The sequence below is a fragment of the Schistosoma haematobium genome, chromosome 6 (genome assembly GCF_000699445.3).
Source record: "Schistosoma haematobium chromosome 6, whole genome shotgun sequence".
NCBI classification, from domain to species: domain Eukaryota; kingdom Metazoa; phylum Platyhelminthes; class Trematoda; order Strigeidida; family Schistosomatidae; genus Schistosoma; species Schistosoma haematobium.
The window spans coordinates 23,569,332-23,694,668 of record NC_067201.1 but is presented as its reverse complement, the minus strand read 5'-3'; the positions used below and the strand labels follow the sequence as shown (position 1 = coordinate 23,694,668).

At 35.4% G+C, this 125,337-nt stretch overlaps 4 protein-coding genes across 8 annotated transcripts; 2 read left to right on the top strand and 2 right to left on the bottom strand.

The window, feature by feature from the left end:
- Positions 1–4,083: 4,083 nt before the first annotated feature.
- CAF1_2 (CCR4-Not complex caf1 ribonuclease subunit Caf1) lies at positions 4,084–13,836 on the bottom strand (the record flags this gene model as incomplete). 2 transcript variants are annotated; one of them, XM_012938078.3, is made up of 7 exons in its annotated part: positions 4,084–4,246; positions 5,297–5,542; positions 6,207–6,572; positions 8,357–8,646; positions 10,422–10,567; positions 11,845–11,989; positions 13,753–13,771. In XM_012938078.3, the coding sequence occupies 7 exons, from the start codon at positions 13,769–13,771 to the stop codon at positions 4,193–4,195; spliced, it is 1,266 nt and encodes a 421-aa protein (XP_012793532.1). In that variant the 3' UTR covers positions 4,084–4,192. The 2 variants fall into 2 exon arrangements, with proteins under 2 accessions (XP_012793532.1, XP_051065832.1); XM_051217181.1 differs by having other exon boundaries at positions 8,357–10,567; positions 13,753–13,836.
- Positions 13,837–15,984: 2,148 nt separating this feature from the next.
- MS3_00008839 (uncharacterized protein) lies at positions 15,985–19,778 on the top strand (the record flags this gene model as incomplete). Of its 2 annotated transcripts, XM_051217180.1 has the most annotated exons (4): positions 15,985–16,247; positions 16,290–16,393; positions 19,074–19,178; positions 19,214–19,778. In XM_051217180.1, exons 3-4 carry the CDS (start codon positions 19,170–19,172, stop codon positions 19,595–19,597), a joined length of 393 nt encoding a protein of 130 aa, XP_051065831.1. In that variant the 5' UTR covers positions 15,985–16,247; positions 16,290–16,393; positions 19,074–19,169. The 2 variants fall into 2 exon arrangements, with proteins under 2 accessions (XP_051065831.1, XP_035587892.1); XM_035733612.2 differs by lacking the exons at positions 15,985–16,247; positions 16,290–16,393; positions 19,074–19,178; positions 19,214–19,778 and adding exons at positions 16,394–16,819; positions 16,842–17,049.
- A 13,539-nt stretch (positions 19,779–33,317) lies between these two features.
- On the bottom strand, positions 33,318–90,861 carry MAP2 (Methionine aminopeptidase 2). The gene is made up of 9 exons (XM_051219487.1): positions 90,641–90,861; positions 64,906–65,587; positions 57,952–57,992; positions 53,204–53,219; positions 49,908–49,978; positions 43,073–43,154; positions 40,369–40,481; positions 37,722–37,817; positions 33,318–34,850 (listed from the first exon to the last, which is right to left on the bottom strand). Exons 2-9 carry the CDS (start codon positions 65,549–65,551, stop codon positions 34,689–34,691), a joined length of 1,227 nt encoding a protein of 408 aa, XP_051065830.1. The 5' UTR covers positions 65,552–65,587; positions 90,641–90,861; the 3' UTR covers positions 33,318–34,688.
- A 212-nt stretch (positions 90,862–91,073) lies between these two features.
- Positions 91,074–123,483, top strand: MS3_00008837 (uncharacterized protein; the record flags this gene model as incomplete). 3 transcript variants are annotated; one of them, XM_051217178.1, is made up of 8 exons in its annotated part: positions 91,074–91,286; positions 91,323–91,788; positions 99,517–99,630; positions 102,000–102,025; positions 103,596–104,452; positions 115,449–115,715; positions 117,675–117,732; positions 122,574–122,847. In XM_051217178.1, 3 exons carry the CDS (start codon positions 115,461–115,463, stop codon positions 122,585–122,587), a joined length of 327 nt encoding a protein of 108 aa, XP_051065829.1. The 3 variants fall into 3 exon arrangements, with proteins under 3 accessions (XP_051065829.1, XP_051065828.1, XP_035587894.1); XM_051217179.1 differs by lacking the exons at positions 91,074–91,286; positions 91,323–91,788; positions 99,517–99,630; positions 102,000–102,025; positions 103,596–104,452 and adding an exon at positions 112,783–112,851 and having other exon boundaries at positions 122,574–123,483; XM_035733614.2 differs by lacking the exons at positions 91,074–91,286; positions 91,323–91,788; positions 99,517–99,630; ... (1 more) ...; positions 103,596–104,452; positions 117,675–117,732 and adding an exon at positions 112,783–112,851 and having other exon boundaries at positions 122,574–123,140.
- Positions 123,484–125,337: the final 1,854 nt, after the last annotated feature.

Below are 125,337 nucleotides of genomic sequence, written 5' to 3'. Positions count from 1 at the left end.
CGCGTACACAGCCTCTGCCAGGGAATTCCTACTCACTACCTTCTCGTGGCGGGGATGTTGTTTGCGAAATTGAAAGGACGAAAGGTGAATGCCCGACGATTTAACCGGATTCCAAACCAATGGTGCACATGGGCTACAAGATCCTGAAGGAACAAATGGCGTATGGACCAATTGTTGGTCACCGACTTCCATGGGACTACATCTTCTTACGATGCTCCACTGCCTTGTGGATCAGACCTTCAGGTCAAAGTCTCCGGATGTGGCCCTCTAAGAAAACCACCTGTTTCGGTCTGGGCACCCGAGCAGTATCACAGCCCTCACACAAAGTGTGGCGCATATATACTTGGTGCCCTCTTGTATCAATATTTATGTGTTCAAATAATATTTAAAAAAGTGGAATCTAGAATGCGTGCCTCGTCCTATTTGGGACTCGTCAGTTAAATGTACCTGCATCTCAAAGTTGATGTTTACTCTGACACTCGAACCCAGTACCATTCACTTCAAACGTCATCACGTTATTGTGACGACGGACCACGGGTGAATTCGAGGAAGCTCAGAAGGAACTGAAAATACTCCATCCAATCACCTTTTGGAAGAATATTCTAGAAATCCTACGTGTAGCTTCCCGATTGGACAATGATAATAACCCCCTGTATGCAGATTGGAGGACTGTAATGATGATTTCATTTTTACTAAAAACTATAAATACCTGACAATTTTGTACTATAATTGACACTGTCTAGTTATAATATTCCTTCCATTAGTCTTCTGTCTTCTCATTGCGACTTGGAAGGGTTCTGGCGTTCTAGTACTCACGTTATACTCGGTATATCAAGAACAACCTTCTAGATATAACAGTTATCCACTCAGCTACTGAGACCTGAAATATATTTTTCTTTTATAAACATACCTTATATATATATATATATTACAACATTCGTTAGTCCACCAGGGTGCTTGGTACCTTTGTGTTTGTGCCACAGGATTGAGCGGTACTATTCAGATTGTAGCGTTAAAGCCTATACGGTGTCTGGTTCTCCTGTGAAGCGAGATTGAGATGTACTGCTCGGTTTATAAAATTTGAGCCTGGGCGGTTTCTGGCTCTCCTGTTAAACGGGGTTGAGCTGTACTGTTTGGGTTGTCACGTGAAAGTCTGGATGGTGTCTGATTCTACTGAAAACCAATGTAAAATTACCCTGGCCCACAAGGGCATATTATATAACTATGAACAACAGTCGGGTTGTTTTTCTCCAAACTAGAACGTTTGCGTATATGTTATGTGGTTGTATAACTCAGAATCGGTAGTAATGACGTAAATATATTCGCTTTGTCTTATCTTAGTTTTAAAATTATCTGATACTTTTCCTCCCTCCAAATCGCATTGTCTATCTCTATTCTTCTATTAATAATAATACTGTTACTACATTTAGTACTCTGGCATTTATCTTGACAATTTCATTTTAACTGTGTTGACGTTATGTGACAGCTTAAACCGAAGCACCTATATCTCAAGTTCTACGCTGTTTATGACTGAAGATACATGATATTAGTGTATTGCTACTTAGTTTGAAGTGTAAATTATTTGTATATACCTGTAATTCAATAGTTGAGAAGTGAGATTAGTTCACAAATATACATTAATTTCATTCTAATAGATTATTTCAATTAAATTAATTCATCTACCAGGTGCTTGGCTATGAGCTACACCTTAAGTGAGGACTAATGATACTGCCCAGCTAATTAAACCAAAGTAGGTGTCGCAGGACTCGAACTTGGGATTCAGTGACGCAAAGTCGAACTCTCTGATCATTAGCCTACCGCTTGAAAGTAGTTATTCTACATCTTACTATCTTGTCTTCGCAAATTTCGACCCATGTAAAATGATGCTTACAGTATACTTTTCTTCAGAAGTGGAATTGTTTAGATCAAAGACATCCTTACAGCAGGAAAGCTATATATGATGTATAGACAAAAACATTATTTGAACCGGATCACAATTCACGCAATTAATACAGCTGTATAAAGATGTATGAAAACAATAAGTGATTGCGAACCCAGTGTTTTCTTCATCTTTTAAATTCTTAGCCATAAATCATTTTATTTTCTCGACTTCCCACTTACGACATTTTTTACCCCTGACTTCTCATGCTACCAACCTCCTCTATCACTATTTTGAGCTGTGGAAACTCGCTCCATTAAACAACGAAGTACAAATGTGTTCTCTGTTTCGAGTTACAGCTTAAACATAAGGACTATTGATATCACTAAAATGGGTGCAACAATTGGTTTGTCTCCATAAACACCATTCCACATGCATTCATATGAGACCTAAAGCCGTCTACGAATGATCAATGACTTGAATTGTGAACCATTTTTAACTGTGATTTCTCAATTTGAAAAAACTGGCTTACGGAGTATAGTCGCGTAAGTTCAATTTATGAAAACTTGTATCGCTACACATTCTTACCAGATCTGCTACCAACGACTAATGGTCTAAAACCTTTTGCCTCATATTTCGACATAAGTAGTTGTGCGCTAGAAAGGAGCTCATTCTGACATTTTAATGAGCGTAACTATATATTCCGTATCGAATAAAACATCCTTGTGGAGTCCTATGTGATTATCGAGGAATAAAAATCATTCTTACAATTTTATCATTGCTTTCTCAGGGCTATCTATAGTTTTAGAAGACACGTCTTATCATCATGAGAATACCTCACTACTTTACGGCACGTGAGGTAGAATTATATTCGAATAGTTCTCCGTAAATTTCTCTAGTTACATCAACGATTTCAACTCTAAAACTTACTGTATATCTGTTACTTATTAATAAAAAGGTGATATTCTCCTCAATGACTTCTAGGGCATAAACTCCGCCTAATACTTGTTCAGGTTGTATTACACACCAGGCATTTCCCTCTATTCACATTCAACTTGGTAATCTTAAGACGGCAAGCATTCACATATGACATAGCGATGTTGCCAACTAATCTCAAATATCTGACATGTGGTAATTCCATGTAGCAATCCTAAGAATATATTCAATAAAAACCTTTCTGTGTAGTAAGTTCTCAGCAAAACATGCCGACAATATGAAAGACATGACCCATAGGGTTATAAGAACTATAGAACAGAAGGCCCGTTCTGCATTCTACTGCTAACCACCATCCATGTCTGCTTATAATGCCTGACCTAATGGCACTCCACACAGTATGCACATAGGCTGATCGTTTGCAATCTTAAAGACTAATGGTAAGATTGAAGCAACCAACACAAATAAATCACAAGAACTATGTTTTATCCAACTCCCTGGAATACGTCTATCAAACGTTCTCTACTCGAACACAACTGGTCGAGTGAGAGCTTATGGCGAACTGTCTCCAGAATTGATTACCTGAAGTGGTGTTCGTCAGAGCTGTCCAATCTCCCCATTCTTGTTTAACTTTGTCGTTGACGTGCTTTTAGAGATAACGCTTTCCTAATCTAAATTTTCAAGGGTTGGACTTCTACCGGGAGATTCACTTTTTGACCTAGAATATGCCGATGACATAGTTCTATTTGGTGAAGACACTGACAAAATACAGAGTCTTTTGACCACTCTAAGCAACAATGCAAGCTTGTTCGGGATGCGATTCTCCCCCTCGAAATGCAAAATGTTGCTTCAGGATTGGGCTGCATCGACACCCGAACTAATGATAAGGAGTGAAGTAGTTGAGCGTGTCGACCGCTCCACTTGTCTTGGGAGTCTCATCAGCCTTTGTGGTCTGGTATGTGACAAAATCTCAGGACGGATATAGAGGTCTGGAATAGCTTTCACCAACTACGGAATTTGAGTCGACAACTAGACCTCTGTGCTAATATGGTGTGGCAACTCGAACTGATGTACGTACGTACGAAGTTCTACGTTGTTACTGATTGACTCTACCAAATGGTGTAATCAGTTTGCGGAGTAGATTAGTCAACATGATGGAACAACATACTTTTTGTGATTAATAGCTGATAATATTACTGTATGAAATGGGAACTATCCCCTAAACAAAGATACAGTTATCGATGTTTTTTTATTCAAAAGAAAACATCAGATTAGTTACATAAGTTGTTTTTATTTTTCATTTAGTAAATAAGTATGATAGTAGTGATGTGTAGATAAAAAAAATGGGAAAAAAGTGTGAAATGCACATTGAATATAAATCTATTCATTTTCAATGGTCAGTGGAAGTTCTTCATCATTGTAAATATTCTCAGCCTGAAATAATAAACACAAAGTAATATGCAAATACTGAATTAGTTGAGTTACAACACGTTTCTCTTTCACTATCGAGTAGTCTAATATAGTCAGTCAGCTACAACGTAGGACCAGGCACATATGTGCATCGGTCCAGGTTGCCATACCGCATCAGCACAACAAGATGAACACCGGGTTCATAGCAGTGGTTAGGTCAAAGGTGGTAATATATAAGAGGAAGATTGCATATAGAGATATAGTACAAGAAAGAATTGGTTCGTAGAAAGAAAGATATGAAGTGATTTTAATCTCTTAGTTTAGTCTAATATAACTCATCCAAAAATTTGTACAGATTTGTGTAATAGGCTTTTCGACTTACATTTTATGCGTGAGAACTAACGATACCACTGGTACTACTACTATTACTACACTACTACCCGGATGCATAAACAGAAACATGTAGGTCTAGACTCGCACTTTCGACCTAATGGTTGAATGTTGAACACCTTAATCACTCAGAGACCATTATATGATAGATCCTGTCAGTAGTAACATTCCCAATTTTCAAAAAAGGTAGATGATGATACTGATCTCAATCACATTAGTAGAATCAGTCCAGATTATATGTACATTGGATAAGAATAAATCTGAAGGTTTAGGACTTTTCGTTAGGTACTTTAGATTGCTTGATAGTGGTAAGAAAGTATAATGGTGAGATTAAAACAACCAATTTTTTCAACCACTTGTAACACGGCAATGTCGGTGACCCGTTGAGTACACAGACCATTGGCCTTTGAATCGAAAGGTATTGGGTTTAACTCTTAATGTGAATGTCAACCTTGGTATGCAGGTACGAACGGCTGACGAGTTTCAGTTATGACAAGACGCGCATCCTTGTTTTCACTGCTGGCTACAACCGATCCATGATGGTGTGTGATAAAATAGCTGTATAGGACGCATACATGTTAAAAGACAGATGAAGAATTTAATCCTGAATATCAAAAAACAGGGCAATTCAAAACCCAACTATGCTATAAACTAGATAAGTTCTCACAATAAGAGAAAACATACCATTTGCCACACTTGTAATATATTATCTTCAGATACTGAACAAATAACCCATGCATCATTTGGATTCCATGAAAAATCTGAAATTTTCGCTGTATGTCCACCATGAATGAACAGTAATTCCGGTGGTCCATCTTCAGCATCCTCAGCTGATTGTTCTTCACCAATTTTACTAAGATCCCAAACATGTAGACGTCGATCGGTACCTGAGCTAGCAAGAATAGTTTCATGGTGTGGTGACCATTGAACCTATATAGTGATAAAGAATCAGTGAAATGACGAATACTAATTATTCTATCTGTAAACAGTATCTGCTGTGGTCACTAAAAACCAGTGTACTACTACTAATGAGAGAGTTAGTGAGGAAGGATGCAATCTCTCCAAGTACAACGGTATAAAGAAGTAATCAACAATCTTAATTTCATAGATTAATTGTTTAAGATGAGTTTCGCCTAGTCAACGTTTAAACGTATTCTCAGTGTATTTCAATTGTACCTGGTTACCTACCTGATTCTCAGTATATTTTTTTCTTGTATTGATTATTTCACTATGATCCATTATAAAGACATTCTAGTCACTATAATACATTTAACTGTATTTTTATTTGTAAAACAAACTGCAAGTACATGAGAGCTAGAGATACAACACAGTTGCTCAAACCGAAGTAGGTGAGGGTGGGATTCAAAACTGGGACTTAATCGAAGAAAGTCGAATGCTTTAACCATTAAGCTACCGCTTAAAAGAAAATATGAAATAACCTGTAATTTTGCATGTCATTCTTGTGTACGAGCCATGCTAATGTTTTATGTCTAAATGTTAATATGTACAACTGAGGGGAATAACAACAACAACAACTTTCCTTCATAAGCTTGTTCTGTATAGAAACAACCGTTAATTTTTATAAATAACTTACTTGAAATATTTCATCTTTATGCGATTCAAATGAATGTAACTTCATTTGTAAACTACGTAAATCCCATAGTGCAACAGTTCGATCAGCACTACCAGTGGCTAATATATATTCACTAAATGGATTAAATGATAAACAATTAACTTCAGCTAAATGTGAATCAACTGTATGACTAGGACGTGTTGTACAACCACTACGTGTATCCCATATCATAAGTTTTTTATCATCAGCAACTGAACCAAATATAGATTCATGTAATGGATGCCAACTGACATCTTCTACAACACTTGTATGACCAGTGAATATAGTTTGAGCGTCTATAATACGACCTTCTTTTGGAGTTGCATTAATATCCCACATACAAATAGTCTATAATAAACGGAAATAAAATGGGAATATACATAAATTGTTTGATTCTATTGAGAAAAAAGAACACAACGGATCTCGATCAATTCAACACGAAATAATGAAACCTAAAAGAGATTCTAATGACATCATTAAAGGAGTGAAAATGAAATACTGTCAACATTTTATGTTAGAAATTAAGTATCTGAGTATAGTCTTTGTCTAATTTAACTGTTTATCAAGTATAGATTTCATATACTCGTCTGTGAATGGCAATATCCAACCGATTGAACTGAAGTAGATAAGATGAGACTCGAGCCTGTGGTATACCAGTTAAAGATGGGCACTTTGAGGAGTAAGTTATCGTTTGCCATCAAGTAATAGATTAATCTAACAAGAATGATTAAATTCATCAAATTTTACAAAGTAGAGTGGCACAAATTTGGAGTATAATGGAGGGAAAGACTGGCATCGTGTGAAAACAAAAAAAAAACTAAGTCGTGGGATTATACCCTTCCTTCAAACGATTCAACATCGAAATAGGTTAGGTTAAGGGAAAGAAAGGAAGCTGACTAATCAACTTCTTGTTGAGACTAAACTCCATCCAGCTTCGTTGTTGATGAGTTAAAGTGATCATGATAGATACTTCTTAGCGCATGATGAATTTGAAGTTAAAGCGGGAGATTACAGACAGATAGACATACATAAGCAACTGGAAGGAATGTAACGGATTTAATTTACCGCAGCTAATACCAAGACAGTGAGAAAGAAATTAAGAAGATGGGAAATTAACGTTAATTTCAATGGGAATTTAAACATACGAAATAATAAATAAAATCCTAAGAAACATGCCCCCTTCAAACGAAAAGCGAATGCCTGACGCTTTAACAGGGGTTGGTGGATGTGGAGGATTCATCTAGGGGAGTTGAAAAAACCTCTGTTATGAATTTAAGTTGCTGTCGATTTTTACCCTGTGCTAATTGTTGTGTCCTTGACTGGAAAATTAGAGAGCAGCGTACTTATCGATCGATTCAATGACACGTAAATACGTACGGACGGCCTAGAGTCTCGATTGGTCTCGCTTCCCTGTCTAGCCCAGTCAGTTGAGTCCAGAACACAAGTCACAGCCTCGGAGATATGAATCATTGTATTTCAGACATGCTCTATTTATATACCAAACAAGCAAACCACATCGTACCATAAAAATAGTAAACAACATTTACACAATATGTAACGAATGAATTAAATAATAGCCAATAGGGAATGTACATTTAAAGTCCAAGGCCACCATAGACTTAACATGACAATGATTGGCATATTATTCTGTATCCACAACAACCTCATTCGAAACCAATGGTGAATATGCATTCCAGTATCCTGAGCGAACAAACGGCGTATGAACCAATTGTTGGTCGCCGGCTACCGAAAGACTACACCTGCAAACGTTGTTCCACTGCCTTGTGGATTAGACGTTTAAGTTAAAGGCTCCGGGTGTGGCCCCCTAAGAAAATCACCTGCTTCGGTCTGGACACCCGGGCAGTATCCCAGTCCTCATAAAAATCGAATGACTTATGTGGCGCATATCTGTTTGGTGCCTCCCTATACCAATGTTTATGTGTTTAAATAAATAAATAATTTACGTGACTTAGTGAAAACAGATAAGAACTATATGTCCTCGCTTTTTTACCCGTTTAACCCTCCTTTTACCAACTTATATGTGAGAACAATAAATAAATAACAAATTTAAGTTTGTTTTACCACAAACAAAACTACATGGAACAGAAAATAAGAAAAGATAATAAACGTACATAATCATCCGACGCAGACAACAAATAACCATTTAAATTTGGATTCCATGATAAACCATAACCTTCTTTTTGATGCCCTCTTAAACGTAATTCCGGTCGACATACACCAGATGGATCAGGTTTACTTGGATGTTTGGTATAATCAAACACCAAAACATCAGAACTAGGCGTTTTAGTAGCGATTACACATGGATTCTGTGGCATATAACGAGCTCGATTTACTTCACCCTCGTGATTGATTTTTATATTGATCTCAATTTTACCGGTTACTGCACCAAACCCACCGAACTCTGATTTTTTTGTGTGGAAAAAAATGGATTTATGAAAAGTTATTCATTTTTAATCTGGATGTTGAAATGGAATCAATTAAATGGATAATGTAACATGATAACTAACTAAAAGTTTATATACTCTTACTTTGGTGCTATATAATTATGTGTTAAGATCTTGTGTGAATACTAAAGTGGGTGAGTTTAGAATGTGTGGACATATCATCGAGTATTAAACATAACTCGACAAGAACACCACATTCACTAGTAAAACTAATCATAATCAATGTACAATCTGGGAACATGTGTACGTTTACCCAAGATGTCATACTACAACATTAACAGGGTGAAATGAAATTAACAAGACTAATATACAGGAGTCTAAATGAGAAACAATAGTAGTAGTATTAGTGATGTTAAAAAAAACAAGATGGGAAAAAATGAGTAAATTAGTGAAATGAAATATATAACATGATTTTGAAATTGATGCAGAACCATGTCACCTAACGTCACTAATAACTGGGTATGCTAGTCGTGCGGAAAACAACCGGGTAGACTGCATCTATCAACATAGCTCAGATCAAAAACCAGTAACTGATGTAATGTTTTGTTTTGACTGTCTAGAGCTTTTTTCCTACAATACCCAATACGATGCGTTGATGCCGTACAAAATACATGTCCCAACCACTTCAGTTGATGAAGTTTGATAACTCCATCAACCGACTGTCAGGTACCCTATTGCTTAACATTGCAGCAATTCTCACTCGATCATCCCACGATATGAGAATGGTTAAAGATAAATATGATTAAAATCCTGCAGCCTATGCATATCTTTTGCTTTCACAAATCATGTTTCGCAACCTTAAGGTAAAGTAGAAGAATATTTCGCCTACAATACAAGTGAAGTAAGCTTACAAAAGTTAAGAGCTTTCCGAACCCTTGCCAAGATTGCGTTAGACACCAACGCATCGGAGTAAAAAGGACCCCTCAAGAAAAGTGATGATTAACGCATTCAGCTACTTTACTTCCTGCAATTAATCTAGTCGACGACATAGACTTGTATTCAAAGGTGGAAAATGTTTTCCACACATACTTGCATTGTTCTTTAAGGTAATCAAAAGACTATATTTTCCCGGTTTATTCAACAAATGAGCCTATTATCAGCGTGTCCTATATCAATAAGTGAATCAATCACTTAATATGATTAGAGATAGAATCAAATAAGAAGTAATTAATGTACTTTCACCAATATGACTTTCAACTATTCGAGTAAAAGACATACGAAAACACACCAGCGATTCCACCAAAAAAATCTGCTGGTATGGACAGTTATTATTTAGAAAATGCTTTGATATAGTAGTTAAAGCATTAGATTTTTAAACCGACTTGTTATAGATTCAAAGTCTATCACGTTTAATAATTTGTTTTTAACAGTTGAAACTTCACAAGATACAGAACAATGTTAACTTCACATAGTCCCTTAAGTCTCCGCTTCGAAATAGATGCTCAGTCAGTCAGTAACAACGTAGAACTTCGTACGTACGTACATCAGTTTGAGTTGCCATACCACAATAGCACAGAGATACAGTTGTCGATTCAAATCCCGTAGTGGTAGAGGTGCTCAAATAACTTCACAATCTATGAAATCTGAAAAATTAAAGGATGATAATTATTAATTAACCTGACTGATTCATACACAACGGGACACTATACTACTTCATTCCAATGATTCTTCGAGTAAACAATTTCAAGATAATTTAATCATAGACTACATTATATAAATCAATTCAACTTACCACCACGTTCAACATCATAACTATTAGGATCAAATTGGGCATTATCATTTGGCATATGAACACTAGCAATAAGTAAGTGATTTTGTTCATCAGATGTATGAGTTCCCAAGATAAGTCGATGAATAGAAAAATCTTTACCTTCTGGTCTATGAAAGTATATATGAATAATAAGTAGACAATTAGATTTGAATAATGCCCATGTATAAACATACTATGTGTTCATTTTTAATGAACGGAGAATGTTATATCAAAAATTCATACACAGATGATACTCAGAAGTATAATTAGATTTCCAACATAAATTATTAAAAAAATTATTTCATAAGTATGACAATGTTGATTTAATGATCTTGATGGCAGAAAAAGCCCATTTTCTAATGATATTTTAGGAGTGCACATGGAACAAAAATCGAAGATACACGAATGGAACTCATAACTGTTCATTATTGTTATTTAGACTTTTGGTTAGCCTAGATCTGATTTGTGTTCGTTCGTTATCGTGTTCAGAGCCTGATGAGGTGATTTTACGAGAATCTATCAGTACAATAGAAATTCATTGATTTTTCATAACCCTTTGGTTCAAATTATTAATAGATGTCACGACTATCTGTATATCTTTCTACGTAACATCTAGGTCAGCCTCGATTTCAGAACTACCTAAGTGCGACTTCAGTTGTTCCTGGAATTTACCTTGAGCTTTCTCATCGCTGAGTTCAACACTAACGGGTCTTCTTAGTGTGGCTTTCCTGAGTCCAGTGCAGCGCAAGCAAATTCGTGCTTGTATTAAATCATTATCAGAGTCTAAACATGTACTCCAGAACGAGCAACAGTCTTCTATTGAGCCTCTTCGACGATGACTGATGGCAATATGGTCTATTTGAGTTCATCATTGGTTTTGGTGCAAAGGAACACCATGTTAGACGATGTCTTTTCATGCACCGACTACCACTACTTGGCTGTCCAAACAGAATTAGGTGGAGAGGGGTTCGAGCCAAGAAGTTAGTGGCTGAAAGTCGAACGCTTTAACCACTAAGCCACCGCCTCACACATACGAATCGATGAATTTCTTAAATTTTGGTAGTCCTATCACCTGTGAATTATTTTTCACCGTCTAGTTCGCTTAATTTATCTGTTTGAGATTTATTCCGATACTGATAAACGGGAGAAATTAAACCTTTTTTTAATCTTAATAGGTTTACTATCTTCTATGAAGTCTGGTTAGTCAATATAGTTTCTGAAATAAACTGCAAGTCTATATATTCTAGCTACATACTTTTCGAACAGGCACAAGCATGCTACGCAACAATAAGGAATCAACAAGGACGCTCAGAGTTCTTAAGATAGTAATTATACACAATTGGGCTATCCCATACTTTGAACAGCCAAGAAATTGGACGTGATTAATAGACGACTGATAGCTTACCTTGTGACTTCAGGTAACCATTGAGCTGTAAGGCTTGGCCATTCCAGGGCGTGAGTCATAACCATATCATACAGGAAAGGAGTATTCTTTTTCCAAATTTTATATTCTTCATTAATAACACGTTCTTCCACACCATCTTCGTAACCTGCACAGAATAAAAGTGAGGTGAACCAACGGTCAATCTTATATCAACGGGTTAGATTATATATAATGTGATGTCTGAAAATATTCCTGTATGAGTTCGACTAAATAAACCAAAGTAAACTCCAGTCGGTAAATATCACATGTGACGTAGAACTCGGCACATATGTGCATCAATTAAAACTGTCACATAACATAAGCACAGTGAAATGAGATTAATGTAATCCCAAATCCGATTGATTCATCCATAAATTATAGTATCGCCCATCTACGGATTCAGAATCTAAGGGAATACATAGTAAGTGCATCTGCGCTGTTGCGAATTATTATGAGTTATATCGGCAAGTATCTAACCACTGGTTGCAATAACTGTGTAAAACTCAAACTGATCGTCTGTACATGGTTCAGTCCAACAAAGAATGGTTTCACGAACTGCTGTTTTGAATTATTGGCTTATAGCTTTCTTTAAACCTAATAGGCCAAACAGTGTCGCCAATCGAAGTAGGAGGTATGTATAACATGTCCCAACTACCCTATCTGACAAATATTTATTGCCTTACCAACTAATGTGCCACCTTTACTTAGCACCCTATGCCTAACCTCAAAATTGCCTAGTTGATAGCCCCAACAAGTACAACCAACACTTTGGAGACACCAACGGTTGAGCACTAGTGATCTACAAATATCCTCAGTTCTTAACGGTGATGCTTTACATTTAAAGCAGAACAGATCAGATGTAAGCGGAAGCCACATTAGACTGTAAGATAGTTAATAAAAGAAATCCTAGAAATTTTCTAGACTTTCGATAAATTATTCTCAACTTAAATACACAGAAACCTGATATGCACAAACTACCACTGGCGAAGCTGAAAACTAAGAAAACCACCTGCTTCGGTCTGGGAACCCGAGCAGTATCACACCCCTCACACAAATCGAATGATTTATGTGGCGTATATCTATTTGGTGCATCCTTGTACCAATGTTTGTGTTTAAATAAATAAATAAATACTTCAGTAAGAAGTTGAGGAGTCAAGTGTTTACTCTAGAAGTCCCATATATTTTTTTGCATAAGAACTCAGCAAAAATTCATTGCATGCATTTGGTAAACCACCATCAACACGGTACTTAACTCCACTATGCACCCACTCAATTCCAACAACACATCAGAGAAGTAATGAGGGGATTATCAGATCAAAAGTAGAGCATTCATTATATCAGAACTAGTGGCAGACTAGACATTGGATTTGCAGTTCCGAATAGAAAAAGTTAAAGAAACCACTTACAACCATGTTACGTGATGCTTCAAACCACACTGACTTTAGCAGAGTGAGACGTCCACACCATTTAAAAGGGCTCAGTTCACCAACCACACCCTGAAACTAAGCTTCCATCACCTTATTTTGACTGTGACAAAATATACAGACCGGCAGCGACTGTTCGAATGTAATAAAGGTAGCAACTGAGTTGAGAAGTGTAAAAAACCCAACGTCCAACTTCCTACTTTAAAAGACCGGTTTATACGGCTTAGTAACTACCCACTAGTAAAATGCAGGTCTGACCAGTCTGTTTTGGTCATTTTGAGGAGGGTGATTAAATGATATATGCATCACATATATTGTGAATTAGTAAAGAGAACGTAATCCATGCCTGATACCTTGCGGTATGCCGACATGAAACTACCTTACAATGAATCCATGAACCAACTAATGGTTGCAAGGCAAAAACACTCAATGGTTCCAAGATATTTTATGGCACTATAAAACATACCTGCATCAGTTTCAGGCATTTCTGGGGAACCTGATGAAGTCGACTACAACTTATGACTTTGAATTCTAGATTGGCGCTAACGAACGGTAACTTGTACTTCAACAACTCGATATTCAATATGCTTGTGACACACTAGTGTCAGTTAATTTCTTCGCATTCGGCTCTTGATGTCAAGTCGTGATTCAAAGTATTCGATATATTCGAATGTTTTCAGCTCAGTCCCAAGACTACCCTTACTTAATCGCACCTGTTACCCCTCGTCCATAGGCCGACCACAAGCACTCGCCATTCAACTCTGTCCTGGGCAATCCTTTCCAGTTGTTATTCATCCTATCCGTGTTTGCTTCCAATTCTCGACACAGTGTGTCCTTTGGCCTTTGTAGTGTTGGTTATTATGCTAAGCCCATATACCTTATTCTAGCTTTCGGACAGCCCATTCTATTCATTCTACTCGAGTCACATTCTGACCTCGTTAATTATTCGCTTACCAATCTTGACTGTTTTTATATGAGAGCGTAGGCGTGTGTACATTTCTCATCCCATTACTCATCACATGTCTGTAACTTACTTTTGTATAACTACAAATATTGATTAACGATTGGTTAAATGGGAGCTGGCTTACCAGCCATCTCCACTCCGCGTCCTTTCTCTTCTCTCTATTCCATTTGCCTTATATACAAAATATATGCATTCACAAGTCTATTCTCGTTATTCGACTTATGTAATTCCGTTTTTGAATAACGCGATTTAAGTCGATGATAATATACGAGGATAGGTGATAACAGACATTCATACGACCTAATTGGAGCCAGATCCACGGGCCACTAAACCTTGCTCTTCTCCGTTTCAACTCAGGATTCCATTTTAGAACTTGCTTCAAGATGCGGTTTAGTGATTTGCGTAATGTATGTTTTATGCATTTCCATCGTTTTTTCCTAAGTTCCTCTTCATTTGAAAGCTGGTTTGTTCTCTTCCATATTAGGCTGTTTCTAATGATTTATGGTCAAAGGACATTCAGGATCTTGCGCAGACAACTATTTATAAACGCATGTATGTTTTTGATAATGGTCGTGGCAGTTCTCGAAGTTTCAACTCCGTACAGAAGAACTAAATTTCCTGACGTTCGTAGTGAATGTTCTGATTTTTATATTGGTTGACAGTTGTTCTCAGTTCTATGTATTTTTCAGATGAAGGAATGCTGCCCTTGCTGTGCAAATCTTTGCGTTTACGTCTACATCGCATCCTCGTCCATCAATGGTTCTGACTTGCTACGTGTAAGATCCCACCTCTCCAAGAGTTTCTCCACCAATTGTGATTCGGTTGCTCCCCGTGTTGTATTTGGGGATCTTGCCTTTTCTTTTTTTATGTAGAGGCCTGCTGATGAAGAGGCGACTGCTACACAGTCTGTCTTCACGTGCATTTGTTGGTGTTTATGGGATAAAAGAGCCAGATCATCTGCTGAAATCAAATCGTAGTTTCATTTAATTCCTTTTTTTTCCAGGACATCTGGAACCGATGAAATTTTAATCATTTCATTGCTATATAATACCACATGGTTTCTTATATGAAAGACGAATAGATGTTGCCGAATATAGAGAGCTGTTAGAAGTGCCTACAAATGACAAGATTGTTAAGCTTAAACTTCTGACTGGTCATGTCTTAGGGACATCACTACCTCACTAGGGATGAAGGAAGATGCGGTTGTAAATGAATCCCCAAAACAAGTAGTTCTGTAAGTATTCAAGATGGATGCTGACCTCATTAGTTTTAATGGACACATATAGCTGAAGGTGCTTGGTCACGCATCCGTATCAGATCACGAATTAATACGTCATGCTACCCATCCTTTTCAACTGTTAGCAAGTTTAGATTAAGCGTTCCATCGACATACCGAAAACCTTCCAAATATAACTTCGAATTCCGTTTCTGACCTCGGGTTTGACTAGGTTAGCACACTTCGATTCTAAATGTGCTATGAGTAAAGGCGTTGTCAAACCAATAATACATGTGGCCTCTTTAGAACTATCTCATTCACTTTGCACTACCAATATATTTTCAGATTTAATGTCAACTTATCATCAAGATTTAAAAATTGCGTTCAACAACAACATGTTCTAGTGAAAGGATCAAGTCATTCGTAATAAGTTCCCAAGCTGACAACTTTGAGGAAAATTTGGTCCATTTTGGGGAAGCCGCTAGAGTAAATTTTGGGGAAATGAGACTAAAAACCCAAAATTTCCCCAGACCTGAGGAAATCCCCAAAATTTCCCCAAACATTGTAGAAGGTTTTTCACTTTGGGGATTTCCCCAAAATTCCCCAAAATTTACCCAAAGCTGGCAGCTTGGGTTATTATGAGAATATTGTTTATATATTTCCTATTGTTCATTGAACGGTTGTTATGACAATAAAGCTCAAGAAATATTTAAATAACAATAATATCCTGGTTTTGGTGGATTTATTTACTTAGATTCGCTTACTCCGACAGAGTAGCAAAGTAAGCTTGGGTTTCACTACGTCTTTCTCAAAACGTACATAGTGTTGCTTAATACTTTGATCGCTCAGGTTAAAAAATATCGAGATCCGATCTGATGGCTTTGCATTAAAATTAATGTTAACATATGTTAGCATATTTTAATTCATGTATGTATCGTTAATATATATTCTAACATATTATAAGCCATAAAACTATCGTAAGTGAAGATTAGTGATATTTTATTTCACACGTATATACATCCAATTTGTTGGATAAAAAATTTCATTGTTACTTCGGAAATATTTGTAACGTAACATTCGTCATGAATGCTGATATTTATAATTATACTTGTACTGGCGCATTGCTCGTCAGAATAAATCGCTTTGTGTTAGTCCTGCATGCGTCTACAAAGTGATGCCTCCTAATGTTATGTCTGGTAAGGCCGCGAAGAAAGCGTCTAAGTTTAAACTGCCGAAGGTCGATAAGAAGAAGAGCGGGAGGAAAGAGAGTTATGCTATCAACATCTACAAAGTTCTTCGTCAAGTTCATCCTGACACTGGTATCCCGTCGAAAGCAATGTCGATCATGAATTCGTTTGTGAACGATATCTTTGAGCGCATTGCCACAGAAGCCAACCGACTCTCACTATAACAAGAAGTTGACAATTTCAAGCCGAGAAGTGCAGACAGCAGTTCGATTGTTGTTGCCAGGTGAATTGGCAAAGCTCTCTGTATCTAAAGGCACGAAGGCAGTGACGAAGTACAGTGGTTCTAAATTCTTAAAAATCTTGCCTCGTCCAGATTTGATTTGCATCACTAGTTGATTACACACAGTCAATCATCGTCCCTGCATGGCACATGTATGTCCCTTCTTTACAACTGGATATTGATATTAGATGTCCCAGCTCCGTTTATTTCCCTCCTCATTCCAATGTATTATTTCTCCTAAGAACTATCTTCTCCATTGTTTGCCATCTGAACATCATGCTTGAAGCATACAAATACCTACAGTTTTCGTTTATTTTGTATCAAGAGCATCTTCACTACAACAGAGTTATTTTATTCCTCAAAACGTTGATTATTTATCATCGACGAGTTATTAAAACACCTTGAGACATGTTCTTAATAATCTTATTCCGTTGTCCTAACGTGTTATGGGATGCTGTACCTATACATTTGTTGGCTTTACGTTGCATATGACTTACCGACTGAAGTCGAAACCATGCAGGTGGTTTAAAAATAGTAACGATCAATTCATCTTAGTTCTCAAACAGTTTAATAGGGAATAAGAATGACATGAGTAAAAATCACTCAACTGAATAAAAAACTATTGAATTCTGTTAACTATTGACTCAGTTAATTCCACAAATTACAGAAGTGACGAGTGAAAAGTGAGACAATAAATTCACAAAATGTAAAGATATTTTAGAATTGCAAGTGTTATGTGATAAATTAAGTGAATACGCTTCCAACACGTATACAGAGCTAAAATACAGAATATAAAAGCAACCATAACAGAATAACTTAAGGTGTGTCACTGACTTATCGATTAGTCAGGAGCTCACGTATTTTGTAGGAAATGCCTGGTTCATTTTACGGTAATGATGATTTTCAAAGCAACAATCACTTCGCAGTTTATCTTTACTTCTCTTATAAATTTATTTTCTGTCAACTTCGTGTTCTAATTAATTACAAAATTATATATTTCGGGATTAATACTTTCAAATAAATTTAAAAATCTTTGAATGCCACCAAATTCTAATCTACCTAAAATATCAGTATCTTTCTGAGATCAATTATCAAACTGTACAAACATATATGCGTAAGTAAGTTGTAAATTTACAATTTGATTAAGAGAGTACCATTGAAAGTAAGAAACATGTATGCATAAGTTCCAAGAGTTTTATGTATAATCATTTAACTTTGGGTTGTCATATTCATTTGAAGTAAAAAACAAAGTATGTACTTAATCCCAGAATCAGAAATATTTCATTAATATGACTGTGATCCGGCATTAAATTGTACTTGGATATTCAATCGAGCATCTGGAGAAAATATAGTTTAAGGATAGGTTAACAGGTGTATTATTGATGAAAATCTAAATGAATTGACGCGACTTATCAAATTGTCTGTTTTTCTGAATGATTAATAAGACGTCGTAAATGTTTCATTTTTATTTATGAGTGTGGAAGCATATTGTGATATAGATGCCTACAAAGTCAGTCGGTCAGCCAGTCTACTCGATGTAAGACTTGATACATCTATACATCATTCCAAGTTGCCACACCACACTGGCACAGTGAGGTAACATTATTTTAAGACGAATCCTAGAATAGTATGAGTAATAATAGTATCAGTATTAGTAGAAAAGATAAAAGGCCTATAAGAAGATTTTGCCACTCAAATTCAAGGGAAAGACAAAGAATGAATGTACGAGTGCCATTGCAAGAGATTTTGAGATAATTTGCTGAAAGTCTCTAACCACTAATCATATAGAGAAAAACATGGAACTTAAGATGCGATTCCAGCTTTAACATACCAGACGTATGAATGACTGGATATATGTGATCTGTTATATATATTTTTCTGCACCATTTATTTGTCATAGTATACGTGCTATCCAGGAGAGTAACGTGTTCTTCATCTAAATTCAGTTGAAGTATAATAGATTGGTCGCTAACTGGGTGCCTAGGAGGATGTACACCAAGTATATACACGATAATATCTTCCAGTTCTTCTTTCTAAAAAGTCAGACGTTCCATTAGTGCTCAGTAAAATCCCTACTTTCATCCATTTTTTTCTCCTCTCATTATTTTCTAATCTTGTATTGTTATCCTTTTTGTTTTAGAATTACTCAGCAGCCTATTCACCTACAATTTAACAACATTTCCTAAACAGGATCAAAAGCATCAGTCTTGATTTTGTTTCATTTTTCGTTACACAAATGGTTCAAGTATTTTGTCACAAAAATCCATATCCATTTTATAGGTATCACAAATCAACGCTTATTATTCATTGAAAAATAAAGCGGATAACTTTAATATACTTTGTATTGTGGAATCAATCATTGGTGGTCTTATGCTTGAACAACCTAATAATCCTATTGAATATATTAAAAATCGTTTAATTGATACAAAACATATACAAGAACATGTTAAATTACATAAAGAATTATATATTTGGCCACATCATCCAATATTAGATTCATCCAAATCACTTACAACTAATGAACATCATAAATTTCTTCAAAATTGTTTCTATCATCGTATAAAACGTTTACAAGAAGATAAATTGTTTCTTGAAAATGAATCTAAACCTATTGAAACTACAAATCTATTATTTTCATTAACAGAACTTGATTTAAATCCATAGAGGATTTGATTCAATGCAACATTATACTATAAGATTGCTAAAAAGATATAATAGACACATATGTAATCTATTCTATGAGAAGCTTTTTAAGTTTTGTTTTATGTCTTTTGACAAATCATTAGTTGTATAGTACTATGTAATTTAGTAATTTAGTTTCTGAAATATACACTTGTCTGTAATACTTCAGCAGTCTTCTAATGTCTTAACATCTTTATTGAAATATATAATCTTGAATATGTGAACTATTATGACTTTAAAACTAGGCTTTTTAACATGTAATTTATTCGTCAATCAAAATATGACTTACACAAACCTTAGTACTGTGCCAAACCAATAAAATTCGATTGGTATAGACAGCCTAGCATCCTTGTTGGTCTTTTGATTACCTAACTTTTCCAATTGAGTACAGAACACCAGTAACAGCTTCCACCATGGGAATCATTTGTTTTAAACATAATTGGTTTATATATTAGCCAAACAGACCACATCAAACCAGAAAATAGGGAATAATATTTATACAAGATCAAGCCAAAATGTGACTGTGAGCATGGAAGACTGTAATCAATAAACTGAACATAACTTATGAGCAGTAAATCGTATAATAACAATCTATGAATTAAAATGAAGCTTATAGTAAGAGGAATATAGATATACACAATCTAGTTACTGAATAGTCATATAATAGGAATATATAGGTAATATTAATTCATTATTAGTTCTCAGAAGTTACTCATAATCGAATCTTCACTAGAATATAACAAAAACCATGATTTATTGGGACAATGTTAACATTTAATCACTAGTTTATTCCGTAGTAACTCCGCCTGTAGCTCTCTCAGAGTTACTACCAGTCACAAGCCCGGGTAAAGGAGAAGGGTCGTGCATGAGGTTAGCGACCCCATCCCGTAGAAAACTAACTAGCTAAAAAAACGCTAACCAGAAAAAAATAATTCAAACCATTTAAACTCTGCCCTGGGAGTTAAAAGGTCTTCATTTAGAAGAACTATGACGCCTAATGGTGAAAGACGAGTTCCTTCGGAAGTCACGAGGCCGATGCCCCTTCTAACAACCAGAGCAACAATTTCCATCGTCCTTTCCTAATTTCCTCTTCAACTGGAAGTTGGTTTATTCTCTCCCACAATAGGATGTTACTGATAGTATCTGATCAATGGATGTTCAGTGTATTGCGTAGACAACTATTTATAAATACTTGTACCTTCTTGATGATGGTTGTGGTAGTTCTCGAACGTTCAGCTCTGTACGGTAGAACGAATTGGCTTGGCTTTCACATTGGAGATTAGAACTTTGATATTGGTTGAAAGTTGTTTTGAGTTTCATGTGTTCTTCAGTTGAAGAAATGCTTCCCTTGTTTTGCCAATCTTCGCCTTTCGGTTTGCATCTGATCCTCGTTGTTCGTGGATGATACTGACCGGGTAAGTGAATGATCCCACATCTTCCATAGTTTCTCCATCAAGTGTGATCGGGTTAGTGTTCTCCGTGTTGTATTTGAGGATCCTGCTTTTTCCTTTTTGTATATTGAGGCCTACTGATGCAGAGACTGCTGCTACACTATACTCCTCTATGGATAACTATTTATTTTTATTAATTTTAATAGTTGAGATCATGAGTCAATTGAAGGTAGATCATCATGAAATACATGGAAGCACTGGATGGCCATTTTGTCTTATTGTGGGATTCTTCAGAAGTGTGTATTCACGATCCCAGCTAACAAGATCCGAACACAGACCAATGTTGGATGTGTCAGTCAATTTCGTGGATTATTTGAAATTAGACATTGGCTCCATCGGTCCAGTGGTCTAGAGGTTAAGCGTTCTCATACGAGACTGATAAGTCCTGGTTTCGAATCACGCGAGGTGGGATCATGGATACACGGTATTGAGAAGTTCCATACTAGGACGAAACAACCATCCAGTGTTTCCAAGTTTTCAATTGTGTTCTATCTTCAATAGACTTATGAATTCAACTAATATGATTCAGAATGGGTTTTGTGGAGATTTTAGAAATCTCAGCGGTTGAAATCATGAGTCAACTGAAGCTAGACCACCATGGAAAACCTTGAAACACTGGACGGCCGTTTCGTTCTAATATGGGACTCCTCAGCAGGGCGCACCTAAGACCCCGTCCCCTGCGAGACTCGAACTCAGGACTTATCAGTCTCGCACCAGGCGCTTAACTGACTAGACCACTGATCAGGCATCCAACGGTGTTGATGTCTAACTTCAACCAATCCACGAAGTTGCGCCACCGTACACCATTGTCTTCAGTGAAATCCTATCTTACAACAGACCTGGTTGAACTCCATGGCGGTCTAGCTTCAATTGACTCATGATTTCAACCAATGATATTAAAATTCATTTCTGCTTTAAACTTCTTTGATTTAATATATTTTCCGTAAATATGATTGTAGTTAGACATATACCATTATTGTAACTATACAAATCCTTGCTCATTTTCAACCCTTATATTAAAGACATATGTTTACGTAACAGGTTATAAATCATTCAACCTATTTTTCTATAATCTATGAATCAATATATACTGGTATTACAATGTTTACTAAAAGCTAATATAATCTAATTGAAGTAAGTATTTGATTACGTAAATATATAATAATAATTACATTTCCATTACCTGAGTTTATATAATAGATATATTGACCAATCATTTATAGTGAACTGTTTTTCATTTAGCAATGTATGTAAGTAAAGTGTATAATTGATGATAAACAATGATTTGAAATTACAATATTATGTAATATGTATTTTATTGATAAAACTAAGTTGATTGATATGAGGAATTATTCAATATTCAGCATGCACAACCTCATAACTCACAGACGGTCTCGAAGTTAAGACTGGTGTTAGGCAAGGTTGCTTACTTTCACTCTTTCTGTTTCTCATGGTAATCGACTGGATCATGAAGAGGTCAATATCTGGTGAGCGGGAAGCATGGGATATAGTGGATAGCTAAGATGCAGCTGGACAATCTACATTTCGCAGATGATCTGGCTCTTCTATCGCACACGCAACAACGAATGCAGGAGAAGACAACCAGTGTAGAACCAGCCTCAGCAGCAGTACGACTCAATATACACAAAGTGAAAAGCAAGATTCTCCAATACAACACAACATGCAACAATACAACCACACATGATGGAGAAGCTCTGGATGATGTAAAAAGCTTTACGTATCTGAGCAGCATCATTGATGTACACAGTGGATCTGATGCAAATGTGAAGTCGTGGATCGGCAAAGGAAGAACACCATATCTACAATTGAAGAACATCTGAAACTCAAAACAACACAACTCAACCAACATCAAACTCAGAATTTTCATAACAAATGTCAACACAGTTCTACTGTATGAGGCAGAAACTTGGACAACAACCAAAGCCAACATCCAGAAGATACAAGTGTTTATTAACAATTGTCTACACAAAAATACTTCGGATCCGTTGTCCAGACACTATCAACAACAACCTATTGTGGAAGAGAACAAACCAGATTGTAGCAGAGGAAGAAATCAGGAAGAATCGTTGGAAGTGGATGGAACAAACATTGAGGAAAGCACACAACTGCGTCACAACAAAAGTCCTCACATGGTATCTTCATAGTCAAAGGAGAAAAGGAATACGAAAGAACACATTACTTTGAGAAATGGAGACAGACATGAGAAGAATGAACAAGAATTGGATAGAACTGGAAAGGAAGGCCCAGGATAGAGTAGGTTGGAGAATGCTGGTGAATGGTCTATGTTCCATTGGGAGTATCAGGTGTAAGTAAGTAACTACAATCTCACAGACGGGAGATCAGACCTGGATTCAGTTACAATGCACATTATATACCATATATCAAATCCACTATATTAATAAATTAACTAGAATCAGTTGAAAGGTATAATTGTCAAACCGAATTATAATGTACCTATGTTATAGATTATGTTGGCATGGACCAAGACCTTGAGCAGCTGAATAACTGACTTGGTTCAATGGTATACTTCATTTATAATCGCTAATATACCATTTAACCTTAAGGTGGGATATAAACACAGACACGTGATATGTCTATATACGCTGAGCCTATTTTAGGCTGATTTGACTTGCTTTACTGGTCACTTGTTGCAGCATTCGCAGGCGAGACCGAAGATCCAAAGTTCGAATCCCGCGTGTAGAATCGTGAATGCACACTGCTTAGGAGTCTCACAATAGGACGAAACGGCCGTCTAGTGCTTCCAGCTTTTCAATGGTGGTCTAGCATCAATCGGTACATAATCAAAATAAGGCGCACCCTCTATAAAGGATCTTGGTGAAGTAGTGAGTGTACACTGAGGAAAACTATCATACTAAAACAAAACAGATATTGATTTCCAATCATTGGCTAACTGAAATCAGTTCACAGTGTAAAGCCTTATTGAAAACATATTCCTTTTAAAAATTCCTAATTACCATCGGAAGTAGGGATATAGTGATTGATACCTATAAATATAAACGAATATAAACGACCTGTGTCATACGATTACAAACACTTCGACCTACAACAAAATTAACTAGCCAATAGTTACTATAAGAGATTTTTGAATTTCATGACTTAAATATCACCAACTGATCTTAGGTAAACAATCATTGAAAGCTATAAGATTTTGAATAGCTGTTTCGTTTTCATATGTGCATATTCACAACCACATCAGAGATCGAAAATAAGATATTTAGGTCTTGTGTCAAACATTTAACATTTAGACCAGTGATTTGGAATCCAATGATTTACATTGATAAAAATTCAGTCAATTCATATTATTGTACAATCATCATCCAATTCAATTGGTAGGTAACTGCTTTATTGAAGACATGACTGAAATCCACTGGTCAGAGCTCCTCACTATAACTGAAAAAGAATAACCTCTCAAAATTACTCATCAGTGACCCCCTGTGGTAGGTTAGTGGATGTACAATGATGAGAAGTTTCATACTAAAGCGAAATAAATGTCCAATTCTTTCTGATCTTAATGTTTGTTTCAATAAGATCAGCCCATGATATTAACTATGAAATAGTTAGTCATATTAAGTAATGCAGATATACTGCTACTTCACAATTGATTGATCACTGGGTGGTGATCAATGTCATGAGTGTCTAGTCCTTATTAGTGCAGATCGAATGCTATCTATCATGTTGCGATGTGGCCACCAGTCTAGGTGACTCGACACTGCAGGCACTACATATTGAGATTTAGATGGTGGTTGGAGGTAGTCAACAAGAAACCGTGGACCCGGGTTTCGTGCTACTTGGCACTCGTCAGCAAGGTGTACCTGTAATATTGAGGGAACTGGTGCTCCCTGGCGGATTACGATCTCGTGTAACCCAACTTCACAGTCAGAGACGTTACCATTGAGCTATCCGAGCCGTGACCGACCTCCTGTAGGACTGAGATGTAATCACAATTGATTGATCACTGGGTGGTGATCAATATCATGCTTCTCTAGTCCTTCTACTTTCAATCAAAATGGTGAATATATTACATAAAATCTATTGTTCAACAGCTCAGGTAAAAGATGATCACAATTACAACTGTTCACATATATGACAATGATGATCGTAGAGTCCTAGTTTTAGGATTAGGAAAATGTTACTATTTTTTTATTGGTTGACAACCTGGTGAATTACAACAAAGGATTAGTTTTTTTATGTTACATTGATAGTAAGTAATTCTAAATAACCTTGAGAGTGTATACCATAAGTTAAACAATAAATATCCAGGAGATAGATTACATTAGTAACAAAAGTAATGAGATTTATTTATGAACAAAGGTTATTTGTAATGTGTAATCAGTTTTAAGCATTCTACTTATTTACAACTGTTGGTACTTCCTACATTGGCAATTTAACAAACTCTACATACTGTTATCCTATAGCAAAAAGAGAAAATCCAATCCAGATAATATATTTGATAAGAAAGATGGATAGTGGCTAGCAGTGTAATCCAGTTTGACGCGCGTTTCGTCCTATCTGGGACTCGTCAGCTGGATGAAACACACATCCTGGATTCCACTACTAGCTACTATCCATCTTTGTTTATAATGTTTGTGAATTAAGGCAATATCAAGGCAATACGCACAGTATGCACATATACCAATTGTAGTGCTAAACATCAATGGGAAGATTCAAGTAAACAATACTAAGTGAATTTACTTGATAGGAATTTTTTATGATTACATTGTACTAGATTAGAGGGAATTGGTATGGCCAAACTATGAGAGCTAACCAATCAGGCTTAAGATGGCTATCTCAAGGCCATGGGGCATAATTAAAAGAGACATACTATCTGTTGATTAGATTCTTAATACCTGTCAAAATATGAAAGCAAAAATGTATATATATCATAAAGTACCGTGTAAAAACCACTTTGTGTCTGTTCAAAGTAATGTATAGGTAAACATGATAAAGATATTATCATAATGGGTTTTGTGGAGATTTTTTGAAATTTCACTTGTTGAAATCATGAGTCAATTGAAGCTGGACCACCATGGGAAACCTGGAAGCACTGGACGGGCGTTTCGTCCCGGCATGGGACTCCTCAGCAGTGCACATCCACGATCCCGCCCCCAGCGAGATTCGAACCCAGGACCTATCAGTCTCGCACCAGGAGCTTAACCAACTAGTCTAGCTTTAATTGACTCATGATTTCAACCAGTGATAATAAAGATATATTTGGATTACATGAATATTAATATAAAAAATTCGTGAGAACTGATTTGTCATTGATGGTTAAGGTAAGGGATTAGATTTATGGTGTTACATCAGTTAAAATGCCAAAATGCTATTTGGTCAAATAGGTGAGTTAATTTCGCGCCAAAATTCAAGACTTGTTATCCTAAATCTGATTGTTTCATCCGTAAATTCTAGTCTCATTGTATGGTTAATTTGTTGTTTATAATCTCAACTTTTACATCGTCTTATAGTAGTCTATTCGAACTATGTTAAACTAGTCTAGGCGAGACTGATAGGTCCTGGGTTCGAATTCGGTAAGGCGGGGTTGTGGATTTACACTGCCGAGGAGTCCCACAATAGGATGAAACGGCCATCAAGTGCTTCCACGTTTTCCATTGTGGTCTAGCTTCAATTGATTCATGATCTCAACTATTGAAATTACTACAATCTCCACAAAATTCCTTCTGATAGTAATCAACATATGCTCACTAGTGGTTGGCTTCAAGAGTTATATCCTGGAGTTCTAGTGAGAAGCAGTGACCAGTTGAGTCCAAACGGGTCTGTTATGAGATAGTAACTCACTGATGATAATGGTGGTTGTGTCGCTTAATTTCGTGAATTAGTTGATGTTAGATATTAACACCGTTGGATGTCAGTCGGCTCAGTGGTCTAGTGGTTAATTGCTCGCGCGCGAGACTGATAGGTCCTGGGTTGGAATATCGCTAGGCGTGATCGTGAATGCGCACTGTTGATGAGTCCCACAATGGGACGAAACGGCCGCCCAGTGCTTTCAAGTTTTCTATGATGGTCTAGCTGCAATTGGTCCATGATCTCAACTATTGAAACAAACTATTTTCACTTTCTATACAAGTTATTTCATAAAGCATAATACATTTTAGTAACCAAGATGTATTCCCCATGTATAGATGATCTACACTGATTTTATAACTAATAAAATTTGACAAATTGATTATTTATGTAATGGCTTTACATGTATTTATTGATTAAAATTCGATAAGAATGTACCTAAAGTCATTTGAAGAGTTACTGGGGTAAAATTATGATAAATGGATGAGTTCTTGGATGATTGTTGATAATAACAGAGTGATTTTGAGATTACTTTTTAAAAAATGAACAGAAAGCTTATTTATCACAATAGAAGTAATGTAACCTTGTGGTGTGTGTGTTACTTATATCGTAATGAGTAGTATAAAACGATAGCCAGGATTAGAATGTCCGACAGCAGAAGTTGGAGAAGGAAAGAATGGGAACAGAACGTAATTGGTATGAAAATGCAGGAACAATAAAGTCTGAGATAAGTGATTGACATGTTGCAAATTAAGTATTCAACATATGACTCTCAGATTTTACTAAGACATTATGTTATTTTATATCGAAGTACATCCAATTGTCCCCACTTGTGTTCTTGTTCACTACAGTAACAATAGACTTACCGATCTTGAATATGTCCAATAAGTATAGTGTGTATCTGTGGTGTGTAAACCGATGTCGACAGATATAAGTAGTATGTGTGTCACTAATCGAAAGTGAAATGTCCGGTGACAGAAAGCTAAAAAGATCGAAGTGATAAGTCTTATCGATTGAACGCTATATTAGTTTCCTAAGCTATTCTGGTAACCCGCAAGCTAGAACTACACAGAGACTTGAACACTATCGAGAAGACGCAAGTATGAGGGGAAATACTTTACTCCGAGGTTCATTTTGTCACAGAAAATATAGGGTTTTTATAATATTTTAAATGTCCTTGGGTGACTGGAATATTCTGGAATGCTACTAAACATAGTACCACTGTAGTAGACAACCAATCAGAGCTTCCGCATGTGACGTTTCGCTACCTAGATATTTCTGGCCAAGACTCCAAGTGAACGCTGATTGGACGAAACACTTCTTAGTGTTTCTTGATGCTTGCTTGTCTTTTTCAAGCGATTTCTGGATCACCCCAACACGAAGAAAAGAGAACGATTGATGTGTAAACGAAGGAACAATGAAGTCTTAGACGACTGATTGATATTTTTCAAATGAAGAATTTACTGTATGGTCTGCCTGGAGCCCCTCTGGGACTACAACCGGTCCCAAGCCCGGATACAGGAAAAGGGTTAGGCATGGGGTTAGCGACCCTATCCCGTAGAAAACCAACTTGATAAAAAAACGCTGACCAGGAAAATAATTCAAACCTCAGATTTTACTAAGAGATTCTGTAATTTTGTATTCAAATACATCTGGTTGTCACCACGTATGTTCTCGTTCACTACAACCTGCTAGACTTTAGTGATTTCGTGGAATTTATTGGTTTTCTAAAATTGATAATCAGTTTCTCCATTTTGGTTTTTACAAAAACGTTATTTCGTCGACTTATTGATTTGGTTCATCCTAAAGGTGTTTTTCTGAATGTTTCTGGATTTTTTTTTGGTTAGCGTTTTTTTGACGGGTTGGCTTTCAACGGGATGAGGTCGCTAACCCTATGCCCAACCTTCCTCTTTTACCTGAGCTTGGGACCAGCATTAGCCCCAGAGGGGCTTTAGGTGGAGTTCCTGGAAGTCATAAGTCATTCCAGGTATGACTCATCATTGTCTATATAATCTTGATTGATAAGTTTACGTAGGTTATAGATATTATGATTATTATTATTGGCTTCATCCAATAATATAGTTTTGGTACAAGTTTCCATTTCTTAATTCTTAATCGATCCTAACGATAACTATTGAGTGATCACTAGTCAGAAGTTAGCAGTTCAGGAATCAACATCTGAATAACGTACATTCATTTCAACGCATATTGCCAGCAACCATGATGTCTCTGATTCAGCATTGGATGGCTGTTTCGTACTAGTATGGAACTCCTCGGCAGAGAGTACCCACGATCACGTCCCTTGAGATTCGAACGCAGGACCTGTCGGTCCCGCTTGTGAATGCTTAAGCTCTAGACCACTGTACGGGCATCCGACAGTGTTAATGTCTAAATTCAACCTATATATATATATATATATATATATATATATATATATATATATATATATATATATATATATATATATATATATATATATATATATATATATATATATATATATATATACCGTGTGTAAAACGTTCTACCTAAATCAGCACTCTTACTTCAACAGCTCGCTTGACATTCAGTGAATTAGTCATATGACTTTTGATAACAATTATAGAGCTTCTCAATAATTTTACACAAGTACTTCTGTATTGAACGAGAATACTAGTGAAAACAATCGAATGTATTTGAACACACACAATTATAGAATCTCTTAATCAAATCTGAGAACTATACAGTAAATACTTCATTTGCAAAATGTCAATCAATCGTCTAAGACCTCATTGTTCCCTCGTTTACACACAAATCATTCTCTGTTCTCGTTCTCTTTTCTTCGATCTTCTCAACCATCTACCTCCAAGCATTTCACTTTCGATTGATGCTCTAAAGTTCTGAGATACACAATTTCTCCTAACTCCATCAAGTGTTCATGTATCATACAATTTTCAAATTTTATTAGTGTCTAAGGTGTTTATCATTTTATTGATTTATTAATGTTTTAATAAGTTACTTTCCCCCTCTAACCGATTCTGTAAATATTGACAAATTACGTACTATTTTAGTATCTGGTACTATGTCAAACCCACACAGGTTATTTTAACTTTTAGAAATACCAATTTATTCATTCTTCTCAAGCCAAATTTTGACCTAGTTAATTATTTGCTTATTAACCTTAACTGTTTTTCTATGGGCGTATGTGTCCTAATTGCTTACTCTACTCATTACATGTATGTAACTTATTTTTGTCAGACTATAAATATTGGGTCATACTTGATCAATTTGAGTTGGTTCACTCACCTTCTCAGCTCAGCACTGTTTTGATTTTCCGCTTCTTATTCTGAGTATCTCAATATATAGTGCCCGCAGTGTCGAGTCACCTAGACTGATGGCCACATTGCAACATGATCGATAGCATTCGATCTGCGCTAATAAGGACTAGACACGCATGACATTGATCGCCACACAGCGATCAATCAATTGTGATATTGGGTCATACTTGATCAGTTTGAGTTGGTTCACTCACCTTCTCAGCTCAGCACTGTTTTGATTTTCCGCTTTTTATACCGAGCATCTGGCGAATGCTTGAAATAAATCCATCCAATGAAACTTGTATTGAGCTTTTTATTACCGTCAACACATGAACAGTGTTAGCTCAAGTAATAAACGGAGTTAAATGGAAGATTTGTATTCATACGTTCATCTAAATTAGAGTCAGATCAGTTAACCATAAATATATCATCAACAAACTAGCTTAGAATATCCAAAAACACTACCATTTCTAATATAAAAGTCTCTTGTAAATAATAAGCTATTTCATGTAATACCACCATCAACACAATGTCGAGTCACCTAGACTGACTGATCATATTGCGACTTGATCAATAGGATTTGATCTGTATACTAAGAAGGACCTGACATACATGATATTATTCACCATCCAATGATCAACCAATTGTATATTATAAACTTCTATTATTTATATATCATAATCTTCACCTTTAATCGAAGATAATGGGATACGCCTAGTTTATTTAGACAATGAAAAAGAAGGTAGAACATTGTTATTTTTATCAATTAAATCAATGAAAAGATAGTGAATTATAAAGCAATTTATGGGAATTCATATTTGATCTATATGGAACAGAGATAGTGTAGAGGAAATGTGAGAGAACTGCTTATTGTAAACTTGGATACTGATTCAATAAACTGATATTCTGGTATTTACTTATTTTTGTCAATATATAGTTATTTTAACTAAACATATATATGATGTATTATCGAAACTAGATGGAATGTGGTTAGTAATAGGATCTACATAGTGCGTCCCATCCTGTTTAGGACTCATCAATACATTCCAGAATGAATGTGAACTCTGGATTTTCAATTTAGCACCCATCGCTTTAAACTCCACTTAGCAATTGGGTTTAGATAGCTAATCAAATGTGCTAATTCATCCATAGACTTTTGGTTTTTTAGTCGAAGAAATTATCACTTTATTCGTCTCTAAGCCATGTCCGAAGATGCTGAAATTCATGAAATAATAATCGGTATATACAAGTAAAAACATCAAACAAAGCGGGATTGTGGAAACTTAAAATGATTCTTATCATTCATTGACTAAGGTCTACAAGTGGTCTTTTGAAATATGTTTTCATGTCTCAAAAACTGCTCTATGTCAGTTAGTTAAAATCATAGAGCCTGGGGCAAATATGAATTGAACCAATTACTCATATAAAAATGAAGGAAATAAAAAAATGAAAAAAACCAACCCAAAAAATGATTACCAGGTTGAGAGATTTTTGACTTTGAGAAGGAGTATGTGCATGCATTAATGAAGAGCCATTATTATGTTACAATATAACACTTGTCAATTGCTCCCTCGTTTTCAATGGTTGTCTACATAAACTTAAGTTGTACCTTAAATTAACTTCTATTTGAAAAATCTTCACATACTACTTAAAATATTTATAATCATCCTGTCGACAGTAGTGACTAAATTCATTTTGAACCTAAAAAGTACCTGAAAAGGAAATTTGATTAGAGGTGGTCTTAATGACCTAAGAGCGTGAACGCAGTGACCAAGAGACAACTGCTTGAGGTTGGTCACACAAGACCATTTTATGAGTAATTTTCGTGTTAGCTCCATACTTGAGACCTTACCGCCGGAGACGGAAATCTGTGGGATCAGGCGAGTTGTGTATTTCTAGGGTCAACCTTTTCTAACCCCACCCATTCTTGTGGGAAAGCAGCATCGCTGTTATGCTGGTTGTCTGAAGGAAACACCCTACTGCCATCACCTCTCTGTACAGTTAGTAGTACAACTTCGCCTTCGGACCTTGAGTTTGCTGCTTTTAGTCTTAGCACTCGCCAACCAACCTGTCTGAAATGGTAGGACCTTGAGGAATGATCGTTCTAGCCAATATAGCTCGATTGGTTCATCATGATGGGCAAGCCCGACCATCACGTCAGAGTAGCAGCAACGGTTAGGGTCTAAGTGAATAGCTATGATCAATGGATTCCCATCTGGTCAAAGACAGATAGTTATAATTCATGACATTATAAATGATGATGATGATGCTGTGATAATGTCGACACATTGGAATAACAAGAAGACTTATTGAAAATATAATGTTCATTAATTCCTATCCAGCAATAAACAGTACGCAACAACGAATGCAAGAGAAGACAACCAGTGTAGAACCAGCCTCAGCAGCACTAGGTCTCAAAATACACAAAAGGAAAAGCAAGATTCTCTAATACAACACAGCATCCAACAATACAACCACACATGATGGAGAAGCTCTGGATGATGTAAAAAGCTTTACGTATCTGAGCAGCATCATTGATGTACACAGTGGATCTGATGCAAATGTGAAGGCGCGGATCGGCAAAGCAAGAACATCATATCTACAATTGAAGAACATCTGAAACTCAAAACAACACAACTCAACCAACATCAAACTCAGAATTTTCAATACAAATGTCAACACAGTTCTACTGTATGAGGCAGAAACTTGGACAACAACCAAAGCCAACATCCAGAAGATACAAGTGTTTATTAACAATTGTCTACACAAAAATACTTCGGATCCGTTGTCCAGACACTATCAACAACAACCTATTGTGGAAGAGAACAAACCAGATTGTAGCAGAGGAAGAAATCAGGAAGAATCGTTGGAAGTGGATGGAACAAACATTGAGGAAAGCTCACAACTGCGTCACAACAAAAGTCCTCACATGGTATCCTCATAGTCAAAGGAGAAAAGGAATACGAAAGAACACATTACTTTGAGAAATGGAGACAGACATGAGAAGAATGAATAACAATTGGATAGAACTAGGAAGGAAGGCTCACGACTGAGTGGGTTGGAGAATGCTGGTCAGCAGCCTATGCTCCATTGGGAGTAACAGGAGTAAGAAAGTAATAAATAGTATATATTTATAGAATAATAAACGTAATATTAATATTTAGTATGAAAATGAATGAAATGATTTATCAATAACGTTTCATGAAAACAAACAAACAAAACAAACAAAAAACAAACGAATATTATTATTTTTTTGTTTAATAAGAAACAATAAACAAGTTCAATGTTTTAATTGAAAAGAGGAAAACACAAGATCAACACACTTCAATACACATATATATCCACTGAAATATACACATAATGAATAATTATGTTTATTCTAATGAGAGATGATGTAAATTTGCTATTGTTCTTCATTTTTTTTTTGTCTCTCATTGTTTCAAATGTAGTACGTAGTTACTAATCGACATCTGTAAAGGAATATATATATATATAGATGTATTTCATTCAATTTTGAAATGGGCAGATCTGTACTGAACTTTAACTATTTATTGTTATTATTATTATTAGTAGTGGTAATAGTAATAAAAGTAATAGTAGGAGTAGTAATGGTAGTAATAATAGTAATAGTAGGAGTAGTAATGGTGGTAGTAGTAGTGGTAGTAGTAATAGTAATAGTAGGAGTAGTAATGGTGGTAGTAGTAGTGGTAGTAGTAATAGTACTAGTAGGAGTAGTAATGGTGGTAGTAGTAGTGGTAGTAGTAATAGTAGTAGTAGGAGTAATAGTAGTAGTGATAATAATAATAATAATGAATTGAAAACTATGAAGAATAATGTACAATTTGAAATACTTGTTTTCTTCAGTTGATATAAATCTAAAACAAAAAAAAAATTCTGGCGGTGAATTTGAATCATAGAACAATAAATGAATAATGATGGAATAGGATATACAGAAACAGAGAAAAAGAAATGCATATATCATGCATACCACAAACCCATAACTTAATACATACAAATATATATATCGAGTATATGTAATGTAATGATGTGAACAAGAGGGAATGAATACTGAAGTATATGAATGTGTAAAGTTTGGATGACTATTTTTCTTTTTAAATGATGATATTGATAGGTCGTTTTTTTTGTTTTATTTCGTGTTACCCTAATCATAAAACTTTATTGTCATTGACAAAACTCTGAATGGATCAAAGAAATTGTCAGTCAACAAAGAACATAATGACTACATACTGTTGTAATTGAATGACAATGAATGAAATGATAAAGAAACATTCTATTCATCAACTTGTTGTTATATTTCATATGAACATGTGTATATATATATATGTGTGTGTGTGTGTTTATTCTTTATTATGGATCAAGTGAAATGAATGAAAATCTCAATAGAACAATCAACGGATAATAAACTCGGATCATTTCATTAATGAATCTTGATTAGATTACTATGATAATGAATCATAATTAATATTAATGTCCTGTACTGCCTGATAACATTGATGTATTCATTAGATCATTAACATTTGTTCCATTTAAACTATGATTATTAGATCGTTTATTAATTCGATCTTTTTCTGAATCTGGTAAATTTGGTTTATTATATTTTAACCATGGAAGATGTTCATTGAAAATCTTAGAATAAAAAGGGGAAAAAAAGAAAAGAACTTTAAAGACATTTATCAAGATTAAGTTCAATATTTAATGAAAAATTTTCTTTCTTTTTTTCTTCTCTGTTTCTGAGTTACTTGAAACTAGACTACCATAGAAAACCTGAAGACCCTGGAAAGCCGTTTCGTCCTGTTGTGAGACTCCTCAGCAGCGTGCGAGACTGATAGGTCCTGATTTCCAATCCCTCGAGGAGGGATCATGGATGCGCATTGCTGAAGAGTCCCACTATAGGAAGAAACGGCCTTCCAGTGCTTTCAGGTTTTCTATGGTGATCTAGCTTCAAATGACTTAAGATCTCAACTATTAAAATAACTAATAGACAGTTATTTAGTTCAGATATATGGGACAACATTTTAATAATTGATTGATCACTGCGTGGTGATCAATATAATGTGTGTCAGATCCTTCTTAATGTAGATTGAATCCTATTGACCAAGTTACAGTGTGATCACTAGTCTAGGTGACTCGACATTGCGTGTACTGTATTGAGATAAGATGGTGGTTGGAGGGAGTCAAAAGGACACCCTGGACCCAGGTTTCGATCTGTACTGAAAAGTACTTGACACACATGACATTGATCACCACCCAGTGATCAATCAGTTGTAAATAAATCTCAGTCCTACAGGAAATTAGTCGCAGCCCAGATAGCCCGGTGGTAACGTCTCTGACTGTGAAGCTAGGTGACACGGGATCGAATCTGTCAGGGAGCACCATTTCTCTTAAGATTACAAGTACACAGTCCCAACACATTTGAAGTAAAGTTGTAAAAGATGAAGTTCTGTTATGTCAATGGGGTAAGAATAGTATCATTAAGGACAGTGGATGATGGCCAGTGACTTTTTTTCTGACCTATACTGTTAAATACAAATTATCTAACGGTGTTCGTTCGATAACCGAGATTATTGATTGAAGACGTAAAGTGATATGGTTTAGAACTGGTCACAGTAAGAGAGATACAATCACTCCTTATTTCTTTCTAGATCTTAATTTTCAGTATTTCTTCATACATACTTTTTCATTCCATGTTCTAGGACTCTCACCTAAAATCACTGACTTGTTAGTTATTTATCTAGTTACTTTCATCTTGGTATAAAGATGTAGTATGTGAATCTGGTCTAGCGCACATAAATTGAAAGCTCACTGCTGATTCTGGCATATTGACTGATTAACTTCAGTGGTCTGGAAACAAAGCACTCACTGAGAGATCTGAGTTACATCTTTAGCGGAGTCGTGCATGGTCACTACTGAGAACTCTCATAGTAAGAAGAAACAACTACTCATTATCTTTGTATTTGTCAATGATTGTCTAATTAACGTCAGTATGTGACCGTAACAATTTTTTTTGTACAAATAAGTATGACAAGTTTTTGAACATAAGTATATTTACCGATATGAAAGAATAGACAACAGAAATGAACCATACTAATCGAAAGATCTTGTGACATAATGTCTACTTTTGAAAAGTATAACGAAAAAGCATTATCAGTCTATCTTAAAAGTTTCACTTTGATAAAAAAAAAGTCAAGCAGCTAGCAGTGGGACCCACGATGAGCATTTCATCCTATTCGTGATTCATTAGCTGGATTGACCTGAATCCCGGAATAGATCTTCACTCTAGGACTAAAACCCAGTGACGTTCGCTTCGAAGCCTGGATGCGTTATCAGAATAGTTACTAAGTCCAGATAGCCATTCACTTATGTAATAGCTAAGAGATTCAGTTTAAATCATTTCAATTTGAATTAAGTCGAGTTATACTTTATGGTAAAGCATCATTTGATTTGACAATGTGAACAGTTGTCAGTCAGGGTTACAATTTCATTTGTCTACTAATCTTTATATATGCTTATCATACATATACTCTTAAGTATCAATCATTCATAGTTAAACATTTCACGGACTAATATTCTCTTCAGCTGGTCACTCTGCGCACCTCTGAGGAGTCCTATACTGGGACGAAATGGCCATCAATTTTTTCTATGTTTTCAATGGTAGTTTAACTTTGATTGGTTCGTGATTTCCATGAAATTCATTACGATAAGTTAGTTTCATTTGTTTCACGACTGTCAGTATAGTTTAGTTCCACATGAAGAGAGTTCGTATATGTATGAAACTATGGAGTAATTCGATTACGCAAGTTAGTAGATGAATTCTTCAAAAAAGCATATTTTATGAATAGGAAAAAGATTAAACCCTTAATGCTTGCTCATTTAATTAACGTAAGACACAACAAACTGACTAGAGAATGAACTTAGATTAAGGTCATATTTGATGTCTTGTCACTGCTTCTTGGACGAATAAACCCGTTTATTTTAGCTAAAGTCAATCAAATGATTATTTCATTGATTTTATCGATAGGGATTATAGGTACTAGGCTTAAGGGACTTCAACAGACCAGCTTTTTATCTAAAAAAAACTTAGAGGGAACAAAGTTGGGAAATGATACAATGAGTCAATTAAAAGTCACCAAATAAGAAGGTCATGTTGTGTCAAACAAGAATTTCTTGATTGATAAATGCATGTTATTAGCGAGGAAATGATTTCTTTCTTCACTCTTAGTCTTCTCACTTAGTAACCGTCAGTTGAGAGCTTGTGTATCGGTAGTTTGTGTACTATAGTAACAGAGTCAGAAAACTTCAATATCAAATGTAGATAGATTGTTTTGATGTACAACTTTGAGATTTCCCAACAGTGGCGTAAACATAGCGCTACCATTATCCCGTTTTTCACACTTAACACATATAATAGTTGAACTTCACAAGTCACAGCTTTTCACTTTGAAATTGTTCATTTAAACAAAACAAAAAGATGGGCGAAGAAAAGAAACATTCACCTACTTTCACATCACCACCCGCTGGATTATGTTTCACATTGGCAAGTGATCCAACTTTTGGTGATGCTTTCTCTTTAAAATCTAATTTCTCAACAGGTATCTAAAAATAAACCAAAAAAATATTAAAGAACATGGATCACAATCACACTTAACCAATCAATAAACTAATCGATAATACTTGATTGGAGTAAATGAATCAATAAAGCAATGTTTATTACTTAGATTTGTGTATTTATGTGTATACAAATGTGTAATATACCTTGCTTGTGAACAGAAGATGATAACAGGAGTTTGTTAATTAGATTATCTTTAGAAATAACAACAATAAAAATTATGTTGTCAAGTAGATTTAAGTTAGATATGATACATGTATACAAGAATAAAACATGTTATAAACAGTAGATGATTTAATATAAAGATTCATTATCATTAAAAAAAGTTGACAAGATGATGTATTAGTAATGATTAACATTTTCAATTTACTACTTATCAACTACAATATACATTGATTATATGGTATTTAATTGATGTTAAGAAGTGACTTATAACTAAAATTGGTGGGGTGGGTGGGTGGTTATACAGAATGTAGTGATTTTAATAATTGATATCATGAATTATTTTAAGCTAGACAACAATTGAAAATCTGGAAACACTAGACGGCCATTCCGTTTTAGTATGGGATTCCTCAATAGTGTACATCTACGATTCCACACTTGGGATTTGGACCCAGGATCTTTAGTATCGCGTGTGAACGCTTAAACTCTAGACCACTGAGCTGGCAGCCTAAGTTCAATCGATCCATGATATTTTGCAACGATACATGTCTCTACTCGACACGGATTGGACTCCACTAGTCTTGGCTTCTCACTAGAACTTCAGAAAACTCATCCACTAGCGATTCCATGATGATTATTATTACAATGGAGGTTTGTGGAGATTCTAGTGATTTTAATAGTTGAATTTATCAGTCCAGTGCTTCCAAGTTTCCAATGGTGGTCTAGCTTACATCGACTCATGAATTCAACTATTAAAATCATATATAACCAAGTCAAGAAATGTCAGTAATTTAATGGTACAAAAAATTTGTAGCTCAGATGGATGATTTGTGCAAAGTTTTGCTCTGCGAGTTGGATGGTTTGGTTGTGGAACAATATCTCATCAGAAGAACTATGACAACTCCACGATTAAACCATTCAGCTCAGAGAATGAAACTCCAAATAGATCAGTTATTTAATATTTGACACCTATGATCAAATACCAGTAACCTACAAAATATCTCCTACTTCTAAAGGCCATGATGTTTCACACCCATAAAGTAGAATAAAGCGAACTTCTGCGCAGTACACTCATCCTTTATTTGGTAGATGGGTATCTCATCTACGTCACAAATGAAACAAGTTGGCAGCTTCTAATCAAGCTTTCTGAATCCATTTCGAGATCTTGTCAGACGCCAAACTAATAGGGCTGATGACACTTCCGAGATGAGTAAAGTGATTGACACGCTAAACTACTTCACATCTTATCATTACCTCAGGTGTCAACACAGGCCAGTCCTGGAGCAGCATTCTGGAATGGGAGGGTGAGAATCGCATTCCAAAAATGTTTTATTATTGCTTAAAGTGGTCGAAATTCTCTGCACTTTGTCAGCGTCTTCACCAAAAAGAAGTATATCATCTGCGTATTCTAAGTCAATGAGTCTCATAAAATCTAGATTGTTAACATTTCAATCTTCAGTTTTAGTATATCTGAACTGTGGTTAAAAGGTGTAATTCAAAGAATATTCAGTTAAATGTATCTATATCGCAGTATTATTGTTTACACAGACTTGAACTCATAGCCAATCACTTCGAACGCCAGAGCGTTATTCACCGAGTCCAGATAACTAACAACTCCTAATAATTCGTCTTATTTCGCTGTTGATATTTAAGATTAAATTTTCAACTACTCTATTGGCATAGGTACATTCAGAATTGATGCCGTTTTTAATAACAAATTGAGGTCTAAAGCGAAAGGTATTAGTTTAGAATTTGAGAGTGAACATTTACATTACGATAAAAATGCACCCAGTTTATGAGTTACAGATAGGACGACACATAGGATTTATATTCCAATACTAGCCATAATCCTTCTGTTTTGTAAAAACATGTGACAAAGTGGTTATATCAAGACAATCCATTTACTAGTTTTTACATGTCAACAATGACTGTTCGATATTCGCCCATTAATATCAACAATGGAATTTTTCAAACCATCGTGAATTCTTAACTTTAGTTATATTGTAGTCCGAGTATCATACGTTGTTATCGATGTCTGTCTCATATCTGATGATATGGTTGAACTACTAAGCATCAAGAAACACTGAAGAGTTTCCTCTAAGCTTGAAACTCTTCAGCAGAATACACCAATGATGTAAAAGACAGGGTCGAATGTTTAACCTACAGGTTTTACAACCAGTAAATATAATCCTACAATAATTAAGCTGAAATCTAATATTCTACGTCATTTGACAAACTGTTAATTTGCATCATAGTACAATCATCATTCAATACCAGAACATGAATAACTTTCTCAATTTCAACACTGATCACAGATTCTATGTGATCTTTGCTAATTGATGTATAAATTAGTCATTTATTTAGTCATGAACTTGCCTTTTTGTCACCTCCACCAGGAATATGTTTAATATTTTGAAATGATCGAACTTTCGATTGTGTATTAGATGAAAAATCAAGTTTTTGATCAATAATTTGTAGATTTCCTCCACCTTTATAGTAGAAAGATAAAATCAGAACAAAAGAGTTACGTATAGAATACAACATTTACAGATACATTTTTATTTGATGAATCAACTTAGGATAAATAATCAGTGAACATCAGGAAGCATTGAATATTTGCTTTTTCCTTGTACAGATTGAGAATGTTCATTGGTCAATCGTCTTGGAAGTTAAAGAATTATCTATCAATAATGGTTGTGAAATAGAATGAATTAACAGAAATTAAAAATAGGAACTAATTTATCTCATCTAACAGGTTGGAAGGTTAGGCGCTTACAAAGAGATCTAAACGTTCTGGTCGTGACGTCCAATTGGGTGGCAGATGTATACTGCCTAGGTGGTCACCCATGTAAGGGAAAAAAACTGATGTTTAAGGTTTCCTGGTTTTAAATAATTGTACTGCTTGAGTCAATTCGTGATCTCGATAACATTCAACAATCTCCATGATCCCCCCCCTCCCGAGACTAACCAAAAATATTACTCAGCTTTAAAATTCATCAATGGATTTTGTATGAAAATTGTATAATTTGATGTTACCTATTATAGAGTCAATCAACAATAAACTTTGTTCAACCTAGGTTCCATGCAAGTTGGCACTCATTAACTATGATGTCCAATGCTTCCAGGTTTTCAATGGTGGTCTAACATCAATCGGTTCATGATCTCAATCAAAAACTTAACAGTCTCCACGACCCCTAAACTGATAAGATGTAGTTCTTTTAACTTTGAAGCAATAGATATTCTCGGTAGGATTCAAATCTATGTCACTAAATTTCACAAACTAAGATATTACACTAATGATCTAGTTCTACTGTAAACAACCATCTGTAACACTGAGATATTTACATTGATTGATTATTGAATTTGTCTATTTTGACTGAATAATAAAAATCAGCTGATGTACAAATCAATATTGAAATAGAATAGAATAGTCATCTGACATTGATTGAATGCTTAAAATAACAATAACAGATGGAATTGAAAAGTATACGCTTATTAAAGATATTCAACATCGAAGTATTTAGTGTTAGTCTAATATGTGTATATAAGAAGTGTACGCTTCCTTGATCCGTTCTTCAAGATGTTAGAAATTAGTTTAAGATACGATTACTAAATCTTTGTCCGTAAATGTGCTTTTGTTGTTTTTTGATTCAGATCATGAACCGATTGATGTTAGGCCACCATTGAAAGCCTGAAAGCATTGGACGGCCGTTTCGTCCTATTGTAGGACTCTTCAGCAGTGCGCATCCACGATCCCGCTCACGGGATTCGATGATGATTTATTAACGATAATGCTGATGATTTATTTGACTGATTGTATTAAAGCACAAAGGTAGATAGTTACATTTCTCTAAAAGGTTAAATGGTTAGGGAGATATTATGTAAGAGGTTTAATATTGAAAAAAGTACATTATGCTTTAGTCAAGGCTCATATGTCTTTATTTACGTTGAGGAATGATAAATAATATAAATAAATACTCATGATCTATGTACACTATTGTTTGGTTTGGTAATTAAGTCACTCTACTCATATTTTTAGTATCTATGTCCTCTAAATTCTATTTTAATACTGTATAATTTGTACTGCTGGAAATTCCTTAGTGTAACCAAATATATGGTATTAGGTAAAGCATGTATCATTATTATTATTGTTATAAGTGATAAGTCAGTCCACAATTTAATTAGAACAGATGAATTGTCAATAACTGTGGAATTCAGCATGAGAGTTTCTTGCTATCTGGATACATATGAACCATATGGTCAAGAGTTATAGTGTTATCAGTCAGTCAGTCAGCTACAACATAGGACAAGGCACACATATGAATCGGTACAAGTTGTCATACCTCATTACCACAACATGATGAACACTGAATTTTTAATAGTTAATTCAGTGGTGGTAATATATAAAAGAAAGATTGTCTAGTTCAGTATATAAAAAAGTTGATTCACTTGGTATTGTTTGTCTTGTATCTTCCCATTGAAATTTAAGACTGCAATTGATCAGTCTGTTATTGGCATATGTGCATACTGTGCGTATGCCTAGATATTACCTTAATTCACAAGCTCTATTTGTAAGCAAAGATGAATAGTGGCTAGCAGTAGAATCCAGTTTGACACGCGTTTCGTCCTATTTGGGACTCGTCAGCTGGATGTACCTGCATCCCAGAGAGTTGACGTTCACTCTGAGATAGTTCCTAAATTCTAGTACAAATGGATCAATTCAAAATAAAACGAAATGTCTATGCTGAATACCACTGTTTTAACCACATTTCATCTATTCTATGTAAACTTATAACATAAGACAATTCATATAAGATGCATAGATATACTAACAAAGACTAGTTAAAATTGAAACTGTGTAATATCAACAACAATAACAAACATTTCCTTATTATAAACTAAATAAATTGTTTACTTAATCAAATAAATTGTAACTAGAAAGTTTTCCGATCATTTCAATTAATCTTGATTCAGTTTACAAGACAAATGTATACAAAGAAGAAAAAAAAGGAGTACTTGAACACATACATACACACATATACACACACATACACTTATATAAACATTCACATTATGGTACCTGGTTTATGCTTGACATTAGCTAATGAATTACATTTTCCAGCAACTGTATTCACAATTACTTTTTCATTGAAAATTTGTACCTAGAAAAACAACAACAACAACAACAGTAATAATACGATCTAAGAAAAAAGAGAAAAGAAATTGTAAATGATCTTTTATTGTTTACACCATTATCAAACAAATTTTTGATTAAAATAAGAAGAAAAAAACTACAACATTATACGAAATAAATTTGTTCGACTTCTGGATGAAGTACCTATGTGTGTGTGTGTGTGTGTGCATATGTATACATATATAAAGTTGAAATATAAACAAAGATAGAATATAGATAAGAGTTGGATGAAGTTAAAGTAAACAGTATAATCTTTAATTAAATTGAATCTATTCAATGTTGAAGAACATCGATAATAGGAACATGTCTGTTTTCAATATAACAGAACTAAATTCCTGTAGTTTTCATCTTATATATATGATGATTAAATGGAAAGTTGAAATTGTAATACAATCAATAATATCGGTGAGACTCTAATTTATGGACGAGTTGGTCAGAGGCGTTTTAGAGATTTCAAGGTTACGGCGCCAAATCCAGTGCTTAATGCTAACGTACGTTCGGTTCACAGGGAATTTTGTACAAAACGTGATTATTGAGTGGCTATAACAAATAAAACGGCGAGACTATGATTTGTGGACGATAAGATAATAGATCTCAGATTTTAACGCGAAAGCCTTTCATCCATTCGGCTAAATAGATTTCTAGCATTATAACTGATGTCAGTTTGTGATGAAAACTCTATATATAATTCCTTACTAAGGCAAATTATGATAATTATCGCAAACTGAATAATAAAAGCACCAGTAACACTGGCTGCAGCCAGGTACTACAATATATACGGAAGTTAGGAGAGCGTACAGACTCCTACATAGGCTTGGTTATGTGCATCGTGTCGTTATCCACAAGTAGCATTTAGTGCACTCAACAACCGGAGTGCATATAAACAATATTGAAGCTATGTGATCGAGGCTGAAAGAGTTTTTGAGACTTTATCATGGCTCCACAAGCCAACTATTCTGTAGCCGTATGGATGATTTCCTCTACTTCATGCATTACGATTTTAGAACCTCGGAACCTCTTTCTAACCTTGACAAGTTTTTGAATCACGTATAAGAAGTGTATCCACTTTATTTCCTTGGTTTTGTATAACATATTTTTACTCTATACTGGCTGTTTGCTGATTGAATAATATTTCTGAAGGTCACCTAAGATTCGTTCAAAGGTCGACCATAAATTAGAGTCTCGACATAATATTAATATGGGGATTTGTGGCGATTGTAGTATTTTGAACAGTTAAATTCATCAGTCGATCTAAGCGACACACTACTGTTAGAAACCTGGAAGTACTGAAAATCTGTTCCGTCCTAGTATAGGACTCTTCATCAGCGAGTATAAACGATCCCGCAAGCGGGACTAGAACCCATACTAGGACGAAACGGTCGTTTAGTGGTTTCAAGTTTTTAATAGTCATCGAGCTTAGATTGACTCACGAATTCAGCTGTTGCAATTAATAATAGACACTTATAAAACCAATCTAGTTCAAAATAAAGAAATAAATGGATCTGTGAAACCAAAAAATTGAGGAATAATGTTAAAAATCAATGTCTTGGACTATCGATTTGAAGCCATGTGATTGTATAACGTTGTCGATAGTTGATCACAATTATCAAATACTCTGTCAAGCTAGTAAATATTCATTTCCTTACACAGCTCAGTTGAACAGTCAGTGACTTAATGTAAACTGATACTACGTTTTAATCTTATTCACTTTAGATTCTTATTTTCAAGTCAATTCTGTCCCAGAAAGAGTTAACGTTATATATAGGTGGTGTGGTTTAAGTATATACAACCCATTTCGTAATCAGTATAATCAATAAATGCTTAACGTTCTTATTCATCAAATTGCTCATTCCACTAAAACCACACACAACTTGCAATTACTCATTTGTTTGTTCCACTGTACACAGCAACGTTCTCAAGTACTAATAATCTATGCATGTTCTTTATATTCATAATGACCATATTTCGTAGCCATAAAATACAACACAATTAACTGTTATACGTTAGACTTTCGCTTTGTCGGGAATCTTGACGGTCACACTATACCGGGCAACTCGGTTCGGAGATAATAGAATAAAAAGTACCAAAATCAGGGTTTGAGGGCGAAGTCGTATTCTCAGACGTACGGGGTTTTCCTTGAGAAGTCAGTACCTCTATTGATGCTACATTCCCACAGCGGAAAGGAGTTAAATGTAGTTGGTCGTAAAAATATAACACTTCGCCTTGATCCATTAGTTTACATTCCAAGAGGTAATAACCTTTCAAAATTATTTATCAGAGAGTTGTGAATAGCCAGTCTCAAGTAGTAATCCATTGGTTTCTGCCAGCACACTCACAAGAGGTCAAGATGACCGTTAACCCAATTTCCTGTTCATCTCCCCAAGAAGTATCCTCTCATTGTGTGAACAATTGTAGAGTAACTACCACTCATACACCACTAACAGTACTTAAAATCATCTTCTCATAGATGTTGAGTTTCAAAATCATACTAAACTTTTTATTCCGTGTGTTATAACGTGAAGAGGATTGAAGATGTTGGAACTTTTGGGATTAATTCACAAATTAATTTTATTTATATTTTTATCATATAGCTAATAGAGATACTTGACTCTTCCTGAAGCCCTTTCACGGTTACTGCCGGTCATAAATCCGAATAAAGGAGGAGGGTTAGGCATGAAGTTAGCAATACAATCCCATAGAAAAGAATATTGATAGAAAAATTCTAACCAGAAAAAATCAGATGAATCATTGGATGATAGCGTTTATACAATCCTGGTATTTCGAGTTTTCGTTAGATCTATCGGTTATTGTTTTATTATTATTCACTAATTGTGTACTGTTTATTCCGTTCTCTGTCACTTATGACATGATTTTCTGTACAGAATAATTTATTATTTACGATGAGTTGCGATCTGGCAATAAATGGATATAAACTGAGTGTCTGACATGAAAAACATACTACATGATTGTAATGTAGATAATAGAAGTTGGCCTGAAGTGCTCTTTTGTCCGGACTGAAGATGGTGGGAATAGAAGAAGGAGTATATATCAATGGACCAATAAGAGTCAAGATTATCTCGTTAACGCTCAAGGTTACCCGTACTAGCCTAGGTATTTGATTGGTCAGGTTGAGCAGTCTGTCGATGGAGCGACCAAAATACTGGAACTCGAGGAGATTAAGTCAGGATTTCAATTATTGAATTTTTCTCCGAGTTTTTGATTCGTGAAGTGAGAGGTAGCGAACGTCATAACACCGCGAATACATTCTTCTTGAATCATATTGTCTATGTTTTAAGTTTTCTACCACTAATGATACTGTTGCAGTGGACGCTACTCACAAGACTGTGTGGCGGAACACGGTGTCGAAGTTACTACAATTGTCAGACGGAGTTAAAAGTTTCAGCGGATCGAAAGCATGGCACTAGGAGAACACTTGGAGATCAGACGAGAAGACAGTTCAGATGACAGAACACAGTGAAGAGATGCAAATGGACGATTGAAGGTTATGCAATTAATTTGTAACTCTTCGCACTACTAGAACATTTCTCCTGACTATTTTCGTATTTTACACTACCACTTAATCTAATACACCGACGCTTACCCGATTAACAATTTAATTACACTGTCCCAACATAATACGGCAAATCGAATCAACGCACATATGTACCAGGTTCAACGTTCCGTATGCCTGAGTGATAGAACTGCGTTTACCAACATTAAAAATGACGATGATAAAGGAATAATTCTAAACAAGCTATTTTATATCGATATAGAGATTTTTTAAATTGATCAGTAAATTATCAATTTATCAGATATGAATCGTGTTGGAGTGACCCAGAATATTCCTCGAAAAAAGCCTAAAGAGGCCCTGAAAACACTGGGAAACATTTTATTCAATCAGTATTGAATATAAGTCACTCAGAAACATCTAGAAAGTATAGAGTCACGTGCCACATTTCTGATTGGGTGATTATCGATCCTGCTGCTATGTTTAGTAGGGTCCCAGAATTTTCCAGAAGCCCAAAGCCACCTGGAATGCTATGAATACCCTCAATTTTCTGTACATAAACTAACCTTGGAGTAAAACATCGTTTCCATATTTCGCATCCTTTTATTCGTGTTGAAGTTTTCGTTTTGATTTAGCCTGGAGTTATTAGAAGAGCTAAAGAAACCGATTCAACCGTTCAGACAGAAGGTTTATCAAGTCAAAATAATTTACTTCTAAGACTTAGACTATAAGGAGTTATAAAAGCGATGGGACTATAATTTATGAATGACTTTTAAGTGACCTTGAGAGTGTCCACCTTATAACTAGGACCAAATGAAGGTTATAAAGCAGTGTGAGGAATTAGAATTATGATTTAGAGTTGATGATTAAGGTTGTAGGTTGGAAGAAAGCTAGGAGCGACCAGAACAAAACATGGCATAATTCCATGAAGTCACTAACAAGTGGACTGAGCCATGTTGGTAGGTCTACATCTACTACCTGGTTGGGATCCTGATGTGTGGGCGAAAATGAAAATGACTGGTTGTCTGCTTAGTCAGACATGTAGATAGTCTGACAGGTATCAGATGAGTTATATATTCCTCCATCCTTATTATTACTTATTACTGATTGTTCATTGTTGTTGGATTTTGGTGTGGAAATATATTTACGTTCTAGTCAGGCTAATCACACGTTCTTGATCTGAGTTGTGCTGACGTCCTGCAGAATAGACACTGGGAGGGAATCTAATGTAGATAATCGTTGAAGGTAAATTAACGTCCCATACGTGTAAACGTTGGAAAACAAACTGTTATAATAGATCCACAAGACGATAGCAATCGATGGTTAGAGACCTTGAATGACATGGCTCAAAATCGTGTGCGGGTGCATTCACTCTTTGTGTTCTCCAAATTCTTATCTTCTGAATTCTTCATGTCCATTTCTTTTTTCTCTTTCCAAATTTATTTCACTCGATTATACTCCTTGAATAACATCTTCAAACCCTAATGTTTCCGATTACTGCTTATACTTTCACTACCTCTAACACTATGGGATTTGAATGAACAATTGTATCTTTGTGATAATGTGGTATGGCAACTCGAACTGATGTACGTGTGTACGATGTTCTACGTTGTTGTTAACTGACTGACTGATAGTTAAAGTTAGGAATTAGACTGAGGGTTTTCATCATGAACCGACATCAGCTATAATGCCAAAAGTCTATTTAGCCAAGTGGATGTGTGAATTTCGTGCCAAAATCCGAGACCTATTATCTTATACCTGATTGTTTGTTCATAAATTATAGTCTCGCCACAAAAGTTACACATTATCATCATCTCTGTCCACACTCCAGTAAACAATACAAAACATAATCAATGATTTTATGGACTGATTATTTTAAAATGATCCTCCTTTTATCGACCTACTTTCCACCATTAAATTTGTTCATGCATCAAAATTGTCTACACACACACACACACCTTGTTTTTCAATAATCCATAAACTTTAATTGTATTACCTTGGTGATTTAAGGTTAATTTCAATTTTCAAATATTTATTTGTTTCATCGGGATGAAAATGTAATTTAATGTGTTTTACAACATTGTTACAAACAAGCATGGATATATACATTGTCACCTATTATCCAGTATGGTTATTTTTATTATTCATAGTGTTAATTGTAAGGTGTTGGATGAAAATAGTTGATAGAACACTATAGTTAACCTAGGTTTTGTACTAGTTAACACTGTCATATTGAGGAAACCAATGCTCCCTGTTGGATTTGATCTCGCGTGGCTTAGCTTCACTGTGATAGACGTTATTAACGAACTATTCAGGCAGAAACTGAACTCCTGCACGACTGAGATGTATTTTCAGTTTATTGACCATTGAGTAGTAGTGACCAATGTCATGTATATCAATTCCTTCTTTAGTTCTGATCGGATTCTGTCGACCAAGTTGCAATTCAGTCAGCACTAAGAAGGAATTGATATATGTGGCATTAGTCATTACTTAGTTATCAATCAATTGTAAATAGAATTAATTGTTATTGTATCTAGCATATCACATATAACGTATATCACTGTGAACAGAAAGTGTGCGTGTGTGTGGATGTGTGAGAGAAAGGAATTTAATTAACGAAACCAATACTTCTAATTTAGTGTCGTACTAAGCTATTCTCTAAAGAAGTTGGAAAGGTAGGAAACATAATCAAAAGTTCAATTACCACTTGATAAATATAGAGGGGATATTGATTATTTTTTGAATTCGATTGTTGATGGCTTCAAAGAGATAAACTATGAAATACAACAATCTCCACAAATGATTATTAATTGTTCATTAGTGATTAATTTTAAGAGGTAGTTCTCGCAGTTCCAATAAGAAGTTATGACCAGCTGCATTCAATCATATCTTCAGTGGAGCAGTTGCCCCATTAGATGATAGTTGCACAATGTTATTAATCGATTGAAATTAGGAACGTGAATCACTAGATGTTAACTCACTGGTCTAAAAGTTAAGCGGTTGGCGTGAGATCTAAATGTTTGGATTTCAATCTGTGGTGGGGTCATGGATGAGATATACTATTCGATGATGGACAAGTGGGTAAAAATAGTGAATTTTAGATGAAAACTGTTTTTAAAAATTTGAGATCAGGGCTATTGACTGTTATTATGTTTGTAAAAATAAGTAGAAATAGGCAAATAGGTAAAAAAAAATTTAAGTCAATAAACTTACATTTCCACCTCCTGGTTTATGTTTTGCATTTTGAAACGACCCAATTTTCGAAGAGATTGGTCTTGGTGGGCCTAAAAATCAACAGCGAAAATGAAAAATTGATGAACAGTGCTGTTGTAGTGATTTTCTGCTATTACACACTAACTTAATCTGTCCTAACCTCTAGTTAGATACGTTATCCTAATGATCTTTTTTGTCCTATCACCTATAAGTTTGATCATACCAATTACTCATGTGTAACCCTGATCAAAAGTTTATACATTTGTGTATGTTAGTGCCTATGAGTGTGTATACTCACTTGTATCTATTTCATGGTTATAGATACTGAGTTACTTATAACTCACTGAGCTGGTCATTCTTGACGCTTCAGTGATTCATACGCATTTTTTTTCATCTTTCATCGTTCGTCCATACTATCGAACGTCTGAAATCTACGTCGTTATTAATGAGATTAGTCGAGGTAAGTAATATATATATTTCATTAACATCAATATTAGACTGTGGGCCTACACCGCAAAACAACCTGTGGGTCAATATAATCAAATATAATGTCAGTTAGTCATAAGGAACTTAAGAATCTGGCACACCACTTTAGAGTAGTAAAGTAAAATTATCAAAACAAATCTTACACAGTAGTGATTACTACATTATCAGTCAGTCAGGATTTGAATGTGACCAACTTGTTTTCGTGTGCTGTTACGGGTATGAGGGCTGATATCACTTCCCGGCTGCCCACACCGTGGAAGGGTTCTTCTACATTATCATTCATGTTGGAAACTATTAGGCATGAAAAATGTAATTCCAGATGTAAGAATTAAAGAATTAAATAATTTTGAAACTCAAAATCTGAGAGATAAACGAATACAGTGAACCAATCAAACATTTTTAAACGATAGGTGTAAGTGACTGGGCAAGAAATGATTTTCATTTTCACGGAACGATACAAACCAATGATAGACTTAATTTTCTAAAGGAAAGGCATACTAATATGTAGATGATTAGAGATGTCGGCGAGACTATAATTTATGGACAAACAATCATGTATAAGATAATGGATCTCGGATTTTGGCGCGAAATTCACTCATCTATTTGTGTAAATAAAGTTTTGGCATTATAGCTGATGTCAGTTCGTGATGAAAACCCTCAATCTAATTTCTAACCTTAAACATCAACTGTAATTCATAATTCTAATTCCTCACACTGCTTTATAACCCTCATTTGGTCTTAGTTGTTAAGTGGACACTCTCAAGGTCAGTCTAACGTCGCTCAAAGGTCGTCTATTAACTATAGTCTTACCGAGATGTCTGTGATTCAATTTAGACAAATAAACTTCTTTTCTCACTCTCTGTCTATTTTCATGAGTAACGGGGTTCATGTACAGAATGAGTGTGTATCAAATATCAACTCTCAGTCAAAGAGTGAACAGAATTTTGATTCAGCGTCATTTCATCCAACGTCTTGGGTCATTTGTTTAAGACAGACTAATCAGATAACAAGCATCTACCAGCTTAATACATGTCCCAACCACTTCAATCGATTAGAATTCACTACCTCATCAATCGATTGGCTACTTTTGTTTTACCTAGTACGCTGCTTCTGGCTTGGTCACTTTAGTATACAATGCTACTTAGGCATTTATAATCATATACTATAATGCTAGGAACATTATTTATTTTTAATGGTCACGTTTCACACTGATTAATGAGAAGGAAATGAACAGCCGTGTAGTAACACTCTTCTTTTGATTGTCAGACGGATGATATATCGCCTACACTACAATTGATGCTATTTGGCAAAAATCAAGCAAGTCGGAATGTTTTGAAGTTGCATCGAATACCAACCTACTATGGATGATGAAACTTCCAAGATATATGAATATGACAGGTTTAACACAAATGCTTCAATGTTAATGTTATTAGGAAGATAATTTTTATCTCATTTAACAACAGTCAATATTGTAGTAGTATGCATTTGTAATCTGGTTCTGCAAGGGGCTCAGTTCAAGTTTACTTGAATTTGTTAGGAAAACCATGATGGTATTCAGTTCCTGAAGTATATAGGTAGCCGCTTTGTTCTTGACTAAATTAAAGCTACAAACGTACTAATAGCCATATGCTTAATAGTGATTGGATAAGTCAACCTGACGTTCATCGGTCAATGATTCTGCGTTTTGAAATCAATTCAAATAGAAGTTGATGATAATACTCGTAAAATTAATCATTAACCTGACCAATCGATATACTTCAGTATTTCGCGAAGTTGACAGAACATCTAGATGCATCTTCAAAAGTCCAAACAAGAAGCTGTGATCCATGGAGTAAAACAGCTCTCAAATGTTAATATATACCAAGAATCACATACAGTGGTAAAATGAAAGGGTGATAGCTCAAGTTTCCAAACCACTTCGGCAAAACAAGACAGAAAATTAATAAAATCAATAATGAAAGAGTAGGTATAACGGTAGTAGTATTAATGATCGTGAAAGACTCAACATTGGTGAATAGGTTTTGAAAAGAAGGGATAACTTAGAACAATAAAACATATGAAATAATATTAAAGCTTAAGATTTGGAGGAAGACAAAGTGTGAATACATCTATGCCATTGTAACTCATTTTGGTCTATATTACACTATAACACCTTGAATGACTGGTCACAGTGATCGATTGATTTTAAACATGCTCTGTTAAACCTGGAATTGTGGACCTTTCCTAAGACTACAAATGCACCCTTTTGTTGATCACTTATACTACTTATAATAATAATGACAATAATATAAGTAACGTTTTAGATCTAGTAGGAGACCATTAAACTGAAGAGTTAAACATGAACAAACAAAAGTTGGTTCTAATATATATCTGGTATATGACTATCAGAGGAGGTATACCTAGATCTCACTGTTAAGTATATTCAGTTTTGATGGAGTTTTGTTCTCTGAGCTGGATGGTTTGGTCGTGGAGCTTTCATCGTTCTTCTGAACGACATCATCAGCACAAACTTCAGATAGAAGTAAAGTGTTCGAATTTCTCCATATGCGTTTCACAGCTTGTTCTGTGAACCTCGACGTTGATTGGAGAAATTCAAACACTTCACTTCTATCTGAAGTTTGTGCTGATGATGTCGTTCAGAAGAACAATGAAAGCTCCACGACCAAACCATCCAGTTCAGAGAACAAAATTCCATCAAAATCATCCACCTGACCTACAAATCTTCTCCACCATCTCAGTATATTCAGTAGTTATTCAATAGTTAATATTGTTTATAGTAAACATATATTTATATGAAATAATTAACTTACCACTGCTAGAGAATACCTGAAAACCAAAACAAAATGATTGCTAAAATTATGCAATAATTTGTGAATATCATGAACATTGAAAAGACAATAATGATAATAACATCAAATATGCATTATAAGTTTGGACTAAACTTGAATATCCAGTTCCATTGAATAGTAACACGATACAAAATTGTATCTAAGATAGTCAATAATATGATATGTTATGTTGTCAATTGTTAGATAATTTGGTTGGACAATATGTACAAATATCTTAATTCTATAAAAAGTCAGTCATAGTCTGAATATCTCAGAGCAAGCATCTTTAACACTTGACGATAAGTGATACAAGATCCAATCCTGAAGTCGAGCATCACTTCCTTGACAACTGTCAACTACAGGGAACTTAGTGATGGTAGAGAAGATTTGTAGATTAGATGGATGACTTTGGCAGAGTATAAAAAACAAAACTACATCAAAAATGGGCATTAGGCATGAAGTATGATTTCGTGCTAAATACCTTCCAAAAGAATTTATATCATGATATACCAAAACTTATACCGTTTACAGCAATACGGACATGATTTGAACATTTCACCAAGGTGATAAGTATTTATTCAGTGATCGGAATACATTGCGTATCCACAAGTATGTTAGGAAATAACCAAGTAAGAAAATAGAACACATAGAGATAACTTTAGTGATAGATACCGGACGATAAAGCTTGAAATTCATTAAAATGACATTAATTTATTCATATTTTATATTCATTAAAACTTTCAAAAAGATCATTATCTTATACTTCTATAATACTAAGTTAGTTTTCTGTTGTGATAGGCTGAGCTAATCAGAAATAACACGTGACTTTACTCTCACATGGTGCCCCTCAAGGCTAAGCACTGAGTGAAAGATGACAAATGATGCATGCTATTGGATGAGACTTGTTATGTACTTTATTTAAGTTTTGGCTTATAAGCTCAATGAACATATATATCAATGATTTGTGTACAATAACATTTAGTTGCCAAGTGCATCTTTCTAATCATTTTAGTCATCTCACTGAGTAGATGAAGTATAGGAAACGCGTGTATCTGTAACTCATCAGGCAACCTAAAAATTTAACATTAAATGGTGACAATTCATCAGTCGGTCTCTATGCGGTAGAAAATGAAAATTCAAACAGCATAGTTGAAATCCATTGAAATTAGATGACGAAGAAACTTACGATTCAAATCAATCTTACATCGTTATTCAATTGATTTAATGAAATCAATAATCGAGTCGTTATCTAACTCAATGAATGAAAGAATTCCATCTTGATCTTCAAGCAGATGTGACATTCCAACCCTGGTTCAACCAATATGAAAACATCTTTCGGGCGAAATCCTTACAATAGAATGATGATGATCCTTCGACAGTTTGTATACACCTCTGAGAACTGGGTAAGTTGATTTTATTATAAATTTCTATAAGGTCCTATACAGATTATACCCGACTTACTATTTTATTTTCAGTCGGAAATCAATATTTTCCATTGCATCATAAATACTCGAAGAAATGGACATCAGAAGTTGATCATTTAAATGAATAAACTAGGCTTCGTTACATTTTATCAAAACAACTTTCTTCAACATTCCACCATTTTAGAAATTGATATTTTATTTCAAACAATAGGACATGCGTTCGAACCCGCTCGTCAGTAATGTGATCCGGCGAGTGACACTAGTTCACATACAAACAATGGAGTTCATGAACCTTAATTCGGCTACATTTCTTAAAAACTGATTTAACACCCAGACTAAACAATCAGTTAATGAGTTCAGTACGACCAAAACAAGCATCATGATTAAATTAACTTAACAATCTTTTTAAGATACTGATGGCGACGATGATCAGAAAACCAATTATATCTTATTGACAAACTGAATCACACAGCACAGAACAAGATCAATCATATTTGCGTCACTAAAAATTTCAGGACAATGAAAGACGTGAGAAGCAGAAGAGGAGCTGACATAGATGGATCTGAAGAATCACTGGACAACTCGGGAAACAGAATTACAAAGGTTCAATACAGACTTCCTTCGAGATACTAACAAACTCAATCAATTCAAGATAACTCCCAACAACAGGTTCCAAGCCTTACAAGATCTACTGAAAAAAGGATAAACTACTATGGAGGACAACCGTAAAGAGATCAATGAAGCACTAACTTCAACGTAACAGGAGGTGCTGGGCCACAACAGGCATCATCATAAGAAATCGATCTCTGTCGAAACCCCGGATCCAAGATTCAAGAATGGAAGAACAAGAAGACAGCAATTAGCAACAGACAGCCAAACAACAGCAGAGAAAGTCAAGGCACATACAAAATACACTGAATCAAACAAGCAAGTGAAGAAGAGCATCAGAGCCGACAATCAGAAATACAACGAAGACCTAGCAACGATAGCGGAAGAAGCTGTAAGAGAAGGAAATATCAAACAACTATATGACACAATGAAGAAACTAGCAGGGAAATATAGTAAACCAGAGAGACCAGTTAAGACCAAAGAAGACAGGACAATCACTGAGACTCTAGGACAGAGGAACAGATGGGTAGAACACTTCGGGTAACTTTTGAAAAGACCAACTCCAGTGAATCCAGTGGAAATCGAAGCAGCACACACAGACCTTCCTATAGATGTCACTCCACCAACGATCGAGGATATCCGGATGGCCATCAGACAAATCATGAGTGAGAAATTAGCAGGATCTGACGGTATATCAGCCGAAGTAGTGAAGTCAGACACCGAAGCAACTGCAAACATGCTTCACACTCTATTCAGGAAGATTTGGGAGGGGGAAACAAGTGCTGACAGCCTAGATGTTTCAGAAAGGAGATCCGAGCATCACACTTCTATCAGTACTAGGAAAAATTTCAACAAAGTATTGCTCAACCGGATGAAAGATTCAGTAGACATCCAACTTCGAGATCAACAAACCGGATTCCGTAAAGATCGGTCATGCACATATCAAATCGCGACACTAAGAATCATTGTTGACCAATCACCATAATTCACCATAATTCAACTTCCTTGACTATGAGGGAGCAGTTGACAGTGTGGATAAGAGAACATAATGGAACCATCTTCAACAGTATAGAGTTCCTGAGATCAACACCATCCGGAATTCATACGACGGACTACACTGCAAAGTCGTGTATGGAGGACAGTTCACAGACGCATTCCAAGTTAGGGCCGGAGTCGGACAAGACTGCTTACTCCCCCTCTTCTTCTTTCTTCTGGTGGTTGGCTTGATTATGAAGGCCTCCACATCTGAGAGGAAGCACGGAATACAATGGACAGCTTGTATGCAACTAGACAATTTTGATTTTGCAGATCACCTGGCCTTTCGACCTTTTGCACACGAAAAAATCCAGGTCAAAACAACCATTTTAGTAGCAGTCTCTGCATCAATAGGCTTAAACACACACATGCAAAAACCAAGGACGTGGAATAAAACACAGAGAACGCCAAACCAGTCACACCTGATATAGAAACTCTGGAAGATTTGGGATATTTCACTTACGTGGGCAGAATCATCGATGAACAAGGAGGATCTGATGCAGAACTAAAGGTAAAGATTGACGAAGCAAGAACAGCATTCTTACAGTTGAACAACATTTGGAACTCAAAACAACTGTGAACCAATATCAAAGTCACAATCTTTAATACGAATGTTAAGATAGTTAGTTCTATTGTACGGAGCCGAAACGTGGAAAACTACCACAACCATCATCAAAAATGTACAAGTACTTATAAACAATTGTTTACACAATATACTCAATGTCCGTTGGCCGGAAACCATCAACAACAGCCTATTGTAGGAGAGAACAAAGCAGCTTCCAGTTGAAGAGGAAATTAGGACGCTGGAGGTAGATAGGATATACATCACAGAAATCACGAAACTGCATCATGAGGCAAGTTCTAACTTGGAATCTTAAAGTGGAAGATCAAAGAACACATTGCGTCGGGAATTAGAAGCAAACATCAAAAGGATGAATAACAACTGAAGAGAACTGGAAAGGTTTGCCAGGAGAGAGTTCGATGGAGAATCCTTGTAGGTGGCCTATGCTCCGTCACGAGGAGTAACAGGTGTAACCAAGCAAGTAAGTAACAAATCTTCACTAATACCAACTAAAAAAGAGCACTCATTTATGACGGCAAAATATCCAGTACCGAATGAAATGATAGTATTAGTAATACTAAACTGTTTGTGTATTTCTTATATGAATAAAACAGAAAAGAAAATTACCAGTCAGCAAAAATTTGAATATTCCACAAACTAGTTACAAGTTAGACAACATAAATAGGTAGCATAAAATAGATTAGACAATTGATATTATCCAACTCTTGAACCTTGAACAGTGTACGAAAGGCGAGAACTATACTAAACAATGCCAATTTTAGAGGTTAGATTGAGTATAAAAATGGAAGGCATTTGCAGAATTATGAACGACTTTAATAGTCTAGAAAATTGTGAAGAAGATACTTAAAGTGCCTATTAATCAATAATTCTTGAGTCCAGATAAGGAAATTATACTTAGATGTTATCTACATTTCTCTTGAATGTTTTCAAAAAGCTTTGAGTTTTTGAAGTATCCATCAACATTTTATTTGAGTGGTTGAAGATTTTCTAGATTCTAGAAATTTATTAGAAAAGGTATGGAATCTATACAAGAAGAGGGAAGGTGATAACAACATCTTTTTCCAAATTATCAAACTCACACTTGATGTATCCGATTCCGTATCAACTGACTTGTGAGGATCTACAATGTAAACGGAAAGAAAATCAAATTGAATCAATAATTTGGTTTATATATTAGTAATAACAAGATTCTTTGTTAAACAATGACTACAGTGATTCAACCTTGGATTGTCATACTCAGACAGTCAGTCAGTCAGCTTCAACGTAGGAACAGGCACATATATGCATCGGTCCAGGTTGCCATACCTCATTACCACAACAAGATGAACACCAAATTAATAAAAGTAGTTAATTCAATGGTGGTAATATATAAAAGAAAGATTGCATATAAGGACACAGTACAGGAAGAAAGAATTAGTTCGTAGAAAGAAAGGTATGAAGCAATTTTCAGCTCATAGTTTAAGGTAAGACAAAGGATGTATACACCTACTCCATTAAGATCGATTCTCAGCCATATATCAAACACAGTCTCCAACTATTGGGTATGATAGTCACGCAAACATCAACCAAGTAGTCTGCATCTAACAACATGACTCAGACTAGAACTTAGTCACTTCAAGCAATGATATCACTTTTTATTTTGGCCACCTCTAACTTCTTTTCAACCATCCCCAACACTAGTCAACATTGCGCGTCGTGTTAATCGGTGTTCAAGCATACGCAACACAACAACGTGGCCCAACCATCTCAGTCGATAAAGATTTACAATCTCATCAACTGATTGACCATCATTCCCTAATACTCTACGTCTAACCTCACTATTACTTACCCAGTGGTCCCAGCAGATGCGAGTAATATTTCTAAGGCATCTGGTGTCAAATACTATTAGCTTACGAGTATCTTCTACTCTTAATGGTCACGTTTCGCAGCCGTAAAGCTCCTAGCTCCCATCAAATCTTGATAGTTAACATTTCAGACTGATTTTTGTTAAACAATCATTGAAAACTAGTAGGCACTGAACAGCTGTTTTTTTCTTGTACGAAACTCCTCAACAACGCGCGTACACGACCTCATCACCAGGGATCGAACCTAGGAGATTCAGTCTCGCATACGAACACTTAGCCACCATTTACTAGTAAAATATTTATTCTAATCAACGTACCAGAAAAATGTCAAACATATCACAGTCATTGAATTAAATGATTCACAGGTAATCTGAGTTTAATTCGATACAGGACCATTCGCATTTTCTTAACACTAACAAGAATTCCCACTGACGGATAAAACAACTATTCCGTACTCTTAGTGACTTTTTTAAAATCTTTTTCAATGGTTGAGATCATGAGTCAATTGAAGCTAGACCACCATGGAAAACCTGGAGGTACTGGATGGCGGTTTCGTCTTATTGTAGGACTCCTCAGCAGTGCGTGAGAGCGCTTAACCTCTAGACCACTGACCCGACATCCAATGGTATGAATGTCTAACCTCAAACAATTCACGAAATGGAGTGACACATCCACCAATATATTCAGTGAGTTACTCTCTCACAATAGGACAAAACAGCCGTCCAGTGCTTCTGTATTTTCCATAGTGGTCTAGCTTCAAATGACTCCTGATCTCAACCATTGAAATTACTATAATATCCACAGAAAAACCCTTCTGATATTTTATCTTTTTATCTATCCACTAACTCTCTCATAATGAAAATGATCTTATCCCAATAAAAATACTTTACATTTCATTTAAAACAGAATAAGATCATTATTTAAACGTCAATACAATATGATCGCTTTTCTTATTTTGTACACTGTGAAAAAAAGAAATTCCCATATGATCCAGTGACCTTGACGAAGTGATAAATTTGATTGACCAATAAGAGAAAAGAGAAAGTTGATTTATTGATTATTTGTTAAGTAATTTACTGATTATTATTATGTCATCAGCTGTTATCTATTTTTAGTAAAGAGATAGAAACTTCATTTATGGTTCTTAACGTTTTATTTTTCCTATTTGGAGTCATTTAAACTATTCACAGAAGTACAGAAGAAGATGAATGTCAATAGGGAAGTATTTGATTGATCGTTTGAAATATGAAGAATAGTTGTGAAATTCCACAAATGACAATTATATGAGATGATTTCGGAAATGTGACAAGTCTTGTTTATTGAACGCTAGATTCGGTTCCTAAGCCCAGGCTAGAACTACGCAGCGATTTAAACACGAGAGAAAAGGCGCAAAGTATGTAAGAAACACTTTACTCCCAAAGCCCGTTTATGTACAGAAAATCTAGGGTTTTTATGGTATTTTAGATGTCCTTGGGTTTCCCGAAAATCCTGGAATGCTACTAAACATAGTAGCAGTACAGTAATCTTCCAATCAGAAACTCAACATATGACTTTCCACTTTCTTGATGTTTCTGGCAAAACTTCTAGTCAACGCTGATTGGATAAGATACTTCTCAGTGTTTTCATCAGAGCCTTTCATGGCTTTTTTCGGGGAATTTTCTGGATCTCCCCAACAAAATGTTTATATATATACTAAATTAAAGGTAAAAATATACTTTTGGGGAGACACCGACACTGTTCGACATATCACTTCTGTCACTTCAGATTGTATATAATTTTCAAATTGATACTATTCATAAATCTTAACTCTAAACGATGAATCCTGAAATGAACTTTAACTTGGTGACATTATATTTGATGAATGAAATAATCAAATTACACTTCTTAAAATTTTGAGCGCCATTCATTCACTCACATGATTGTAGGGTATTTGCACACCATATCTGGTATTATAGTGAACAAGAACAAGAGTGGGGACAATCGAATGTATTCGACACAAAATTACAGAGCATCTCAATAAAATCTGAGGACCATATAGTGAGTAGTTAAATTGCAAAATATCAATCCATTGTCTCAAATTTGACTGTTCCTTTGCAAATATCAGTCCATTGTCTCAGATTTCATTGTTGATGCATTTTCATACCAATTGCATTCCTTTTACGTTCTTTCCTTATTGATCTTCTGCTGAAATACATTCTATGCCTGACCACAGTTATATACTACTTATATAGATATAAGTAACCCACACCACAGTATCAGAACGTGATGAATACCTCGATCCTAAAACCTTAATTATAACCTTACATAAAGTACCCTTAACTTAACTAGGATTAATGTGGAGTATTTTAAAAATTTGTCTGAGTCATTTTTAGGGTTCGAGAATGTAAAAAAATTTATATCCATTAGGACATAGATCACTGATCGCAGTTATCGGTTTAATCCTAACCAGATAGTCTTCGTCTAACGACAAGGTTCAGGACAAAAATCAATAACCTCTTGGAATGATGTCGCGTTTTGGTTTGGCAACTTCCAGCTTTCTTCTAACCCACTTCTATACTAGTAACTATCGTAAAAACACAATTCATGATATATCTTTTTAAACAATCTCAAATTATGATGGAGACATAGATGGATGGTTTACCCTGTGACTTTCCACTTTCTAGATGTTTCTGACAAGACTTCTAGTGAACACTGATTGGATAAGATGCTTCTCAGTGTTTTCAGAGCCTTTCCTGGATTCTTTTTTTGAGGAGTTTTCTGAATCTCCCCAACAGAAACAATTCACTATATAAAGTAATATAATTGCAGTAAATAAGTATTTCTGACATAATTAATTAATTAACCTTAACCATGTTGAGTTATTTACGATAAGTAAACGAAATATACATAAGATTAGGATGTTTTTATCACGAACTGACATCAACTTTAATGCAAGAATGTTTAGTAGCGATAAGAATGAATGAATTTCAACAAGCGTTATCTTAAATCTGTTTATTCAGTTCATTAGTTATGGTCCTATCACTTTATTTATAGATCTACGAAAGTTATGGTTAAGAATTAGTTATAAGGTGAAAGTACTTTTCAACCATAAAAACAACCTTGATTATGCGCTGAATCCCATAATTTACGCTCAGATAAAGTGTACACAAGTGATACATAAACTTCGTATATGCGATCTCCTAACGGACTAATGATTAAGAGGACTAAAAGTGAAGAGGGAAGTTTATTAGGCTTAAATTATTCACATCCATAAGGGTTTAAGGTTGAGGTATTCATCACGTACTGACATCAGATATAATATACAAATGCTCTACAATTATGTGAATGAATGAATGTCACCCAACATTTTAAGGGGTGTGATTTGATTATTTCGTTCATAAAATATGATTTCACAAGGTTTGTTATATCCGAACAAAGAACAAATGAGTGGTAACTGTCGGGGAATTATTTATGGACTATTATTGCATATATTCTCTCATTCAATAATTATTAAGTGACTAGATTCAGTATATATTCATATTACTTTTATCATAAGCTTTCATTAGGTACATTGGCTACTCTTATATGATTTGCCATTCTTAATTTATCCTCAATCTGTTAGTTATAATCTCTCACACTCACAGCCACTTTTGACTTGATCTTGTACAATTTTTACTTTTTATTTTATGATGTGATTTAGTCTGGTCTGGTCTATTTGTATCTAAACTAGATATATTTGAAATATAACATCTATATAGTAGAGGCTGATTATTGTGTTCTGGACTCAACGAACTTGGCTATATAGAGGAGTAATAAGGATTTAGAGTTGACTCAAGGTTGGTAGTGCTGTTTGACGTGTCATTAGTTTAGAAGAGAAACATGGTCATAGAAGTCGGTGTTTAGATCGACAATTGTGTCAAGTGATATTTGATCAGCCATAGAACATTACAAGATTAATGTTTATTTCAGGATTAAGTGTTAGGAGTTAAGATTTATGGATAGTGTCAATGTGCTAGTTATATACAATCTGAAGTGATAGAATTGTGAATATGATATGTTGAATAGTATCATTTTTATTTTATGGTTGCTAAAATTAATTTTTCTTGAACCTTTCAAGCACTATTGGTAGTATTATGAAAACAATTTTACTGTTTTTCATATGAAATATTTGAATTCAACAGAAAAACTTAAAATTCGTGTTCTCCATCCTGATTATCTCGTCCCTAAAATATACTTTTACTGCATTTATCTATTGCTCCATGACACCGTGTAATCTATGTGAGGTGGCAGTTGGAAGTAGCCAACAAGAAATCTTACTTGACTTGAGTTTCGTAACATAAAGCACTCGTGTCAGTAAGATGCGTACGTAATCTTGAGGGAACTGATGTACTCTAATGAATTCGATCCAATGTAATCCAACTGCACAGACGGGGGCATCACTACTGAGCTATTTGAATCATGAATGAACTCATGTGGGACTGAAATGCACTTAGAATTCATTGATCACTGAGTAGTGACGAATTTCATGTATCTCAAGTACTCATTATATGATAATCGGATTTCATTGATCAAATTGCAAGATTACAAGTACACCTTGCTGATAAGTTTCAAAAAGCATAACATCTAGGTTTAGTATTTCTTATTCACTATTTCCAATCACACTCTCTTCATCTAAATTTCCAGGGGTTGAACTTCTACCAGGAGGTTCACTTGTTGACTTAGAATATGCAGATGACATAGTTTTATTTGGTGAAGACGCTGACAAAATGCAAAGTCTTCTGACCACTCCAAGCAACAATGCAAGCATGTTCGGGATGCGATTCTCTCAGGATTGGGTTACATCGACACCCGAACTAGTGATAGGGAGTGAAGTAGTTGAGTGTGTCGACCGCTTCACTTATCTTGGAAGTCTCATCAGCCCTTGTGGTTTGGTGTGTGACGAAATCTCAGCACGGATACAGAAGGCTCGACTAGCTTTTGCCAACTTGCGTCATTTATGGCGTAGGCGAGATATCCGTCTATCAACCAAAGGACGTGTTTACTGCGCAGCAGTTCGTTCCGTCCTACTTTATGGCAGAGAAACATGGCCGGTAAGAGTAGAGGATATCCGTAGGTTACTAGTATTTGATCATAGGTGTCTTCGAAACATTGCTCGTATATCATGGGACCATCGAGTAAGTAACACAGTTGTTAAGAAACGAGTACTAGGTAAGGATGGCAAATCAATTGGTGAAGTAGTGAAACTTCATCAGTTGAGATGGCTGGGACACGTGTTACGTATCCCCAACGACCGACTACCTCGACGTGCTATGTTCGGTGGTATAGGAGTAGGTTGGAAGAAAGCTAGGGGTGGCCAGACCAAAACATGGCACAAGTCCATGAAGTCACTGACAAGTGGTCTGAGTCATGTTGGTAGGTGTAGACTACCTGGTTGGGGATCACGAGATGATAGCAACCGATGGTTAGAGACCCTGAATGACATGGCTCGAAATCGTTTGCAATGGCGCAGGTGCATCCACTCTCTGTGTTCTCCCAAATTCTAATCTTCTGAATTCTTCATGTCCCTTTTTTCCTCTTTCCAAATTTATTTCACTGTATTATACTCTTTAAATAACATCTCCAAACCCTAATCTTCCCGATTACTGCTTATACTCTTAGTACCTCTACCACTACGGGATTTGAATCGACAACTGCATCTCTGTGCTAATGTGGTGTGGCAACTCGAACTGATGTACGTACGTACGAAGTTCTACGTTGTTACTGACTGACTGACTGACCTCAAGTCTCAACACAGTGCACACGAATTCGAGTCACTTACACTAGTGGTAAAATTATAACCTTATAGATAGAATTCGGTCAATGTTAAGATGGAATCGATATTGAGAACATTAGTCAGTAATTGGCGATTAATCAAAGTAAGTACACCGGTTTCGATAGAGGTAAGTGATGTTTCATAAACTCAATAATGCGTCTCAGATTGAGAAACTAGGTTGGAATATCAGAGCGTGCATCAATTTTCTGAAGACTCCAGGTATATCTCGCTGACAGGTGTCTACTAGCATAAAATCTAGATCAAATAGGATTTTTTGTTAACTAACTCTAACTACCTAACACAAATCCATATTAATTTTACTTATGTCGTAACTGATATACATCAAAAAGCGATTAAATAAACTACAGATAAATGAAACACAAACAAAAATAACTTACGTTCAGACATTGTTCGATCTTGTCTATTCCCTGGTTGTATTGTATTAATAGTACGTGGTCGGCTAACACGTTGATTACCAGAACCATTTGGTGATGATAATGTATTATACTTTGTTGGTAAATATTTTTGTGGATAAGATGAATTTGATTGTAAGGTTGAATGATCTGTTGAGATATTGTTTGAATATATCGAATTATGATTATTATTCGTATTCGTATTTGTATAATTGGTTGTAGTATTATTAGTGTTACAAGCATTACCATTTGACATGCGATTCTCATCATTTTGTTCATTTGGAGAATTATTTGGAGATGAATTATTATTGTTACTACTTTTATTATTATTATTATTATTATTCAATCTGTTAGCAATCGAATCATTCAAAGAGAACAATCGAGGAATTCCAGAAGGAGATTTAATTTTATTCAAAGTAAGATCTGCATCACTTAATGGACGATCTTTAGATGGTATAGATTGATTTTGTTGTTGTATATCTATTAAATTTGATGTAACTGCAATTTCTTGATGTGTTGTTGGTAAAGATTGTTGATTTGAAATGGGAAATGATGATAATTGTCGTTTTGTTGTTGAATTTACATGTTGATAATTTAATGAAGTTTCTTGTACAGGTGATTGAGTTAACATTGTAGTTACATTTAATTGAAATCAATTAGTTGAACACTTGAATTCGATTAGAAAAAAAAATGAATAAATTTATGGAAATAATGTAATTATAACAATTTTATTTAAACACATAAACATTGGTACAAAGGAGGCACCAAATAGACATGCGCCACATAAATCATTCGATTTGTGTGAGGGCTGAGATACTACCAGGGTGCCCAAACCGAAGCAGGAATAATAATAGGTTTAATTAACGCTTGAAATTTTGTTAGAGTAGAACATTTTCCAGCATCAGTTGTATATTTAGAGGAATTTCTTTTCTAATCGTTGGATTCATGAATCGATTTAAGCTAGACCACCATTGAAAACCTGGAAGCACTGGACGTTCGTTTCATCCTAAGCAGTGCACATCCGTGACCAGTGGAGTTTAACCGTGTCTGTTGTGAGGTAGTAACTCACTGAAGACAATGACGGACGGTCGTGCAATATCATAGATTGGTTGAAGTTAGTTATGTCGGCTCCAATGGTCTAGAAGTTAAGCACTCGCGCATGAAACCGAAGGTCTAGATTTCGAGTCCTATGTACGGGATCGCGGAGGTGCAATAGTACTGAGGAGTTCCATACTGGGACGAAATGGCCATCCAGTGCTTTCAGATTTTTTATGGCGATATAGCTTAGATCGACTCATGAATTCAACTATTAAAATTACTACAATCTCCACACCTACCCCCATTCTATTCAGATCGTATTTATTTATAGAAATCTATTCTCAATTATCAAACATTTCTACTAGTTCAACTGTTACCCAGTATGATTTTCCACTCATCCATTCATGTATAAAAATGTATAAATTGTAATTTATTCTTTTATGATTTTTTTTCTTAAAGGATCGGTAAAGAAGAAAATATGCCAAAAACTGTAGGTGTTTCCTCGTATTGCAGTAAGTTTCAAGCTTGTTTTTTTCTAATAATAATGATACGTGGGTACATACAATTTAGCATTCATAATTAATTACATGAAACTAAACCATAAAGGTTACATGGAATATTTGCACAATTTGAAAAGTAGACGGTCTAAATGTTTGAAAAGGCTACTGAAATTCAAAAAGCAAGTTAGTTTTTAGTAGGTGAGAAGTTGATTAACGAATGAATGTGAGATTGATCAACATTTGTGCTCATGTGAATATTAAAAATGACACATATAAAGCTTGATTCCTTTTAAGATCTTGCTTGATTGAGCATAACTGAAAAGATGGGAAAAAAATGATGAAAAAGATGTTTAATAATTTTTGGTTTCTAAGACCATATCAGATGATTTAGCAAGGTTACTTTCAGACTAAATGAATGAGGTACCATGTTTCTTTAGTTAACTTGTTACAGAATATCTCAGAAATGTATGACTTTCTTGGACACAGACTGTTCAGTTTTCCCTCATTGAGAGAAACATCTATCCAGTGCTTTCTAATTTTCACGAGTATATGAATATACGATTGTTTTAATCATATAAAATATTTTGTCCAGGGATTTTTCAAGTTTGAAAATAGCTTCTGGTGTGAAATAACGTCAGTCAGAGAACTAAAGAAAGTTTTAAACCCTGTATTGTCATATATAGTTAGTACTGTACACCTATGAAATCATATACACCCGGTTGACCTCACTGAAATTAACGGCTTTTAGTCTACTAGTTTAAAGACATCATGCTTTTTAGTTAGGTTTAAAGCTTTCCGATTTAAAAATATACATAGACTTAGGTGTGTGTTGATAAGAAGTCCCATACTAGGACGAAACAGCTACCTAATACTTTCCAGATATATCCAGATGGTCTAGTTGTGACGAGTAAACATTAATTCACATGGATCTTCAAGAAATACTTAAGTAATGATTTAACTCTTTAAATAAACCAGTTTCAATGAAGACATATACAGAAAGTGTTGATCTGAATATCTGATGGTCACGCAATATCGTCAGTTGGTTGAAGTGAAACTTGAACATCACTGGATATCGGCCCACTGGTCTGAATGTTAGGCTTTAGCCCGCGAGACTTAAGGTCGTGGGTTCGAATCCTCCTGCGAAATCGTGGATGCGCACTGCTGAGGACTCCCATATTGGGACGAAACGGCTATCTAATGCTCCTAGGTTTTCAATGGTGGTCTAACATTCGTCAATTCACGATCTTAATTATCTGGTTATACTTTGAGTTAGGAAATCAATCCAAACAAGTTTATCCAGCCAACGGAAGGATATATGTGTGTCAGCGTAAACACAACTATGGGTTACCCTACTTTTGTTACCATACACTTAGTATTTAATCTATTTAGTTCACGCTCTGTACTGCATATAGCAGTGCATGAAGTCAGTGACTGTTGAATTGAGCCATGATAGTAAGTGTAGACTACCTGGTTAGGGTTTACAAGATAATCGTAATCAATAGTTAGAGATTTTGGGTGATATGGTTCAGAACCTGCTGCAATGACGTAGACGCGCTCACCACTTGTCTTCTTTTAGAACATTTGAAAATAATTCATAAAAAGATGCGTATAACGAGCCTCAAGCAGTCATCTGTCGGTTTCTGTAATTATATCCCCAGGCGGTCAAGATCAACACTTAAAATGATTTCTTTTTCAGCTACCAAAAGAAGCATGCTTTAACAGTGTTAATAAACGGGAAGTAGATAACATCTCATATATCACTATCACCCCTTAAGATACCTTTATTCAATCTACATCTTCTAGTGGATCTTAAGTTCAAAAATTATCTTAAAATTCATTCCTTCTTCTATAATCATATTGTCCATGCCTAGTTTTTTCTAATATCACTAATACAGTTCCAACTTCCCCTATTATGAGATTTGTCTTTATAAGTTGATCTTGTTGGATTGATATAATGGGGCAACTTGAACCGATGTACACATACTCCAGATTCCATATTACCTATAACTAACTATATATCTCGGATCAGTAATCAATCAATGATTTAACAGGTTCGATCTAAATTGTATGATCTATTAAGGTGTAGATGATTTTATAGTCATTCATTTTATAGTCAATTCAGTGGTGGTAATATATAAAAGATTGTGTATAAGGATATAGTACAGGAAGGAAGAATTAGTTGACAGAAAGAAAGATATAAAGCAATATACAGCTCACAGTTTAGGTTAAGACAAAGGACGTATACACCTACTCCATTAAGATCGATTCTCAGCCATATATCAAACACAGTCTCCAACTATTGGGTATGATAGTCACGCAAACATCAACCAAGTAGTCTGCATCTAACAACATGACTCAGACTAGAACTTAGTCACTTCAAGCAATGATATCACTTTTTATTTTGGCCACCTCTAACTTCTTTTCAACCATCCTCAACACTAGTCAACATTGCGCGTCGTGTTAATCGGTGTTCAAGCATACGCAACACAACAACGTGGCCCAACCATCTCAGTCGATAAAGATTTACAACGTCATCAACTGATTGACCATCATTCCCTAATACCCTACGTCTAATCTCACTATTAATTACCCAGTGATCCCAGAAGATACGAGCAATATTTCTAAAGCATCTGTGGTCAAATACTAATAGCTTACAAATATCTTCTACTCATAATGGCCAAGTCAAACAGAACAAACTACCGCACGATATACTCATCCTTAATTGATTGATTAATATCTCGCTTTTGCCATAACTACTGACGTAAGTTGGTAAAAGCTAAATGAGCTTTTTGTTCAGAGAGTAAGAGAGAGAAAGAGAGAAAAATAACACTGTATACTTTTACTAATATCACTCAAAATCAATATTACCGACCGTTTCTTAAAACTGTTATTTGACCTATAAAGAAAAGAACCAAAGATAAGAAAAGAACAAAATTTTTCGGTCAACTAATTAATTTTTCATGCATGAAAAATAGATATAAAGAAAGAATGAATGAATGAATGAAAACGTTAATATTCTCCTTTATTTTTTTTTTTTAGATTATCAATTTTCTTTTCATCTAATTTACATAAAAAAAATTTTACTCACCAAAAGAAAAAAAATAAAAAAAAAGAAAAAAAAGAAGTAAATAAAAAAAGAAAGAACAAAATGTAGTTTTGTATCGTGTAAATTTACACGTTGATTATTCTATTGAATTGAAAATGAATTCTAAGTTATTCGGTCACTATTAATTCGATATATGTTGATCTATGTATGTATGCAGAATTTTCTAACACCTTAGACTTTAGTAATACTACTAATAGTAGTAATGAAAGTAGAAGTAGTAGTAGTAAGCGTGAAGTAAAACGAATAATAATATCTCATATACTATGACTTTGTTGATATATTAAAAAGAAACTATACATTTATATTATGTATATAGATAGTTATTGAGGTCTTGATAGTGTCACGCATATGTCTAGACGCCTCAGTTTAATTCTGTCGTGCTGATGTTTATATTATATGTATATAGAAGTTAATAGAATAAAATGCATTTAAACATTTTAATTATTCTCTTACTTATACAATGAATGAAAAACAGTAATTTATTTTCAAAAGTTGAGATTATGAGTCATTTGAATCTAAACCGTCACGGAAAATCTTGAAGCATTGGACGGCCATTTCGCCCTATTGTGAGATAGTAGACATTGGTGGATGTGTCACTCAATTTCATGGGTTGGTTGAAGTTAGACATGAACACCATTGGATGTACGCTCAATGGTCTAGTGGTTAAGAGCTCGCATGCGAGACCGATAGGTCCTAGGTTCGAACCTTGCGAGATGGGATCTTAGATGCACACTACTGAGGAGTCCCATCATGAGACGAAACAGCCATCTAGTGCTCCCAGGTTTTCCGTGGTGGTCTAGCTTCAATTGACTCATGATTTCGACTATTGGAATTTCTAAGCTTCTATTTGATCCATAAATGGTTGTCATTTATCTTATTATTCTAGATTGAACATGAATTATTCCCTTATCAATCTGGTCCTCTAGGACTTATGACGAGAGTACATTCACATTGTAACCTCCTAAATCCATTGCTATACACAATCAGATATTTCAAGTACATTGTTGTATGAGTTCTGAGTCATGACTGAGTTAAGTCCAGCAGAGAATTGATCTGCTTTATCTTCTGATTACCCACTAGATTAGGAGCTCGAACATCAATTAGTGTTAACATTTTAATTTTTGCTCATTTGTCGATTCGTGGATTAATATATAGGTCATCTATCCTAGTGACAATATAGGCGAACTAATCGATAATCAGACTAAAGAGAGATTATACAACTCTTTAGCTGTCATTACGATCCAATCTATTTGACTGACATAAACAACATTAGTGAAAATGAGGTTATGATGTATCAAAAAGTTAAAAGTCATTTGAACCTATGATAAACCTGTTCGTAAACAATGAACATAGAACAGGAGGTTAAGTAGCTGACTATGTAGAGAAATAAGTCAGTCATTCTCTACGTGAGATCTGGTTGCGAGTATGCATCGATCACTTCAAGTTACCACATCTCGAATCGGTAAGACGAGAGAAAATTACAACAACACAAGTAAAATTTACAAGGATCTAAGCATGAACAATATGATACATACAGAACAATTTCTATCTCAGAAGGAATAGCTAACACCACCAAACACGAATTACGTGTGTACTGTTGGTCTCAATCAGGAAGTCTCCTCATCTCGATATGGCTCAGACTAACAGTCCCTTTCGATTGATGATACATTCTACTTACATCTGTAGACATTAGTAGTACACACAACAATGTCACGTCTTCAGTAATTCCACACTCGTTTTTTCTAACCTACAGATTTGGAAGTCAACATTGGTCATCCAGGTAGGTGATGAATAGATATACAAGAAATATTATCTAACTACCTCAGTTAGTCAAAGTTCGTAGCCTCAATAATGAACTTGTTCATTCTACTTATTACGCTAGACCTAATGACAGAACTACGCACTGAATTGTTTCACAAAACACAATCAATCTTCAAAAAACACCTTTGATCAAATATTTTGCACTTGTGCTTGTCTTCAAATTTCATAACCTGCTTAAACTGTCTTACCATATATTGACTTATGTTACAGGCTATGAGCTACATATTTTGGAGATATAAGGAGCAGTGATACATTTTGGACTAAACAAACATGATAATACCGATCAATCAATGAGAATCTTGTCCTCTTTACAAATTTGTTCTAGTTTTAGATAATTCTATCCTCCCAGGTTTTCAGTGGTGGTCTAACTAAGATCAGTTAATGATTTAAAATGTGAAATATGATTCCTAATATTTAACCATATATCACATATGCTTCCAGGTTTTCCATGGTGGTCTAGCCTCAATTGGCTCATGATCTCAAATATTAGAATTACTAGAATATGCACATAACCCCTTCTGATATATCATATTACTTATTTAATGCAGACATTTATCCGACTTTTCATCACATATTGACTAATTAATTTACTAAATGTTCTGTTGTCACATTTTATGGATTTTTTATCAATTGAATGTAGGATTTTATTAAGTGGAATTACAGTTCCCTCAGGTTTTCTGCTTACCAAAGCCTTGATCACTTCTCTCTGCTCAGTTACACGAACTCCTCCACCCCACTGTAATTTCAACTTGATTTGTGTGAATGATGTGAAACATGCACGAAATTTGTAAGCTTTCCAGTTAATGTAATCAATTTATTTATCTAAACCATAAGCTGTATCTTGATAAAAACGTTTATATCTACTAGGGCTTCCGCCTGTCTTAAAACATTTCCATAACAAGGAACGATTGAGCTATTCCAATACAGACGATTCTGTTACAAGATCGATAATGACAATTGCCATGCAACATATTAACACAGCCACTAAAATAGTTGATGAGATGCATGACAAACTTGATACTCAACTGGAATCAAATAGAACAACATGGAATTGTACAATTCGGTATATTTAATAACGAAAGCATAGTCTTATAGGATACAGAAAATTAGTGAACTACGTGTTACGTGTATGCTGCTTCATTAATTATCCCCTACCTCAGGAGAGCAATGCTGACAGAAGTGGAAGTAGACTGGAAGAAAATTAAGGGTAGTGATGTGAATAAAAAAGTAAAGAGGCCTTGATGATCAACGGAAGCTATTTTTGAGGACATTATTTTCATTCAAAGTTTGTTAAGTACTGACATTTATTTCTGTCCCTAGGTTATGCCATAGGCCATAAGCCTTCATTTGATTCATGATTCACTTACATATTCTCTGCTGTTCCAAAGGTATTGTAATTCAAACATAATCAAATGTACTACATTTTTTCTACCCTAACGCTTAGTTTGGACATAATCGAATTTTCTAATTGTTTAATGCGTTGTGGTCGTGTTAGCTATTTGTTTGTTCATGTATCTTTTTACATTAATCTGAATCAGGAATAAATCGAGTAGTGTTCCAGTTAACCCATCTTCTCTCTCAGTTGCCAACTTGTCAGGTGATAGTATAATTTCCAACTCATGTCCTTATTTGCATTACTCAACCGTAAAATGAACAGAGAAATGCTCGAAAATAGTACATATTACACTTTTACTGAAAAGAAAAGTAAGAGTGATTAACCTAATACACGTAAAATACTAGTTCTATGTTTCGATTTGAACACAAACACTAAAATGTTAGTCAGTCAGAAACAACGTAGAACTTCGTGCGTACGTACATCAGTTCGAGTTTCCATACCATGTTAGCACACAGAAGTTTCACTACTTCATCAATTGATATGCCATCCCTATCTAGTACCCGTTTCCTAACAACTGCATTACTTACTCGGTGGTCACAAGATAGACGAGCAATGCTTCGAAGAAACCTATGATCAAATACTAGTAACCTACGAATATCCTCTACTCTTAATGGCTATTTTTCACAGTCATAAATTAGGACGGAATAAACTGCTGATCAGTGAACTCGTCCTTTGATTGATAGATGGATATCTCGCCTTCACCATAAATAACGTAAGTTGGAAAAAATTAGTCGAACCTTCTATATCCGTGCTGAGATTTCATCATACACCAGACCACGCTCAACTACTTCACTTCCTATCATGAGTTCAAGTGCTAGCCAATGGAACCCAATCCTAAAGCATCCCAAACATACATACATTATTGCTTACAGTAGTCAGAAGATTCTGTATTGTTTGTCAGCATCTTCACCAATATAGAACTATATTATCAGTCTTGAATGACAAATAAGATAATACCTTACAATCTAGATTCAATTCTTGTAACATTATCGATTTTTGAAAATGAAAAAAAAACAAACAAAACAACGTATCATTTGCCATAAAATAAACAAATTACATTTTAAACGATACCTAGTTAATTGATAAAAATCTATTGAAATGAATAAAGATATTAAGAAATAGATTGTAGAAATGACATAGTTACATGTTTACACCTAGAAACACGATTTATACATGTATCCAACTTATATATTTGTATTCAACTTAACATGATTCAGTCAATTATTATTACGATTATTACTGGCGTGAATTCTGTAATTCTTATTTTCAGTATATATAATTTATTATTGTTCTAAATATCAACTTAATTTAATACTAAACACTGTTGTTATATACAATCATGATTCTTTTTTTCTTCTTTTTAGTTTTCAATTAGATAAACAAATAAATTCTATAAACAATAGTAAAAATAAATGTTTATTATATAGGATTATATAGAAATGATTAAATAGTATGAATAATATCTATACAATAAACAATATGCAACTTATTTAATTTCTAATACTCTCTATCTCTGTTTCTCTACTCACTCACTCACTCACTCACTCACTCACTCACTCACTCACTCACTCACTCACTCACTCACTCACTCACTCACTCACTCACTCACTCACTCACTCACTCACTCACTCACTCACTCACTCACTCACTCACTCACTCACTCACTCACTCACTCACTCACTCACTCACTCACTCACTCACTCACTCACTCACTCCCTCACTCACTCACTCACTCACTCACTCACTCACTCACTCACTCACTCACTCACTCACTCACTCACTCACTCACTCACTCACTCACTCACTCACTCACTTACTCACTTACTCACTCACTCACTCACTTACTCACTTACTCACTCACTCACTCACTCACTTACTCACTCACTCACTCACTCACTCACTCACTCACTTACTCACTCACTCACTCACTCACTCGCTCATTCATTCACTCACTCACCCACGCAATCACTCACCTTCTCTCTCACACACACTTGTTTACTCTTTAGTATTAGATTGATAAACACCAGGTTTACAATTTCAATTTTATTAAAAGTTAACTTTTATTTGTTTTAAATAAACTTAATTGAAGGATTAACAATTTTTAATTAAATTAATTAATTAATCAGTTAATTAATTTAGTTTTAGATTTGATTTGATTTATTTTTATTGGAAGAAAGTTGTAAATTTCCTTGAATAAATCAATCAAACCATCAATAAATGGAAGAAAGAAAGAATGAATGAAGATAATTAATTTATTATAAAAGAAAAGGATAATATAAAGATAATAATAAAGATGAATAGAAGTATTAGATTCTTTTATCAAATAGATGAATGGTAGTTAACAATGGAATCTATCATATGGGTTAGCAATGGTGATTAGTGTTGAGGATGGTTGGAAGAATGTTAGGGGTGGCCAAAACAAAATGTGGCATCAGTTATTGAAGTCACTTACTTCTAGTGTGAGCCATGTTGTTAGATGCAGACTACTTGGTTGGTGTCCGCGTAACTATCGTACTCAATGGTTGCAGGCTCTGGGTGATACGGATCAGAATCAATCACAGTGGCGTAGGTGTATACATTCTTTGTCTTAACTTAAACTGTGAGCTGAAAAATGCTTTATATCTTTCTTTCTTTCTGTACTGTGTCCTTATATGCAATCTTTTATATACTACCACCATTGAATTAACTACTTCTATAAATGTGGTGTTCAACTTGTTGTGATAATGAGGTATGGCAACTTGGACCGATGCTTGTAGGTACCTGGTTCTACGTTGTAACTGACTGACTGTCAGATGGATTGACTTGTGTCTCAGTGTTAATTTGAACCAAACAATGCGTATAAGACTATTAAAGACAGGGTTTTGTGTTTAGTAGCTAGCTACAATCGTATCACATTGCCATAACCTAAAATGAATTAGAATTTATGACCAGACCAGAAAGAAAGTATTCGGTTAAAAAAACTTTCAAAAAAATTCCACTAAGGAAAATTGTCAAAAATTTCAGTCATTTCATTTTTTCCTTCAAATCGAACAGGATAAAGATGGGAGTATAGAGATGCGAGATTGAGAAAAAAAGCCTAGGTGGATTTGTTATCATTTTTAGACAAACAAAAAGTGGAAAGATAGACAAAGGCCAGCAGTAGATTCTAGAACGCCCGTTTCGTCCTATTTGGGTCACGTCAGCTGGATTTACCTGAAACCTAGAGTTGATGTTCACTCCAAGACTCGATCCCAGTATATTTCGCTTCAAACGCCATCACATTATTCACTTAACTACTTAGTTCAAATAGCCACTAGCTTGTACAATACAAAAACAATAATACTACATAGAGTAAAATGACTTCGACAATTTCCTTTGCCTGTATATTCAAAAAGACAACAACGACAATATTAACTTGTTCTCATGAATATAGTCTGTCTATATTTTTAAGTCAATAAAAGAATACAACACAGAATTTTAAAAGTTTCCATGTCCTTTTGCAGATAAAGTTAAGTATTCAGGGTTTAGGTTTTCATCGTGAATTCATATCAAATATAATGCGAACATTCTTTATGAACATTTAGATGAAAATATTTCACTCAAAAATCTAAAGATTGCTATCGAGTTGAAGTTTACTTTAAGATTAACAGTGTAAGAAACTAGAATTCACAGTACGAGTTCATTTACCCGTTACATACAAAATAATAATACAGAATTAAACATTTGATACTATTACAACCATCATTTCATTCTATGGCTATAAAAAATAAATGTTCATACTCATTTTAAATGTTTTCAATAGTATACTAAGGTATTTCTATTACTCGTTATACACAATATTTGAATTTCACGTAAACATTATGTTCCAGATTCTGTCTGTCTGATGGATAAAGTATACTTTTACCTATTATTAATTTATTTAAATACATAAACATTGGTAATAAGGAGGCACGAAATAGATATGTACCATATATATCATTCGATTTATGTGAGGGCTGGGATACTGCATGGGTGCCCAAACCGAAGCAAGCAGTTTTCTTAGGAGACCCTACTCCGAGCCTTTCACTTATAGGTCTGATCCATAAGGCAGTGGACCAACATCAGGAGATACAGTCTCATAGTAGACGGTGACCAATGATTGGTTCATATATGATTTGTTTCCTCAGGATCCTGGATTCTATGTGCACCATTGGTTTGGAATCGGGGTTTTTCAACTCCCCTACGTGAATCCTCCATATCTACCAAACCGGTTTAAGCCCCTGCTGTACATTCACTTTTCTTCCTCTCAATTTCGTAAACAACACCTGTAGTGCGACAAGGCAGTGATTAGGACTTCCCTGGTAATGGTTGTATGCACGTGGCTATGTGAGAGCATTTCGAGAGGGAGAGCGGACTCTCCACACTTTCAGTCGTACCAGGGCATTTCAGGGCATAGAGATACAGAAATGTATTCTATCAGTATGTGTGTGCATGTGTGTACATTTGGATACGTGTCCGTTCCCTTTTTTTTAAGAAAAAAAGATACAGAAAAAAAAAATCTGAACAATGTTAGTAACTAAGTCAACTGATAAATTTCACATTGAATGTCTCTATTTTAACGACAAATAAAATGGATAAGTAAATGACTCATTTTATTTTTATTTCTTTTCAACACTATCAATGAAGAGATTTCAATTCTTCTTTTTTTTACCATAGAAATAATGATTCATTAATCCATTATCAAGAATGTTGTCTTATTCTTTTTATTTTATAGAAAAAAAGAAGAGAAAAGAAAAGAAAAGAAAAGAGAAGAGAAGAAAAATGTGTAAAACTATTCATTTTGTCATAATGACATTTTACATATTGTAATATATAGTAGGTACTATATTGAATGAATCACTTCACCAACGAAAAGAAAAGAATATTTAGTAGTACATGTATAGTTACTATTACTATCATTAGTAATGTAATGTACTCAGAATATTTCTTTCTTTTTTTTTGTATAATTTACTTTCATAGAAATCAATTGTAAATGATGACAATTGACCGATAAGTCAATGAATTTCAGTGATAAAGTACAGTTAGTTATGAATAAGTTATGTGAAGAATATGAAGAATATAATGAGATGTTAACTATACGAAACAAATGTCAATGATTCCTAGCATAGTAATATTTGTAACCGCTCTAATCACATTCTGATCATCATTGAGCATCTACTGGTGTTTAAATCAGAGAGGTTAATTCCTGTATTCAAATTTTAAAAAAACCGTGATCAGTGTAATTCAACCGTGTTGTATGTGAAGAAGGAACCGATAGAAAATAATGAAAGACAGTCAATACTAGCTCAGTGTAAAACAAGCAAACTGTTACTGTAAAAGGATAGTACAGTGGCAGAAATGTAAATCCACACAATTAATAACACACAAATTAAAATAAAACAGCTGACCAGTGCTTCCAAGTATTAAAATGATCCTCTAAATTATATCAACTCACAATCTCAATATAACAATTTCATTACTCTTCAAATCACCCGTATACAGTTTATATGGTAGATAAAAATGTCACATTACTATTAATGAGAATAAGGTTAAGCGTTCGCACGCGAGACTGAAGGCCCTGGGTTCGAATCCCACGAGTGGGATCGTGGATACGCACTAGTGAGGATTCCCATATTAGGACGAAACGGCCATCCAGTGCTTCCAGCTTTTTTAATGGTGGTTTAACATTAATCAGTTCATGATCTTAATCAATAATTTAGTAATCTCCACAACAACCTTATACTGATAAATATAATTAACATAGTGTGAGAGAAATTATTATCATAGAATTACAAATTACATCAAACAATTGGATGAAGATTATCTAAGACATACATTATATAGATTAAGTAAGGTTTAGTAAAGTTGGATAATGAGTGTCAACTAAATGCTTCATGTGTTTAGAGCATTAGAAACAATAATAGTAATAACACAGTAAAGGCATATGAATATCAAAACACAACATTTACTGAAAGACAATTATCTTCATCACATCCAGATTATCATTGTTTTAATAAACATCGGAGATTTTCTAAAATATTTTTTTGGAAATCATTTCCACATCTATAACTCCAATGCTACTACTATTACTACATATAGTTTGATCGTGGTGTTATGTAATATTTTGCTTATAAGATTAATACAATTCTCTTGGTCTCTGGAAAATCCCCATTATATTAAAAACACAATTCGTTGAAGGCACTCAATGAGTTCCTGAAGTATAACGCAAAGTTCACAGAGACGAAATTCTCTTGGTATTGATTCCAATGAAGTCACATTAACTGAACTGTAATGTTAGAGTAATATGAATTCATTCGAATTCATGAATTCACAACACCATAAACCTGAAATGATATTGATGAATTGAAGTTGATTCAAATTTCTCTGAATATAAACTCAGATGAAAACTGTCTGAAGTATCAACAGTGTTATCTTGTAGGATACTGTACTGATAGACCATTTGATCTATAAGGTTCGTCATGCGAACTACTCTTAGTTAGATAACCATTGGGGACCATGAAGCACTAAATGGCTGTTTGAGTCGTAGTAAGGAACTCGATAACAGTGTGTGTCCACGACTCTAATATTAATACGTTTTATATAAATCATTTCAAGATATTTACTGGTATTTTTGTTTTATATAATGAATATGTAAGCATTCATGCTAGACTCACAAACTGACAGAGTGGTAAATGAGCACTACTGAAGTTTTAATTAATTAAACACAAAGCTATGTATTTCATACTTCGCCGTTTCCAAAATTATACCTGTGGTGTAAAGTATCCATAAATTTAAGAAATTCAGTGAATTTTACCTTATTTAAATACTTTCATGTGTTGGTAAATTGTTGTCATGGCATTGATATCAGTTAAAAGATTCATCGCAATCCAGGAAGTGTGTATCAAATTAGTATTTCACTGATAAAATGAGTGATAGTCACGTGACAACGTAAATGAACTAGATCGTTGTGATATCCTATGACCCATCAAATATCACGTGATAAAATTGCTGATCAAATTATCAGCCTCTATGACCTTGTTGTTGTGTCTAACTAATGACACGTCAACACAACGCGACCAGCCTTGAGTCAACTTATTTGCAAATATTGAAAACATACACACGAAATAGAACTAGTTTATGATTAGAGCTTTGATTTATTTATCTTATCCACGACCCTGCCCCACGGGGTTCGAATGCAGGACCTAGCAGTCTCGCGTGCAAGCGCTTAACCCCGCGAGGCCGGGTCGTGGATGCGCACTGTTGAGGAGTCTCACAATAGGAAGAAACGGCCGTCCAGTGCTTCAAGGTTTTCCATGGTTGTCTAGCTTCAATTGACTCATGATTCCAACCACTGAAATTTCTAAAAAATCTCTACAAAACCCCTTCTAATAATGATCCTATAATTATTAAAACCCTCTAATACAAATGATCAGATCCCTAAATTCGAATCCCGCTCCTTTTATTTTAGACTTTTGTTATGTCCCGATAAGCATAATGAATGGTAACTTTTGGGATCCATTTATGGATCAATACTATACGTACATTTTTATCGTATAATTGTTAAATAACCAAGTTATATATATTCCTGACCCTCTTATTATGAGCTTTATTTTGACCCATGAACTATTATTATACGATTAACCATTCTTGAATTATGCCCTGTCCATTAATTACTACCTCCCCATTCACAGCCACATTTGGCTAATTCTTGTATAAACGTTGTTTCCTATTTTATTGGTACGATGTGGTCTGCCTGGTTGGTATGTAAACCGAGTATGCTTGAAATAAATACTTCATATCGCAGAGGCTGAGATTTGTGTTCTGGACTTAACTGGCTGGGCTAGGCAGGAAGCAGGACCAATAAGTACTCTAGACTGCTCATACGGGTTTATGCGTCATTAATCCGATCGATAGGTCACTGTTCTCTAGTTGGCGGTGTCGTTACGTTATACATTAGCAGGGCGCGGGAGTCACAAGTTATAACAACCTTAGGTGGAACTGTCTATTTATTGATGAAGATTAAAGTAAAACATACATACAAAGAACAATAATAAACACAAACCATCAACTGAAAAATAAGCCATCAAAAAGAAGAAAAAGACAAGCAAACAATTAAAGTATATTGGAAATGAAGAAAATAATATTGAATACAATGACAGTATAGAATTTCTTGAAATGTCAGGATCTAGTTATTGACCATAGTTATTTATAGATTCATTACATAATGATAAAGTGAAAATGTTCATTAATAAGTTTTCCAATAAATATCATTAATAGTAAGAGTGTTAACAATTAGACAGTAGTAAATGAATAGAAAAGATAGAAACCTTTTGATTATTTACATTAGTTTAGAAATAATCGATTAAGTAAAGATATGTGAAAGACAGGTAGATTGAGTCTGTGTCTATTGAGTACAAGTTTATGTAAAGTACATCAATTGTGTTGTTTGTGTGTTAATGCAGAACGGTGAAGTAAAATGAAGTACATGAATCGAAGCTCGAACTTGCAATTTATTCATTATGAGCCAATTCATTTGACTTAGAATATGCCGATGACATAGTTCTATTTGGTGAAGACGCTGACAAAACGTAGTCTTCTGACCACTCTAAGCAACAATGCAAGCATGTTAGGGATGCTATTCTCCACCTCGAAATGAAAAATGTTGCTTCAGGATTGGGTTGCATCGACACCCGAACTAATGATAAGGAGTGAAATAGTTGAGCGTGTCGACCGCTTCACTTATCTTAGGAGTTTCACCAGCCCTTGTGGTCTAGTGTGTGATGAAATCTCAGCACGGATATAGAAGGCTCGTCTAGCCTTTGCCAATTTGCGTTATTTATGGTTTAGACGCGATATCCATCTATCAATCAAATGACAAGTTTACTGATCAGAAGTTTGTTCCATCCTAATTTATGACTGTGAAAAATAGCCAGTAAGAGTAGAGGATATTAGTAGGTTACTAGAATTTGATCATAGGTGTCTTCGAAGCATTGCTCGTCTATCTTGTGACCACCGAGTAAGTAATGCAGTTGTTAGGAAAGAATGGCGAGTCAATTGATGAAGTGGTGAAACTTTGTCAGTTGAGATGGTTGGGACACGTGTTAGGCATGCACATCCACAGATGTGAGATGTTTTATGGTGTAGGAGTAGGTTGGAAGAAAGTTAGGAGCGGTCAGACCAAAAACGTGGCACAAATCCATGAAGTCACTGACAAGTGGACTGAGCTATGTTGTTAGATCTACACCTACTACCTGGTTGGGATCCACGAGATTATAGCAATCGATGGTTAGAGACCATGAATGACATTGCTCAAAATCGTTGGCAATGGTGCAGGTACATCCACTCTTTGTGTTCTCCAAAATTCTAATCTTCTGAATTCTTCATGTCCATTTCTTTTTTCTCTTTCCAAATTTATTTCACTGGATTATACTCCTTGAATAACACCTTCAAACCTTAATGTTTCCGATTACTGCTTATACTTTTACTACTTCTACCACTATGGGATTTGAATGGACAATTGTATCTTTGTGCTATTGTGGTATGGAAACTCGAACTGATGTACGTACGTACGAAGTTCCACGTTGCTACTGACTGACAACTGATTTAACCAGTAGACTACTATTTGTTAAGAGATCTGGCTAATGTAGATGCTGTGGTACTTTATTTTAACACGAATAAAGATTTGTTTATTCTAATTATGAGATGTGGACATAATTTCAACTTTGGTAAGATTCAAATAATCATATTGATCCGAGTAATAAGATATTTCGATCTTAGATTTCATTTCATTATGCTTATCTTTTCCAACATTGCAATATGTTGTAAGACAGAATGCATTGAACATATGGAATTCAAAACAACTGTCAACCAATATCAAAGTCAGAATCTTCAATACGAACGTCAAGAAGGTTCTATTGTACGGAGCTGAAACTTGGAGAACTAATACAACCATCATCAAGAAGTTACAAGTATTTATGAATAGTTGCCTACGCAAGATTCAGCAACAACCTACTATGGGAAAGAACAAACTAGATTACAGCTAAAGAGGAAATTAGGAAAACATGTCGGAAGTGGATAGGGCATACGTTGTTTAAATCATCAAGCTGAATCACGAGGCAATCCCTAACTTGTAATCTTGAATAAAAATGGAGTAGAGGAAGGTCAAAGACAAATCTGCTTCAGGAGTCGAAAGCAGACACGAAAAGGATGAACAACAACTGGAATGAGCTGGAAAGAATTACTCAGGACAGGGTTGGATGGCGATTGCTGGTGGGCGGCCTATGCTCCTCCACAAGGAGTAACAGGAGTAAGTAAGTAGTCAGTTGTTTTTTTTGCAAGCCTTATGAAAGGTACTTTGAGCAGATTTCATAGGAATTTATTAACTAACATAAAATGTTATTTTTTTTGACTAAACCTACTAGGATTATAACTACTTAACAAGTAGACTGCTATATCAAAAAGAAAAACTAGTGGATAATGAAAACCTCTATAATTTTGTCCGGAAGTTCCAAATCTGTTTGGTTATGAAACATTTGAAACAAAAAAATGTATCATTCAGTGATAGAGAATCTAGAATACAGTAAACGTATACATCAACCCAAATTGATCAATTTGGTAAGACCATGACAAAAGATAAGACATTTCTACAATATTAAACAAATTATTTACAATTAAATTAATATTAGAAGGGGCTTTTGTGGATATTATAGTAATTTTAATAGTTGAGATCATGAGTCAATTGAAGTTAGACAACCATGGAATACCTGGAAACACCGAATGGCCGTTTCGTCCTATTACACGACTCCTCAACAGTGCGCATCTATGATCCCGCCTCGCGAGATTCGAACCCAGGACCTGTCGGTCCCGTGCGCGAGCACCTAACCTCTAGACCACTGAGCTGGCAGGCATTCAACGGTGTTAATGTTCAACTTCAACCAATTCACGAAATTATTAATAGTTATCAAAAGATCAACTTAGGAAATGAAATGAAAAAGAACAACCAGCAAATGAAATCGAAGAACAAAATGCAACGGATACTTCAAGTTATAAAACTTTAATACTTTATGTTTTTTTAAAATGAGAACAGTCAAATTGTGCCAGTAATAAGGATCAAGATTTTTCTACCGAAGAGTAACCACCTCAATTTCAGTAATGAGTCATTCCAAGCTTCTAGGACGTGATGGTTAATCATGTATATAACTAACCAATCAAATCGTTGCTGAGCTCCTACTCCCACGTTAATCCGGTTTGATGTGTCTGTAGACAATCCCTATTGCATTTGACCTGTCAATTGAAGGACATTATTATTAGTATGACTCAACTTTTATTGATTTCGATAAAACACTCAATATTGATCGGCATAAAGCCTAAGTTTCTTGGTTCTGACTAATTAATTAATCGACATAGACTCTGGGGTCACCAATATCCCATTTACATTTCTAGTAGAATATCTGTAGGACAAATTAAATCTTACAGCATGGTCTGCTTAATATGATCAACAATATGAATATGTTAGTTAGATAACTACATATCCATTAGCTTAAGTTGCTTTGAAGACACCTATAAATTAAGGTAATTATTATTCACTAGAGTTCCCAGAATAGGATTGTTGAGATTGTTGGGTTTTGAGACCATGAACCGATCAATTTTAGACCACTAATGAAAACCTGGAATTACTGGAAGGCCGTCTCATCCTAGAACGAAGCTGTTCGGTAGTGCTCATTAGTAAATAGTTTCGAGAGGTAATTGTTGGAGTTCTAATAAAAATCCGTGATCAACGGAGTTCAACATATCGGATGTAAGGCAGTTACCAACCGAAGACAATGGAGGATGGCCACGCAACATCAATGATGGGTCGAAATTCGACATTAACACTGTTGAATGCCGGTTCAGCCGTCTAAGTGTTAAGTGTTCGCAGGATCATGAATGCGCACTGCCGAGAAGTCTCGTACTGGGAACGAAACGGCCGTCCAGTGCTTCCAGGTTTTAAATGATGGTCAAACATCCGACAGTTCATGGTCTTATTTAAAATGTTGCTCATTAGATTCAAACTCAATGATCTTAAAAGGTCCCAGTCAATGTGAGGTCCAAGGATCATTGATTCTAATGGCGTACCGGATCATGAGTTTACCGTATTTTACAGTCTCAAACTAGGACAGAATATTTCTGTCCATTTGTATCTTTGAATACGTTCTACTCGTTTAATTAACTTGTATGACTTGACAAGATGTTTGATAAGAACCAGGCGTAAACAGCACATTTCTAAAACAAACAGGTTGGATACAGTGATCTTGAGTGTTGTTAGAAGTCATCACTTCCCGGTCACCCATACCGTGGAAAGGTTCTTCTGGAGGTACCTGAAAACGAAATTTAATTAAAGGTGGTCTTAGTGACACCCGTAAGCTACTAGTATTTGACCACAGATGCCTTAGAAATATTGCTAGCGTCTGTTGGGATCACCGGGTAAGTAATAGTGAGGTTAGACGCAGGGTATTAGATAATGATGGTAGATCAGTTGATGAGGTTATTAATCTTCATCGACTGAGATGGTTGGGCCACGTGTTACGTATGCCTGAACACCGATCACCACGTCATGCAATGCTAACGGGTGTTAGAGATGGTTGGAAGAGAATTGGGGGCGGCCAAACCAAAACGTGGCATCAGTGCTTGAGGACACTAACCTCTACTCTGAGCCATGTTGGTAGATGCAGATTACTTGGTTAGGGTACGCGTGACTATCGTAACCAATGGCTGGAGACTCTTGGTGACATGACTCAGAATCGATCACAATGGTGTAGGTGTATACACTCCCTGTCTTTCCTTAAACTAAGAGATTAAAATCACTTCACATCTTTCTACTAACTAATTCTTTCTTCCTGTAGTGTATCCTTATATGCAATCTTTCTCCTATATATTACCACCTTTGACCTAACCACTGCTATGAATCCGGTGTTCATCTTGCTGTGCTAATGCGGTATGGCAACCTGGACCGATGCATATATGTGTCTGGTCCTACGTTGTAGCTGACTGACTGACTGACTGACTGGTCTTAGTGACCTGAGAGCGTAACCGCAGTGATCAAGGGACAACAGTATGAGGTCGGTCGCACACGACATTTTATGAGTAATTTTCGTGTTAGCTCCTCACCTGTTGAGACCTTACAGCCGGAGACGGAAATCTGTGAGATCAGGCTAGGTGTGCATTTCTAGGGTCAACCTTTTCTAACCCCACCTATCCTTATGGGAAAGCAGCATCACTGTTATGCTGGTTGTCTGAAGGAAACACCTTACTGCCATCACACCTCTGTACAGTCAGCAGTACGACTTCGCCTTGAGACCTTGGGTTTGCTGCCTTTAATCTTACCGCTCTTCAACCGATCTGTTTGACATGGTAGGACCTTGAGGAACGGTTATTCCAGCCAGTATAGCTCGGTTGCTTCATCACGATAGGCAAGCCCGACCACCACATCAAGGTAGCAACAACGGTCGGGAAACAAACAGGTAGAAATTCACCATTGAAAATAACTTTAAACATTGAATTTTACAGTTAGTCAGTATGTTGAGAAATCTAAAATGTTTATTTCATGTAATAGTAGTCTGAGTTTATTGACAGAACCATTTTCAATAACTGGAACAAACTACATTTTTCTGTATGTATATTACAGCAAAAGACATCTATATTTTTGAATACTATATTGCCATACATCTAACATTGGAAGAGATAGTTATTTAAAAAAACCCGTTTGCGATTGTATAACTATTTAGAAGGGAATAAACTGATCACTGAAGGAAATTCTCTCATTTGTCATCTGGTGTTAATTTAGCCATTTATGTGGTTGGAAGTAAATGACAGGAAAAACTATACTTCACCTTAGTTTTCTGATAGTCGATATTTATTAACATCAAACGTTTGATCCAACCCTTGAGAACTAATGTCTTCCGTAGGATTTGGAACTGTATCCTCGTAGAACAACTTAAAAAGTTACCACTGAGATATTCAACTTGTAACAGATCTTTTATAAGACTAGTCTGTTTACACTAATTAACAAGTAAAATCATATAAACCAATCCTTAATTTTGGTTACTTTGTAAGGATCAAGTTGAAGTTTAGTTACCAAACGAAACAACACATTATCACTACTGATTGAAATCATGAGCCAATTGAAGCTAGACCACCATAGAAAACCTGGAAGCACTGGATGGTCGTTTCGTCCTAGTATGGGACTACTCAGCAGTGCGCATCCACGATCCCGCACCCCGCGAGGTTCGAAACTCAGGACCCAGGACATTATCATTAGTAAATGTAACCCATAAACAGAATCAAACCTTTTTCCATTTGTGTAAAATATCACTACAACACTTCATAAGTGAACTACTTATTCATTTTTTCTAATGGAAATGTTGTGTTCACTTAAATAATTAAGGACAATAGAAGAAACTGAAATTTCGTTGTGATTTAACACAAATTAAAGGTAGTTGGAATTTTGGTAAGACCATAATTTATGAACAACCACTGAGTAATGTTAAAGTGGCCATGAGAGTATCCACTTAATAACTAGGACTAAATGAGGGTTATAAACCAGTGTGAGGAATCACAATTATGATTTACATTTGATGGTTAAGGTTAGAAATTAGATTGAGGGTTTTCATCACGAACTGACATCAGCTTATAATGACAAAACTTTATTTATCCAAATGAATGAATGGATTTCGCACCAAATTTCATGACCTATTATCTTATACGTGATTGGTTCATCCATAAATCATAATCTCGCCGGAATTTTACAGTCCAATATATTTGTCAATATGATTTAATGAAGTAGAAATTAGTGACAGAGTTCAAGTATTCAGCCATATTACTGTTTGACGATAATATATTTTAATTGTTGAATTCATGAGTCAATTGAAGTTAGACAACCATGGAATGCCTGGAAGCAATGGACGGTCGTTTCGCTCTAGCATGAAACTTAGCAGTGCGCATCTCGCCCCGCAGGTTTCGAACCTAGGACTTATCGGTCTCGCGCACGAACAATTAACTTTTAGACCATTGAGCCAGCATCTAATAGTGTTCATGTCTAACTTCAACCAATTCAGTCCAGTGCTTTCAAGCATTCCATGATGGTCTAGCTTCAATTAACTCATTAAATTCAACTATTAAAGTATTAAAATCTCCACAAAACTCTCTTCTGATGATAACATATTTCTTTTCTTATTCTGAACAGATAAATAAAAAAGCAGAGCTAGAATAAACACCATTATGTTTAAATATTGTAAAGTACACTGTTTTTTGGAAACATAACAATTGTGTCATTAGTGATGGGTCTAATGGGTTAAGTTTGTCAAATATTCAAAAGGTGAGAATAAAGACCGAACTATATTATAAAATTTATTGAATTACTTTATAGTTGATTGTCCCCCAATGTCCTGGTACGGCCGAGAGTGGGGATAGTCAGCTCTCTCACTCTCTAAATGATCTCAAGTGGCCACATGCATACAACCACTGTAAAAGAAGTCCTACTCACTGCCTTCTCGCATCATGGGTGTTGTTTACGAAATTGAGAGGACGAAAAGCGAATATCCGGCGCTATATCATAAAATTTATTGATTGATCAAAAGGTTTGAATGATTCTAAGGATAACTGTTAAGTAATGATTACCTTAACTAATCGATAAACAACCTGTGCAATTCAAAAATTTGTCAACAATACTAATGATATTTCAACGTATATGATAGATTTGTGAAAATTATTAGTTTCTCAAAAGTTGATTGTTGATCTTGTACATTTTTAATAAAACAGATTTTACTTCAGGGGGATTTTATATTCAAGAGAAAATGAGTTTTTGGTTGAGTCTATTTTTCAGGCTAGAAATAGTTGTATTATGTGTTTTCTTTCTTCTTAATTTTTATATTCAAAATCTCTATTAAACTATATTATGAGATAACTATCTGAGAACTATGTGATTTTATTTATTTGAACACATAAATATTTTTATAAAGGGGCACCGAATACACATGCGCAACACAAGTCACTTGTTTTTTATGAGGGCTGGGATACTGACTGGGTGCCTAAACCGAAGCAAGTGGTTTTCTTAGGGGGATACATTCTGAGCCTTTGACCTGAAATCCTGATCCACAAGGCAATCGAACAACGTCAGTCCCATGGTAACCGGTGACCGACAATTGGTTCATACGCCATTTGTTCCTTCAGAATGTTGGAGCTCATGTGCACCATTGGTTTGGAATCACGGTTTTCCAACTCCCCTAGGTGAATTCTCCGTGTTCACCAACGTGGTTGAAGTGCCGGACATTCGCTTTTCGTCCTCTCAATTTTGCAAACACCTCTGTGGCGAAAAGGCAATGAGTGGGACTTCCCTGTCAGTGGTTGTATGCACGTGGTCATGTGAGAGCATCTCTAGAGGGAGAGTGGACTCTGCACCCTTGGCCGTACCAAGGCATTTGAGGGCTAAAATGATGGGATGACGAAGGAGATCCTTTCGACCCATATGTTAGGCAGGCCACCCACCGATTCAGGGGTAACATACCGTAACGAACTAACCACATCTATTGCCTGACTAGGACCATGTGAACAAAATTACTAATCGTTTCAAGTAATTTGTACAATGCAAGATCGTTTGTTATTCGCAAATTCAGTTATGACGTGATTTAATTAGACATTTACTTGATAAAGTAAGTTTCAGACAACATCTGAACCGAAAGACCAAACATTTCTGGTTATTCAGCTTTCATACCGTTGTACGGTTGTACAACACTAAAATATGTCGGTACTTACGACTAAAACTCTTTATAAGGTACAGGTTGATCGTTATTACATTTTATATTTCACTTAAAAATCAAACGGCTGTCATCTTGAGTAGTATAGTTTTATCAATATAAGAAAATATTTTTTAATTCGAAAATCCTTTAGTCAGTCAGCTACAACGTAGGACAAGGCACATATATGCATCTGTTCAAGTTGTCATACCTCATTACCGCAACAAGATGAACACTGAATTGATAGAACTAGTTAATTCAATGGTGGTAATATATAAAAGAAAGATTGTGTATAAGGACATAGTACAGGAAAAACGAATTAGTTGGTAGAAAAATATGGAGCGATTTTAATCTCATAATTTAAGGGAAGACAAAGAATGAATACACTGACAACATTGTGATAGATTCTGACCCGTATCACCCAGAGTCTCTAATCATTGGTTACGATAGTCACGCGGACCACAAACAAGTAATCTGCATCTAACAACATGGATCACACTAGAACTTAGTCACTTCAAGCAATGATGCCACATTTTGTTTTGGTTTGGCCACCTCTAACTTCCTTCCAACCATCCTCAATACTAATCAACATTGTGCGTCGTGTTAATCGGTGTTCAGACATCGGCAACACAACACGTGGCCCAACCATCTCAGTTGATGAAGATTTACAAAGTCATCAACTGATTGACTATCATTCCCTAATACTCTGAGTCTAACTTCACTATTCTATTACTTACCTGGTGATCCCAGCAGATGCGAGTAATATTCCTAAGACATCTATGGTCAAATACTAATAGCTTATGAAAATTTTCTACTCTTAATAGCCACGTTTCGCAGCCATAAATTAAAACAGAAAGATTATAACAAGCAAAATAAATTATAATAAGATTATGATTATGAGTCAATTGAAGCTAGACTATCATGGAAAACCCGTTAGCACTGGATGTCCATTTTCATCCTATTGCGGAACTCTTCAGCAATGGTCTAGCTTCAATTGACTCATAATCTTAACTATTAAAATGACTATAATATCCGCAAAAACCCCCTTTCTGATACTAAATCAATTACATTATAAATAGAATTCAGTACTCACCTATATATTGTTTGTATGAATATGACATAAAACAAAAAAATAAAGTGTTTTTATTAAAATTTCCAAATAATTCCAACAATGAATTAATGATGATGATAATGATAACGATGATGATGAGGACAAAATAGTCAATATGGCATGATTATTCCCATCATTAATACCATTAATAATAATAATAATAATAATAATAATAATAATGTCCGTCGTGAAATAATGAATTTGTCAATCCGTATAATTTACCCTGATTTAATTTTATTATTTTTTTTTTCAAAAAAAAATCGGGAAAATCGACCATTTAGTATTTAAAATCAATAACATGATAAATCATTCCAGTCGTATGATTGGTTGTTTTGAAGGTCATTTCAAGGATGTGGGCGGTCCAATTATTATTATATATATATATATATATGAATGATAAAATGTAGATGATAGACACATAAATACATAAACACATTATTACTTCAAATGAGATAGAGAACATGTCAATATTATTTGTCCTAATAATTGTGAAACCTCAAATAGAAGATAAAGATAACATCAATCCAATCATAATTGATGAAGAAATGTTAGAAGAGATAGAATATTTCATGTATATGGGTGATAGTATTATCGATGAACAATGACGATCTGATATAAATGTGTAAAGGTAAGAATTGACAAAACAAGATTAACATTTCTACAGTTGAAGAATATATATTGAGAACTTAAAACAATTGTCTGTTAATCAATGTCAAAGTTATAATCTTCAATACGAATGTCAAGACAGTTAGTTGAAACTTGGAGAACTACTACAACCATCATCATCATAAAAGTACAAGTATTTATAAACAATTATCTACTGAAGATACTCAATATCCGTTGATCGGACATCATTAGCAAAAGCCTATTGTAAAAGAGAACAAATCAACTTTATCTGAAGAGGAAATTAAGGAAAGAAGTTGGATTGTGGAAATCATTAAACTGCATCATAAGCGTTCACTTGGAATCTTGAAAGGAAACGGAAAAGAGGAAGGTCAAAGAACACACTATGTTAAGAATCGAAAGCAGATATCAATAGGATGAAAAACAACTGGAAAGTATTGTTCAGAACAGAGTTGGATAGAGAATGTTGATGAGCAACCTATACTCCTCCATGAGAGATAACAAGAGTAAGTAAGTAAGGCTAATTCTGAAGGTGATGAGGTGATCTTCTTAAATCCATGTTATTTGTGGACAGTCGATATGCAATAACTTAGTTTTTCTCTTTGACTGGATAAGCTAAATGATATAAGAATTATTTCGTAAATTACAAAATGTAATTTAAATTTAATTTATTGCACAACTATGATCTGACAATTTCACTTCTGTAACTTAAAAAGTTATTGCACTGACTAGTTGTTCTGTCCTAATTCATGAACTTCTTTGGATTACAAATCCATGTTCATGTCATAACTCAGGTAGTTTTATGTTTAACGCTTTGAGATCTAGACGTCCTGATATCAAATTTTGATCACTTCTCGAGAACACGTCATATTCATCCTGTATAATCGGTTATTCCTACATCACTTTGGACATGTCTGCTAAGTTTGAATAAAAGAAACCATCTTGTGGTTAGTACAAAGATTATTCAACTAAATAAGTGTTCTTTAGTTTCTTAACTAAAGACTAAACTATTTTTAACATTTATGCAATACAATCTAAGTACATTAATTTCGAGTAACTTACTTTGCTGTACTATGTCCTTATGTAAGAGTACAGGATATTCATAGGCTACTAGTATTCGATCATAGGAGTCTTCGAAATATTGCTCGTATATCCTGGGACCATCGAGTAAGTAATGCAGTTGTTAGGGAACGGATAATAGGTAAGGATGGCAAATCAATTGATGAAGTAGTGAAACTTCATCAGTTGAGATGCCTGGGACACGTGTTACGTATGCCCAACCACCGACTACCTCGACGTGCTATGTTCAATGGTATAGGAGTAGGTTGGAAGAAAGCTAGGGACGGCCAGACCAAAACATGGCACAAGTTCATGAAGTCACTGACAAGTGGACTGAGTCATGTTTGTAGGTGTAGACTACCTGGTTGGGGACCGCGAAATGAAAGTAACCGATGGTTAGAGACCCTGAATGACATGACTCAAAATCGTTGGCAATGGTGCAGGTTCATCCACTCTTTGTGTTCTCCAAATTTCTAATCTCAATTCCTCATGTCCCTTTCTTTTTTCTCTTTCCAAATTTATTTCACTGGATTATACTCCTTGAATAACATCTTCAAACCCTAATTTTTCTGATTACAGCTTATAATCTTACTACATCTAGCACTACGGGATTTGAATGGACAATTGTATCTTTGTGCTATTGTGGTATGGAAACTCGAACTGATGTACGTACGTACGAAGTTCTACGTTGTTACTGACTGACTGACTATGTCCTTATTTTCAATCATTTTATATATTACCACCACTGAATTAACTAGTTCTATGAATCCGTTGTTCATCTTGTTGTGGTGATGAGGTATGACAACTTGGACCGATGCTTGTATGTGCCTGGTCCTACGTTGTGGTTGACTGACTAACTTTGCTGTACAATTTTATGTACCTTCATTCTATTGTCTAAGTAAAAGCTTGTTCCATTTCCATTAGTTAAACTAAGCAATATACCCTCAACCATGTTTACCTCTTTATCAGTAATAAACGTAAACTAACTATTTGATACACTTGGTGTTGTTTTACTTTGTGGAGGCCCGTTATTTAATCGTCATTTAGATCGAACGATGTCGTCGAAAGGGCTCTCCACTTTATTGGCCCAAGATCTGACTCCAAGATGATCGTGATGAATATTTGTTATCGCCTATTCTCGTATATAATCATCGACTTTAATCGCGTTAGTCAATAACGGAATTGAATAAGTCGAATAACGAGAATAGACTTGTGAATACATATGTTTTGTATATAATGCGAATGGAATAGAGAGAAGAGAAACGACGCAGAGTGGAGATAGCTGGTAAGCCATGTGATGAGTAATGGGATAAGAAATGTATACACACCTACGCGCTCATATAATAACAGTCAAGATTGATAAGCGAATAATTAACTAGGTCAGAATGTGACTCAAGTAGAATGAATAGAATGGGCTATCCGAAAGCTTGAATGAGGTATATGGGCTTGACGTAATGACCGACACTACAACTTGTATCTTTCAATTGTTATTTAGGACTGAAATTGATCAGTCTCTTCTTGATATTTGTGCAACCTGTGCGGATTGCCTCGATGTAGCCAAAAGTCACAAACTTTTTAAGCAAAGATGGGTTCGAGTCCCAGAGTGAACATCAACTCTGGCATGCAGGTACATCCAACTGACGAGTCTTTAATAGGACAAGACGCGCAAAAAATTGGATTCCACTGCTAACCACTATCCATCTTTGTTTAATAACTATTCGGTATTTTCATCACACATTGAATGTAAGTTTTTGTTTTAGCTTGAATACTGACACTAGCTTATGATTTAGTAGAATCTCAAATGTGCTTACCCCAGTAAAAGTGATCAGTCAAACGTATGCTTGTGATAAATCGGCTACATAAAAATGTTAAACTTGTTAAGTGAAAATACTTTCATCATAAATATGATGATCTGAGACACTAATTAATATCACGTATTACGTCTCAATCAGAATTTAGGTTATCTATTAGGTCACCTGAACTGCCAGTAGGATCGGTGTCCAAAGCGTTGGTTGACACATCAACCTATGATCTCAACTATTAAAATTACTATTATATCCACAAAACCCCTTCTGATAATAATTATCATATATACACCAGTGACTGTCTCCAAGAGTTATTTCCCGGGGTTCTAGTGCGGACCCGTGACCAATGGAGTTCAACCGCATCTGTTGTGTGATAGTATCTTATTGAAGACAATGGTGGACGGTGGCGCTCAAGTCCGTGGATTATTTGAAGTTAGACATTAACGCTGTTGAATGCCGGCTCAGCGGTCTACATGTTAAGAGTTCGCGCGCGAGATCGCTGGATCCTGGGTTCGAATCTCGCCGGGTAGGATCGTAGATGCGCACTGCTGAGAAGTCCCACAGTCGAACGAAACGCCGTCCAGTGCTTCCAGGTTTTCCATGGTGGTCTAGCTTCAAATGACTCATGATCTCAACTATTAAAATTACCATAATATCCACAAAATCACCTCTTATACCAATGCCTTAACGCCTATTGGTCTCTGAGATCTTTCCAACCTAGTAACCGATCCCAAGGCACAAATTAGAAACAGATTAATTCTTCGTTGTATTCAATTCAATCATGACTCACAACTCATAAAACGATAATAAACTTGCAGTGCCTGACTACACAACAAAACAAATACGAAATTACATTACGTACACAACTTTATTTCAGTCATACAAAACCAGAGTAATAAAGGGAATAATTTATGAATGATAAATGTAGAATAATAAAACATATGATAAAGATTATTTGGATCAAACAAATGCTTAAAAATGTGAGAGTAAAACACTGTAACAGTATTATCATCTGCATATGTAAATCTGAATTGTTAGGTTGCAAAGTTATAGTTTCTCATTATTCCTCCAAACTATGTTGCAGGATAAAATGAATGAATGAGAACGGTAAACTTATACACAATTTCTAGTCATTTCATTCAAAGTCTTTAACCATTGATTACGATAACCACATGGACTCCAACCAAGTATTTTACACCTGTTTGCATCAATGACTGACCTTAGTTAGACAATCATTACAAACCAGGAAGCAGTTGAGAGCTATTTCATTCCAGCACAGGATTCCTCTGTGGTGGTCATCAACGACTACTCCGATAATCGGTCCTACTGTAGTGTGTGCTACTGATATCGATAGGTATAAGTAGTATGTATCATCAGTCGCATGTGAAATACTTTGAAGTAGAAGGTTAAGCAGATCGAAGGTGAGAGGATGAGAACAGTGAAGTCTGACATTTTTCAAATGAAGAATTTCCTGTATGGTTCCCAGATTTTACAAATCCATGAAGTCACTGAAAACTGGACTGAGCCATGTTGGTAGATCTACACCTACTACCTGGTTGGGATCCACGAGATGATAGCAATCGATGGTTAGAGACCATGAATGACATGACTCAAAATCGTTGGCAATGGTGCAGGTTCATCCACTCTTTGTGTTCTCCAAATTTCTAATCTCAATTCCTCATGTCCCTTTCTTTTTTCTCTTTCCAAATTTATTCCACTGGATTATACTCCTTGAATAACACCTTCAAACCTTAATATTTCCGATTACTGCTTATACTCTTACTACCTCTACCACTACGGGATTTAAATCGACAAATGTATTTGTGTGCTAATGTGGTATGACAACTTGAAATGATTTACGTACGTACATACAAAGTTCTACGTTGTTGCTGACTGACTCTCGTTCACTACTTTAGATCCTTTATGTTTCATACTAGGGTCTAGTGCTTTCTTGTTTACAATGTTTATTTAAAGAAAACAAGTTAGTGAATCTACCAAATTCAATGTCCCTTCACTGAAGAAACAAAACCCATGGTACATTACCATTAATGATTATTTTCAGAAGATAATTCCCAGGTTTTATATAGAGAAAAGGAACCTATGACCTGTGTAGTTCAACTACACATTAGATTGGCATTAATTTTTTTTAGATTGTATTATAAAATAATCATAAAACCAATTACATAGATTCATACAAAGAATAACCGCTAAATGTAATGTAACTATACATTCACATATATATATATATGGAGAAATAGGTCAGAAATGATTTCATGTGTAGTTAGGTAATAAACTATTTCGCTTTTTTTTTACCTTCATAAGGATCTACATTAATCAAATTGAATTAAACATCATAGTAATTATGTATGTATTAAGTAAAATACAAGTCTCTGTCATATACGGTAGCAACAAGCGATTGAAACAACCGGATAATTTATGTTGTATTAGATGAATCAGTGTATTATTTCTTTGTTTCTTTCTTTATGAACATTTTTATGAGAAAATAAAACAAGCCTTTAATGTTACTTTATAATTTCATTATTGAACTATGAATATATATGTTACATTGAATAATTCTGTACAAGAATTGCTACATTGATGTGATTGTTGAGCTTGCCTATTGTGATGAATCAATCGAGTTATACTGGCTGTAACAATCGTTCTTCAAGGTTCTACCATGCTAGACGGGTCGGTTGAAGAACGGTAAGACTAGAAGCCGCAAACCTAAGGTCTGAGGGCAAAGTCGTACTACTGACTGTACAGAGATGTGATGGCAGTAAGGTGTTTCCTTCAGACAACCAGCATAACAGTGATGCTGCTTTCCCACAAGGATGGGTGGGGTTAGAAAAGGTTGACCGTAGAAAGGCACACCTCACCTCATCCCACAGATTTCCGTTTCCGGCGGTAAGGTCTCAACAGGTGAGGAGCTAACACGAAAATTACTCATAAAAATGCCGTGTGTGACCGACCTCAAGCAGTTGTCCCTTGATCACTGCGGTCACGTTCTCAGGTCACTAAGACCACCTCTAATTAAATTTCGTTTTCAGGTACTTCCAGAGGAACCAAGAAGTGATGATCGCTCTCATACCTCTAACAACACTCAAGATCACTGTATTCCTATTCAGCCTCCCTCATCAATTCCTAATATTCCTCAATTCTCTACGAGTATCTTTTCTTGTTATAGTTGCAAAAAATTGATGAGACTATAATTTATGAACGACTATTGTGTGACGCTAAAAAGACTTTTAGAATGTCCATCTACAAATTACGGCTAAATGAGGGTTATGAACCAGTGCGAGTAATTAGGATTAGGATTTACAGTTAGGAATTAGGTTTAATGTTTTTATCACGAATTACCATCAGCTACCATACCAAAACTCTATTTAGCTAAATGGATGAATGAGTTTCGCGCTAAAATTCATGATCTACTATCGTAAACCTGATTGGTTCGTCTATAAATTATAGTAGACTCGCTAAAAAACTCAGCGAAACACTTATTTCACAGTTGAATTTTATCACATTTGTGACACTAATAGGGGTGAAACTAAAGTATTTAAAATGGTTTATTAGATACTTCCATTTTGTTCTAGTGGTCTTCTATATAAGCCAAATTATACGAGGATTCGAGCTAACAATATTATGAAGAATGTTTCAGGGAATTGTAACGGGATTTCCATTGGCTATAGATGATAACATTTCAAGGCCTTGATAAAGATGATCATAAAGTTTCAGATTAAGAAGTCTTGATGAATAAACAGATTTCAGTCTTATACATCTATCTTTTGCGCCATTATATATCACTGGGACTTCAAGAATTCATTTTGAAGTAACTACCTGTTGATTGTACGATTATAAATTGAATGAAACGTTTTATGGAGATTGGTTTAATGTCTATACGAGATTCATCATAAGTTGTCATTGGTTCAATCGTCGATGAGGGTTGTGGGTAAATACTCTTCAGTTTTCTCAAACTAGGAAGAAACAACTATCCGGTGCCTTCACTTTCCTAACAATATTCTAGCTAAGATAGTATTTATAGATTAAACCAATCTACACAAAACCCTCTCAACTAATCTTATTAATTCTTCTTATCCTTTGTTTGTTGCCTTAGCAACCCCCCTCCATTTTGTATCTCTTCTTCCCTACTTACATATTGAAAATGATTATTCGTATACTTCTTATCGTCTAATTTTAATAAGTTAATTTTCCCAGGTTTTTGATATGCTTCAAATGCTGAAATATTAATTACAACTATTCATTAGTTCATTCACTAATTGCACATCTGTTGTCTTACTATCCATTTATTACATTTTACATATATACTGACTTACAAATCTTCTTGATTAGTTTAACATACTTGTTGGTGATGTCTGTACCTAAGAAATCACTTAGTAAATGTCTTGTTTCTGTAACTTTATTTTGGAGATTTCAATGTCTCGTTTTCGCGTCAAGAAAGCCTATTGTTACCTTCAGATTGTATTTCCCCCCTTGGAAGAACCCTAAATATCATTAGTTCATTTCCTTTCTTGATAAGCTGTTTTTTGAAACTTTGTATACTGTATATAGACGCTTGAGTTGTGTGCTTTGTTCATATGTGCTTCCAACTGCTTGTAGAATATAATCTTCCCTTGTCTGAATCTTGCATTCTCCCTCTAGTTGGCAGAGCTGGGGCTCAGTGAATAGTTTAGCTTGTCTTGACGTTGCGTCACTGATCCTTTGTCCCGTTCTCCGACTTTAGGTAATTTCGTAATCTCTTCAAACACAATAATACTAATCAAATATTTACATATTAATATAACCATATATTAAAATCTGTTGAATATGTAGTTTGAAACAATATTGTCCACTCAGATATGAATACAGTTTCTGTAATAGCTTAGTGGCCTTTAACTGTAAAGTTCCTTGGTAAGAGATGTCCTGAGTGTTTAGTAAGAATCCAAGTTTGGTACGAGTTTATAATTTCCATTTGCTGATTTTCATTGCAGTAACTGATCAATCTCTGTTATTATATGTGCGTCCTGAGAGTATACACCCGATATACCGTCTCATTATAAGTTATAATATATTTGCTATTTAGTTAGGCATTGGATCCAGGATGTGCATTTCGTCTTGTTTGGGACTTGTTGAGTGTATGTATTTGTATCCCGGTATTGATATTCAAACTGAAACGCGAACTCAGTAGCTATTACTTCAAATGATAACACATTACCAAAAACGCTACAGATTCCAGATAGCCAGTAACTTATTCAAGACTGTTCGGAAGAATTAATAAACTCTGACAAACTATCATGTTAAACAATCAGATTGTAACATATAAACCGGTTAAGTTCCATTACCGTTTAAGTCATTTGTAATTTCTTAACGCAACAGATTCTGTGAAATTCAATGTTCAATTTGAGCATCAATGTCTCATGGAAATGTATATTAATCTACGTAAACCAAAAGTGTTCAGAGGAGATGATAACAAAAATGAAACTACTTTTTGTAAGTTACCATATGCATAAAACTGTTATGACCTGTGACTTGTTAATATATCATATGATAACATTGCCAATAAGAACACTGACTTATTGATCAGATGAACGACGCATAAACCAATACGATTAGACTAGAGTCAACTTTGAGTCCTGACTGATCCTTCCTCCTAGCCTTGCCTGTTTGAATCCAGAACAAAGCTTCTACTGTATGAACCATTTATTTCAGAGATACGCAGTTTATATACAAGCAGATTATACCGTAAAATACAAAATAACAATTAGAGAAGATCAAGTCAAAGGTCGCTATGAGTGTGTGAGACTGTAACTGATAAATTGAGAGTAAATTAAAAATAGTAAGTTGTATAATAGTTTCCAATAAGTCCAATGAAAGCTTGTAATAAAGGGAATATGAATATATATGCGATATAGTGTAGTGAACGAGAAAACCAGTGGGGACAAGCGAATGTAAGTGACCACAAATTACAGAACACCTTAGTAAAATCTGAAAAACATAAAGTACATACTTCATTATCAAAATGTCAATCAATCGTCTCAGAATTCATTGTTTCCTCCTTTCCACACGAATCATCCCCTGTCCTCCTCTTCTTTTCTCTTCGATCTTATTAAACCTCTGTCACCAGACATTCCACTTTTGATTCATGATACATACTACTTATATCTTTCGACATCAGTAGTACACATCACAATAGTTACTTAATAGTTATCCAATAAGAATATATATGATAATAGTCCATAAATAACTCCTAATAGTTACTATTCATCTATTCTTCGTTAATTGGTGCGTGATTGAGGATTTATTCACCGGTAAGTATCAACACAAATCTAACTACTAAAAGTTAATCATTTTTTAATTACACACTATCAATCTATATCTGTAAAGTGCATTAATCTTCGAGAAAACTATTTAATCAAACTTCATTTTATAATTTTATATATAAATGTAAAGATGTATAGTGGCTAGCAGTGGAATCCAATCTGACGCGTGTTTCGTCCCAATTGAGACTCGTCAGCTGGATGTACCTGCATCTCAGAGTTGATGTTCACTCTGTGACTCAAACCCAGTACCCTTCGTTTCAAACGTCATAGCGTTACTTACTCAGTAGTTCCGGTTATGCAATGAGGTGAAGTTTAAATTCACTTGGTATTGTTTACTTTCATCTTCCCATTGGTTTTTAGTACTGCAAATGATTAGTCTCTTATTTGCATATGTGCACACTATGCGTATCGCCTCGATATTATCTTACATCCAGCTGACAATTCCAAAATAAGACGGAACGCGTGTCCTGGACTTCACTGCTGGCCACCATCCATCTTTGCGTATAGTGCTTGTGATTTATTTATTTAAACACATAAACATTGGTACATGGAGACACGGAATAGATATACCCCATATAAATCATTCGAGTTGTGTGAGGGCTGCGATACTGTACGGGTGCCCGGACCGAAACAGGTGTTTTTCCTAGGGGGTAACACCCTGAACCTTCGACCCAAAGGTCTGATCTACAAGGCAGTGAAGCAATGTAAAGAGATGCAGTCCCATGGTAGACGGTGACGAGCAATAGGTTCATACTCCATTTGTTCCTTCAGGATACTAGTGTTCATGTGCACCATTGGTTTGGAATGACGGTCTTCTATCTCCTGTAGTTGGATCTTCCATATCCACCAACCTGGTTAAGGCTCTGGATATTCTCTTTTTTTCCTCTCAATTTTGTTAACAATACCCGTGACGCGAGAACGCAATGAGTAGGACTTCCTTGTCAGTGGTTGTATGCACGTGGTCATCTGAGAGCATTTTGAGAGTCAGATCTGACTCTCGTCACTCTCGGCCGTACCAGGGTATTTGGAGGGCTTGTTACTTAAGACAATATCGAAGCAATCCTCACAGGATGAATATATGCCAACAAATGACTGATCAATTTTAGACCTAAGCAACAACGGGAAGATACATGCAAGCAATACAAAATGAAGTTAAAGACAGTTTTAATAATAATAATTACTATTATTATCCGATCTATACAGCAGATATCTACTGGTAGTAACAAATCTATTGAACCATTGAATAAAATTCTTAGATCCATTAAAACAAACCCTAACTGATTGACATAAATATACATGTTACCATATACGCGCGCGTTTGTATGTATGTACGTATGTGTGTGTGTGTGTAAAGATTTATCAAAGTGTATTTCAAGTCTGAAACCATGGGGAATATAATAAAACTTTTATTATGATTTTATGAGATAGATATATGTACATGTTCTCGTATGGTCATACCTTTTCCTTTTCTTCTTCTGCTTCATATTTTGTATATGAAATGATTAACTTATGTTGTAATAAATTGTTCAATGGAAAAAGAAATGATCAACCTGAAATTGAATAAGGTCAGTTGTAATTTATGAATTATTTAACAATGAAAATATTGTGTTTTCATAATAAATATAAAGACTATTGTTCACTTGGTGTGTTACACAAGCGAGTGGCTATCAGGATTCAGAAGCTAAGTTGATAATGTGATGGTGTTTGAAGCGAATAGTACTGAGTCTGAGTCCCGGTGTGAACATCAATTCTGAGATGCAGATATATTCGACTGATGAGTCCAAAAATAGGACGAAACGAGCGTCAAACTTGGTTCCACTGCTAGCTACTATCCATCTTTGCTTATAAAACTGTCTTTAAATGTTTTGATTAGTTTATTGACTTTTTTTTAGGTTTAATTAATTACGATATATATGAATGAATGATATATATGAAAGCACTGCATGACCATTTCATCCTAGTATGGGACTCCTTAGCGGTGCCCATCCATGACTCAGCCTTGCAAGATTCGAACCCAGGACCTCTCAGTCTCACCCACGAGCGCTTAACCTTTAGACCACTGAGCCGGCATCAAATGGTGTTAGTGTCTAACTTAAACCAATCCACGAAATGGAATGACACATCCAACATTGTCCTGGGTTCGAATGTCGAGAGGTGGGATCGTGGATGAGCACTGCTGAGAAGTCCCAAAATAGGACAAAATGGCCTTTCAGTGCTCTCATGTTTAGCTTCATTTGAACCATAATATCCACAAAACCCCTCTTTGATTATAATTATGATATGTTTATATATATATCTGAGTGGATCGATACAGCATAAGTTGATCATAAATATGATTATTTCCCTCTTCCACATAGCACCTTCATAACGCCACTCATGTCAACTCCAGTTAAAAATTGATGAGGTTAGATGAAATCTAGATTATATTCACTTCATATAAATTCTATTGAAAAGTTACATTAATTTAATATAGAATAGTAATTGTGTTTAGGCTACATATATTTCATACATGTTAATAGTATACAATAGACAAGTAACTTAAAGATATAATAATTGCTAATACACTTATGGGTGAGACTATAATTTATGGACGACATTTGAGTGACGCTAAGAGTGACCTTAAGAATGTACACTTAATAAATAGGATCAAATGAGGGTTATAAAACAATTTGAAGAATAAGGATTGTGATTTATAGTTGATGGTTAAGGTTAGAAATTACATTGAGGGTTTTCATCACGAACTGACATCAGTTATAATGTCAAGAGTCTATTTAGCCAAATGGATGAATTGATTTTGCGCCAAATTCTAAGATCTGTTATTGTAAATCTGATTGGTTCGCCCATAAATTATAATCTCGCCATATATATTACTTATTAAAGTTACAAGAAGAAATACAGGGAATGGATAGACATATGTACCATGGTAGATGTATATATTTAAATTATTCAGGGTTATACATGAATAGTTGTCAAGGGAGAATATGTGTTACGAAATAACGCAGAAATGTTTATAACAGGGAAACAATCTTTTTACCAATGTTTAATAAGAGTCCAATATCCATTATTTTCATTCATTTTTCCATTCATTTAGTAGGTTAGTAATGTCTGTTATTTATTATCATGGTGATTGATTAGATCATGAAGATGTCAGCATTTGTGGGGAAGCATGAGGTACAGTGGACAGCTTGGATGCAGCTGGACGATCTACACTTTGCAGATGATATGGCTATTATATCGCACACGCAACAATAAACGCAGGAGAAGACAACCAGTGTAACAGCATCCTCGGCAGCAGTCGGTTTCAACATACACAAAGTGAAAAACTAGATTTTTCGATACAACACAACATGAACCAATCGAATCACACTTGATGGAGAGGCTGTGAAAGATGTAAAAGCATTTACATATCTGGACAGCATCATTGATCACCACAGTGGATCTCATACAGATATGAAAATGCGGATCGGCAAAGCAAGAGCAGCATATCTACAACTGAAGAACATCTGGAACTCAAAACAACTATCACCCAACACCAAGATCAGGATTTTTAATACAAATATCAAGAAAGTTCTACTGTATGAGGCGTAAACTTCGAGAACTACGAAAGCAATCATCCAGAAGTTACAAGTGTTTATTAACAATTGTCTACACAAAATACTTCGGATCCGTTGATCAGACACTATCAACAACAACTTACTGTGGAAGAGAACAAACCAGATTGTAGCAGAGGAAGAAATCAGGAGGAATCGTTGGAAGTGGATAGAACACATATTGAGGAAAGCACCCAACTGCGTCACAAGGGAAGTCCTCACATGATGTCCTCATGGTCAAAGGAGAAAAGGAATACGAAAGAACACATTATTTTGAGAAATTGAGACAGAAATGAGAAGAATGAACAAGAATTGGATAGAACTAGAAAGGAAGGCCGAGGACAGAGTGGGTTGTAGAATGCTGTTGAATGGCCCATGTTCCATTGGGAGTAACAGGCGCAAGTAAGTAAGTAATGTACATTAGAGCATAACTTTTACTGTGGATTTCATTACAGTCATCTAAACTTATCTACCTATGTCTTCTATGAATAGAACATAGTAACACATAAAAGATTGTAGAATGAAGAATGTGAAAATGATAGCCTAAAATGAAATCCTTAATGATAACTATACTTTAACATATAGTATTTATTCACTAAATGAATGAAAAATTTATTATATATTGTATACATATTGTATACTGTGATACAGATACACCACAAATGTACGCGTACATATCTTCTTTAAGAGAATAAATGTAAACAACTTAGGGAAAATAGGGTAATGATTAATCTATCCAACAATTAGTACAAAGTCTCTATACCTTATCTTATGATCATATCTGAGTCACAAGAATTTCTAATGGCAACACATGATCTGTGACTAAAAAAAGGGATATTTCTTTAGGATAATGACTATTACTACTACTACTACTTTACTTACTTACTTACGCCTGTTACTCCTCGTGAAAGAGCATAGGCCGCTCACCAGCGTTCTCCATCCAACCCTGTCCTGGGCAATCCTTTCTAGCTCCGTGCAGTTGTAATTCATCGTTTTCATATCTGCTTCTATTATCCGACGCAATGTGTTCTTTGGCCTTCCTCTTTTTCGCTTCCCTTCAGGATTCCAAGTTAGGGCTTGCCTCGTAATGCAGGGTAAAGGAGGAGGGTTGGGCATGGGGTTAGCGTCCCCATCCCGTAGAAAACTAACTCGCTAAAAAAACGCTTACCAGAAAAAATAATCCAAACCATTTTAACTCTGCCCTGGGAGTTAGAAGGTCTTCATTTAGAAGAATTATGACGCTTCATGGTGAAAGCCGAGCTCCTTCGGAAGCCACGAGGCCGATGCCCCTTCTAACAACCAGAGCAAAAATTTTTATAGGTACTACTACTTTAACTAACTAAACATTCAAGTAGGAACAATCATTTGAAGTTCTATTTGTTATTCAATCTAACAATAGAATAAATTATAGGCATGGTTATAATTTATGAACGAACCAATGAAATTAAAGATGGGAAAATTTGAATTCAGTCATCTAGTAATGAAAACCTTTACTTTAACTCTTAACCTTAAATCTTGATCTTAATTCTTCAAACTAATTTATAATCTTCTTTTGATCGTAGTAAGTAAGTGAGATACCGTAAGGTCACTTTAACATTTCTAAAAAAGTCATCCATAAATGATAATCTCACCACTTAAAATGTGGATACTTCATTTAGTTATATCTTACCAATATGAATTCTTTCTATTCTTTTCAATGACTTAGCATAATGTTAGGATGGATTTATCCGCAACGTTTCCATGTAAACCTAATGTGTCGCCCAGTGTAATAACAGTCATGTCTGCGTTCATGTAATCATAGAACCTGTCATTTTACAATGTATGTTTTATTAAATAACCAGAAAGTTAGAGTCCCATGTGGCAGCAACACCTATTTTAGCAAAAAAAGAAACTAACTTCGGTTCCCCATATCTGAAAAAATACTCAAAGCAAAACAGATTAACATTTTATAATATAAGACTAGCCAGCTTGCATGAAGAAGTACATCAACTTGAGTAGCAGCAGCAAAAACCCAGGAAACAATACTGAATCTAAGAAAATTTGCACCAACATTTGGAATATTACAATGACTGTTGCATTTTAGCACACTGAAACATTAAATTATACAGCTACACAAAAGATATAGCTGAAAAAAAACACAGAACGAGGAAAGCCGATTGCCATTGCTTACAAAGATGGTGGATGTAATAATTCCCGCCTCATTCTGATTGGTCGCTAAGCAGGCAGCCACGTTTACGTGATCGAGTTTCGTTTAATTGCAGCCCAATGTTACCGTAGTTACCGCGATCTTTTGCTCACATTCTACTTATAAAATATTAAGTAGTTTGAGACTTCTTTTAGATATTTCTCGTCCTTATGCGTGTTATCGAGAGACACCAACTTATTAAAATCAACTTTTTGGATTCATTTAATACATTTTTACACATATGCTTGATTGTATATATTCACATGAGATTAATGATCGGTACAACAGGATTGGAAGTAGTCAATAAAAACCAAACGTATACAAAAGATTACTTCATAGTTGTTATCAGTTTACAATCACCATACAGTTACATCAAGTAGGTCACTTCCTAGATTTTTAAGCATTCCTTACTAGCTGGGTTAGAATCTTTAAATTAGAAAAGAACATTAAGAACGTTTGTTATTCACAAGCTCCGTACAAATAGCACGCAATGAAAAGATTTCAGCTTCCTCAATATACCATTTATGGTATTGATAGATAACTTCAATGACTTTCGTGTAATGCTTTTAAGTGTGACTGGATTTGGATGAAATTCGTTCCTTTCTTATCATTCAATACATTCAAAGGTTTATTATTTATGCCTATAACCAAACAATAGATCAAATGTATTTTTCTTTAAACGCCCCATATTATGACTCAGTTTGACCTAGATGCTATTTGTCTCAAATCTGACTACTACTAATCAATCAATATTTTGGTATTTTTCTTAATAACCATGGCTAGTACTTATAAATCATTCATGCTATTGCAAATCTCATTATTGTAGGGTGTGTTCTTTTATCCTTCTTTTTCCAAACAATTAACATTATTCGCCATTCACATTATTCGTCATACTAGATCTAATAACTTAAGTCTCATTATTATATGTGGTAGGTTAAATCAAATGTCACTAGGGCTGTCATAATAATATGACTGATACCCTTATAGACTCGATGAAAATAAGTTAAGTTCATGAATTAAACATCCTCCTGTAATGGTTCAGTGAAATAAGAATGAATCATACGCGATATGTTTTTGTTATACGGAGCAAACTCCAGCCAAGAAAAATGGTTACTATGATCGTTGAATTGTTTATCACAACTCGTCAATGCTAACAATGATCAGGGTAGATAAATTAAGAAATCACATTGGGTAAACAAATATAACATTTTGATTGACTATTTCTATGTTGTACCTTCTTTCTATTCAAATCTATATATAACTATGCCTGATGAAACCTAGTTAGCTATATAGGCTATACTAAAAAGCTGGCTATAAATTTGTAATGAACCAGGCTAGAAAGCCATTGAATTTGGTAGTTCCCATGTAAGCTAAGCAGCTATATCGTTCTGTTAACCTCTGTAGTACTTTGAAACTCGTAGTTGAGCGACAGGAATAATTTCATTATTATCGATTATTGTCTAACATTTGTTAAACTTTAAACCAGCATCCAAAATAAAACATGAGGATGAAGATGAAATGACCGACAACTAGACTGAAAATTCAAAATGCAGTAATGATATATGTAGAGTGAAAGCTCATCAAACACTGATCTTATGGAACCGATAAAAATACGTTATTATACATCTATTTCTACTTAAATCGAAACAAATGTTAACCATACTGTTTTCAACTAACCATTGAAGTTTATATGTGGATAACAATAATGATGTCCGCTAATTTATTATTCCATAAGTGTGATGTTTGAATGAACTAATGATCCCTTTGTACTTGTTAAATGCTTGATTTCGAATTCTAAATACAGTACATTCGTTTGTTGTTATCTAGTACTTCTTGATCCATTTGCGGGATTCTTAGTTTATACTACAATTCAAATACTCCTGTAGCGGTAAATAAATCCCCAAAATAAATAGCTCTGTAAGTTTTTGACATTGGATGCTGACCAGATTAGTTTCAGTGGACTCACCCAGCTGAAGGCGCTCGGTCATGCATCCGCACCAGATCACGTGTGGGAACGTCGTGCTCAACATCTACTGCAATCGCTAGCCAGACTAGATCAGACAATTCCGATATATTGGCAATCGTCAAATACAACTTCTGATCTCCTCGATTCTGTCTTTTGATTTCTCTTGGTGGGTACGAGTTATATTGGAAGGTGTTACTGGTAAAAGCGTTGTCGAACACTGAATACCTGTGCCATCTTCACTCCTAATTATTAGCGTCGCGATGGAGCCTGTGATGAAACGGTTGGATATACATTCAGATTTTGATGCTTTTGAGGATTACTTTGAAAGGTTCGAAATCTGGGCCGTTACCAAGAAAGATATTGAGGATGTCAATATTGTGGTACATTTCCTCACTTCCATCGTTCTATATTTGGTCGTCGCAATTGTTGTAACGGAAAAAGCCGTTGATCACTTATACTAGGAACGAGGTACTTCTGCAATTCCAACGATGCGAAAGTAAGAACAGAAAGACTGGTATAAGTGATGATTTATTAGCCCCAAACACGACAACGAACGATGATCAAAATAGTCTAAAATACACTCATTTATATATTGTTTGTACACCCATTTTGACTAATAATTAGGATGAAATCACATGTATGAAGAATACTTAGAGTTATGACAAATCACAGACTGAGTATAGTTCATGTCAATGGAATACAAGAATATCGTATATTATACTGAAGAAAATATTATACGACAAAAGAAAACAATTACTACAGTGAATGATCCTCATATTGAATTAGAAGGGAAGTAATGTTCAACAAAACTCATAATGAGTAAATCAATCAAAAATTGATTTTCCATTCCATCATATCAAATCGGAAGTGAAACTTACACCTTATTAGGAACTCTACCTTCACCAGAAAAGCATATTTCGCTTCCTTATGCAACTCTCAAGAGACTAATGCTAGACTATGTTAAGTATACAATTTTTGAATGTGGTCAAGGAGGAAGATATCGTAAAATGATTCATGAGGACATAAAAAATTCCACTACATTTCATCATCTCAACCCAGTGCATACTCAAAATTATGCAGATAATTTATTGAAGAGTTGCGATACACATTACAAGATGGGCATAAGTTCGGTCAATCTTTGTCATGTGGCAGCTGTAAGACCAATTTGAATGTTTTTTGTGTTGGTGAAAATCCCTCCATGTATATACTTACACTTTGTTCCTATTGATCCCCTTAGTTGTACATTGTTGTCTTTTGATTACATTTGAATTGTTAATACTTGTATTTTTATTATAGTTTTTGTTTTTCTCACGCATTCACTAAGTTTGTGTTTCTTACCGAACTGCATCTGTGTTGTTTTACTTGACACTTGTTCTTGGCGGTAGCCATATTGATTTGCTCCTCCTTTTGTGTGTTCTATCCAGTCAGGATAGAATAATGTTCATTTGTTGTGACTGGTAATTTTGCCTCATCTTTCATCAACTCCTTTATTTATTGTGATTTAGATTTTATTGACTGAACAATTATTGGTTGAATAGCCGGGTGGTAATATTTGTTTAGGTAACGATTTACAATTAAATTCATGATGAATTATAGAACCGCTATTTACCCGATTACTTGTTTTGATTTTGACGGGCAAAGGCGCGTGTCTAACGTACCTGGACGGCTATTCATCTATCCAAATCGTAGTTTGGATTCTACACCAACTTCCACTCTTTTAATTCATGTAAATTTCGTAATTCTAAGTGCTTTAAATATGGTGGTATTGGACCTATTCAGTCAGTTGTTAATACTGATGTTGATGTAGCTGCAACTAATAGTAAGTCGTGTAATTCAGGTTCCATTAAGTCGAGTATTTATAGTTGTGATTTATCCTTACCAACGATTTCAAAAGACAGTGTAGAGTCATTATGCTGTTTGAATGAAAGGATGATTCCTTTGTACTTGTTAAATGCTTGATTTCGAATTCTAAATACAGTACATTCGTTAGTGCTTACCTAGTACCTTTTGATCCGATTACGTTATTTCTGGGATTCTTAGTTCATACTATAATTCAAATATTCCTAATTATTACAGTAAGATATGTCGAATGATCAATTGACTTTCTGATCTGACTGAGATTGCGTGATGATTACACTCAAAGTTCGATCAGTTGATGTACAGCCCATAGTAAACAGATGTCAAACTATAAAATACCTATATACAAAAATATGGCTCGATCGATTTACCAAGATTGCATACTAATATTTACATGTGTTAAGTTTTATTCCATAGAAACACTAATTAAGATCCTAAAAACTAGGTTGCACTACATTCGGCTTTCAAGGTAGCTATTTTAATTTACGAAAGAATTAATTCTTTCCAAGTACAAATAAGATTTGTCGAGCAAAATAGAAAGATACATAAATGGATACATAAAGAACATTTACATACTTGTTTAAATAGACCTCAAAAAATCATCATTGTGAATAAAGCTAATTTCAGTGGTTGCAACAACCTTGTAATGAGCTTGTATAAACTAATAAAGTTCTTTGAACTCGGTTCTTGTTGTTTCAGTACGATTCCAAGTATGTGGTACTCTTCGATTGTTGGTGTTCTAGACACTCAAATATACTAATTCTAGTCAGTGTGGCAGTATATTTATATATCTTGTAGTTTGAGGGGCATTTTTGCTCTGAAGGGACGATCTCGAGCGGATTTTCATGGAGGGCACGGGTATTTTCTAAAGGGACTTACAATTATGGAGGAATAGGCTGTAGATAACGCGTTAAAACTTGACCTGTCGAAATGTGATGTCATAAACTTTCTGCTTCATTTGACATAAAACACTTGTACCGTCTATGGAAATCCACTCGAGATTGTCTCTTCAGAGCGTAATCTCAGGTTTGCAGCTTCGGAGAGTTTAGTCACCAACTCAAATTACATGGGGGGTGCCGTCAAGGCGAACGCGACTCTCTACTTTATGCGAAGACAACTTAGCACAATCACTCCACAGTTGTTCCTAACACTGTTTCATACCTACTGACAGCCACACGTTGAAGTTCACAATATTGTTGCGCTTCCTCTTCTCGAGTGAGATATAAATCTCTCAGACCAAGTACAGAGGCGGAAAACCAAGTGTGTGATAATCCTAGGACGTAACTGTTACACGAACAGACTTCGACCCCTGGAACTATTCGCGTTGAGCCATAGGTGAACATGATGTGACTTGATGGTGGCAGAAAACAAATTTTAAGTAAGCTAATCCACCCTAACACGAGCACATTACCAGAACATAATTACTACGCTCCTCAAGGCTACCCTGAGGAGATTGTACATCAAAGAGCGAACACCCAGGTAGGCTCAAGAGTTGTCCTCACTTGGAATGCTCACTCACCCAAAATGACTACAGCCTCATCAGTGGATATATTTAAGTGGAGACTCGACAAACTCCTACCCATTCATGGATTACCGTTCCCCTTACAAGCCAGCTATGTCTGATGCATGTCTCACAAATCCTCAAAATAAATAGTCCTGAAGTTTTCGACAATGATGTTGACCTCAATACTTTTACTGGACATACCTAGCCGAAAGTGAACGGTCAGGCATCTGTACTGTAGCTGTAAAACAATCCCGAAAGTAAATAGCTCTGTAAGTCTTAGCTATTGGATGCCGACCACATTAGTTACAATGGACTCACCTAGCTGAAGGCGCTCGGTCATGCATCTGCACCAGATCACGAGTGAAGACGCCGTGCTCAACAACCCCTGCAATCGCTAGCCAGATTATATCAGACGTTCCTCGATTTATTGATAGTCTATCAAATATATCTTCGAACCTCCTTGCTTTTGTCTTTTGATCTCACTTGGTGGGTACTATTCATATTAGAAGGTGTTACTGGTAAAAGCGTTGTCAAACTCCGAATACCTATGGCATCTTCAGTATCAAACCGCGACTGGGTACGACGTGCTACGCATCCTTCGCAACTGTTGGTCAGCTTAGACTGAACGCCTGCCGATACATCGATGGTCCTCCGAATATGTCTTCGAACCACTTCGTTTCTGACTTCTGATTTGACTGGGTTAGTACACTCGGATTATAAATGTGTTATTAGTGAAGGCGTTGTCAAAATCCAAATACCTGTTACATCTTTACCACAGTTGTCATCAATGCATATCGGTAACTTCTTCCTATTTCTGTGAATAAAATAACCGTATCTTCCCTCATTCTCTCGATTCCGCCTTCCTTCGTATTACCAGTTAAGCAAATTATTTGATAAATCTCAAAATAATCATTTTGTCTTAGTACTCGTATCATCGCTTTATTATTTCCACATGGCGATCAAGCGGCCTCCTGCCTGGTACTCTGATAACCAATGATATAAGAAAACACCCTTCAAACTACAGGATATACAAATATATTGCCACACTGACTAGAATTGATACATTTGAGTGCCTAGAACACCACCAATCAAAGAGTGCCAAATATCTGGAATCGTACTGAAACAACAAGAACTGAGTGCAAATAACTTTATCGGCTTACATAAAGTTGTAACAAAGGTGTTGAAAAATCGCAAGATACTATTATTCTTGTCGTTTTAAAATGTTAAAATTGAAGGACAAGATTGGTGAAAGGTTGGCGGGAATATGTGCAATTCAGTTTTGTTCATGGGTAACTAATTGCCTGTAGTTTTGTTTCAAATATTTTCCTTGATATAATGCTTGTATGACTGATGACTGTTGTTAATTGATTTCGTTAATGGCCCTATGTGCATTTTGTGCGCTTGCCCTGTCAGTGACGTACCTTTCCTATTGTTCTTTCACAACCCTCATTCTACTCCGCATAATGCTCTAGTACGTGGAGTACCTTCAGGCTAACGCGGACCTCTACAAATTCAAAATAAGAAGAAGTGACATTTACGGGTCACGAATAAGTATCTGAGTAGCCTCGTGTGTTAAACTATAATTTTTGGTCGAACTTTGAGCAACGCTTAAGTGATATTAAGAGTGTACATCTACTAACTAGGACTAAATGAGGGTTATAAAGCAGTGTGATAAATTAGAGTTATGAGTCGCAGTTGATGGTTATGGTAGTGAATTATGAGCGATTTATTTAACTGACTGTATGGGTAATTATTATAATGGAATGAGAAGTGAGAGTACAACCCCAATCTCCTTATTTTGGGGATATCGTTATCGAAATTTTTTAAGGGTTTTGTGCCGTTTCCCCGAAATTTCCCCAAACTTCGGGGAAAACTATCATATTTCTTACGACTTTGGGGAAAACCCAAGTTCCCCAGAACGGAAAGATTGGGATGAAAACTAACAATAAAGGAAGGGAATGCTAGACTCTAATTTATAGACGACCTTTAAACGAATTTTAAGTGGCCCTGAGAATGTTAGCCAATCAGCGAACAGTAAGTATAGAGTAAAAATGTCATACGAAACCAAGGAAATATAGTGGATACACTTATACGTGGTTCAAAAACTTGTCAAGGTTAGAAAGAGGTTCAGAGGTTCTAAAATCGTAATGCATGAAGTAGAGGAAATCATCCATACGGCTACAGAATAGTCGATATCTGGAACCATGATAAAGTCTCAAAAACTCTTTCAACCTCAACCACATAGCTTCAATATTGTTTATATGCACTCCGGTTGTTGAGTGCACTAAATGCTACTTGTGGATAACGACACGATGCACATAATCAAGCCTATGTAGGAGTCTGTACGCTCTCCAAACTTCCGTATATATTGTAGTACCTGGCTGCAGCCAGTGTTACTGGTGCTTTTATTATTCAGTTTGCGATAATTATCATAATTTGCCTTAGTAAGGAATTATATATAGAGTTTTCATCACAAACTGACATCAGTTATAATGCTAGAAATCTATTTAGCCAAATAGATGAAATTAGTTTGTTTATAAAGATCAGTAGACGTTAATGTTGAGATAAAATTAAGTAAAATAATTTAACATTGAGGAGTCAGGATGCATCGCGAGGAATTACAGCAGTAAGATTGGTAATTACAAGTCTTCTCTCACAATTGTGAAACTTCGTTGATAAGTTTTTCTTCAGGGTTTGTATCAGTAAGTGCAATAGTGGGCTTAAGGTAAGGATTAGGTTGACATGAGCTGCTGAGTATGCATCTACTCACATCTTGAAATCCTCAATTTTGTTGTACTTTTTTTATTTCTATTTGATCATATAAATAGTGGTACAAAAGGGCACCAAATACATATGCGCCACACAAGTTACTTGATTTATGTGTGGGCTATGATACTGTCCGGGTGCCTAAAGCAAAGCAAGCAGTTTTCTTAGGGGACCACACTCCGAGCCTTTGACTGAAAGGTCTCACCCACAAGGAAGTGGAGCAACGTAAACAGATGCAGTCCCATGGTAACTGGTGACCAACAGTAGGTTCATACTCCATTTGTTCCCTCAGGATACTGGATCCCATATACACCTTTGGTTTGGAATGAGGGTTTTCCAACTCCCCTAGGTGGACCCCCCATATGCACCAACCCGGTTAAATTGCCGGATATTCGGTTTTCGTAAACAGCACCTGTGGCGCGGGAATGCATTGAGTAGGACTTCCTTGTCAGTGGTTGAATGCACATGGCCGTGTGAGAGCATTTCGAGAGGGAGATCTGACTCTTCCCACCGTTGGCCGTATCAGGGTATGTGGGGGCCCAGTTACACACTTAAAATGTATGTAAATTTTTCGCAACAAATGCGGAAGCGTTCAACATAATGAGATAGGATCAATCAGAAAACTCTGTCAAGGTAAACCTATCATCTGAATCTATTCTCCCTAGCTTATAAACGAATAAAAAGCCACCTAACCATGGTTTGTATCATACTGAGTAGCTCATGTCACCTCACCCCCCACTTTAACCCTACTATTATACTCCACGAAATAATCTAAAGAATCATTCATCTGAGTGAATGCACAGGTTTGATCGCATTTCTTTCACTCTCATTATCTTTTCTAAAACGGTCTCGTCCAACGTGGTCATAGCCAATTCAGTACATATTTTATAAAAGAGGATGAAAAATCACGTACAAAAGCTTGGATTATCGTTTCACCAAGATTCGACTAAGTACAAATAGGTCGAATTGTAGAAACCTTTAGTCTCATGTTTAATTGTTCGTTGTCCTCAATATCCCTAATGAAGATCAATAAATAAACCAACTCTGAAAAATTCTTTTGAAAATGTCTTGTCCAAATTAATTCACCTCATAATTTTAATTTTCAAAAACTATTTTGCAGATTTTATATACTATGTCTATATTTTTACGGATTAAACGTCCAAATACTGATTGTCCTAGTCAAATCTGTGAAGCACAAAATCTTATAAAACGTCCTAAAGCTGACTTACAATCAATTCAATTTAAATATATCGGTAGTCAAACTTCAAATTGCTCATTAATTGGCAAGATCGACAAAGTATATACTTCCTCCGAAAAGTTATGTAAGATTATATGTAACACTTCAGATGCTACTGTTGTCGGAGAAAATCAAACAGTCAAGTGTCAGGTGAGTACCCTACATCTTTTTTTGTGCATGTCAGTGAAAAATAATGTAACCCATCTCACCAAATGCAGGTTTATGTGTACTTGACTGTGAACCAAATTTATTTTGTTTGAAGGTTGGTGGTAATACTCAGCTATCCAAACCGAATTAAACGAAATAGGGTTCATAACTATAGTGGTTGATAGATGAACACATTAGCCATATTATGCCATCGTTTCTTGTGCACATATTATTTCTTATTGGACATTATCAGTTCCTTATAGTTAGCTATGTGCTTCGCAACGTATTAACATCATGTTATGGTAGTAATTAGTTTTACTGTTAGATTAATACAACTCAAACTGATTTACTTCGTAATTAAGTCTTAGAAATGTATTTAAGGTAATCCTATGAAATCTGCTCTCGCATTTCCAGTAACTTAATAGTATTATGCTCTTTGCAGGACTTAAATGTCATAAAACTACAACTAACCAAGTATTCAATGTTATTTATTTCCAGTATAGTTCGTAATGAATGTTATTGCCGTCAGTTATCCGACTGTAGATAGTATTGTAACTTGGTCGTCGAGTTCGAATATTGTGATGAACCAGTCAAGCTATATTGACCAGAACACTTTTTCATTTAGATCCTGCCATGCTCGGAATCCAGGTCGCTTGGATAGTGGTAAGAATGAAATCGGCAAACTAAAAGTCTGAGCTCGAAGTCTCACTGTTGGCTATAAGGTATCTCCCTTAAGCAACCAGGGTCATCCACAGCTAATTTGCTTTTCTACATCAAAACGGAACGGCCACAATAGATTAATCCTCGAAGCAGATCGTTTCACTTTGTCACATATTTCCGTTGCCCATGGTAAGGTCTTAAAGTGTGGGGCTAACTCATCGTAATAAACTTACGCGTCTGTTTGATCTCAAGGAGTTGCTATTTGAGCTCTACGGTCCCATTCTCAGGCTATTAAGATAACAAATAACTCAATTCCTTCTTCAGCTACTCCAAACAAAGTATTCTTGCACAATATGGGCGTCCGGTTGGTGGTAACCGTCATCATATTTCCAGCTTCAACCCTCAAATAATAAATAGTAGAGTCATGGTTTAGAGTATATGTGTATATATGTACTTGGTGGGATAAATGACACTATAGCTTTAATTTAGTGTCAAATTATCCACATCCTCTACCTTGTTCTTAGGTTGACTCACAAAATTTTTTGGATGCAGATTGTTGTTTTTGAACTGTCAAAATAGTATTGGTTTGTAAAATTCAATATCATCCATAGTATTCTCATACAATGCTGGTACGCCTCATAGTCTAACGAATAAATAAATCCGAATATACTAGTTTCATTGTATCCTTGATACACCTGTGCACTATGTAAATATTTTGCAACTTTGACTTCAATAAAGTGTATACAACTACTTTTATCTTCTTGTCGCGTACTGCGCTAATTAAACTGAGAAGTTCAGTTTATTAGTGTTAACTTTGATAATGATGACTTTGATAGAATTTAAGTGAATCAATTATACATCAGTTACAATAATTAGAATTTATAAACTGAGTAATTGCCACTTAACATAAATTATGGATAATGTTCACATTGAATAATTTCATGTAACGAAATTTCACCCAAATCAATATTGATTCCTTTCCTCATATTACTATTAATATTTTATTATTTGAACACAGATATTGGTACAAGGACGCACCAAATACATATGCGCCACACAAATCTCATTTGATTTGTGCGAGGGCTGTGATACTGCTTGGGCAGGTGGTTTTCTTAGGGGGTCACACTCGGAGCCTTCGACCTAAAGGTCTGATCTACAAGGCAGTGGACATTGTACATCCTTTAACAATCCATGAATTTCTTTTTGTTCTAGGATAAGTCTTATGTGTTTGAGATCTGTTTCAACTTTGTTTTGTGTTTTATGATCATCTTTGTCAAAGTTATATCCTTTTTATTATCACAGGAATTATCTATAGTTTGTAATTTATCAAGAAAAATAGTCTTTTCGAATAGACTAAAAGGTTAGTGTGAAATGGTTCCGTGATCATTATGAACAATCGATTTTCAGTTTAGTTACAGTTTAATTTGTTTATGTTTGGTTTTATTTTGGAAAAGTGTACGTTAAATCTTGAATTGTACATTTGATTTGACTATAGCGTGGTGTTTATACTGTTTTTCCGGTAAATACGCGAACTGAGGTCATAAAAAAACCTAAAGTAGGGAATATCAATGAATTCTCTTCACTTAATTTTAACATACACTTCATTTCCATTATTCAAACATCTCTCAGGCTCTTTATCTGTCACAAAGATCACTAACTTTTAGTCTGAGACATGTTGGTAGATGCAGACTACTTGGTTGGGGTCTGCGTGACTATCGTAACTAATGGTTGGAGACTGTGGGTGACATGGCTCAGAATCCACCACAATGTAGTAGGTGTATACACTCTCTGTCTTCCTTTAAACTGCGAGATTAAAATAGCTCCATATCTTTCTTTCTACGAACTAATTCTTTCTTCCTGTATTATATCGTTATATGCAATGTTTTACTACTGTTGCAGTAACTACTATGAATTTGGCGTTCATCTTGTTGTATTAGTGAGGTATGGCAACTTGGTCGGATGCATATATGTGCTTGGTCCTACATTGTAGCTGACTGACTGATTTAATAGCCCAGTTCGCTTGTTTATTGGAAATTTCATGAGTGTATGAAAAAGTTCTTTATGTCTTTTAATTGTTGTTAAAGGTTCGTTTAATTATGTATACCATCTTCGCATGTTGTGACAAAACTTCAATAAATGCAGCATTTTATATTTTAATATGTTACACATAGTTTGTTGAGTTGATTCACTGAAGAATGTTCTAAGATCCAATGTTTGTTTAAAAAATCCCATGAGAATCAGCCAAAGATGACATTTTTAAATAGCTGATTTGCGGCTCTGAAACCTCATCCTCAATAAAAAAAGGTTTCCTTATTTCTTTTTCGTTCTGTTGATTATGAGATGGATCAACAAGTTAGAGTAGATGTACGTATTTCTGTTTTGAATGTTTTGTGTTAATGTGTCCGAGTTTTACAAAGCCGAGTTTACTTCATTTTTAAATTAGTGGTGTTGTGATATAATTCTCTCTTATTACACAACCCAGTTATTCCTATTAGACAATATGTCTAACTGTGCGATAATGCCCAAGGCATGCGATTCGCGCTTAATCAGTTGGCAATCAGTGTCCGTAGATATGGTATGTGCTTTGCACCTTCGAAGTGCAAAGTACTTCTACAAGACTGGCAGGATTCTAATCCTGTACTCACTCTGGATGGTGAGCAGATAGAAGTAGTCGAGAAGTTCGTGTCTCTGCATAAGCGCTGGTGGTGGCGTGAGTGATGAGACCGATGCACGTATAGTGAAAGCCAGAGCGGCTTATGCCAATGTGGGCCATCTTTGGCGTCTTCGTGATGTTAGTCTGGCCGTAAAAGGTCGGATCTACAACGCGTTGGTGAGAGCAGTTTTGCTCTATGCTTGTGAAACCTGGTCTCTCCGAGTTGAGGACGTTAGACGACTCTCTGTGTTCGATCATCGCTGTCTCTGAAGGATTGCTGACATCCAGTGGCAACACCAGAGGTTCGGCATCGTGTTTTCGAGCACAGAGATGATAATTCAGTTGGTGTCACCATCTTGAAACACCGACTTCGGTGGCTTGAACATGTTCTCCGAATGTCGTCCCAGAGAATTCCACGTCGTGCATTATTTGCCGACTCTGGGACTGGTTGGAAGAAGCGGAGAGGTGGTCAGTGCATGACATGGTGTCGTGGCATGAAAGGAAGCTGCAAAGGACTGGCTTGTGTTGGTCCTTCACGACTCTCTGGCTGGGATCCGAGAGTTGGTGCAACACAGTGGCTAGAGACGTTATCAGATATGGCTCAGAATAAAAGCCAGTGGCGATTCTGCTGTAACCTTCTTTTACTTTCTTCATAAAAAATGGTTGTATCTTCCTTAACTGAAAGATTTGTTCTGATTGTACCTTTTCGTTTCCCCCATTATTATTATTACGCTACCTTACCTTATTCTGTTCGTTATTGTCGTTTTTCTTTATGGTCCTCACCTTTTTTCCTTCTGCTCTTCAAATTCCCATTGTTTTGTGTGGCGCATATATTTTTGGTGCCCTCTTCCACCAATATTTATGTGTTCAAATAAATAAATAAATATTCTTATTACTCAGTATTCTTGGACGCCAATTCACTCGACAAGTCCCCAAATCAGAACACAGTTGAACAGGAAAGAGATCATATTCCAATTAATAAGGTTAGATGGAAGTAAGAAGCACTATAGGAGAAACGTTAGTATATTGATAGTTTTCTTATATGAGAAGATTCTAAAGTGTTCTTCAAGTATCGACTAGCGTTGATTGGATAAGAATTAGTTAATCAGCGTGCACCAATGCAATTGTGCATGCATATTTTAATCCAATCTATGTCCTGTTAACATGTTGTTTTTTACACTTCGAGCTAAATAACTGGCTTTAAAATAAATTACACATTCTGTAGTTTGTATATGTTTTAGAAATAATTATACGTTGATACCTCAGTAATCAGATAAACAGGTTAACTGATGTTCTGCACACGAACTTGTATGTCTGAGGTTATCTACACTCTTGTCAGTCTTCATTCACTTTGTTGTATCCAGTACTTATATCTATTTCTCCCGTTTATGTAGTGAATGAGTGTTGTATATTCGAGTGTAATTATCATTAAAAAATCTCATTCTCAGTGTTTACTTTTATTATGAATGTATTTTCACGCGATGTCGGGTTGCGCTACACTGAATACAACAGATAAGTGTATGGATAACTCCAGCCTCTTGAATGAAAATCGCACGGCGATATCCAGCTTTCACTCCATTAAATAAATGAGAGAAATGAAGTGATCAGAGGGGTTGTATACAACATTGAGATGTTGTAGATAACCTTAACCCAACTGTGCGACAGTTAACGTGTGTTTTAACAGTAAAATAATGACTGAATTAGATTACATAGTCAGTAAATACATACAGAGTAAGTGTAATCATACTTTTCTGTATTCTATTGAGGTCAAGCTTGATCATATATTTCTTCATATACATATATATGACCAACGTTCATCTTACTTTACTAAGCATGTACTAACTTGTTACAATGTTGTGTTCTATAGACACTAGTTTTAAAATGTGATTCCTATAGAAGTCAACTTTTTTTTGTTTATAAAATTATTCCACAAATATCAGATTAGTGTATTCTCTAATGATCTTGGTCTAGGATTAGATATCTTGGAAAGCTTTATTATTGTACTTCTCATTTTCATTCTGATTGTTAAACATTCATTCTCAACTGATGGGATTATTATTATTTAGTTGTAAGGATTTGAATCTTTCCATTATTATTGTTAAAGTCTGGAATTGATCAGTGTCCTTTGGTTTATGTACGTCATATATAGATTGTCTTGGTATTGTCATTAATCACAGGCAATCTTTTAAGAAGAGATGAACTCAGTAGCTAAATAAATGACGACTTGGTCTTTAAATCGAAAGATACTGGTTCTAGGTCCCAGAGCAAGCATCAACACTGGGGTTCAGGTACATCCAGCTAGTGACGAGTCCAAAATAAAATGAAACGCATGTCTTTAATTCCATTGCTATTCACTATCCATCTCTGCTTAGAAACATATGTTATCTATAGATTTGACGTTGATATACTGGATAAGTATGAATGATTTGATGTGAGTGCTTGAACGAATAGATACCGAATTCGAACCCAAGTCTAGACAGTTGGGTAAGATCAATGGCCGCCCCCCTCATAAATGTTGTTCTTTCGAAATCCTGTACGTGAATACATGGTGAATCAATTACATTAAATCTTGCATAAAGAAAGGACAATTATCATAGCAGAATATTGGTAACGTATAGAAAGTATGTATACTTATTTCATTTTGATAGTTAATACAATGGTTTTAGGTTTTTAGTAGCTGAAGAGAACTAACAAAGTAAATGAATTCACGTTATCCTGTTATGAAATTTGTTCTTTCTTTATTCAAGTTAATAAATGAGAAAAATTACATTAAATCTGTTTCTCTTAATGCTTCGACGTCTAAGCAAAAGAACACAATACTGTTATATTCTTTCTTGTTGCTCCAATAATGAGGTCGGACGAGGTAATCAAATTGGCAAACATTGTGAATCCACTTCAATAGAATAATTTACTCATCATTTATAGTTTTCATTCCATTGGAGTTTAAACAAAATCTCTAGTTAAATTAAAGTCATTTATTCTGATAACATTTCCGAGTAAACATAATGGCCACAAGGCATTCAAAATCCCAAATACTGAATGTACAGGTTCAAACCCCAATTCACGTACTTCGTCTCCTACAATCGTATAGTATAATAATGCAACTAATCTTCAAATAGAAAGAACTATCATACTCATTGCCTTATCGCGGCGAGGGTGTTGTTTACGAAATTGAGAGAACAAAAAGCGAATGTCCGGCGATTTAACCGGGTTGGTGGACACGGAGAGTCCACCTAGGGAAGTTGGAAAACTTTCATTCCAAACCAATGGTGCACATAGGCTCCATTATTCTGAAGGGACAAATGGCGTATGAATCAATCGTTGGTCACTGATTATCATAGGACTGCATCTCCTGACTTTGTTTCACTACCTTGTGGATTAGACATTTAGGTCGAAGGCTCCGTGTGTGTGGTCCCCCAAGAAAGTCACCTGTTTCGCTTTGAGCACCCGGACAGTACCTTAGCTCTTACACAAATCGAATGATTTACAAAGTTAAATTATTATATCATATCCCTTTTTTTTCTTAAACATTTTCTTCTGTTTAATAGATCAAAGTGAATAATCTAAAACGTCCTGCTATTACTGCTGAAATTTTCAATGATTTCAATAATCTTAATATTGATTCATCCAAAGTATCTATTGGTCCAAATCCTCCAAAAATTTTCAAAATTATTGAATTAACCCCTGAATCAACTAATGAATCAAATGTATTACCAAAATTAACTGAAACGAATCATTCAAATGATGATATACATCAAACGAATTTCATTTATGATATATACAAAATGATATCACCATCCTCATCATCCTCCTCATTATCGGATCCAAAATGTTTATCATTGGAACAAACAATATGGTGTACAAATGATCAATTAATTAGAAATGCTGATAATTATATACATGATGAATATAGTTGGGGATTAAATGAAGATTCTTATGATTATACTAATGTTGATGATGATGATGAAGATGATTCAAATAGTGAATCAAATTGGCGTAATGATTATCCTGATGAACAAGACAGTAGTAGTAATAGTTCATCTAATCATTCAAATTCACCATATTCTTCATCGAATAGTAGTTGCAATAATGAAGATTCAGATTATTATTATTAACTTTTTTTCTTGCTGTATGCATTTTGTTTTTCTCTGAAAATACATTTGTATCAAGTTGTCTACTTTTGTGGTGTGCGCTACTTATATACACATAAGTAGTATATAACGATAGTCAGCAGTAGATTGGATTTCGAAGAGGAAAGAACGGGAACGTAAAGCAATTGGCATGAAAATGCAGGAACAATGAAACCTTAGACGATGGATTGATATATTGTAAAATAAACAGTCAGGTTTGAGACAATGGAGTGGTGTTTTGTAAATTAACTATTTACTGTATTGTTCTCAGATTTAAGTGAGATATTCTGTAATTTCGTGTTCAAATACATTCGATTGTTTCCACTCATTTTCTTGTTCACTACATTTGGTGTTGATTCCAACCAAGAGAGAGAAAGAGTGTTTGTTCTGCGGACGCCGTTGCAGGACTTGAGCTGAGGTACCGGCTTGAGCAGGTGGCGTCGAGTGGTGTTCTCGCGGAGCGGCGTTGGCTGTAGCGGGTGCTGTCGACGGAGAGGAGCGGTGTGACGTGCGGCTGCTGGGCGGAGATCGGATGTAGGTAGCTCAGCAGGTCGGTGGAGCACGGGTGTTAAGCGTCCCAGGTGCCGGGTGGATATCGGACGTTGGTGCCCTGGCAGATCGACGGAGTTATGGACGTCAGCGTGCCGCAGACTCGACATTTTTACGGAGGGCTTGGCGCAGACTGCAAAAAAGAGGAAAGTGGCATGGCGAGCAGAACCACCACAAGAATGACTGCTTTAAAGGGGGAACGAGTGTGGTGCACTACTTATATACACGTAAGTAGTATATAACGATAGTCAGGAACAGAATGTATTTCAATAGAAGATCGACAAGGAAAGATCGGGAACGGAAAGCATTAGGTATGAAAATGCAGGAACAATGAAATCTGAGACGATGGACTGGTATTTGCAAAAGGAACAGTCAAGTTTGAGACAATCGATTGATCTTTTTCAAATTACGTATTCACTGTATTGTTTTCAGATTTAAGTGAGATATTCTGTAATTTCGTGTCCAAATACATTCGATTGTCCCCACTCGTTTTCTTGTTCACTACACTTTTACAATCCAGTTTTCTTCAATTATAATTACTATCGTATTTTGTGTGACATTGGCATACTGCCTAGATGTTTAGGTCAGAGCAGGTAGTTTTGTTATAGAATCACTTTCTGAACGTTTTATACCTGTAGGTCTAATCCACGTAATCGTGAAGTGACGTTAGGAGATGCAATCTTGTGGTAATCAGTGACAAAAATAAGTTCGTACCCGATCATATGTATGTCTGATCTATTGCTTGTGTATTTTGATACCACCGAGTAAACGATACCGAGCTGGGGCATCGGATGCTATATAAAGATTGGGAATCGGTTGATAAGGTAGTGGAATCATTAATTGAAGTGGTTGATACATGTGTTATGTATGTCCAGTCACCGCCCATCTCGACGGGTGATGTCGGGTGTAGGAGTAAGTTGGCAAAATGTTAGGAATAGCGAATACATGGCACCAGCCCATAAAGTCACTGATAGTTGGACTGAAACGTGTTAACAGGCTATATACTACGTGGTTGAGGTCTGCATGATTATCGTAACTACTGGTGAAATTGCTCAGAATCATCGTCAACCGCACAGGTGCATTCACTCTTTGTCTTCCTTTGAAGCATGAGTCCCGAAATCTAATGCCTTTTTAATACCTAATCTTTTCTACTGATACTGTTACCATACCTGCTATTCTTGAATTTGTTTCTTAAAATTTTTTTATCTCGCTGTGCTAATGTCGTTTGGCAACTTAAACCGACGCACGTATGTGTCACGTTCTACGTTGTCTATAAGTAAATAACACCCATAAAGACCATGTGTAACCGAGCTTCACCAGTGTCTTGGACCTTGCAGTCACTTCTGGGTCATCAAGACCACACCTATTCAACATTTCTTTCCAGGTACTTCAGGAAGAAATATCACTTAACTTAAATCATTGTTTTGAGTAGTTCATGTGTATGTTACGTGTTCTTATTCTATTCACAATACTGATTAGTATAGAAGTAGGTTTGAAAACTGTTACAAGTTAGCAGATGAAGATATCATCAATTCACGATGTCATTGTTTACTGATCTAAACCTTATCGATGGTTACAAAATTCTGGTTAACATACACTTGTTAATAATTTGTGGTTTAGAATATTAAGTGAT

Excerpts from the sequence above, each read along its gene's own strand:
- MAP2 (XM_051219487.1), bottom strand. The coding sequence starts at position 65,551 with ATGTTAACTCAATCACCTGTACAAGAAACTTCATTAAATTATCAACAT. Across the intron at positions 40,482-43,072 it reads TAATGTCAAGCATAAACCAG|GTGGAGGAAATCTACAAATT; the intron begins GTACCATAATGT and ends TCTACTATAAAG. Across the intron at positions 37,818-40,368 it reads CTGGTGGAGGTGACAAAAAG|ATACCTGTTGAGAAATTAGA; the intron begins GCAAGTTCATGA and ends GTTTATTTTTAG.